At 44.0% G+C, this 144,179-nt stretch overlaps 1 protein-coding gene across 1 annotated transcript; it reads right to left on the bottom strand.

Annotated features, from left to right (window-relative positions):
• Positions 1-61,060: 61,060 nt before the first annotated feature.
• Positions 61,061-115,937, bottom strand: GPR139 (G protein-coupled receptor 139). The gene is made up of 2 exons (XM_004450398.2): positions 115,583-115,937; positions 61,061-65,294 (listed from the first exon to the last, which is right to left on the bottom strand). Exons 1-2 carry the CDS (start codon positions 115,704-115,706, stop codon positions 64,360-64,362), a joined length of 1,059 nt encoding a protein of 352 aa, XP_004450455.1. The 5' UTR covers positions 115,707-115,937; the 3' UTR covers positions 61,061-64,359.
• Positions 115,938-144,179: the final 28,242 nt, after the last annotated feature.

Raw genomic sequence — 144,179 nt, 5'->3', positions numbered from 1 at the left:
AAACAAAAAACCACTGGCATGAGGAAAAAGCCTGGCAGCGGAGTCCACTCCCGCTGTGTCCAAGCCACAGTGTGGGGAGAAGGTCTTTCTCGGCAACTCCGGGTCACATGCTTTATCCTGTGGACCTAAGACGTGGCCCGGGTCTCTGCTTTGACACACAATGGAAACGACTCTTTTGGCAGCTGCTTTCAGCGCTGATCTCCAAGGACTGGGTGGGGGGGGGCACCGGGCTCCAATCCTTTCCCAAGACTGTCCACCCTCCATCCAGGATCCCCAACCTTTCCTGCCTGACCGCTTCTGCTTTATAGAGAAGACATAATAGCTAATTTTTTGCCAAGGGTGGTTAGATTGTTTTATTGTCCCCGATTATTCATTCCCCTATGAAAGGATTATACTGTCATCCCTTCCACAGCATGGGGGTTAGGGGTGTGGTGGCCCCATGATTTGGAAAATCCACATAAAATTTTCATCCTCCCTTTGTACCAGAGAAGGAGTCTGACTTTTTTCTTTTTTTTTTTTTCATGGGGTGCTTATATTATCGTATTGTAAAATGTGGATAATTTATGGTATTAAAAGATAATCTATGTTGATATTATATAAGGCTATACATATATTTTATGCGTTTCTGAGCTTTTTCTGTGTTGTCTGCTGGCCTTTGCATGTTGTCTGTGGCTTTCACAAAACTCACCAAAAATCCCCATTTTTGTTCCTATGCCGACCCACAATACCTGGAAACCGTGACGGGGAAAATTGTGATGTGGACGGAACAACTGTACTTCCCTGCCTATTGCCACGTGCCTGAAGTGCCTCCTATGGGAGGGGCAATGCTCCTGCCCTAGTGACATTGGGCCAGGCCATGTGACTTGATTTGGCCAGTGGCATGTGAGTAGAGGTGATGGACATCTGAGCGAGGCTTTCAAGCTGTGGCCCATTCCTGCCAGCTCTCTTGATCGTTCCCTCTGCCACAAGAATGGCATACCCCAGGACTCATCCCTGGTAAGGGCTGTCCCTCCCCATGAGACCAGGAGATAAACTTTTATGGTTAAGAGTCCTGAAATTTGGGGGATTATTTACTATTATAACAAAGCTGATTAATACCTTATTGTACATGTTCTACATGAATTAGTTAATTTAACTCTTATAACAATTCTGTAAAATACATACTAGCCAGGGCAGGGAAGGTTTTGCTGCAGTAACAAACATCCCCTACTTCTCAATGGCTTGGCAATCGAGTAGAGGCTTAGTACATTCCTCATGCTATCTGACCGCTGAAGGTCAGCAGGGGAGTGCACGCATCATTGTTACTGAAGGTTTTAGGGTGTTAGAGGCTCCAATCTTGACATGTGGTCCCATGATTGGAAATGGAACCTAGTAAATTCTGCATTGGCTCTTGCAGGTTTAGCCTGGAAGTGATACAAATCATTGTGCTCACATTCCATTCATCAAGGCAAGTCACATTGGCCATGCCTAACTTCAAAGGGGTGTCTTAATTCCACATGTAAACCTACAAAGAAGGTAGACTTCTCTCTAGTTAACAGATGAGGAATCCAAGGTGCAGCAAGGGGAAGGATTGCTCAAGGTGACACAGCTAACAATGGGTCAAGACCACTGAGTCCTACTCCTTGCAAAAGCTGGCTCCTATCAGGGCAGAGGACCTGTGGTTTCTCCCAAGAAAAGATGTTTTATTTCAGATTCTTAGCTTCCCCTAGCTCAGAAATTGCAAACTGGTGGCCCAAGAGCTGGATTTGACCCTCAGGTGTAATTTATTTGGCTTGCATCATGTTTAAAAACATTTTAAAATATTAATTGCAAATATTTAAAATGGAGAGATTTTACATACACACACAAAATCCCATTTCTCCAAGTGCCTTGCAAATTGAAGATCTGGCCACACTTGGCCCCATTTGTACATGGCGACCATGGATGAGAACTGGGTTGGGCCACCACCTCTCATGGGGGCCTGGGCTCTCCAATCTCTCATCCTCTTTTGTCTTCTGTCCCAGGTAACTCACATGCCATACTGACTGGTCCTAAAAGGTATGTGCCTTAGGACCCCTGTTCTAACTCTCACCCAGCCTGGGTTGAGAGTTGCAGGGTGGAAAATCTGCCTGTACCCAGGCATGGAGGATGGGCAGAGTGTGACTCCCTGTCCAAAGAAATCAACAAACAAGAAAACTGTAACCCGATATTTCAGAGTGGTTCCAGCCACTAGGACAAGCAGGTTAGACAAGCAGGCTTGGGGACAAGCAAATTCAATAAAAATGAATTTTCTATTAGCAAGTTTTTGCCGCCGGCTCGTTAAACTGGGAATAAAAAGTGTGGGGCTGAGCACCCTCTTAACTCACTGCAGCCAGAAGGAGGGCTGATGAGGACCCAGGCAAGATCCTTGCTGGGGGGGAGGGGGATCAATATGGGCAATGAGACGGACATTCATCACGGCTGCCCAGGAGGCCCGAGAATGCCCCATGCTGCACAAATTGCAGCCTGAGGAGGAGGTGGCAGAATACAGCACGTGAGACACTTAAGCCGAGGCAGTTTGTTAGTGGAACTGGTGAAATCAAGGAGCTCTTGACCATTACCCTTGGCCTCTTTTAGGACTTGCACCCGGGCCCTCTTTTTGGAATGTTTTTTCTCTCCATGCCAATGCACGGTTGCTGCATACAGTTGCACCCTACACAATAGGGGGTGCCATTCCCCCTTTGTCTAGGTGAAGGTTTCCTCTGGAGTTGGGCAGTGCACGATTTGCACAGCAGCATGTGGCAGCCTGGTCCCTGCCCACCTGGCTCCCTCCTGTCCTTCGAAGTGGAGTTCAAATGCCACAGCCTTCCGGAAGCCTTTCCTAGCCTTCCTTTGAACTGCTGAACTGTCTCTACCCTCTGCTGTCTCAGTTTTGGGGCATTTCCCGTTTCCCCAAGAGACCTCTTCCCTGCCCAGCCCCTCAACCTAAATGAGTTTTCTCTTGCTCTCTCTCCTTGCATCATGTTCTTTTCCTTCATGGCATTTGTCCCAATTTGTAATTAAATATTTATCTGTGTGATTATTATTTCATGTTCCTTTCCACAGCTGGGCTGTAACCTCCCGAAGAGCAGAGGACTAAGCCTCAATTTGTTCCCTGCTGTAGTCTCACTCCCAGCACACAGTAGGTGTTCAATAAATATTCAATGAATGGAAGAACGCATGTGCCTATCACTTCATTGTGCTGCAAGCTAAGAGAGGCCAGGGGCTGGGCCTTATTTATCCTTGAGGCTTCTGAAGAGCTGGAAAACGCCTGGCACACGGTAGGTGCTCAATGAATTTTACTTGGGGAGTGACATGAGTTCCCTGGATCTGATGGGCTCTGTTTGCCTTGGCCTTTTAATAGCAAACAACCTTTCCTGAGTTTTCACCATGTCTGCTACACTTCTGCCCTTCTTCAATTTTCTGTCTGAGAAGTTTCCATGTGTGTTGGAGAGATACGGGTGCAAAAATTCCTTGGGTCATTGCCTAGCTCAGGGGCTTGCAAACGAGAGCCTGTAGGTGAAATCTGACCCACCACCTGATTTGTTGCTGAAGTTTTTTGGGGAACGCAGCCATGCCCATTAGTTTATCTGTCGTCTGTGGCTGCTTTTGTGCCAGAAAGGCTGAGTTGACTAGTTGTGACAAAGCCTAAAACATTCACCATAAGGGGAAATGGATGTGGCTCAAGCGAATGGGCTCCCATCTACCATGTGGGAGGCCCCAGGTTTGATTCCTGAGGCCTCCTGGTGAAGGCAAGCTGGCCTGTGCCACAAAGAACTGGCAGCCCATGGCATGGAGAGCTGGTGCTACAAGATGATGCAACAAAGAGAGATGCGAGGAGAGACAGTGAGAGAGACACAGCAGACGTGGGAGCTAAGGTGGCTCAGGCAATTGAGTGTCTCTCTCCCACACTGGAGGTCCCGGGATTGGTTCCTAGTGCCTCCTAAAGAGAAAGATGAAAGAAGAAGAAGAAAAAAAGACAAGCAGACACAGAAAGAACACACAGTAAATAGACACAGAGAGCAGACAGCGAGTGCAAACAATAATGGGGGGAGTGTTAAAATAAAAAAAGTGAAAAAAAAAAACCCACAAAACCCAAAAACATTTACTATCCTGCCCATTGTAGAAAAACTTTGCTGACTCCTGGTCTGGCTCAGTGATCTTGAACAAATCATTTAGCCTCTCTAAGCCTCAGGTTTTTTATTTGTAAAAAGGCTTACAAATACCTACTTCATTAGGTAGTTGTGAAATTTTGAATCTAGTAGGTGTTCAGTAAATGCTTGTTTTGTCTCTTCCCTTCCTTATTCTGTAAACAGAATTCTGGTCCCTCTTCCTGAACCTCAACAGAACCCTCATATTCATTCATTCATTCACTCACTCATTCAGTAACAATTACGGAGCAATAACTATGTGCTAAGTACTTTGTTTGGTACCAAGGATTCAGTGGTGAGCAAGATGGTGTCATGGAGCTCCTGGTCTTCAAGGGGAAATCCAGTCAACGGCAACCAGATCAAATATGGTGAGTGCGAAGAGGGTGGGAGGTCCAGGGGCCTGGGGGAGCTCACAGTGGGGGAGCTAACCAGGCTCTGCAGACCACAGAAAGCTTCTGGAGGAATTTGCATTTATGCTGAGACTAGCAGGACTATGGGTAAGTTGGCAGGGAAGAAGATCGTCAAAAGCCTGTTGGAGGAGCAGTTCTAGGTTAGGGCTTACCTAGAGGGAGAGACGATGCAATGCTGCTGACAGACTGCCATGACCCAACCGGGCCTGAAGTTGGAGGCAGAGGGGAATGAGCAGTGAGGCTGGGCAGGAAAACACGAGCTGGTTCTGAGGGGCTTGGAAGCCTCTTGCTCCAGGTCCAACCCCAGGAATGCAATGCTGCGTCCCAGGGTGGCCCCCCGTTGGGTGTGACTTGGGCTGGTAACATGGAATGAGAGAGCTGGAACCTGTGGCTCCTGGGGAGGTGCAATGATGGATTTGGGCTTTTTTTTTTTTCTTTACATTTTTAATTTTGAAATAATTTCAAACTTAAAGGATAGTTGTGAAAATAGTACAGATTCCCTACAGAGAACTTCAACATAACCTCACCCCCACTCCTGCCAGATACCCAGATCCACCAATTTTAACATTTTTTCACATTTGTTGTATTGTTCTACCTGTCCATCCACCCATCACCCACCCATCTATTCACTGATCCATTGATCCATTGATCTATCCATCCATCTACCTACTCACCCACCCACCCATCCATCATCCATTCTTCCACCCATCCATCCCCCACCCACCTACCTATCCATCCACTCCCATCCACCCATTCATCCATCCATCCACTCATCTACCCCCAAGCATCCATCCATCCATCCATCCATCCATCCATCCATCCATCCATCCACCCTCATGCCTCCATCCATCCACCCATCCATCCCTATCCATCCATCCTTCTTGGACAGGTGCTTTTAATGAAGGTTGCATAGGCACCACCAACACTAATGCTAGTGATAGTCAAATAATGCCTATGAGGGATGACCAGGTGAAAGTGTTCTGTGTAAGGGGAGAGCATCCCCCAGTCCGAAGTTGGTAGACGGGGCTTAGATCCAGCTAAGTGTTTCCATGTAAAAATGTGGGCCCAGTGCCACCGGATTTTCTGATTTTTTGGAGAAAATCTGGAAACCTACATTTCGATATGACTAGCTAACCTACACTGAGTGTTTACCCTGTGCCAGGCATTGTTCTATCAGTGCACATTTTCAATCCTCACATGTATCTATGAGGCAGCAGCTATTATTACCCCACCTGACAGTTGAAGAGACTGAGATATCCAGGGTGTTTAAGTGGCACAGCTGGAGAGTGGGGGATTTAGGGCCCTGCTTAGATTCTTTCAAAACCCTGGGTGAGGGGTGTGGGGGGGTGGGGAGACTAAACTGGCCAAATACAGACTCCTGGCTGCCAGCTTCAGATCTCTGATTAAGGCGACAAAAATGAACTTCATAAATGTAAAATGATGATGGATTTTAAAATCTGTTTCACTAAGATAAAAGAGGGCTATTTCAAACGCTGCCTTATCCTTCATGGATCAAGATGTACGGGGCGCCAGGGAAGGAAGACTGTGGCATGGTTCTCAAGCTTCAGGGGGTATCAGTCTCTTCCTGGGGTGTTTGCTTGAAATGCAGACTCCTGACCTTGTGTCAGAGAGGGGCTGAGTCAATGACGGGCCCAGGAATCTGCATGTGAGAAGACGCCCCACTTCCCTTCTGCTGTGGGTGAGTCCAGGACCACCTTTCTAGGGAATCAGGAAGGGTCTGATCTAGCCTCCAGGCGGGTTATGAAGAGGGAGAGAAGCTGCTCTGTCTCTGGGCATCAAATCAGGGGAAAAACCGCACTTGAGTTCAGAAATAACTCAGCCATATGCCTGCCTCTTTCAAGCCTCGGTTTCCTCATCTGTAAAATATTGGTGACACAAATGCACTAGCGTCTTAGCTGTGTAGCATTGAGTAAGTCACTGAACCTCTCCGAGCCTCACTTTTCTCATACATAAAATGTGTGGCAATTATAAGACTCCATGGGGAGATTAAAAGGGAGGAAAAATGGGCAAGTAATTAGGAGGCTGTTGATAAATGTTTCTTCTCTGCCCCTTCTCACCATTATTGGTCCTGTTCATTGCTTTCTCTGGGTGAATTTACTGCTTTGAAAGGAGCTACTCCTTCACGATGGACGCTTAGGTCAGTTGGTTCGAAGTGGAGTTCACAGGATCCCAACTGTGGTTTGAGCCCTAAGGTGTCAAAGGGATTTAGTTGGTTCCTCTCAGAAGCCCCCAAGCGGGTTTCCGGGTTTCCGCGCTGCTGTCCGCAGCCACCTCCAGCCCAGCGACCCGGCAGCGCAGGGCAGCTGAGGGAGGGCCATCCATCACCCTCCCCAGCCAGACGCCTTCGACAGACAGACGCAGGTTCTCCTCAGCAGCCATCAGCAGCTGTGTCCTTGAGTCAAGGGCGGCGCATTATGATGCATTTATTGATGGCCGGCTCCGTGGGGCGGGAAGAGCTCCTGGGTGTTCTGGAAGGCTCAGCCAGAGCAGGCTGGGAACTGGCTCGGCCATCTTGCTGGGTTCTGGGGAACTTTAAAAACAGTCCTTCCCCAGCTCCTCAGGAAGACGGTCCTACGTTAATAAGGAATTCCCAAAGAGCCTTCCTGGAAACTTCTTCAGACAATGGTAATAAAGAAGGAAACCTGGACGTGGAGAAAATATCAGGGGAAGGGGTGAGCCCACAGTGAGTTGCAATTTTCATGAAGCTTGCTCTGACACTTTCCCTCGGTCAGACAGAACCAGTACTTCCTGCTTTGTGCCCCAAGATTCGGGAGCCCCTGTGCTATTCACTATACCATTTATGGATGTTGATTGTTGGCTGCCCAATATGTGGAACACTGTACTTGTAAAAAATTGAAAATTACAGATGGGTCTGAAAACCCCTTGGTCCTCCATTCTCATCTTCTCAAGATGCCCATACCTGGAGTCATTTTCAGTTTTGTGCGTATCTTTCCAGACCAATAATGGTAAGAGTGATAATGCTATTATCAGCAATGCAAATCATTAATAGTATGGTATGAATAGCAAGAGTAGTAATAAGAATCATTGCATTAGCATTGATAATAGTCGACCCTCATTGAGCGTTTATTGTGTACACAGCTCATTTATTTCTCACAGCAACCCCTATGATACTCTCAGAATTCCCATTTTATAGACAACAAAACTGAGGCTGAAAGAGTTTAAGAAACTTTCTCAGAGTTCCACAACTGGTAAATGTCACAACCAGAACTTGAGCTCAGGAAGTCCGAGCCCAGAGGCTATGCCGTAGCCATTATGCTGCCTTGTTCTTTACAAGAGAATAATTCCAAGAAAATAAGTGCTTTGGTGTGTCTTTGTGTATGTAAGAGTGGATTTTAAAAAAACATAAACAATGCCATATTGAATATTTATTTCTGATATCAGTTGGTTTTTTAAAAATTTTATTTCAGCCAGCAATGTGTCTTAGAGTTTTTGCCATGTCAATAGACATAGACTTACTTAATTTTTTTTTTTTTTTAAGGTACCAGGGCTGGGAATTGAACCCTGGACCTTGTACTTGTATGCTGAGCCACAACAGCTCCCCTGAGTTGTTCTTTTCATTTGTTTGCTTGTTGGTTGTTTTTTTTTCAGAAGGCACCAGGCACTGAAACGAGGACCTTCCATATGGGAAGCAGGTGTTCAACCGCTTGTGCCACACCCCTCCCCATACTTAATTACTTTTAATGCCTCTAAGTACTTCATGGACTGCAACTATAATTGTGCTTAGGTTTTCTTTTATGTTTTGTCATTTTCCTGTTGACGGACTTTTTGGTTTTACTTTCTCTCTCTTTTGTTTACTAAAGTTTGCCTTTACAAATTTACATTTCGAGTCCTTACGGTTTGCATACTGTCGCACAATGTGGTGCCTCGCCTCTGCATCCGGGTGCCTGGAGAGCACAGAGCTTCCTGGGGGCGGGGGAAGCTCGTTGATGAGCCTGTCTCCTCGTGTGCTGGGCTGAACAGCCTGAGGCTCCAGACCACACCCTTTCATTTCTGCATCCTCATCTCTAGCCTTGCACCTGGCGCGTAGTGGCTGCTTAGTGAATGTCTGAAAGATTCAAGGATTGGATGGCGTCTTAGCTATCTACGGCAGTGTAACAAACGCCTACAAAACTTGCGACTTATATGCACGTTTATAGTGTTGGAGTTTCAGTGGGTCAGGGGTCTGGGCAGAACTCACCTGGGTCCTCTGCTTAGGACCTCCTGCGGGCTGCAGGGGAGGTTGGGCCAGTGCTCCATCACCTTCTGCGTCCACTGGGGAGGGATCTGCTTCCACATTTGCATGGTTTTTGTCAGGATTTTGTTCCTCCCGGGCTGCTTGACCACGGGCCTCGTTTCCTTATCATCTGTTGCCACAGTGGCCTTTCCAACACGGCTGCTTCCTTCATCGAAATGTGCAAGTTACGAAGGCGGTAGAGTCTGCTAGCCAGACAGAAGTCATGGTCCTTTGTAGCCTCACCATGGAAGAGACATCCTATCACTTTTGTCCTGTTCTATTGATTAGAAGCAAGTCCCCGTTCCCACTCACTCAAGGGGCGGGGAGCACATAAGGGTCGCCAGGAGACGGCGACCACTGGGCCCCGTCTTAGAAGTGCGCCTACCGCAAAAAAATAATCTTAATAGTAGCATAAAATAGTAGTGTTTGTAGGATTCTTACAAAGCGCTTTATTGAGCATTGTTTCATTTAATGTTCATGCTGCCCCGTAAGGTAATCAGGGCACGAGTTGTCCCTATCTTAATGCTGAGGATACCAAGTCTCAGAGAGTTTAAATGACTTGCCCAGGGTCATGCAGCCAACAAGCAGGACAGCCAGGGTTTGAACCTGGAGCTCATTCTACGTGTTTTAGCATTAAAGCAGGCCGTTCAGTTCTGGGGTTTGGCCTGACACTTTCTCAAATCCAATGGGTTCATGACAACCCACAAGGAAGCATCATGGTGTGGTAGAAAGAGACTGGAGCAAGACTTTGGAGGCAAGAGATCTAAGTTTGCATCCAGGTCATGTGAGTTTTGACTGTAGGCATTGCCTCTGCCTCTCCTCTCTGAACCTCAGGCTCCTCGTCTACAAATGAGGTTGTCGTGCGGATTAAATGTGATAACGAATGTACATAAAGTGCCATGCGGAGGGCCTGGCATGCGGCCTGCACCCTGTGGATGCAGCTGCTGTTTTTACGGGAGCTGGTTGGACAGTGGTATTGTTTATAAACACATATTATGAGCTTTTGAAAGCCTCTTTGAAACCCCATTATTAATTGTTAATGAGGCTGAGCCTGGGGCGCCTCTTCCTGAAGTATCATTTATGAAGGCTATTCTCTGTTTGTTGATTTTGCACACGCAGACCCACTTGATTAAGAACTGAAGGGAAAAAGTCTTAATTCAAGCAAATAAAGGATGCTCCATGCGAGGATGTCTTGTTGCCATGGTTAATTGGGACTGGAGGATTGGCCCCATTGGGAGCCTGTCAGTCAGAAGTGGACATCAGGGGATGGGGACAGGCACCCAGAAGGCACACTCTGAGTGTGGGGTGTCAGGCAGATGGTTAGCTCTTTGCCCTATGGGCTTTGGACCAATTGAAAAATTAATAGACGTAGGAGTCAGATGTGGTCCAACGCATCCTGCCTGTTGCTGGCTAATCTGGACTGGAGAATGCAGTGTGGACCCACAGGTGTCATCAGCCTTCTTCAGTAGAGAAGCTGTGGGTTTCCAGAACGTTGGCCTTCTTCATACTGCACCCTGGTCAAGAACTTGAGACTCTCTTATGGAGCCTCCTATGGGGTAAAATGAGAGAGAGAGGAGGGGAGGGGAGGGAAGGAGGAGGGGAGAGGGGAGAAGGGCAGAGCAGGGCAGGGAATGGAAGGGAAGGGAAGAGAAAAGAGAGGGAGGGGGAAGGACAGGAAGGAATGGGAGGGGAGCAGATGGGTGAGTGACATGATCACATTTTCACCCCCCCCCCCAAGAGAACGATGGGCCCACAGAGCTCCCTCTCTTGCCAACTTACCAGTCAGAATCCATTGCTGCCCCTCCCAGGGGGAGGAGTAAGTGAGAGGTGGAAGAAAAGGTAAAGGGTTCTTCATCCCATAATAGTGAAAGTGCCTGTTTCATGAGCCAGCCGCGACACTGGGTGAGGAACGCTCTGCTTTGCGCCTTTGAAGAAAGAAGAATCGTCCCCACAACACCAAATATTTACTGAGTTTTCACTGTCAGGCGTTGTGCGAAGCTCCTTCCGTGAATGATCTCATTCAATCTTCACAACAGCCCTTTGAGACAGAGGCTGAACCTAGCTCCATTCTACAGAGGAGGATACTGATACTGTGACACTTGTCACCATCCAAGGTCATACGGCTAGAAAATGTCATGCCGAGATTCAACCTGTTTTGGTTTTGAATGCCAGTTTTCTCAAAGGGTGTTTCAGGGGCATCCTGATTCAGAATCATCTGGGAGGTTGTTTGTGAATACACTATTCCAAAATCCTACTCTGTAGGTCCTAAGAGGGGCACGAGATTGTGTACTGATCAAAGACCCTGGTGAGCCTAACACACACCAAAGTTTATTTGCCTATGGAACAAGAAAATGGGCACTTGTTTGCAACGGGATTTTTCTTTAGAGATTTTAACAAATTTGCTGAATCTGCCAGCTTTGGGAGCTAGGTAAGCCAGACCTCCCTCCTCTTAGGTGTCTGAACTCTAGCTGTCTGGGTGTCAGCCCTGGTACATCTTTTCTTATAGTTTCACCCTTTTGCCTAACAGGGAACCCTGTACCAGGGGAAGTGAGGATCGCGGGCATTGCCTTCTGAAAAGCGGTCCCTGCGCCGCACACGCCCACCCACACACACTTTGCTTTCAGGGCATGGTGCTTTACATAGATAGGTACTTGCATGCATTTGCATGCATCTGCATATATTTGCATGCATTGGGGGCTGTGTTGGGGGGGTTCCTCTTATTCATTTGGCTCCTTGCTTGAGTGTGCTCTGTATATCGCAACCTCCCACCCTCTGATTTCAAAGATGTTTTTTTTTTCCTGCTGGGGACAGTTGTCTTTAGGAGCCTGACCTGGTTCCTGGGATAGGGGGAGTTTTCTTATTGGCAAGTGGGAGGTAGTATAGGGCAGGGGTTACGAGGAGGAGCTGATAGATCTGCATCCAAATCCTGGTGTGTCTCCTTTCAGCTATTTAACATTGTGCAAGTCTCTTAAATTCCTCTTAGTTTCCTCAGTTATAAATGCAGAGAAGAATAGTACCTATATAATAAGATAAAAAGCAGTTAACATACTGCCTGACATATAGTAAGTGCTCAGAAAATGGTAGCAGTTAATACGGTTATTCTCCAGTGTTAATAGCAGTGATGATGATGATGTTGGTGATGATGATGAAGATGTAGCAGCCGATGGCTTGACTGAAATCTCAGGAGAAACCTTGAGCCAGAATCTCCAAGCTAAGCCTCTGCCAGATTCCTGATGCTCAGAAATGGTGAGATGAAAATGTTTGTTGATGTAAGCTGCTAAGTTCCTGGGCAATTCATTATGCAGCAATAGATAACTAATAATATATAATGGCCTTCCATATCTCTTATAACTTTTTTGCATTTAAAATCTGTTTTCTTTGATATTAGTGCAGCTACCCCTGCTCTTTTTTGGATATTATTCATGTGGAGTGTCTTTTTCCAACATTTTACTTTAGCTGTTTTGTATCCCTGGGTCTAAGGTGAGTTTCTTGTAAGCAGCATGTGAATGGCTCATGTTTTTTTAATCCATTCTGTCAGCGTGTATCTTTTGATTGGGGAGTTTAATTCATTCACATTCAATGATATTACTGTAAATGCCCTATTTTCTTCCACCATTTTATTCTTTGGTTTTTATATGTCATATATTTTTGTCTGTCTTTTTACTCTTTTGGTTATCCTTTCTGCTATTTTTTTGTTCTATACCCTCCTCCAAGCCTCTCTCTCCTGTCTCTTTCTTTCAGGTTCTAAGGCTTCTTTTAATAATTTCCTGCCAAGGTATATTCTTTTTCACAAACTCTCTTAGTTTTTGTTTGTTTGTGAATATTTTATACTCACCTTCATATTTGAAGGACAATTTTGCTGGATAAAGAAATCTCAGCGGGCAGTTTTCTCTTTCAGTATCCTAATTGTCTGATACCACTGTCTTCTCGCCTCCATGGTTTCTGAAAAGAAATTTGACCTAAGTCTTTTTGGACGTCCCTTGTACATGATGGTTTGCTTCTCCCTTCCTACTCTGAGAATTTTCTCTTTATCTTTGACAATTGACATTCTGAATGGTATTGTCTTGGAGTAGGTCTACTCAGATTTATTATGATTAGGGTAAGGTGCTCTTCTTGGACATGTGAGTTGATTTCTTTTGTGAGAGTTGGGAAATTTTCAGCTATTATTTCCTCAAATACTCTTTCTGCCTCTTTTCCCTTCTCTATTTCTCTTTTTGTCTTCCTGTCTCATCTTTCTTCTCTAGGATTCACCAGGATTTGATTCTGGGTTCCTCTGATGTGGAGAAATGTTCCCTGTCAATTGCACCACCTCAGTTCCAGGTCTCTGCTGTGCTTAGCCTTGACTCTTTGTCTCTCTTTTGTAATGTCATCATATTGTTGCGTGACTCACTTGTGCAGGCACTGGCTCACTGCACGGGCCCTTGGCTTGCTGTGTGAGCACTCAGTGTGCTACACAGGCACTGTATCACCATGTGGGCACTTGGTTCACCATGCGGGCACTTGGCTCATCACGTGGGCACTGGCTTGCCGCGCAGGCACGCTTTCTCTTCTTTTTCACCAGGAGGTCCCAGGGATTGAATCCGGGTCCTCCCATATGGTAGGTGGAGGCCTTATCACTTGAGCCCCATCTGCTTCCCTCCCTAATGTGTTTTTGAGCTCATCCATTGTGCCTTTCATTCCCATGAGTTTTGTTACTTTTCTGTTGAGGATTTCAAATTCCTCTTTGTGCTCACTCAATGTCTTCTTGATGTCTTTTATCTCTTTAACCATACTGTCTTTCAACTCCTTTATTTGATTTTGGAAATTTGTGTGCATCTCACTGATTAGTTCTCTCAAATTCTGTGTCTCCTATAGGGCTTTGATATATTCTTTTTCTTGGGCCATGTCTTCTATTTTCTTAGTATGAGTTGTAATTTTTTGCTGATGTCTAGGCATCTGATTAGGATGTAGTTTACTCAGATGCTCAGTTTCTTTCTCTTTTGTAGGGATTTAGTGGCAGGAGGCTGCGTGTTACCGTTGCTTTTTGATTCTTGGCTCAACCTGGATTGTTAGGATGGTCGCTGCTGGTTGCTTAAAGCTGGGCACTGGGCCCAGTAGTTGGTTGTAGACTTGCTTCTTAGGGTCTTGGGGAGGGAGGCTATAGAGGCCAGAAAAGCCTCTCTTAATTATTTTTAATTTTTTCACATGCACTTTCTTGACTGCCAGCAGATGGTGCTCTTTGGCAGCTCTCTGTTCAATGCCTGCTGGGAGTGTATTTGTTGCAACACAGACAGATTAGTGTAATAAAGCTTCCTGTCTGGAGACTATGAGCCTTATAATTCAAACTTTCTCTGAGACAGTTCTCCAGCATTCTTTGGTTAGCCCCCTGCCTTTCCCTGACTACGAAATATTCGCACTCCCTTCTGAGTCCTCAACAGTCAGTCCTGGTCAGTAGAGAAGGAGTTGGGAGGGTCATCTTTCTTACCTTGCTGGCTCCAGAGGCTAACAGTGGCTCGGCCCCACCCACCCTGGAAGGGCTCCTGGGACACAGCAGACCAAATCTCTGAGTCAAAGCTGAGTCAGCCTTAGGCTGTGTCCCTCTCTCCCCCCTTTCCTGGGGTGGGAGATCCCTGGAGCCTCCTTTGTTGCGGCAGTCACAAGGCCTGAGAATTTTAGTGTGCGGAGTACCAGCAGCAGCAGCAGCCACTGGTTTCAACACACAGTTCTGTCATCGCAATTTCCCTCCTTTGTTCCTTCCTCCTCTGGGCGGTATCTGGCCTTTGTCTGCTGTCCGAAACCCTAGAAGATCTTTTTCTAGCCTATTTTAGCCTGTCCTCTAGTTATTTTTCTGGAGGAGAAGAGAATCCTGTGTCTTTCTAGTCCGCCAGCTTCCAGGAAGTCCTCAATAGTTAACAAATATATTTAGGAACACTGTATTCCTGTGGTAGATGGCCCATCTTAGGATATGAGGCATTATGCCTCTCGGCTTGAAGGCTGAAGGCTCAGGGGTGGTGCTAGGAGAGGTTTGTGCAGAGGTACATTGAAGTGTAGCTGGAATAATGGTGAATTTTAACTTGTTGACTGCTGCACACAGGACAATTGTCTTTACTCACATGACACACTCACCTATGTTTCCAGATTTTGAATAATGTAAAAAAAATTGCACAGATAAGTAAAACATGGTTATAGTTTGCAGCAACCATGAAGGTACTTTAGAAACTTTACTCACTGTAGGTGGAGGCCCAGTTGGGATAGACCGAGAGTTATGTTCCAGGACTCACTGGATCCCCACTCCCTTCTCCCCCAGTCATAAAGAGGGATGTCATTCATTCGTTTACTTATATTTGTTGAGTACCTACTGTTATTGCCACTTTTGTTCCTCGGCTTGGATGGGTTTCAGAATGACTGACCTCAATACAGTGATGTTTATTCAGTTACAGCTCAGTGTTACTGCTTGAGCCTGGTTGGGGCAATGATGGAAACACCCTCAGTGCTGTGACTCAGACCACCAAAGCAACGATGGAAGTGCACCTGGGGTGAAGATGGAGGTGCACAGCTCAGTGTTATGGCTCGGTTGTTAGTCTGGTAGGGGTGAGGACGGAAGGCACTCCAGGCTTTGGGGTTGTGCTATATACAGGCCCTGGGGGTGGAGCCTTAAGTTGCAATGTCCTAATTGGTTAATCATTGGGTTCTGTGCAAGAGTATTGGAGAGGGTTTGGAAACTAGAGTAGCATTTTTAGTTAATGGAGTACGCTAACTGGGAGGTGTTGATTGGCTCATTATTAATGAGGGTGATGGATCCTATTGGCTGAAGATCTCTTATCCTATTGGTTGATTCTTCCTCTCTCTGCCTAGGGGTCACAGTTTGGTTACCAGCCTTCTCCTTCATTCCCCACTTTTTTATTTTATGGGAGATGGGGTGTAGTTTCTGAGTATGGCTATTTCCTGCTATATGGGGGCATGGTCAAAAAGGAGGGGGGGTTGGTACAAAGGATCTTGGGGCCAGATCCAGTTTCCCCAGGGCAACTTGGAGTACAAGTTGAAAATTAAGGGCCTGCAATTGGGAGGAGATGAGTTTATGAGAGCATTGAGTAGGGGTAGGGGGAAGAGGAGAAGGAGCAGGATGAATATGAGGGGAGTTACAAGTGGGAGGAGGACAGGTAGGATCCATTGCTGAAGAAAAGAGTTGGAATTGTCCTCCTGCTTCACTTTTCAGCATCTTGCTTTGCTCCTTGGATTCTGTTCTGGATCTTCCCCTGCCTGTTAAGATAAAATAGCATTTGTTTCCTAGGAATGCACAGGTGCCGCCCTGCACTGCCAAGGGGGCATCCAGGGCCCCCCTTCTGTTCTGGAGAACAGCAAGGGTCTGAGATTGGTGTTGGGGCCTCCAGCTCCTCCAGCCCCTGGTTTAGGTGGCCGTTGACACGTTGGATTCGGGCTGCGAGCTTTGTGAGAGCATTAGAGGCAATGCCTAATCCGGCGGTTCATGTGCCTTTCTCCGTGAATATTCCTGCTGTGGCTAAGAGAGGGACAAGGGCAAGGCTCCTTGCTCTGACGGCCTTCCCAATCCGGAGTGGAAGCTGGACCGGGTGGTGTCATTCATGATCCTGATCACGGGGATGAGGAGGCCAGGGGCACAGGAGCCTGACCATGATGGAGGGAGGGTGCAGTAAGTGAATCCACCACATATAGAGAAGAACCCAGGACTGATAGGGAAGGATAGGAAGAAAGAAACGGTCATCTCGAGTTCTAGTCTACCCTTATTACCACCCGTCTTACTGCTAGTGGCGATGGATATGCTTACCTGAATTTCAGTCTGGGAAAGGAGGAACCCCATACTAGGGTTAGGGACAGAGATATTATTCCCCATGTCAGGCCAAAGGTAAGCCCTAATGTGGTCCCAGGCTAGAGTTGTGTTTTTAAATGGTTCTTGTGGCAAGTGTTCTGGGTGAAGTGGTGTTGATGAGGTGGTATTTGTTTGACTCTTGGCTACTGGGCCTGCCCTGGCAAAATGTCCAGTTGGTGTTAGTATAACCCTGTAGGGCTGTTATCCCATTGGGTAGTAACTAGGACCACTTGATGGGTTTGTGAGCCATCCCCTGATACAGGCCTACGTGGTTGCTTAGAGATTTGGACAGTGTGTGTGCAGGTGTTCAGGGAGACTACCGGGGGGCCCAACCCATTATAGGAGAACAAATGGGGAATATGTCCCAGAGGTGCTTAGTTCAGTGTATAGGGGGGTCAGTAAATAAGAAGCTAAGGCTTCCTGTGCTGTATCAGATGTTGGCTTTCTCTAGCGCTGACTGCATGTTTGCAGGATGGGAGGAGCATATGGTTTGCCAACTTTCCTTCAGCCCTGGAAAGTAGGAGGTCTCTGGCTTAGAGCAGTCAATTCTTTCTCCCATGATGTATACGCCCTCCTTCTCTTTATTTATTTATTTATTTATTTATTTATTTTTCTTCCCCCTTCCCCCACCCCTTGTTGTTTTGTGTTCACTGTCTGTTCTCTGTGTCCATTCATTTTGTGTTCTTCCATGTCTGCTGTCTTTTCTTCTCGTGTTTCTCTTTAGAAGGCACCAGGAACTGATCCTGGGACTTCTGGTGTGGGAGAGAGCCACTCAATTGCTTGAGCCACCTCATCTCCCTGGTCTACTGCATCTCTTACTGTCTCTCTTCTGCATCTCCCTTTGTTGCATCATCTTGCTGTGCCAGCTCTCTGCAGTGTGGGTCAGCTCTTTGCCTTTCACCATATGGTAGATGGGAACCCAGTTGCTTGAGCCACATCCACTCCCCCCTCCCCTTTTAACTAGTAGGACCCCTGTTACATCCATTAGTTGGTTGATGCACAGAGATGGGGATGAGGGGTAGGAAACGAGCTTTTGCTCCTGACCCATACAGAGCCAGCAGGAAGATAAGTGGTAGAGTGTAATAGCCTCTTCAGCCATGAGGTGAATAGGTGAGAGTGTAAGGTGGCTCCAAAAACCACTCCCAGCAAGACTAGGTAGGAGCAAGAGAAGCAAAACATGATTGCACTTACAGAAAGAGAAAGATCCACAAGAGGAATACTAAAAATACTTTGTGGAAAGGTCCAGCAAGGAGGAGGTCAGGGCTTCAACATCAAGCAGACTTTTTCTGGAACAAGAACTTGAGATCTTCTATGGCCTCACAGCATAGGTGGGGGCCTTTGGAGTTGACCTGTAATGACAAAGGGTAATGTGAACCTGGGGGAAGGGGGAAGAGAACCCAGTTTTACAGCAGTTGGAATACTGAGAGTGACCATGTGAGGGCCCTTCCAAACTGGTTCAGGGGTGTCTTCCACCCCTTTCTTGAAGGATTTCAGGTAGACAAGATCACCGAGCTGGCATTCTTTAGCTGCCTCCTGTCCTGGGGGTAGAAGGGAAGAGTCCACATAGTCCTGAATCACCTGTGTGTGGGAAGACCTGCGAGGCAAAGTGGGAGAGGTTAGCGATCTCCGAGTCGAGGAGGTCCGCGGATAGGAAGAACCCTTTGTAGAGGAGGTTAAAGGGGCTCGCATGATGTCCTTTCTCAGGGCAGTCCTGAAGCACAGAAGGCAGAGAGGAAGAGCTTTATCCAGTCTATCTTCAGTTCTTGATAGCTTTGACGGTGAGGTTTTAACAGTTTGGTTCACATGCTTGACTTTTCCCGAAGATTGTGGGTGCTATGCACTATCCAATGAGTATTTTATTCCTAATGCTTTAGCAATGTATTGGGTGATGGATGTTGGAAATGCTGGTCCATTGTCACTTCGAAGTGACCTGGAGAGTCCAAAGTGTGGGATAATTTCTATTAATAGCTGCTTAGGTACTTCAGCAGCCTTCTCAGAGCAAGTAAAAGCCACTCCCTGCCCATGAAGGTAGAAGGCAAGACCAGGAGTAAGGGAGAAACCCCGTGATCTGGGCATGTGGGTAAAGCCCATTTGCCATTTGTCCCCGGGCATCTGCTCATGTCTCTGTGTGATGGTGAGTAGGACTGTTGTTTCTGGCACACATTTGGCTGGCTGAGGTCCCCCATTCTATAGTGGAACAGAAGTGCTCGCCAGTGAAGATGGGATGCAATTGGCTGAACAAGGTGCCCCTTTCCAGGTGGGTGCTTTGGTGGAATCCCCAGAGAAGCTTCCATAGCACTGAGGCAGGGACTGATTGGTGACTGGTAGGGGACACCAGCCATCCCTTGTAGTCTCTGTAGCCCTTTGACTTTGCCTTGGTTAGTTCATCCTTGGTGTAGACCTTGGAAATTGGAGAGACAGACAAGATGACTGGAGAGGGGGATGCATGGGAATGCAGGATTGATAGCCACTGCCCGAGCCACCCTATCTGCCCTTGCATTCCCCTTGGCCTGTGGGGTGATATGTCTTCGGTGTCCGGGCAGTCGATGATGGAAACAGCTGAGGGTATGGCGAGGACCTCAAGGACAGATAAGATCTCTTGGTGGTGCTTCACTGGAGAGTTTTGGGGAGTTAAAAGTCCCCTTTCCTTTCAGATGGCCATGATTTCTGCCTTTTGTGCCAAAGTACTGGGTGGGAGAGGCTTGGCTTCTGAAATGGAGGAGGAGGAGGCCACTGATTATCCTGCTGCCCTCTTGACCTTGGTGTTGATGAAGGTGGAGCCATCGGTGAAGAGGTCCTGCCCATCAGGAAGGGGGAGGTTGGAGACGTTGGGTGGGACTGACAGTGCTAAAGTTTCCAGAGCCTCTGAGCATTCATGGATGGATTCGCCATTCGTTATGGGGAGGAAGGTGATGGGGTTTACAAAAGAACAAGGTCTGAGGGTGAGACCTGGAGTGTACAAGAGCTGGATTTGATATTTAGTGAGTTGCCCAGGGGATATCCAACAATGGCCAGTGGAGTCCAAGATGCTGTGGACACGGTGTGGGGTAAGGGCTTCTAGCAGTAACCCCAGAGTCAATTTGCAGGCTTCTGTCACCAAGGTGGTGGTAGCTGCCACTGCTCTTAGACAGGAAGGCCAGCCCTTGCCACTGGGTCCAGCTGCTTGGAAAAATAGGTGACAGGTCTCGGGGCAGGGCCAAGTTTCTGGACAAGGACCCCAAGTGCAAACCCATGCCTTCATTCACGTAAGGAAAGACAGTGTTGAGGAGGTCCGGCAAGGCTAGAGCAGGTGTTTTTTCTAGCAAGGTCTTTAGCCTGTTGAAGGCTGCCTCTTGTTCCATCCCCCATATCAATGGGTCACTGTCTGGTGCCTGGGTTGCTTCATATAGTGGTTTAGCAATAAGGCCAAAATTGGAGATCCAAATTTGGCAGAATCCTGCAACTCGCAGAAGTTATCTCACTTGCCTCTTGGTTGGAGTGGGAATTGCCAAGATTCCCTTTTTTCAGTTTGGTTACCCAGGATCAGAATGTGTCCCAGATATTGGACCTGCTTTTGGGGATATTTGGTATCTCCTTTCAAGGCATGCCAGGTGTCAGCTAGAGTCTGAGTTAGATGGGCTGCAATTCAAAAGGTCATCCACATACTGAGTAACAGTGCTTTTGTTTAGGGTTAGTCCCCTTAGGTCATTTCATAACGCTACCCCAAAGGGGTGGGGTCTGTCCCAGAATCCTTGAGGGAGGACTGTCCATGTCAGCTGAGTTGAAATGGGTTCCTCTGGGAAGGCGCCTTGAAGGCAAAGAGAAAGTAGAAACTAGGGCCCAAGGGAATGCAAAAGAAGGCATCTTTTATGTCGAGGACCAAGAAATGAGTGGTGTTTGTTGGGATTTGGCCCAAGATACTATAAGGGTTTGGCACAATAAGGTGGATTGAGACCGCTGTGTTGCTGATTGTTCATAGATCCTGGACAAGATGGTACTCCCCATTAGCCTTTTTGACTGGTAAAACGGGGTATTACAGGAGGAATTGCAAGGGACTAGAAGTCTGTGATTCAAGAAGTTCCTTATTCGCAGGCTAGCACCCTGTCTCCTGTCCTCCGATAAGGGGTATTGCCAAACCTGTGGGAACTTGGTGGGGTCCTTCAGGGTGATTTTAATGGGTGTGGCAGTCACAGATCTCCCAAGTGTGCAGGTGTCCCATACTAAGGGAAACCCACAATTCCAGACTTGCGGCAGGTTATGAGGTGGCCGACGTGAGCCACTTTCGGTGGCCAGCATAAGCCGAACTGGCATAGTCCATGAAATTTTTGCCCCAAAGTGGGTTAAAATGTCACGTCCAAGAAGAGGGGCACAGCATTCTGGGAGTGTTAGGAATGAGTGGAAAAGGCTACGTCCCCTATCATGCATGGCAGAGGGAGCATTTCTTGGCAATCTCGTTTCTGTCCTTCAATGCCTGTGACCCAAAGGGAGTATTTCTGGGTCTTCCCCTGATGTTCTGTTAGGATGGAATAGGTGGCCCCTGTGTCCACTAAAAATTGAATAGTTTTTTTGCCAATGGTGAGGCTAACCCAAGGTTCCTGTGGAGTGATGGTAAGCTGCATATGGGGGTTGAACCCTGGGTTCTGTTATTTGGAGTCCGAATTCTGGTTAGTGGTCCCCTTTCCCCCCAAAGCTGCCACAGTTCTGGGTGGCACAGTGGAGGAGCACTCCCTCTTCCAGGGCCCTGTCTCTCTGCATGTGGGGCATGGTCCAGGGCAGGAGGTGAGTTGTGGGATGTGACTGGGCTTGTGGGCAAGATTTGGCCCAGTGGCCCATATTTCCACACCTGACTGTGGTTTAAACTGATCACAGCAGTGCTTAGGTCAGCCTGTTCCATGAAGAGGAGGGCTTGTTCCTTGGCCTTTGCCCCATCTCCTCTTTCCTGCTCCTCTGCTGCTGCTAGATCATGGTTGTTAAAGATCTTGAAGGCTTTGTCTATAAGCTGGTTGGAGGAGTTTGAGGACCCATATCCTGTTTCTGCAGTTTCGTCCTGTTGTCTGGGGAGGACTGGTTGATGAAATGCGTATTAAGCAATGTGATCTCCTACAGCAACTCCAGATCCAGGTTTGTATTCACTCAAGAAGTCCACGAGCCTGCTGTGGAAGATGGTTGGATTTTCTTCCAGTTTCCAGAGACTTCCCTCAGTTTTTCATAGTTCATTTGTTTTTTTATCCCTCACTTGATGCCAGCCACTATGCACTTGAGGAAGTGATTCTGGCGCTGGCAGTGCCACTCGTCATTATATTCCCATTTGGGGTCTGCAAGAGGGGCTGCAGTGGGACCAGGAGGAAGGGTGGCATCTATGGCCACCTGCTCACCACCTCATTGTTGGATTAAGTCCCGAACTTGACATTTCTCATCAGTGGTTGTACAGTTGGAGAGAACAATGTCCACATCTCCTCAGGCCAGGTTAAACTGCTGTATGGTGGCTTTAAACCCTCTAAAAACTTTGCTGAATCCTCTGAATACCTCCCCAGTCTCTCCTTTATTTGATTCAAAACTGTCATGGAGAAGGGGACATTACATCTCTGCCTGCTGTGGCTGCTTCTCTTAAGGGAAGGAGTGGTGCAGGGGTTGAACTAGGTGCAGTTCCCCTGCACCCGCCCCCCATGCTTACATCCTCAGGTGCATAAGGGGTTCCTCTTCATGTGTGTTGTGGCGAGAGCAGAGGTTTGGGAAGGGAGGGCCCCGAGGGCAGGGGTGGTAAATAAGGAGGAGGTGCAAATGGGGTAGGTTGGAAGGCTGGGTCGTCCAGTATATCTGGGGAGGGATCCCATTTCTTTCAAGGGGGTCCATGGATATCTTACTTAGGAGGACCCTGCATTTCTCTCTCCTTTGGGGTCCTGTGAGAGTAGCATAAAAGGCAGGATGTAGGGGATCTCTGGCCTCTTTCCCTCTCTTTTGCAAAAAAAGATCTGGAAAGTGTGACTCAGAAAGAGCTGTGCTACACTCCAAAAGAATAGCATGATTTTTCCAATTTATATAGAAAGAAATTAGGGAACTATGTGTGGGAATAGATTAAGGGTATGGGATATTGGTGGAAAGAACATAAATTTGGATCATGCTGAATTTATTGATATGGGCCCAGCTGTAATGTGTTATATAATTCAAAGTCCCATTAACTGGTCATTGCCCTTAGAATTCCAATTTGTATTAAGGCCATTCTACATTACATAAGAATACCATCCATTTGTGTTTCAAGTCAGACAAGCCAAAGTCCTTCCCATGTGCGAAAATACAACCTAGCTCATCCTGATGAACTAGGAGCCCAACGACCTTGGAGACCAATGACCTAGGAGGCCAAGTGGAGGTTGCTGGGTGGGTGTCCCCACCAGGCACTGAGTGCACTTTAGGGAAGAGCAACGTAGAGAGGCACGCACTTCTCTACCCCCACCAACCCACCACATCTGAGCTTGCTGAAGGGGGGGTGGCACCTGGGATATGAGGACAAGGAGTGGACTCACCTGATTGGGATCTTGTGGTGTTGCAGGAATCAGTCATGCTGATCTTGGTCCCATAGATCCCGGGTTTCAGCACCAAATGTTATCACCACATTTGCTCCTTGGTTCAGACAGACTTCAGAATGAAGAAACATGACCTCAGTACAGTGACCAGACATTTATTTGATTACAGTTCAGTATTGCAGCTTGAACGTGGTTGGGTTGATGATGGACGCACGCTCCAGGATTTGGGGCTTTGCTGTATATAGGTTCACTGTGCAGCTGCCCTGGGGTCAAACCTTAAGTTCCAATGTTCTAATTGATTAATCATTGGGTTCCATGTGAGAGCATTGGCTAGGGTTTGGAATCTAGATTAGCATTTTATGTTAATGGGGTATGCTAACTGGGAGGTGTTGATTGGCTGATTATTAATTAAGGGATGGATCCTATTGGCTGAAAACCTATTATCCTATTGGTTGGCTGAAGATCTCTTACCCTATTGGTTCATTCTTCCTCCTTCTGTCTAGGGTCACAGTTTGGTTACCAGCCTGCTCCTTCACCTACTATGAACTACTCAACTGCTGTGCTCTGGGAGTCTATGGTGAATATGTTCCTCATCATGAAGCGTATAGTCTAGTGGGAAAATCTGGAGGCAGCAGGCAATTAAACAAACAAAAATAGTAGCGTGGTGAAAATCCTGATAGACATATCTCTTAGGTTGCTTTTAGCAACAACAGCAGAAAATCTTGATTCAAGTTTGGTTAGGAATAAACTTCTTAATTACACAGAGCTGGAATAATCAGCAGCTTAATGATGTCAAGAGCATCCAGATTCTTTCCATTTCTCTGCTCTGTCCTCCAGGTGGTGACCTCACTGTGGTTCTACCCGTAGATGTGAGATGGCCTCCAGTGGCAACTGGGGCTCCATGCACCATCCTTTACTTGCAGCAGGAGAGAGCCTAAAATCTCATGACTATGCCTGGACTATAGCCCTTCTTTCAAATCTGATTGGGTCAATTTAGTGATCTTTCCCGAACCAAAAACAGTTGTCACAGGCATGCCTTATTCTAATTGGTTAAGACTAATTAGGATCTACCCCCTGAGGCTGAGGAATCAGACTCTAGGGTTGTGGGGCCCAAATGGCTATATTTTTAATGAGCCCCCTAGATAATGTTGTAAAAAACTTTTTATTGTAGCAACATATCTACAACTCAAAATTTCCCATTTTAACTATTTTGAGCATACAATTCAGTGATAATGATTACATTCCAATGTTGTGCTACCATCACTAATATACATTACCCCAAATTTTCATTAACTCAAACAGAAACTCTATACTCATTAAGCAATAATTCTCCCTTCCCCTCCCCACCTCTTCCAGCCCCTGCTAACCAAACATCTACTATCTTTCTCTAAGATTTTGCTTCTCCTATTTCATATTGGTGGGATCATACGATATTTATCATTTTGTGTCTGGCTTATTTCACTCAACATGATGGCTTCAAGATTCATCTATGTTGTAGTATGTATCTCCCAGATGATTTTGAAATACTCTAAAGTTAGAATCACTGATCTAGGACATGGAGCCCTGAATCTAGAGTCTGTCAGAGACAAAACTAGAAGAAGAGGTGGTTTAACATAGTAATGGGTTAGCACTGAATAAGCAACTCGCTGGGTGCCGGATACTGTTCTAAGGACAGTTCTCCCCCACTATTCAAATCTATTCAGTTCCTCAATCTCTATAGCAAGAGTTCTGCTAGAAAAGGATTAACTGATCCAGTCATTGCAATAATCGACAAGATGAGGACTGTTAGTAACTCCACTTTGCATATGAGGAAACCAATGCTCAGAGAGTTCACTCAGTTGTCAGGTAGGGCTACTTGGATTTGGACTCAGCAGACCTAATCCAGAGCCCATGATCTTAGCTGCCTCTCTGGAACACAGTACAAGGACTCAATGATCTTGCTCTGAATAGCCTTGAGATCTCCTTGCATGGGCCTTTCTAAGTGAATGTCTTTGTGATGTGTGGGCAGGTAGGGTGGGCTTGAAGACAGGCACTGAACATTTGGGCCATGGGGAGGGCAAGGGTAAGGCAAATGCAGGTAACTGGACTTTTCCATTGGTATCTTTCCAAACCAGCCCAGTGTTGTTGTTTCCATTTTCCATTACTGTGCAACCAACCACCCCCAAATTTGGTGGCTTATTATTTCTCATGATTCTTGGGTTTACTGGGTAGTTCAGCTCCACACACATACACTGAGGTCACTCAGGTTGCTTTCACCAGCTTAACTGGACTCTTCCATATGTCAACTCTTCCACTGCACCTTGTATCATCTTTCAGGGCCTGTCTTTTCAGGAAGAGAGCCTGGGCTTCCAGACAACATGGTGGCTGGGCTCTAAGAGGGATAGCCCAGGAAGATAAGCCCCAGGGCACAAATGCTTGCATTGTGCTTGCTCTAGTCCCACTGGCCAATGCAACACACATGTCCAAGCCTGGAGCCAAGGGTACAAACCAAAGGTGGAGCTCAACTGGGGGTCACCATGTATTAGTCTATATCACCCCCACATTTTGGGGTTGGGGTAGGCAGTGCCACATGCCTCCCCTAAGGTCACATGATCTGGCTAGCAGGACCGTTCTCACACACCTGACAGTTCCTTCCACTCTCTGAATCTGGAGTCCTACCAGCTGATTCACATGCAGTAATTTGGACTAATATTTACACCAAGCAGTTCTGGAAGGCAAGTTACTTGCTGTCTGCTAGGGGCATTGTCTTTCACTTTTGGACTCTTTATACTCTGGCCACCTTCACTCCAAAGACCAGAGCCAAGTTTCCCTTTGGCCTTGATGTGACTGAGGTTTGGTGACTTCTTTTCTCTTCCACAGGCTCCCAAAGAAACTCAGCTCTTCAGAGCACCGACAGCAGTGTCATTTTTTCTGGAGATTTCACGAATGCCGGGAAAACTGTCTGCCTGCCCAACCCGATTCCCCTTTAAACATCTTCGTTTTCACCCACCAAGTTTTCTTGCAGGGAACCTCATCTCTCCCCTTCTCATCTCATCCTGCCCCTTTCTTCCCTCTCCTCCTTCTCTTCTCCAACCTTGCAGCCTTCAAAGGCCTCTCTAGTGTCCTGAGAAGTTCAACTCTGCTGTTGACATTCCCGCTTAAAGACAAACACTGGAGATTAGCATAAGGCCACTGGTTGGCAGGGGTAGTGTTAGCTTTTTTCTTGCTACACACAAGTAGTGTGCATTCATTGTGAAACGTCTGGACAAACAAAATCAAGAGAGTTACACCCCGTGTGGTATCACTGTGCTGTACCAACAAGAGCCTCTTCGAGGGCTGCTGGGCGTGCCGTGGTAGCCGGTCTTCCACTGTCAGCCCCTTCCAGGACAGCCTCTGCTTCAGAGCGCCTCCTGGCCCCAGGGCATGCCCTTCCCAGACCGCCACATGCAAGGGCTGAAGGCTGTGGCGGTTTTGGCCCGTGGACCCTCTGAAGGGCTGCTCTAGATCCAGAGCTCCCCGTTTTGACGCTCCACCCTTCTCTCTGCCCACTTCCTGCTTCCTGTCTCTCCCTTCCACCTGTAGCATGGGTCCCCAGGGCATTCCTGGATGAACTCGCTTCCTGCTACCAGCTTCCTGGGAAACCAACATGCCACATCCCTCTTCGTCCATGTCCTTACCAGGAGACAACCACTGTGAACATTCTCGCATGGCACCGCAATGCTTTGAGGCCCTCTCCCTCTTTCTACACTTAAAAAAAAATCTTTACAAAAACAGGATCATGCTACATAAACTCTTTCTGATTGGTATAGCACTATGTGGCAATAAAGAGCGCAGGAACCGAAACCAAATTGCCAGGGTTCAAATCCCAGCTCTACCACTTACGAGGCATGTAATCCTAGATACATGACATAACCTCCACCAGCCTCAGTTTCCTCCTCTGTAGAATGGTGCCTAATAGTAGCACCTTCTTCCTAAGTTTATTTTGAGGATTCCATGAATAAAGCACTTATAAATGTAATACAGTAAATAAGTAATACATTATGACAAATGGATTCTAATACATTGTAAACTAATACGTTTATAAGAATTAAAATGAAAAGAAACAAATAATAAATATTAGGTGCTGTTGTTATTCTGTAACCAGTTTCTCGCGATATGTTGTCACATTTTTCCGTGTTCTTCTGTCTTCGTTTTCAATGGCTTCATGACACCCTGCTGTAAGAATGTGCTCTGGTTGATTTAACCAGTCTCTTTCCTTGGGAGGACGTTCTTGGCAGAGGAACCAGCAAAGGGCAGGAGGGAAGAGGCTGTCTGTAGGGGCCTGAAAAGCCTACTGAATCGTCAGGGGGAGAGCAGGGTCAGATCCCGGGGGCCTCGTCATCTCTGCCAAGAAGTTTGGGATTGGCCCTGGGCTTAAGGAATCAGTATAAGCTCTCTACTGCCAGGGGGTGCAGACACCGTGAGGCCTGGGTGGGGGAGAGAATTTTAAGGAAGAAGAATCTACTTGGGGACACATCATGGGTCGGCTGGACCTGGTCCGCAGGGCTTTTCCGCCTGGGGAGGGAAGGCGGTGGCAGGAGGACGGTGTGCTGCCTGCCCATTTGCCGCCAGAGCAGCAGCCATTGTCTGCCCCCTGACCGTACCCTTACCTCAGCGTCAGGAAGTAGTGAGCTCTCTGAGCCTGAGCACACTTTGCCAGTTGAATTCTCGGAGCTGGCAAGTACACCATCGCAGCACTGGCAGCTGTGGTGGGAAGAGTCGATTCACTTGTGGTGCGGAATCTGTTGAAAGGCGAGGAACTCAAGTCCTGGGCCACAGGGAAGATGAGCTCATCTTCCTCCCTGCTTTCAAAAACCAGCAAGCCTGCAACAGTCATAAACTCCCTCTGGGATAAGGGGAAGAGAGGCTGTTTGGGATTTTGAATTTGATGATTACCCTATACCCTAGAGAAGAAGGCCAGGCTGTGGGAGGAGGAGGGTGGCACCTTACATGGGTGTGCAAGGTGGGCACTGAACAACCCATTCACATGATAGCCTCTGGGAGGGGCGCCTCCTAGGGCCACGCAGTGTTCAACCACAATGGTGGCCTGCAGCAGCCCTTAGATAGGTGCCTGGGAGAAGAGTGGACTCTCAACCAATGGCTTCCAGGACCAAGTGTTTCCACAGAGGAGCAGGATTTCCCAATTGCCTGCAAAAGACGGAGGGTATGCTGCTTAGAGAGCTCTTTTCTATCCAGTCTCAACCTAGCCAATTTTCTAAAATAATGTATATTTTATGTTGAAATAGACAACATTTCCATGTGGTTCAAAATTCAAAAGGTACAAATGCTTCATTGACAAACCTGTCTTCAATGACAAACCTGCCTTCCGATCCATCCCCTAAACACTCGGTTGCTTTCAGCTGAGGCAGCCAATGGTACAGATTTCCGTTATCCTTGGCCAGCATCAAGACTTCCTTGGGAAGCTTTCTCAATCCACCTTCTCCCTGTTGCCTCTTATAACTCTTGTTGGAATTTGTCATTCACTCATCCACTCCCCCCTGCCCCGCTTTTCCTCCCCTCCTTTCTGGACCCCAAGGATCAAGTGTTGAGTTATTCATAGTCCTTCTTGCCTCATGCCTGCACAAAGCCCCCTTTTGCACTAAACTAAATAACCCATTGTTTTATCCCATATCTCTCCAGCTGTCTATAGACAATCTTTCTAATACACTGTTTATATGTGTTCCTGTAAATGGGTAGGCATGCATTTAATTAAAAATTTTTTTTGTCTTTATTTTTTAATGTTACATTAAAAAAAAATGAGGTCCCCAATATACCCCCCACTCCCCTCATCCCACTCCTCCCTCCATAACAACAGCCTCCTCCATCATCATGAGACATTCATTGCACTTGGTGAATACATCTCTGAGCACTGCTGCACCTCATGGTCAATGGTCCACACCATAGCCCACACTCTCCCACAGTCCACCCAGTGGGCCATGGGAGGACATACAATGTCCGGTAACTGTCCCTGCACCACCACCCAGGACAACTCCAAGTCCTGAAAATGCCTCCACATCTCATCTCTTCCTCCCACTCCCTACCCCCAGCAGCCACCATGGCCAATTTCTCCACACCAATGCCACATTTTCTTCGATTACTAATCACAATAGTTCATGAATAGAATATCAGTTAAGTCCACTCTAATCCATACTCTATTCTATTCCCATCCTGTGGATCCTGGAATGGTTGTGTCCACTCCACATCTATATCAAGATGGGGCTTAGATTCCACATGGACGCTGGATGCAATCCTCCTGCTTTCAGTTGGCTCCCTGGTGTGGTGGCTGACCTTCTTCACCTCCATGTTAGCTGAGTGGGTAAGTCCAATAAACCAGAGTGTAGGAGTTGCAAGTCTGTTGAGGCTCAGGGCCTGGCTATCACATGGTCAGTCCAGAGATTCAGGTCCCCTGAGTATACACTAAATCCCAGTGCCAACTACAGATCTGGTAAAAGTAACAGGAGAGGCTTGTGAACAAAGATTACATCTGAGTCCAGCTCCATCACACAGAAACACAAACTCCAAAGTAGGGCCAATTGAGATGGCATTGAACTCCATCTGCCATGACCATAGAACCTGTGGGTCTCTGTAGCCCTCAGAAGAACCAATACCTGAGGTTGTATCTACTTTATCTGTCTCTAGGACTCTGCTGAGGTGTGCATAAGGGCAACCCCTCTGATAACCTCCCGGCTCTTTTTGGAGACTCATAGCCACATGCATTTAAAAAAAGTTTCAAGTAAACACTGTGCTGGGTCCTGGGTGTTTAGAGGGCACAGACAGGCTGAGTCCCTGCTCTGGAGGAGTCTTCAGGGTACAGACCATTTGGGAGTTTTCTCCGCTCAGCGTTCCTGCAAAAAGACCTTCCCAAGTCCTCCTGCTCCTCCATCTCCTTTCTCTGTCTTGCTCTGCCTCTCTGTTTCTGGATTCCTGTCTCTCTTTCCCTGCCTTGGTCCTTGCTCTGAACCAATTCCTTTGCACATTTGATCCCATGACTCTACCCCAGGTCAGTAAGGGAGTGGACACAGGCTTGCTGGGTCTTCTTGAAGGTTCTCTAAGCTCTCCCACCCCCATTTTGAGGCCAACTTCCACACTCTTTCACAGGATCCCAAAGAAACCCAACTCCTCAGAGCACTGACAGCAATGTCATTTTTTTCCTGGAGATTGCATGGATGTGGGGAAAGTGGTCTGTGTGTACCCCCTTCAGCAGAAACCCAACCAGATACCCCACTAAATGTCTGTGTTTTCACCCACCAAGTTTTCTTGCAGGGAACCTCATCTCTCCCCTTCTCCTTTTCTCATCCTACCCCTTTTTTCCTTCTCCTTCTCCTTCTCCTCATCTCCCACATTGCAGGCTCCAAAGGCCCCTCTTGTGTCCTGAGAAATTCAACTCTCCTTTTGGCACCCCCCTTTTAAGACAAATGCTGGAGATTACTATAAAGGTCACAGGTTGGCTGGGGCAGTGACGGGAGAAGAGGTGGAGAAGGTGTACAAAGGGGATGGAGACTGTATTTTTTATTTTCACAATGCCTTGGCCACAAATTCTAAATGTCTGTGACAAAATACCTGCTCCCCAATCCCTATCCTATGCCACTGCTCATATAAGTTGGGTGCAGTATAGCAGAATGTTTAAATCAAACAGCCAGGTTTGACTCCTACATCTGATGTTCTCTACCTGTGTGACCTTGGGTAAGTTACACCACCTCTCTGTTCCTTGGTTTTCCTACTTATAAGAAGGGAATCTTAACAGCATCATAGAATAATTGGAAGGTTTTCATGCCCGCTGTTTGCTTAGAACAGTTATGTATGCAGTTAACAAATGTTGACTACTATTGGTGGAAGGGCTTGGAATAAGCAAAAAAGATCACTGGGTGGCCTATCTAATGCACTCATCTGGGTTGTCTCCACCTTTCCCTTGTCTTTGAGCTATTTTACAACCCTAAAATTGCATAAATCTGATAATAATGCAAATGATTCTTGTCCATAGAAATGCAAATGAATCACGTCCAGTGGAATGCAATGGATTATTGTACTCTGGATAGAAGACCAGTTTTGCATATACTGAATAAATTTGCTTCAGTAATCCTGATTGCCTATATGTGTGTCTATTATTTGACTTCTTCTTTGAACCGGCTGCAACATCTTTTTGGTTCTCTCATTAATTAATGAGTGAAATAAAATCATTGACATGTTTATTTTATATTTTTATGAGAGTCATTATTTCATCTCTTTTTAAAAAAATGTCTTTAACAATTGTCTTTATTTCCTAGGGCCGTGGTTTAATATAACAGAAATTTATTGTCTCACAGCTCTGGAGGATAGGAGTGCAAAATCAAGGTGTCAGCAGCACTGTGCTTGCTCGCAAAAGTGTAGGGGGAATCCTTCCTTGCCTTTTCTAGTTTTAGTGATTTGCTGGAAATCTAGTCTCCAAAACTGTGAACCACTCCATTCCTGTTGTTTAAGCCAACCAATGTATGGTATTTGTCATAGCAGCCCTACAGTAAACTTAGACAGTTCTTGGTACTGGAAGTGGGGAGCTGCTTTACAAATACCTAAACATGTGGAAGGCGCCTTGGAATTGAGTTATGAGTAGAGGCTGGAAGAATTTTGAGGTGCTTGATAGACAAAGCCTAAATTACTAGAAGAGACTGTGGGTTGAGATAAAGATATTAAAGGTGACTCTGGTGAGGTCTGAGCAAAAAGTGAAGAGAGCTGTGGAGAAAGTTTCTATCATCTTAGAGAATACATATATTATCACAACAGAATGTTGGTAGAAATATGGGTGTTAAAGGTACTTTTGGGGAGGGCTTAGAAGAAAATGATGACTGTGTTATTAGAAACTGGAGGAAAGGTGATCTTTGTTTTAATGTGGCAGAGAACTTGACAGAATTCTGTTCTGATGCCAGAGAGATGGCAGAACTTGTAAGCAATGAACTTGTATATTTAGGTGAGATTTCCATGCTAAGTGTGGAAGATGTCATCTGGTTTCCGCTTGCTTCTTACAGTAAAATGAGAAAGGAAAAGGATAAACTGAGGAATGAACTGTTAAGCACAAAGTAACCAACAATTGATGATTTAGAAAATTCTCAGCTTTTCCAGATAGAGTGCTCTGAGACTAGGGCCAGAAGCAGCTTTATAAAGGACTCTCTCTTAGCTTTCAGGAAACGAGTCCCTGGAGAACAGTGTTTTACACAAGGATGTGACTGAACAACCTTTTGTTGAAGAGGGTATGGCAGAACATGGATCCAGTCAGTCCATCTCAGAGGAAGTCAGGATTAGAAATGCAATTATATGGGAAAGATCTGTGGAAGAGGCTTTTATTTCTGATAGCTTGAACCCCCTTGAACTGCATAGAAAGCCAACAAAATTTTTGAGAACTTTGTATGTGCAGAAGCACTGCCAGCCTGGTCTGAAAAGGACAGAGATGGGATGAAATGAAGGAAGAATACCATCAATGGCAGAACCATGGAAACAAAGGCCTGGGCAGATAAGTTTCCTGGAGCCAAAAAGAGAGGGGCTTTTGCCCCAGCCTTTGGATAAGGTGGGGTTTCTGTGCTGGTGTTTGAAAAGGGCAGGCCTGCTCTGGCATTTAGAAGGAGAGAGCCTTCTGCCCTGCTTTGCAGGGAAAGCATGAAGGCCACTCCAGTGCTCAGAGAGATTTGGGCTTATACCCCAGCGTTTGGTGGGAGTGTCGTCACTATCCTAGGAAAGGGCAGAGCTGCTGTTCCAGCAGGCTTGGAGGACAAGCATCAAAGCACAGATGACTCTCGGATCTTAGAATCTAATGGATCTTACCCTGGTGGGTTTTGGACTTATTTGGGACACGTGATCCCTGTTTTCCTTCCACTTTCACCTTCTGGAATGGGAATGTCTACCCTAATCCTGCCCCATGTCTCACCATTATATTTAGGAAGAGAGCAACTTATTTTCTCAGTTTCACCAGTCCACAGAAGAGGAATTTTGCCCAAAATGGACCACACCCATGACAGATTTTTATAAGACTTTGGATTTAGGAGTTGTTACTGAAATGGCTTAAGGATTTTGGATACTGGGGTGGGGCAAATGCATTTGGCATGTGGGAAGAACATGCTTTTTCAGGGTGTGGAAGGTGGAGTGTTGGGGATTGAATCATGTCTCTCACAAAGGACGTGTTCAAGACCCAACCTCCGTTACTGTGGATGTGAACCCATTTGTAAATACGACCTTTGATGACGTTATTATTCAAAGATCCTATTTAGATGAGGTCAAATGGAATCAGGGTGGGCCTTAGTTCATACGACTGGGGTCATGATAAGAAAAGGAAATTGGACATAGAAGTAGAAGCCAGAGAAGTAGAAGAAGCTCAAAGACGGTAGAAGCCAGAAGCAAAAGAAGCCCATCCTCAGAGAGAGGGACCTCTGTGTGATGGAGGATTGCCACTGCCAGAAGGCTGTAGACTTTGGAGAAAGCATGGCCTTGCTGGTACCTTGATTTTAAACTTCTAGCCTTCAGAACTCTGAGCCAATAAATTCCTGTTGTTTAAGCCAAACTGAGTGTAGGTTTTGTCATAGCAGCCCTGACAAACTAAGACAGTAACCCAGAGGAGGTAGGTGATCCACAGGTGCCAGATGCATTCCCCTGAGAGCTCCACCCCCACGCCAGGTACCTAGGAATCAGGAATCATTTACTGTAGCAGGATGAGGAAGTGAGTTTTCACTGCTCACCACACAGAAACTTATATCTCCTCCTAATCTTACCCCTGAAATTCCTCTCCCACGATCACCACCTTTTCCCTTCCTCTCCCCACACAGACTCTCCAGCCCCTCTCTGATTTATGGAGTTAGAATTCCAAGAAGGCACAGCCTGGGAGCCTGAATTTTAACAAGTTCCCCAGGTGATTCTCACGCACAGGCAAGTTTATGAGCCGGGACAGTAGCAGACAGCCCCAGCTTAGGATCCTGAGCCCTTTTACACAATTAACAACTCAGGCCTTGACTTAAAATTGCCTGAGCTTGAATCACAGTCCAGGTACCTCCTAGCTTTGTGACTTAGGTAAGTCACACAGTCACCAAAGCTCCTCAATTTTTGTCTTCAGTAAAATGGGATGATTGATCGTGTCTATCTCATTGGGTGATCATAAAGATTCATTCATTCATTTATCATTCATTTATTCATTCACCTGACCAAGATGTATTGAGTGCTTAAATGTGTCAAGAATTGTTCAAGGCATTGGGGACACCTGTATACTTGCACCCACCCATTCTGCCCTCATTGTGCTTATATTCTAGTGCAGGGATCAGCAAACTGTCTATAAAGGGCTAGATAGTATCTATTCTGCCTAAATGCTTTAGGATCACAAATTGTCATTGGAACATATTCTTTGTTGTTTTTTTTTTCCTATAAACTTTTGAACATGTTAAAACCATTCCTAGCTTGTGGGCTATTCCAAGTCAGGCCACAGGCTAGATTCCACTGGCACATGTTCTAGAGGATTCAATGAAATAATAGCTATCAAGTATCTAGCATGCATGATGATATAAAGTGCTCAACACAGCTCCTGGCTTGGGAAAATAGTTAGTTGCTTTATTTGCCAATGGCCAGTAAGTTGCCACTCTCTTTAGCTTTATGCTCTGACCTTCAGAGTCTTGTGTTAGCCCCTGGCGGCAGCTCTGTTTTGCAAACAGAGCAAGGCCCTTCCGGTGGGCAGCTGTCTCCCACTGCCCCCTCTCTTTTCCCCCAGAGTCAGTGGGATGGATGCCCCCATCATCCGCCCGTCAGCCACGGCTGGCAGCCCCTGGCAGGTGGGCCCCTGCCTCACCAGGACACACTTCCCCCAGGAGCCTCTGCCTCCCAGGGAAAATGGCCAGAACCAGCTGGAATGATTCACTGGCTGGCGGCCACATGGCTTGGATCTCTGCAAGCTCGGACTCTGCTGTGCCGGCTGAGAGGGTGGTGGAAGTAGACGCCCCTGCTCAAGACATCCTCCTCTCACCAGGACCCGGCGACCTGCGAACATCTCTTTGCTGCCCGAGGTTTCTGGACATGGAGTAAATGATCCAGGGCTAGAGCAGGCTCCCCCACCAGGCAGTCGGCTCTCGGCTCTCACATCCTGGGGGAAAGCAGGGGCTGCATCTGCCTTTGGCTTTGGCAGGAGCTCTTGCTTTCACTGGATCAGGTGTGTCCTACCCTGCGGCCGGAAACCACCCTGCTGTGTTTTAGTGCAAGGGAAAAGCCACCCTTTCCAAGAAGTCAAACTCCCCAAGGGTGTAGCAGCCTCCTGATGGCTCTCTCTGCACCCATCCCACCTCTCTCTAATCCATCTTCCATACTGCAGTCAGTGTGATCTTTTAAAAATGTGACTTTAATCTTTACTTTCCTGCTTTACAACCCCTCAGAGTTTCCTCCTAACTTTTGGGATAAAATTCAGAGTCCTCAGCCAGTCCCTTCACACTTGCATGGTTTGGTGCATGCTGATGTATTTGACTGCTGTGTTCCCTCTTCCTTTTCACCTACTGGAAAAAGCTTGTCCTTCTGGATGTCACTCAGTTGCCACTTCTTCCAGGCAGCCTTCTGTATTTCCTATATGAGTCTGACCCAAAGAGGCAGGGTCTGGGAAGTTTCTCTACTGTGGTGCAGGGGTGTCCTCGCTTCTCCAGTTCTGTGGTGTAGTTCTGGAACTATTCCTGGCCCAGAATCCCCAAACCTGGCTCTCCAGCCTTCCTGGCAATTCTGTCAACTACACAATACCTTTTAATTAATTCCTTTTCCGTGCTAGTCACCTGGAGTTGGTGTCTGTTAAGAACTCTGATGTACAGCAAAGCAACTATAATAGTATACCCTGCTACTGCCTTTAAGGGAGATCTTTTCTCTGCCTGGGTTTTCTTTGTATTTAAGATGGGGAAAAAGGGTGTGCCTCTCCTGAGCTCTGGAGGGTGAAGGGAAATCCATGACAAAGGAGAGGGAAAAAGGAGGGAAAATTTACTTCAGAGAGAGAGCATTCAGCGGGAGCTATGGAGAGTCCTAATCTTGTACCATTTAAGACTCGTCTAATTGTTCAGATTTGACACCCATAAGTGGCGTGCATTGCTACCTTGACCCTAGAAGCCTGACTCATGGGTCGACTTGAACTGAATTACACCCCAGCTAGCATCAGCAGAAAAGAGGAGAGAGGCTCTGGTCACCACCTCAGCGGCTTGCCCATCGGGAAGGGAAGCGAGATCAAAGTTCTAGGAAATGTTTGATCTTCCTTCAGAAACTGGGGCTTTAGGGGAGCCTGAACAGTGATTAATTCCTGATGAGTGGAGAGTCATCGCTCAAGAGAAAACGATTTCCAGGTTCCCGCCTCGAGTAACTGGGGGTGGGGGTGTGAGATGCCATTTGTGGAAGTCTTTTCAATGTGATCCTTTCCGAAAAAGAGAGTCTACCTCCCCCCAAGAAATCTCCGTGGCACCCACTTGTCTTTGTCACGCTTCCATTCCGGGCCAGATTCGCATCAGCTCTCGCCCTGGCCCGTGGCGGTGGGCTCCTCATCCACATCCTGCGGCACTTTTGCTCACCTGGAATCCATTTCCCGTCCCCCCGGGCAGTCAGAGGTCTCTGTGAAAGGCGAACCTGGCCGCTTACTCCCCAGATTAGACCCTCCAAGGGCGCTTAGAATGAAATCAGAGCTCCTCACTGGGGCGTGGCCCTGGGTGACCTGGCACCCGCCCGCTCTCTACCTCGTCTCTTACCTTTCACTGCCTTCATCACTTTGCTCCAACCAGGTGGGCCTTCTTGAAGTTTCTGCTTCATGCCAAGCTTTTGTTCCGCCCCTGAGCCTGTGCACGCTCACCTCCCTCTGCCTGGACTGCTCCTGGGTCTAATCATCACTGTTCAGGTCAGGAGGGATTTCCCAGGACCCCCGGTTTAAACTGAGACCGTTCTCTCCCTTAGGCCCTTACTGGCTTCTTTCCTAGTTTCTGACTATTTATAATTCTCCAGTTAATTGCATTCGGTAGTCTAGGACCTGCTCTTCCCCCTGGACTGAGAGTGATGCGAGGGCGGAAGCACGTGTGCCTGGTTTGCTGCAGATCCTCAATGCCCACGGCTAGCTCGGTGCCCAGGAAAGAGGAGATGCTGTTCTTCAAATGAATGACAGAGTGGATGAAGTGAGCAGGGAACAGTTGATTTTAGTGGACGATGCCATCCTTCAAATATAGAACAGGTGCCACTGGCCAGAGCGAGCCTGGGTGTCAGGTGAGATATCTACTCCCAAAGGCACAGAGATCTTATTTCTAAAATCCCTTCTTTACCTCTAGGCCGCTGCTGAAGGTTTTGATTCCTATTCAAGGTTTTCTCCAGGGAGGCACCCCTTAAATTCCTCTCTAATCTAAGTTCCACCGCTCAAGTCCAGGTGCTCACCATCTCTAGCTTCCACAAGCCTCATAGCCTTCCAGGTCTCCTCCTCAAAACTGCCACAAGGGGTCCTTCTAAAAATGCAAATCCAACTGCCCACCCCTAACTTCAAAATCTAATCTTCAGAGCTCCAAGACTGCAATAATACCCACTTTTTAGGATCCTCCCCCAACATTTTGTTGACATTTCTCCTCTGCCTGTAAAGTTCTTTCATATTTTATCCAACAAGAAAAACAACAAAAACGAAACTTCTATTCATCCTTCAAAACCCATCTTGGATGTCCCATCTTCCAGGAGGCTTACTTGAAAGTTCCTTTCTGCCCAGATAGACTGTATTCCTCCCTTCTTTTGTTACCTCTGTTGGTGTACGTGTATTTATATTTGTATTTACTGCAACATAAGGAAATGTATTTGATTTTATGACAATGTGTCTTGTTAGAGAGGCAGTACTGGGTAGGGTGACCAACTCTCCTGGTATGTCCAGGACTAAGGGGTTTCCAAGGACACGGAATTTTCAGCACTAAGCCTGGAGCCATTCCAGGCCAACCAGGAGAGCCGGCTATGGTGCGGAGCAGGCATGGGGAGCCAGCGTGTGGAGGGTTTGGATGGCTGACACTGGGTAGCTGGGGGGCCCTGGGCAAGGTGACTTCTCTGCACTTCAGCTTCCCTTGTGAAATGGGGATAATAATGGTATCCACGCGCTGTCACGAGGATGAAATGTGTTAATATGTCCATGGTGGAGAAGAACTGAATGAGGAACCAACAAATGTTATTATTCCGACTTCCTGTGTCAGCAAATATTTGCTGAGCACCTTCTAGCCTCCAGGCCCTGGATCGGGAGCTTGGACAGGGGTGGGCGCGGGCCCAGAAGGCAGCAGCCGCCCCGATTTAGCTTCGTACCTCCCAGTGTCCAGCCCAGTTCCTGAAGCACAAAGGACGGCTCAGTGCACACCTGTGGAGGGAGCGAAACAGGCTGAGACCGCCTTCCCTGGAGTGTTTGGTGGGGGTCTGTCCTCTTCTGGGGTTAGGGCCTTGGAAGATCCAAAACCCTCTGTGGACCCCAGCTCTGACCAGTCTGTAGTTCCTGAGACACCCTCTGCCACCTCTCCACGCGATGGCTGAGAGCCCACCTCAGGGCCCTTGCACTGCTGATCCCTCTGCCCGGAGCACACATGCCCCGCCGTCTTCCTGGGGCTGCCGCCCTGTTCTTCGAGAGCTCTGGAGAGGACTTCCTTGGCCATCCTGGTCCCTCCACTCCACATCCCTCTTCTCCCCCATCATCCTGTGCTAGTTTCTTCAGAGCACTCATCCTGGGCTACAGTGATCTCCTTGGTTTTGATGCTGACTTTCTGTTCCCCTCCCCGCCTATAAATTCTACAAGGCAGAGACTTAGTCTGAGAGGTTTACCCTAGGACCTCTGAGCCTCCTACTGGACACACAGTAGGTGCTAAGTAAGTTGACCCACTAAATGAAAGAATCATTCCCATCCAGTGGCTACACCTTATCAGGCACGTGCTGCAGCTAAGGGCTGAGCGCTTCATAGGCGTACTCTCCTTCAGCCCCTAAGGGCCTGGTAGCACCCCGTGCCTTGCAGCTGAGACAGCACAGGGCACCTGCCTGAGGTCACACACCAGTCACATCAGAGCTTGATTTTGGCCTCTGGCTCCTGCCTTTCAAAACCTCTGCTTGCCCCCACCAGAGAATGGATTCCTCCCCCCAGGGCCTCCAGACAACGTCTTTTCCCCACTCCCCTTGGAGACCTGGAGGAGACAATTTGCAAAACCCCAGGCGGCCACTAGCCTTGAGTGGGGCGTTCCGCTTCTAAGATGCGAGCCGTAGTTGGAAGGGGCACCCCGGGACCTGGCCGGGCTGGCTGTGGTGCAGGCCCCTGAGCCCCCCAACTTGCATGCTGCCCGGGCCGCCACCGCCTGCACGACAGCCTGGCTGTCACGTAGCGCTGGACCGCAGGTGTTCTGCACCAGACCCTCTCTCAGGGAGAAAATGCAATTAGGGCTGCGCAGTTGGCAGGCTTCATCTCCATTCCCAGGCTTGGAGGCGGATCAAAGGGCAGCTGGAGGCTGCACTGCGAGCGCCTGCGTGTGTGGGGGCACGTATGTGCGTGCGTGTCTCGAGTTAACCCCTGCAGGCCTGAACAGTCATGGGGCACTGCTGGGAGGGCAGGAAATGAGCATTTTCTAGCCCTGTCGGTAATTCTGTCCATGACTCTGCTCCACTCTTGCCGCCTCCTCCAACCACAAAGCTCCGCTTTTTGCGAGCTTACCCTGCGCTCTGGGCCATGCCGAGTCCTTTAGGTGTACAACCCCATTTAGACCTTGTAACCACTGCATGAGCTTAGCACTACTCTAAGTTCCATGTCACGGTTGAGGAAATGGGCTCAGAGGGGGAAGGAACGTGTCCAAGCCAGGACTTGCACCCAGGCCAGCCAGACCCCACTGACATTCTGCCTTTCCAATAAGTTTGATATTGCTTAGCAGATATCAAAACTTACCTCTTTGATTCGACATCTGCAATATTGTTTTACTGAGCCTATCTGCCTTCTAAGTGTCATGTAGTCAAGTGCAGTTGGTAAGGGACAGGCCCTAGCCTTTAGGGAGAAATAGACTTGGACAAGGTCTTGGCCCTGAGATTCTATTAGCTGTGTGCTGTTGAGCATGATACTTGCCCTCTCTGAGTTTCAGCTCCCTCAGTTGCAAAATGGGGTTGATAAGAGGTTCTGCCCCGAGGGAAGTTGGAATTGCCTGAGATCATCCATGTGAGCTGCTAGCACCGTGCCTGGCATTCAGCGGGTCTCGTAATGGTGGTACCGGTTAACATCCCTTGAGTACTTAGAGCAGGTGCTCAATGAATGCTATTAAAATAATTTTGACCACTCCCACTTTCAAATTATATTATGGTTATTCATTCATTCAAAGGAAATTTGCTGACATTCTTCCCTATGCCAGGTGCTCACAATCTAACAATTGGAGAAATGTTGGAGAGGCGGCAGTCAGCCATGGTCTCTGCCCTCACGGTGATGACAATCTTTCTCTTGCCCTCTCCCCCTTCTCCTTCTGAGTTGGGCTGGCCCCTTGGCCTCCAGAGGCCCCCACCCCCAGTCACCCACCATGTCTTCCCCCAATCTCCCAAGCCTGGCTGACTGGCTGCTCCACTTTCCTACCCTGAAAGGGCAGAGCTGATGGAGGAGGCACCTATCTCCTAGCAAAGATGCCTCTGCATAGAGAGAGAACGAGGTCACTGGTGTGGTTCCAGCATCGGGCTACACAGCGCAGGTAAAGGGGACCTCTTGGGTGAGGGTGAGGCTTGTATACCAGAAAGACTAGAGGATTGGGAATGGAGAGGCTTGACATTCAATTCCAGCTCAGCCTCTAGCATGCTGTGTGATCTTGGAGCAATTCCTTTCCCTCTCTGGCTCATTCTTATAACACCCTCCCTGTTTTGCCATGGCTGTGTACTACCTACAAACTTATTTACGTAATGTGCTTTCTTTAAATGACTCACCTCAAATTTAAAGGGAAAATTTATAGAATATTTATATTATATACTTACATCATGAATGAAAAAACTGGGGATCAATTGCCATAAATGGAAAACAACCATGAAAATAAATAAGATGGGAACACATCCACGATATTAAATTCTACTCAGGTGCTGTTGCCCTTTGGAAGGGCTGAGTCTGAGGCTTGCCACGATGTGTTAAATAGGAAAGAGGTGAGTTTCAGAGAGGTGTTACAGACACACCTGCACCAGACCGAGAGATGCTGTGTGAGGTGAGCAGAGAGGTAGAAAGAGGAGGCAGCAGAGAGGCGTGCCCTACTGTGTGAACTGTCAGGTTTTTTTCTTTTCTTTTTTTTAAGATTTATTTTCTAATTTTATTTATATTCCTCCTCCCCTTGCCACCTGCACTTGCTGTCTGTTCTCTGTATCCATTCACTGTGCATTCTTCTATGTCTGCTTGTCTTTTTTTCTCTTCTCTTCAGGAGGCACCAGGAACCGACCCCGGGGCCCCTGACATGGGAGAGAGGCATTCAGTCGCTCGAGCTACCTCAGCTCCCTTGAACTGACAGTTTTTAATGTCCTGTTTGGGCACCACATAAAACCCACCTCTGATCTTAACAGTGAGAGTGCTCTCTCATTTGGGGAGACAGAATTTCTAAGGTCCTTCCCGTTCAGCCATCCCAGAATTCGGGGATGCCCAGGTAAATCGGCCAGGCTGGAACACGTAGCGCCGCCTGGGGAAGCGGTGGCGTTGTGGTTGGGGGCCGGCCTTCTGCGCCCCTCCTCAGCTTTCCCCCAAGTACCCAAAATAGAAACCTCAAGCTTTCCCCATTCTCGGGCCTCCGGCCGTGCCCCACCCTCTCAGCAGGTGGCCGTGGCGCCTGCGCGGTGGAAGCCAGCAGTCCAAGGGCAATTCCTCCCTCGCGCCCGCCTCTCCTTCCGTCCCCTGTGGTTGGAAAGGCCTCGCACCTGCTCTAGAGGGTGCGCCTCCCGGGTTCTCAAGGTCTTTGCTCCGTTAAAGATCCCCTTTCCAGCGTTTTCAACACCCCCCCCCCCATTGGCTCCTTCCCGCCAACACTTCTTAGAGTACCTCAAAGGTCCTTCCCCATAAATGCTCACTTTATCAGGCTACAAATAAGACTCCAAGGAAACAAGGTTATTTGTCAGAATACATCCTGGTTTTTTTTTTTGTTGTTGTTTTGTTTTTAGCACTTTCGCCTATCTTTTGAAATAGCCCAAATGGTTAGAGCAGACCTTGTAAAATGGGCTGATAAAACTTAATAAAGTTTATTAAGTTTTATCAGCATGCAGCCACACTCATTCTCTGCTTTCATGCTGCAGTGGCAGAGTTGAGTAGTTGTGGTAAAACCTTGCGGCCCACAAAGCCTAAAATGTTTGTAGTGGACCTTGGCATAAAAAAGTTTGCTGACAACCGTGCTAGAGAATAGTCAATTGTGTATTTCAAGGTGAAGAATTGATAATGGGCTGCTTCCAATGTGTTCCAGTTGTAGAACTATTGCCTGAATAGAAATATGGCCATGAAATAAAATACACCACAGCTTGAGGGTTCAAGGTCTGGGCTACACACTGGGTATGGCAGAATTTTGACACAACCAGCTCTCAGATTTCTGTCCTGCATTAAAGGAGCTTGCTGAGCTGGGAGCATTGTCTCTTTGGTACCATGTGTGTTTTTTGGATGAGCACCCGTTCATTCCACACTGCCACGTGAAAATCCCTTCAAGTTCCACACACTGTCGCCTTGTCCCCTAGAAAATGCCTTAATAATGCTCCTGGCCTGTAGCTTGAGCACACTTTTCTCTTCAATGCAACACATTCATTTATTCGTAATTTTTCCTGGGAGAAACACATATACTCAAATCACAATTTGGTCATCACACATTCCAGATGTGTTGGATGAGATGCACTGGATGTTTCAGGATGTTAAAACTAGAGCGTTCCTATTTCAAAGTTTTGGATGGGTCCCCAAAGCTGAGAGCAATAGGGGTCAAAAGTCTATTTATATTCTAAAGCGAAGTGCTAGACTGTATTTGCAGGACTTGCAAAAGGGGTAGCCACCCCAATTGGGTTTTCTATCTCTAGCCCTTCTCCAGACTATGGGGGAAAAGGCTAAAGATTCATTCAGGAATTTAAGAGAGTAGAGAGCAAAGAAATTGGAGAGTGAAAGTGTCTTTATTTTATTTTTTAAAAAATTTTATTTATTTATTTCTCTCCCTTTCCCCCCCTCCACTCTGGTTGTCTCTTCTCTGTGTCTATTTGCTGCGTCTTCTTTGTCCACTTCTGTTATTGTCAGCGGCATGGGAATCTGTGTTTCTTTTTGTTGCGTCATCTTGTTGTGTCAGCTCTCTGTGTGTGCGGTACCATTCCTGGGCAGGCTGCACTTTCTTTCGCGCTGGGCAGCTCTCCTTATGGGGCGCAATCCTTGCACGTGGGGCTCCCCTACGCGGGGGACACCCCTACGTGGGGGACACCCCTGCGTGGCAGGGCACTCCTTGCACGCGTCAGCACTGCGCATGGGCCAGGTCCACACGGGTCAAGGAGGCCCGGGGTTTGAACCACAGACCTCCCATGTGGTAAACAGATGCCCTAACCACTGGGCCAAGTCTGCCGCCGAAAGTGTCTTTAGATAGAGAGTTTTTAGAGTGTTGATGAGTTTCTCCCTTCTCTTCATTTCCAGCCATGAGGCACAGGTGGGGTGGGGGGTGGAGGGGGTGGGGAGGTTTGGAACTTAGAGAGAAGCTTGAGGAGTAGAGTAACTGTTACCTGATGATGTGGGTTATGGGTGGGAGGCTCTTTGTCTGTTTGGAAATAACCTAAGTTGTCTGTCCTTACTTGTGGGTATGGGACGGTAAGAGGCTGCAGTCCTGCCCTTGGTGACCATGGCAACGACTCCAGTCCTGGGAAGCCATTTAGCAATGCAAACTCTATATACATACCAGTCAGTCCAGGGAAACTCTGATGGTGGTGATGCCGAAACTTAAGGGAACTTGGACTTGGCCTCAAATGGGAAATATAATATAGCCTGTGCATAAATTCAAAATCATCTAATTCTGTATCCAAATGTGCCTAGTCTCTAGAAATCCAGGTAAGTGATAGGGGTTTGAATGTTCAGAAAGGATGTAAGACTGAACGTGTATTCAAAGTTGCATCCAGACAGAACAGGGGCAAGATGCTAATTCAAGCTCACCTGAAATGTGGGTGATATGTTAATTCAAAACCTATGTGGTACTCAGGCAAAGACTTAACTAACAAAGGAAGTAGTTTTCTTTGATAAAAGCACCATTTGACTCCCCACACTGTATAAAAGGAACTAGAAAATCTAAAGCTCCAGAGTCTGGCCGGTCGTCAATAAACCATTTTTCCTTCTCAAAATCATGCTGGAGTCCTGGCCTTTCTATACGCAAATAATTGAACCTCTCTCAACTTCTACAACACAGACACATGCCTAAAATCCCAAAGCCAAGATGCTGCTGGAAGCAGAGTGATGAGACAATGTTGTTTGAAACAGTTTGCAGCCCCTTCATCTTACAGGGCAAGATTGTCCCACATTTCCCATGGCACGGAGTCAGCCAGGGGCCATCCTCAAAGGAATGCCACGAGGAAGGATCGCCTGGAGGGATGGGATAATTCCCAACAGGAGACATGGGTTTCCAGGAGCCAGGACCTGGGACAAGCAAGTCGAGGAAGTTTGTTAAGTGGAGCACAGGTAAGAAAAAAAAAGTTTGCAGTTAGTCCCCTTTCCCACCCCCTGCCCCAGGCAACCATAAATCCACTTTCAGTCTCTATAGAGTTGCCTTTTTGGGACTTTTCATACAAGTGGAATCACACAGGATGCGGTATTTTGTAGCTGACTTCTTACACTTAGAGCAGTGTTTTTGAGTTTCATCCATGTTGCAGCAGGTACTGATATGTCATTCCTTTTTGTTATTGTTGAGTCGTGTTCTATTGCATGGATATACCACTGTGGGGGGTCACTTTTTGTCAAGTTTCTCAGGTGGATCTAACGTGCAAAACAGGGTTGCGAGCACTGAGCTCAAACATCTTATCATGAATAACAACTTTTGAGACACTTAAGTTTCCCCTGATTCATAAAATAAAGCCCAAACCAACAAGCCTCCCTCAGCCTCGTCTTCCCACACAGCTGGCACCTCCCTCCCTCCCTCTCAGCCTTCCTTCCTCACCAGCGTCATGGTCGGTCCTCTCGGCTCCTCCCCTCCGCCTGGCTCCTCATCCCCCCAGCACCCAGCTTCTCGCCTGCCCACCGCCCAGAAACTGCTGAAGATGAAGGAGATGTCTTGGTCAACCTTGACTTTCATCTTAGGAGCATTTGTGCAGTTAGTTGTTTCCTTCTTCTTTTTTTTTTTTTTTAAAGATTTATTTTTATTTATTTATTTCCCCTCCCCTCCCCCGGTTGTCTGTTTTCTGTGTCTTTTTGCTGCGTCTTGTTTCTTGTTTCTTTGTCCGCTTCTGTTGTCGGCAGCGGCACGGGAAGTGTGGGCGGCGCCATTCCTGGGCAGGCTGCTCCCTCCTTTGCGCTGGGCGGCTCTCCTTATGGGTGTGTTTCCTTCTTCTTGAACCTTAGACTTGGTCACATTACATTTTTAAGGTTTTTCTCCAAATCCTGTTTATTTACGTGAATATTTTTTATTAGTACTCATTTTCTATTGCTGCATAAAAACTTAGCACCAACTTAGTGCCTTAAACCAACACCCATCTGTTATTTCACACTTTCTGTGGGTCAGAAGTCCAGGACAGCTTCCCTGGGGCCTCTGCTGAGGTCCAGATGCCGGCCGGGCTGAGTTCTCATCTGCAGTGTTGACTGGGGACACTTTCAGTTAAGCTCGGTCAGGTTGCTGCCAGCACTCATTTCCGTGGCTGCATGCCTGGGGGCCAATGCTGTTTGCTGGGTGTCAGCTGGAGCAACTCTCAGGCCCCAGAGGCCACCTCCAGTTCCTGACTGTGTGGCCCCCCTCGTCGGTCCTGTCATAGCACAGCCTCTTCTCAAAGTCCACAAGAGTCTCTCACTCTAGTCCACTGAGGGAGAGTCTTATAGAATAGAATGTAATCCCTAAAAGGATAGCCCATCTCCTGTGCCATATTCCACTGGTTAGAAGCAAGTCACAGGTTCTACCTGCACTCACGTGGATGGTTTTATATAAGGGCATAACTCACTGAGGGTTACTTAATGGTGTTTCTACCACATGATAGTAAAATATTAATAAATGTACAGAAAGTCATAGGAAATAACAGAAAGGACACTTATCTATATGATGTCTTTTTTTTTTTTTTTTGGAGAGCCGCCCTGCACGAAAGAAAGTGCAGATGTCTTTTTTTAAAAAAGATTTTATTTCTTTTTAATTTATTTCTCTCTCCTTCCCCCCCAGTTGTCTCCTCTCTGTGTCCATTCGCTGTGTGTTTTTCTGTGACCGCTTCTATCCTTATCAGCAGTCCTGGGAATCTGTGTTTCCATTTGTTGCATCATCTTGCTGTGTCAGCTCTCCATGTGTGTGGCGCCATTCTTGGGCAGGCTGCACTTTCTTTCATGCTGGGTGGCTCTCCTTACGGGGTGCACTCCATCGCACGTGGGGCTCCCCTACGCAGGGGACACCTCTGCATGGCAGGGCACCCCTTGCAGACATCAGCATTGTGCATGGCCCAGCTCCACACTGGTTAAGGAGGCCCGGGGTTTGAACCGCAAATCTCCCATTTGATAGGCGGACGCCCTATCCATTGGGCCAAGTCCACTTCCCATCATCTATATATCTTGATGTATTATCTTGTTTGCTTCAGAGTTTTTTGAAGCAATGAAATACATCAAAAGGAATTGCAGCCCCTGTATATCTGTTCCCTTCCTATTTTCTCCCTTTGTCCTGGTACTAATCATTAGGAAAACTTTGGAATTTAGTATCTCCATTCATGTTTTGCAGCATTTCTACAAATGTACATAAGCATAGAAATCGTATACAAATGGGATCATTTTCTATGTAGGCTTTAACTTTCAACATTCCATTTATGAGGCTTATCCATTTTGGCACATGCAGTTTTGGTTCATTCATTTACTTTGTGAAATAGTATTCTATTAATTTACCCATTATCCTCTTGATGAACATTTAGGCTGCTTCCACTTTTTTGCTAATGCAACAATGTTGTAAACATTGTTGTAAACATTGTTGCACCCATCTCCTCCAGTACCTATGTGAGGTTTTTTTCCTAGAGTGTACACCTGGAAATGGAAACACTTAGCTGTAAGGTAATATGGTCACCGGCCTTTCTTTTTATTATCTAATTTCTCTTCAAAGTGCTTCTATCCATTTTCATTCCCACCAAAGGTCCTTGTCTTTTCCAAATGTACCTGACACTTGAGGATGCCTATTTCTTATACTTATCATCAATTTGATAGGTGTGAAAATTACCGATGGTTTAGTGTTCATGGCTGTGAATTTTAGTAAACTAAAGTGTGCTTTAAATGTTTCGTAACCACCCAGATTTCCTCTTCTGTGAACTGCCTATTCCTGTTTATAGCCATCATATGTTTTTACCCCAAATTATGCCAAGGTGACCCCACCCTGCACAAGGATCTTTTCTCATGTCTGTATGGAACGTGGCCCTGCTTTAGTCCCTTGCTGGCTTTTTCATGGCGACATCTGACAGCAGCTGCAGCACTGAGGTCCTCTGAAGGGCTTCATGAACAGGAGACGCATGCAAGGAGGAGCTGGGACTAGCAAGGAGGAAAGGGGAGAGCTCAGGAGGGAGGCAAAATAGCTGATAGGATACGTGAAACGCCTTTCGAGACTCTGGGCATATTGAAGGGGACCAGCATGGACATACGGTGGCAAGGTATGAGAATCTGGGGACATTGTGATTAATGAACCAGGCCATATTTGGGTCGTTACATATGTTGGCCATTTCTGGACTATGGGATAAGATGCCATCAGTTAAAGCTCTTTATATGCCTTGCAGCATATGTATAAACCAGGGGAAGAGTTAATATTATCAAGATACTACAGCTGTCTGAGGTGGGGTCTCTTCCAAATCATAAGGTCTTCTTTTCCCATCTGGAGTCTACATTCGTAAATGACTGAAGGCCAGGCTGGGAGTCATCAAGAGCTATGCATGGGGATTCCCTAGAACACAGGGATGGGAAACCTTTCCCTTAACCTAAGCAGAGCTGCTTTAGTCATTGTCCCTCCACATCAACTGGATTCCTCATCAGGGCTTTGTTTGGAAGGACCAAACTTCAAAAGTCATGGTAGACAATGAAAACTGTCCTGACAGTTATCATCTATCTCAGATTTTTAAAAAACAATTGAAACTTCCTTGGAGAATGGAATAACCATCCATTCATCCATCTATCCACCTATCAATATATCCATCTATTCATTTATCTGTTTATTCATTCAAAGAATATTTTTTGAGCACAGCTGCTAAGAACCCAGGCTGAAGGTCTCCACAGGAAAAGATTTGGTCTTCCAGCTGAGTAATGTATAAACTTATCCCTGGATCTCACAGCCTTATTTTCAGACATACTCATAAATCATATTTAAAAACCTTCCTTTTATCTTATAAAGTGCAAATGCTGTTTTCTGATAATAACATTGAATCATAATCATTTAAAAAGCATGAATTAAGTCAAATATTTATAAATTAGGGGGTGAATATTACCAATATACTTTTGTATTAGTCAGGCAAAGCGGTGCTGATGCAAAATACCAGAAATTGGTTGGTTTTTATAAAGGGTGTTTATTTGGAGTAGTAGCTTACAGATACCAGGCCATAAATCATAAGCCACTTCCCTTTGGAGCAAGATGGCTGCCAACGTCTGCGAGGGTTCAGGCTTCCTGGGTTCCTATGTGCCTGGGGCTTGCTTTACTCTGGCTTCAAGCTTCCTTCCTTCCTGGGGCAGGCTTCTCCTTCCTCTGGGTGCTGACTCCCCAGGTCTTCAGCATCAAACTCGAACATCAGAAATCCCCAACTCTATTCTTTGCCATGCCTTTTATCTGGGAGTCGGGACTCAGTGCCCTAATCATAACTCAATCATGCCCAGGTACAGATCAGATTACAAGCATAATCCAATATTTCTTTTTTGGAATTCATCAATAATATCAAACTGCTACAATTTTCTTCTCCTGTGTTAACTTTAGAGTCCCTCTGTCAGACATTTTTATCTTACATACTTACCTATAAACACACACATAGACACACAACATGTGCTTATTTCTTTTTAATAAAATATGGGGTTGTAATATAAAAGTTATTTTTTACTTAAAAATATAATGTAGATATCTTAGCCATGAGTACATACAGATCTTAATTATCACTTTCAAATAGCTTCATAATATTCCATTTTATGGAAGTATGGTACTTTAACAGTTCCTTATTGATGGGCATTTGAGATAGTTCCAATACTTTACTTTTATAAAACAAGGCTGAAATATCTTTGTTCAAGCATCTTTCTATAAATTTTCAACAATTTAAAAAAAAGATACATGCTTACAATGGGAATTGCTGACTCAAATGATAGGCATACAATGCTAAAATTTTGTAACTCTTGCTAACTTTATTCTAAAAAGGCCGAGACAAGGAGGCATTATATGCAGGGCTGACAACTCAGGAGTTTGGTGCTCTGTCAGGGGCCTTCCCTTGGACTTTATGTTCCCCAGTGTGCTAGAGTTGGCCTCGTTTGTGGTTTCCCTACCCATGGCTCTTCTGTTCTATTTGGACCTATAGTTAGTACTATACTAGATAAGTATATGCCCAAGAGATTTAAATCTTTGATCCGTCCATGTTCAGTTGGGCCCTGAATCTCAGCAGAGTTGCAACAACTAATCTCCAGTTCACTGGACTCACCCACGACAACTAACAAGGTGATGATGATGGACAAAGCCCATCCCAAGAACAGAGGCAGTCTGCAACCACAAGCAAGATAGTCCTATCCATCTGCCTCATGGGATCTAAGTTCCCTCTCAGTTAGAGGCAAGTGGGCATCACTATCCCCAGATCCTTAAGACTGGGGAAAGAACAATGCACTAAAGTAGACTTACTACTACTTTGCTATAGATTTATTGTTAATCTAGCAATGGAAGAACATTTATCATTGATGTGGAGGCAGTGGCTGCCAGAGGTTTTGAGGGAAGGGAGAGGGAAGAATAGGTGTAATATGGGGCCATTTTTGGTCATTGGAATTGTCCTGCATGACGTTGCAATGATGGATACACGCCATTACATATTTTGTCATAACTTACAAAATCTTGTGGGACAGAGTGTGAAAATGTAAACTATAGTCTACAGTTAGTGGCAAATGTACCACACTAATGAAGGCTGTTGTTAATGTGGGAAAGTGTAGGAGGGGGAGGGTGTGGGGCAATCCCTTATGTTTTTTATGTAACATTTATGTAATCTAAAGTTTCTTTAAAATAAAAAAAGAAGAAAAGAAAGAAAAGAGAAGAACAGAAAGAGAAAAGAATGTAAAAATTGAAAAAAAAAGTTGTAAGGATTTACACTACCACTAATGGTAAGTGTGAGAGTGCACATTTCCACACCCACCTACCAACGTTGGGTGTCAGTGCCTCCTGGCAAGAGAACTCCGTATCGGTTTAGTTTGCATCTCTTTAAATAATAATAAACTTTAGTATATTTTCATATGTTAATTATTATTGGTATTTTTTATGAATTGTCTGTTCCTGTCTTTTGCCACATTTTACAGAGGTATTCATCTTTTTCTTTTTTATTTGTAAGCACTCCTTATAGACTGAGGAAATTAATTCTTAGTGTTTCATATACGTGCACATTTTTCACAGTACTGTTTTAAAAATATATATATGGATAATGTATTTCATCATGAAGAAGTTTATACTTCTTATTTGATTAAATCTATTAATCTTTTCATTCCTCCCTCACAGCTCCAGCTTTTGGTGGTAAATGAAGAAAAGCCACCCACATTCAAGATTATTAAAAAAATGCCCCACATCTGCTCTCTTTCAGCATTTTTTCTTATTTATGTTTAAATCAATGGATCATGGATTTGTCATTTATCCTGATTGTGTACTAAATTGTTATGCACACATGGATCTATCTAGATTCAACAGCCTTGTTTTACAGATGATGAAATTCATGTGGGAATGGATCATTTAGGTACTTGATGTCAAAGCTCCAGCAAGCACCCAGGGCTTTCCCCCTCCTAACCGGCTCTCCTTCCAATGTTGTCCCTTTGCCATTATCTTATGCATATCGTAAATTCCTCCTAATTTCCATGATACCTATATTGATACTGAACCCACTGGGTTTCAGCTGGTGTGCCAAAGTAAACTTCTTAGGTCTGCCACCAAATTTCAATCCATGGGTACAATTTTATGTCAGCTACAATAGAAGACACAAACTATAAAATCAGTATCTAACATAGGAGTGGGCCATGTGATGTGGTGTAGAATGAGCAGAACTTTCTGGAATGAAAAGTAAGAGGTATAGTGTAACACCAAGCTGGTGACAAAGAAAGACTGAATGCTTATAGTAGTCACATCTTATGCTGTCAGGAATCACTTAAGTAAAATTTCTACAAGATCAACAAATGAGTTGTTCATCTTAAAATCCAGCAAATGTGAAGCTTTTATATATTCTGACTCTCTTTAGAAGAGTTTAGCAAGCCCACTGCTGAACCATTTGCCTGTACTTGTACCTCCTTTAAAAGGCATTGATTTTCCACACTGATTATTGTTTCATGACTAGGGTAATTCTCTGAACAATTTTTCAAAGGCATTTGAAATGATCAGAGAAAAGTGTTTAACGTTCACAGTAGAAAAGGAAAATGTTGAATCTATTAGTGCTAAAAGAATTATTATTTTCATCAAGAAAATTGTCTGTGGCTCAATCGACAACACCTACTCTATCACGATGTTGGGAACATGTAAACATTTAGAAACTGTTTATGATCCTTAAATGAAAATTTTTATTTCTGGTCTAAATTTCACATAAATTAAGAGGGACTCTTTTTTAATAATATATTTTTTACTGAAGTATATCATTCATACATGAACATACATCAACAATAAGTGTATAGTAAAAGTTGTGAACTTGAAAATAAGCATGCAATTCATCATACATGGGTCCTATATATTGCCCCTCCACCAACACCTTGCATTGTTGTGAAACATTTATTACAAACTATGCAAGAGCCTTGCCAAAATATTACTACTAACTATAGTCCCATCTTACATTTGGTGTATTTTTCCTCAAACCCACCCTATTACTTTTTAAATGTAAGATATGGGGACCTCATATTTTTTTTAATGTATTATTAAAAAAATAAATAAAGACAAAAAGAAAACGAAAAAAAAAGACCCATCATTGATGAAAATTATCTTCTAATATTAGTAAGGTGAAATTGAGTAACAAATTTTGCCTTTGAAAGTCCCTTAAATCAGTAATGAAATAATGAATGGTATGTTTAAATTATCCCCTTGTATTGAAATCAATATTTATTCAGTTGAGGGCCAGATGAACTGGTTGTCTTGTTTAGGAGTCAAGTTACATGAAAAAATCCACATGGAATCCACTACAAATCCATGTAGAAAAGTCCACTAGAATCACGCTCAGCCTGGTGAGATGCTCATACTTTGAAAGGCATGTGGCAATAGAGACAGAATTGGTTGTAAATCCATGTGTCCCTCTTCAAACTTACTTTGCTAAATGGAGAGGATAATCCTCACCATGTATATGTATATTGTTCTTTCTCTCTCATTTTATTTTACTCATTTACCTTTGATTCAGTTAAATGTAGGTTTGTTGCAATTCTACCATCCTAGATGTCATAAGAATTTTACCTTACAAATATGTAAGAAAGCACATGTAGGCAAATGAATGTACATTTTTGTTAGTTTGTTTCTTACATATTGGTTAGTTTGAAGTCCTTGCTAGTGCTGAAGGACCACTGAATGATGAGTTCAACAAATGTGAATGCTTCATGGAAGGAATGAAGTATGATCTTTTTTTAGCAGCAATCACATTGTAATTATCGTTGGCATTTTAAGACTTTTGAAACTCTGCTCATCCTTTCAAGTATGTTTCTGTAAGTTTTAGTGTTTGAAAGTAGATTGTAAATTTTTTAAAAACCTAAAAATCTCTACTAACGTCCCCCCTTCTGATTAAGTTCTGTTTGTCCTCTTGTTTCACCGAGGAAACGATTCAGATTCCCAGGAAAAAAATTTACCTGTGGGCAGTGAAGAGAGCATTAGTTCTTGGAGTATTTTTGGAAAAGGGTACAAAAATCACTGCAGTATTTGAAGGAAAAAGATGCTGGAAGTAAATGTAAAAGTTACTGAAATTATTTGGATGAGAGAAGAAAATGATGCAATCTAAGAACTCCGTTCAAGTTTAAAGAAGACTCTGAAATGGAGATAAATGACTGCATTTTATTCTGTAGAAGAGGAAGAAATAAAGAAACAAATAGATGTTAATGGGTTGAGGTTGGTCTTGCTACATGGCAGATTTTTTAAAATGTCAATGCTGTTCTTCTTCCTTTCCCCCCAATCCTGTTCATTATTAAGTTTTTGTGGGGATTTGGAAGCAGAAAGCTTGGCACAGAACTTTGGGGAGAGAATTGACATTGAGCTGGAAGGATCTTTTCAGACTTAATTAGGGAAGGGAGATGGGAGAAGAGGCACCTCTTTGAGGTCTTCTCCACCACTTGAGAATCTTGGTATGGCTGGACAATTTTTGAAATCTAAGAGCCTGGTGAGCCTTACCCATCTCAAAAATATTTAAAGCTTCTGTAAGATAATTCCCTCTTTCTTGAGAGGGATGGAATCATTATGTCCAAGTGTGGTCATAGATGGACTCTCTTGTTGATGGTGACATGGAATCTTACTCTGTGCTTGATCCACTTTCCCTTGGGGGGTTCTCCTTTGGGTGCCCACTTTTACTGCTGGGTGGCTTCAGTCAGAGATTCCACTCTTATTTAACATTTCCGTTCATCTGAGGCAAGATGGAATATTTGAACAGGACTTTGTTAAAAGTCTTGTACTATGGCAAGAAACCAATAAACCTCAAAGGGATAGACAAACTGAAAGTAGAGCTGCCCTTCCAGGTAGACTTGCCTCATTAACCAGGTCTCAGGAAGAACAGCCTATCCCAGTTCTTTGCCTTCTGGCTTTGAGCCCCACCTTTAGCATCACCCCAGGAAAATGATTGGAGGCATCTAGACTACCCAAGTCAAAGACTTCCCAAATCAAGACAAGGAGACACTGAGCCCTCTCTTCCACCTTCCCACCTGCTTCCTTTTTCCCTGTCTGGACACTTGCCTCTCCCCCGATGACAGATGGCATGGTGACCTTACCCTTTGGGTAAGACCCTGTCTTCCCCTCACGACTGTGGCCTTTCCCTTGCAGACCTTGCTGGGACAGCCATGTCAGAGCACGTCACTATGCCCCAGATGGTCAAATCAATTAAGAGGCATACACATACAGCAATAAGGAGTCATTTCCTTACTAGCCTTTTAGAAATCAGATATTTACAAGATTAATTTATAATAATAAGAAGCCCTTGTCTCCATATGAGGAATATTTTTGTCCTCTCTCGAGTGCTGGGAACATACTTGACATAGTGGGGACAGGTCACCTGGATCAACCCTCACCCACCAGCTGGATGAATTTCACTGTTCTTATCACTGGAGCTGAATGGTAGAAACCCTAATGAGATGGGCAACTTGCCTTTATGCAGCTGCCACCACATCACCCCAAGCTGAAGGCTGAAGTTTCACTCTGGAGGTTAGCAGTGGATGGAAACTGTTTGAGAGATAGAGCAAGGATAAAATGGAACTGACATTTCATAGTATTGAAATTGAGTATGAAGTGACAGGTGATCTGGTCCCCTTCCTCCAAATCTTTGGTGCTCTATCTCGTTATGGAACTGCCACTGGATGACTGCAATAAATGATATGCTCTCTCTACTTGGGGGAAGAGAGAGCTGGAACCCTTTCTTCCTGTGAGTGGCTCCATCATTTCAAAGGAGACCAACTTTCTCAGAGCAGATCAAATTTCCTTCTTGTCCCTATTCAGGGAACAAAATAACAATATAATTTTCGATAATGTAAATATGTTCCAAATACTTTACAAATATTATAAATAATTCTCACCACCCTCTCTTGATGTCAGAACTCTTATTACTATTCCCATTCCCATTTTACAGATGATGGAACAGTGCCTCAGAGGCTGGAAGTGACCTTTCCAATGTCAGTCAGCCAGAAAGTGGCAGAACCAGAATTTGAGCCCATATTTGCATGCATCACATTCCTTTCACACCAGGTGCTTGCCTTTGGGAGTTGCAACACTTTGAAGGTGTTTGATTTGGCACCACCTTTATTCCCTCCTAAAACTGCTATTTGACATCTTTATTTTGAATCAAAGCCAATTAAAATGATTTTTAATTGACTTTGAACTGAGTGTTTGCTGGGATAGATGGGGGACCAGGAATGGGAATCTCTGTCTCTCAAGAAAAAAAATTGCTTTGGGAGTATCCAACAGCCCTACTTTGAAGGTGATAAGGCACCTGGAGGATCAGGAGAATCATTTCATGCCTTTTCTCTAATTGTCTTAACAGTATAGCACACCTGACTGTCTGTCTCCTTGTGGGCTGTGAAATTTTCTGAGCTACATTTGTAAAATTCCCTGGTCTATGTGGAGGTGATGTAGGGGAACAACTTTAGCCTTCCTGTAGTTCTACCTTGGCCCATAACTTAGGAGCTCCTGGTCCTACTCAGAAACATTTGGAAAGCCACTTCCCCCCAACCCTTCTCTCTTACTTCAGTCCCAACAGAGAAGAAGGGCTTTGACTGGTTTGTAGGATTAGGAGAAGGAATACAGTATATGTGAGCGAGCCCCCTTCCCTTTCTGTTTCTCAGTCTAGTCTGTCCCCAGAAGGGAGAGATTCTTCCCAGGTACCTGTCCTCCATGCAGGGACCCTAACTGGGCTGTGGTCCAGGCCTGGTTTCCAGAGGAGGGTCTGGGAGTGTATCCCCCACAGCTCTCACTATCAGGCCTCTACGAGGGAGGCAGAAATTCTACTTGCAACTGTCTGGGTAACTGTCTTCCATGCAGCCCCAGACTTCTCATGGGTATTTGGTCTAAGATCTAAATTGGCTGGGTAAGAAGTCTATTGGTTCAGGGCTCAAAAAAAGTTCTCTAATCTACCTTTAGAGCAATAGAGCTGACAATTAATCTCCACCAATCGGTTTCTTGAATCTATTTCTCAACTGGATCCAAACTCAGTGTGAGAGGATATCTGGGCAGAAGTTTTTCAGACCCCTGAAAGTTCAACAGTGAGAAATGCATTTGCGGTGAAATCTCAACCAACCATGGAGGTCAGTTTGCACCAGTGAAATGGTCGAATTAGAGATTATTTGAGAGAGCTATCTTTTGACATTTTTCAGTTCTTATAGCCAACCAAGTGTTACCTAGTAGACAAGTGGCTCTCAATCTCCATTGCTTATCAGAATCACCTGCAAATGCTTTAGAAAATTCCATTGCCTTGGGCCCATTCCCAGAGGTTCTGCTTTAGTTCCTCTGGGGATAGGGCTTGGCCATAAGTGTGTTTTTTTTAAAAAAATTCCAGGTGATTCTAAAGTACAGCTAAGTTTGGAAATCACTAAAATTAAGAAACAGCTGAAGATTCCTTATTTAATAGATCAATGCATGATGCTCCTACCACAGCGGCATGTGAATGGATTTAGATGGCACAAGACTTGGCCTCAGGTAAAATTGAAGCAAATTGTGAAAATAAAGTTTCCCTTTTTAATTTCCTGTCCATCCTTCTAATTAGGTTAGTAGGTGATAGTAGGCTCGTATCACCTATCTTTTGTTTTTAACAAAAAGGGAATTGATATCAAGTTCAGACAATAGTATATGGTGAGAATTTATTCACAATCTTTGATCATTTTTTAATGGTTTCCATGTATTTATAGCTGGTAATACTGGTTTTTCATTTATGGTAGTGTTATAAAGTTTCCTTTGAAAATAAATCAGTGTCTTTCCATCTTGGCTGCACATTGGAATCATCTGAGGAACTTTAAAAACTATTGATGTCTAGATTTTACCCTAGGCTTGTGAATTTTCAAAAGCTCCCCAGGGGTGAGAAGCCACTGTTTTAAACTGTACTAGTCCAGAGCTTCTCAAACTTTAATGTGCGTATGAATCATCAGGGGTGAGGTGGGTTGTAGGATTTTGTTAAAATGCAGATTCTGGCTCAGGAGGCTGGAGTCAGCCTAACAAGTTGGGGAGGATGCTTCTGCAGCAGTTTGGGGGACCATAGTTTGAGAAGCAAGGCTCAAGTGCAGGGGTTCTTACCCTTTTTTGGTTCCAAGAACCCCTTTGCCAGTCAGGTGAAAACCACTGACTTCTCAGAATGTAACGGCAGATAGTTTTATTTAGTTGATTAAAAAAATTAAAAATTAACTTTTATTTTTTTTCCATTCAAGCTCACGGACCCCTGGAATCTTTCCATGGCTACCACCCTCCTCCACCTCACCATGTGGACCCCTGGTTAAGAACCCCTGTTCTAGTGGAACTTGCCTCTATAAGAACTCTTACTATCTTTAAATATATTCATAAGGTAAACAAGGCTGCCCCATTCCTTTTTTTTTTTTTTTTTTTGTGGTGGCGAATTACAAATCCTTATCTTCAGGCATAAAAAACAAATTACTTCAGCACTTTGGACAGAAGCACAGGCGATCATTTTTTAAAGGGCCATTGCCTGAGCTGGAAAAGGAATTGATATCGGTGTATAAAACCATTTGCAAAACAATGGCATTGAAAATATTTATTATTGAAAGTGGTGCATTAAATATTTTTAAAAAAAATAAAGATATTTTATACCTTTGCTGTTAGTGGAGCCTGTATTATTTCATCTACAGTCTTGATCTGATCCCCATGAGACTTAAGATTTTGCATCTGGAGAATGGGGGTAACACTTTCCTTCAAGAATTGTTACGATGATTAAATGAGAAAAGAAGATCCCATTGATTCCTTACTTAAAACTTTCCCATGACTTCCCACCAAATTCCTCACCAGGGCTCACAAAGCCCTACCTAGTTGTGCTCCTGCACCCCTCACTGCCTTGTCCCATACCCTCTCCCTTTGGATCACTATGCTTCAGAATTACTAGTTTTCTTTTATTGCCATGCACACTTTAAGGTTATTCCCATTTCAGGGTATTTGTATTTTTTTGTCCCTTTGCCCAGAATGCTATTTGTATGCTTGTCTCTTTTTCATTTGGGTTCCAGTTCTGTTGCCACCATCTCAAAAAGATCTTCCCTGACTGACTTATCTAATGTTGCTCCTACCCAATCCCAGTCACTTATTATTATTTATCTCCTATTGTCTAGCACTATCTGAAATTATCTTATTTGCTTCCCTGTATATTATCTCTTTGTTCCAATAGAAGGTATGAACTGCAGGGGCAGGAGCCTTATCTGTGTTGTTCACTGATGAATCACCAATTCCTAGGATAGAACTTGGCACACAGAATATTTCAGTTGACATTAGTCAAATAAATGAATGAGCATAGGAGTGGTTGGGACATGGTGGTTGTTAAATGAGTGCCCAATCCCTCGACTCTCTCCTGTCCATCTCCAAACATGTTCAAGTTAAGTGATCATTGGAGATGCTGAGATTAGTATAAGTATTTTCTAACTATTTAGGTTGGAAAGCAAGTTTACAAAATTATATAATCTAGTCTATATTTTTGGGGAAAGGACTGCGGGAAAGAGGTCCTATCAACATCTAGGTTGTAAGAGTTCGGGCACAGGGATTACTTGGGCTGTAGCTTTCTTTTTTTAAAATTCTTTGAGTGAGATAATCTCTAAGACCTTCTCCAGCTCCCTAATTAACCCATGATAGTAAAATAAAAATCTAGCCTTACTGGTTATTCTGCGTTTGCTTCCTGCCTTGCCTCACCTATATTCTTCGCTCTTTTGTGCCTTCGAGTCTGGCCCCTGTGGACTGCATCCTGGCACCCATGCTGGCTGCCTTCTGTTTGAGCTTGACCACTGGGAGGCACCAGCATGATATCCAAGGGGGGGAGAAAGAGGTTGGGATATCCCTTCTTTCTCCATGGCATTCTCTCTCTGGCAATGCTATAGCAGCTTCTTGCTGGAAGACTCCTCCTCCAAGGATCCAGCTCTCTTTGAGCTCCCCATCAGAGTGAGGGAGGTTTCTAGTTCCTAGGGGCTCAACAGTCCTTGTTGCTTCCCTTACTCCCGCTCACACCGTTTCAACAGTCTATTGGTTAAAGTCTTTCATTGAAACCATCTGAGTAAAATTTGGTTTCCTCCAAAGCCATGACTGATACGCAATCCATTTGAAATATACCCAGAGAAACAGAGTCTAAGAACGCCCACTGAGCACCATTTATGGCAGTAATAGACCTCATTATAAGGGTTTCTTCTTTGGGTTTAATCTGCCACCCTCACACTGCAGTTTAAGTCTTACTCCCTCTAGCTCTGACTCTAGTGGAGAAAAATACCATTTTACCGCCATTCTCTAGGTAACAAAGCTCCATAATCACAGTCACTGCTCATCTAGAGAGTTGATGAGAAGGCATTTCTCTTCCCTGTTTTGCTCTTTTTTAATCAGAAAAGTATTTTTTTTTTCTTTTTCTGGCATGACAGTGACACATTCTCCCAATAAACCTAGGAAATTCACAGTGTCTATCTCAGTAGACATGAGCCTCTTATTCCCCTGGTTGTGTCTGGCAAGTACGTGGGTTAATTGCACACCCTCTATAGAGGCTGAGCCATCACATTTAGTGAGAGCATTAATAAAAGGATAAATGTTTAACAGTCCGACCTCCATCAACTAGTTTTTATCCTGCTTCCCTGAGTTGGTGAACAAATTAGTGAGGATGCTGTGGCCATGCCTAGTGGTTTCTGTTTGCAACCCTCTCAGCAAATTCTTTACTTTTCTGTACTTCCCCTTCAACTTGTAAGTCAGCTTCATTCTCCAAGTTGATGCAAAGATAGATTGTGACAATAGTTTGTGGGTGGCTGTCAGAATTGATGGTGGTTTGTGTGGGAAAATGCATAGCAAGTTTGTGAACTGTGGTTAGAATCCCAGATAAAGTCAATTTTTAAAAAATCTACTTCCCAGAGAAAGGTCAAGCCAAGTGCTTTAATTATGAGGCTGTTATAGTATATCTCATGCCTGAATGGCCTGGCTTTGAAGAGCAGGAAAACTATGCAATATACCCAACTCCAGAAAGGACACAAAAGCGATCTAATCTTTTGTGGGATGAGTCAGAATGTTGCAGAGAAGGCAAAGAGGTAGAGTGGAAAGGATGTTGGATAAATTGCTAGGTGACCTGGGCAAGACCCTTAATCTCTTTGGGCCTAGAATCCTCACCCATAAAATGACGCAGAATCAGAGACCATCTTTGACTCTACTACTAATAGTCACCCAGGAGGTAAATACTGGAATTATTGCTACAGCCATTTTAGGAAGAGGAAATTGAGATTCAGAGAGGTTGAGACATTGCTCAAGGTCACACAGTTCGGTTCCTGATTGTGAGAGTTTCCATATATCTTGCAGGTTACTGGGAAAATTAAAATTTGCACCATTTTTTTCCCTAGACATGGACATCTTTCCAGGGATCTTCAAAGACTTGCTCAAGGCCACAAACTTAGTAAATGGTAGAGCTGGGACATCCTTGCCTGCCTGGCTCCAAAGTTCATGCTTTTAGCATGACACTAGATATTCCATTTAGATTATGACCACCATTGAATTGAAAACATGTAGAGGATGTGGTCAGGAGAGTTCAGATTTATACCCAGTGAGCTTCCTAATTTAGGATTATAGGAAGAATAATTCAGCATCCTTAAATTCTGAACTATATCTGGTAAGCAAAAGGCATCTGGGACTCAGGTCTCATTCTAGCACCCAGTACAATGTCGTATGTGCCCTTTTAAAAATCTGAACCAGAATTCTGCAACTGTTTATACATATATGCAAATACCAAACACTGAATGTGCACCATATTAAATTTTATTATTATACAAACAAGTCCAAACACAATATATTATATAATTAAGAAAATACGAACATTTAGTATTTCTCTATGGTACCTCCCACTCTTGGAACTGGAGTAGCCAACGCTGGAGTCTTTCTTTCACTTCAGCTAGGCTCCCCAAGTTGGAGTGCAGGTACCAACTGTGCAAAGTAATCTTTCCCAATTGCAGGGTGTTTGCAAAATGGAAGTTCATGCCTTCTCATGGTCTGTCCTTTTGGTTTGTCTGTCATCTCCCTCATTTCCTTCCCCATTCCTTGAGTTGTTTCATAAAAAGCACAGCATGTACATGTGTAGCATTACTGCATGTCCAATTGGGGCCACAAATCATACAGAGAGATGAGAGTTAACAGTCTTTCAAGAGGCACCACAAAAACCCAATATAAGGCAATTGCTTAAGTGCCATCAGCAGCAGCTCTTTACACAACAGGCTTCAAAATTCAAGGCTTTATTTCCAAAACTGGCCTGAAAGAAAAGGTTTAAAAGTTTTTTTTTAAACTTTTCATTATTGTCCATAATCACTATAAATAAAAATAAATTAAAAGCCTTTAGACTAACTGAAATAAATTTAGGAACTATGTATCAACCTAACCTGATGAGCATGGTATGCATTTTAATCAGAAGACAACAATTCACTGAAGTGACTTCAAGATTCAGACCTCTTTTAAATATAAAATATAGCCAGAAGGAAAAGAGATCACAAAACTACTTGGTACAGTTTCTATTGTTAAGAGAAGTAATAAATGAGGGTATGAAGATAATTTTACAACTGCACACCTGGTTTTTACTTTTTTTAAACATCAACAATTAATTTTTATACACAATTAAAAATGTGGCGTAGAGAGCATTGGGATTGGCATACATATTTTCTATCTTACACACATTCTGAAAAAGGAATTGCTTAATCTTTAGAGATATTGCACTTTGATTCATTCACATATAACTCAAACTAGCATTTTTTCAGAGCTGTGCATTTACAAAAGAAACATACTCGGTGTGGGTAGTCTTTGGTCACAATGTTTATTCATAAAGGGGTGGAATCGCATCATACTCACATTTAACGAACACATATTCAACTACCCCTGCTTGGCAGAAAAGACACAAGGACACCAAAATGGAATTTAAGGGGTGTGAGGAATGTGCCCACCGTTCCACTCAATGACCTTATTCCTGAGAGAGCGTGAGACAGAGATCAACATTTGCTCTTCCCTCAAACAGCTTCCAGGAGCCTCTTGCAGCGGGAGCTTCTTGTTGCGCTAGTGTAATTCTAATATTCTCATATACATTGGACTCATACAATATGATCCCTAAATGCAAGCCAACTCCGTCTTGTCCTCAACCAAAGAAACAACTTGTTCCAACACTGGAGAAAAACTTAGCTATGTGGGGTCTTTAAAGAGATGGAATGGGGTCTCAAACATGGCTCCTTCCTGTGGATTTTGAAAGGTAAATTACTATACCAGACTTTTGTCTTTTGCGCCAACTTTAGAATCTAATCCTTGGTTAAGATGAGACTCTATTGTTGTTTCTTTCAAAGGAGTAGGAATTAGGATCATCAGGAAAAGTATGTTCTGAAATGATGTTCAGTTAGTATTGAGGGCATTGCCTGAAGTTTAGGACTTGTGTCACATTGGGACCTTCTCTACCCCACTCAGTTCTTGCAAAATCCATTAAAAAAGAGAGGCATGTCGTCCAGTTTGGGGATAAAAATGCAGTTAAGAGCTGGCACAAGGAACCAAGTGTTCCAGAAGGACTGCTGTTTGTTTGGTCATCAACAATATTGTGCCATCCCATTATCATAGTAGGAGATTTCTTCCAAAATAGGGATGGTTTCAAGTACTGAAAAGCAGGGAGAGAAGTAGAAAAAATTAATTAAGAGGAACTCCAGCATGGATTTCCCTTTCAAGACACATCACTGGATCCACAGGGGCCTAATGTAATCAAGTGTGTGAGTGCATGCAAGTGCAAACAAGAATGACAATACACAGAGATGCCCCCACTCATTACATCCTGGAACTCTTCTTGCCTTCAACAGGCAAAGAGAGAATAAACAAATACATTTACATTTTACCATTTTTCAAAAGTTCTAGGATAAATAACTTCACTAAGAATGGGCACCATCCTTTCAAGCCATGTGCATCAACATGTAGACCAGCAGACTGAATGGGCATCTCTGCATGCCAATTGTATTTGCATTTGTGGCTGGATGGCAATGCCAGCTGGACTGTGGGGCACAGTTGAGAATGCCTCCTTTCACACTTGGAGAGAGAACACTTCCTGACCCTCAAACGTTAAATGCAGTTTGGAAGTCACTTCATATAAAACAATTTGGTGAGGGTTTCGGCAAGCAAGGAGGCAGGGTTGGCAGCTCTATGCATACAAGGCTTCTCCAGGAATCTTGAACGACACTGCAACAAGAAGCTTTTTTGACTAAAGGGATAGCCAATATGGGGATGGATCAAAACAATGACAAGAGTGGGCTTAATTTTTTGTTTTTCTGGGCTCAAGAATTCCTCCTTCTGCCCCCACACACCAGGCAGGGTCTTTGTTTTGGAGGAGAGAGATAAAATCTATACATAACGGCAAATAGAAAGACTACATCTTAGACCCCAAGTCTGAGGGTCATAGTTGTGTTGGTTTGGAGCCTTTCTGCAGAAGCTCTGGCCAGAGTTTGGGTGGGATTCAATACTCCTTGGTCCCCACAGTGTCATTCTGCAGCTAGGGGTGCCAGGGCTACTTTAAGATTGCAACCCTTTCTAGGACAAAGGGCACCTTGGAAAAATCCAGAGCCGGTCAGCATTGTTAGCTGCTGGGAACGGCACAGTGAAGTGATGGATAACCTCAACTTTTGGGAGAAGAGGGCTCAGCTATGTGTAACTGCAGTTGGTATGTCACATAAATGAACATTTCCCAGTGACTGTGGATGGTGCCAGGGCTAAGTCACAGACTATTTCTCTACTGCATGACCTTACTCGCCACAGGATGATGACACAACCTCTAATGGCATCTTCAAATTGGTAGGAACTTTAGCTGTCTTCTTGACTTTGTGAAAATGAATACACAAATAAAAACAATATTCATGCTTTTCTTTCTTCTCTTCCATCCTTTCTCATCTACCAACCAGCCTGAGAATTTCTCGGTCTGTAGAGACAGGAAATCAGGTTAGCACTCTCAAGGAGAGCTGTTCGGCCATAAGATGGGACTCCCTCCCATCTGAAAATGGATTAAACAGAGGCACACAGGTGCCACACCTATGGGGTCATGGAGATACTTTTATAGGCTTTCCATTTTTGTCATACTGGTACACCAGCATCTTGATGCAGTGTGAGTTGGCTGGTGAGATCCAGGGGCTACTCGTTATAGAAAAGTTATGGTTGGTGTAGAACTGTACAGGCTGCTTCTGGCACTTGAAGAAGGCCTTGAGAGTGGCAGCTGCCATGGTGCGGAACCGCTTGCTGATGAAGCAGTAGAGGAAGAAGTTGATGGCTGTGTTCAGAAGAGCCAACATGTTGGCAATGTCGGACATGATATGCACCAGCCAGCGGTTCTGGATGGGAGCCCCGTAGAGGTGGTAGAGAATCATGATGATGCGGGGTGCCCAGAGGGTGGCGAAGATGGAGGTAATGGTGAACAAGATGGCAGTGGTTTTCCCTGTGGAGTAGCCACGGAGCCGAAAATTGCTCTTCCTTCTGAGCTTGTACACAATAATTGAGTTTAAGATGAAAAATATAGAGCAGGGCACCAGGTACACAGTGAAGCAGTGAATCCAGATGAGGACGTGATGCATGGAGGTGCTGATATAGTCTTCAGTCCAGATGTTGGGCCACCAGTAGTAGGGGATGCTGGTCAGGAAACAGGTAATGTAAACACTCACGATGACTTTCCGGGTGCGGGCTGGGTAGGAGACCGTGTGGTATTTGAGTGGGTGGCAGACAGCGATATACCTGTCAATTGTTAATGGAACAGTAATCCAAATGGAGGTGTGGATGGATGAGAATTCCAGCACTTCTATGATTTTGTCTGGGACCTGAGGCATCTGCATGTTCAAGATGAAATCTTCCAACAGGAAATCCACAAACACGATGAAAAAGAGAACCAAAATATCAGCAGCAGCAAGTGCCAAGAGATAGTTGTAGGAGGACTTCTGCCTTCTGGCCACCAGCTGAGAGAGGATGATCACCGTCAGGATGTTTGCTGTGGAAGGAAGAGAATCTGGTTTATCTTTAAAGCAAAGACGAGTTCTTGGCTACCCTGAAAGTCCTACTTAGGCACCTCTCCAAAGTATGTTTCTTGGGGCATTCTCATGGAAGTCAAAGGGATTGAACCAATGTTTTTGAGGGGCAATCTCTGTATTACCAATTGCCTCTAATTTAGACATCTGGATATTATTTTGCTGAGTCATGCCTACATTGTAGTTTACTTGTTCTTCATATGACCATGAGAGATGGTAATTCTACTTTCTTCACTTTAGAGATGAAACTGATTCAGAGAGCTTAGGGAACCCGTTTAGAGTCACAGTTAATAAGCCATGACAGGGACAAAATCTAGACCCCCAGATTCCAAATCCCATGCTCTTTTGTCTGGCTACATGGAAAATATGGGACTGCTTTTCAGGTAGGAGACTGGATCCTATGACCACTTAAGAACCTTTTTAGAACTGGGGTTTTAGGATAGGATCATTCCTCTTGAAGTGGGTTTAGAATTGAAGGAACTGAAAAGATCATGACTTTCAGATTAATTTTAAAAGAAATTATACTTATTTTTTGGGTAGGCAATATACACACATGGTATAAAATTTTAAAAACTAATGGAGAAAAGTAAATTTCCCCTCTACTCTTGCTTTCCGGTTACTTAAATTGCCCTCCCTGAGGGTAAGTACAGTTAAGGAATAATCTATGCTTTGAAGTTACTCCCTTCCTATCCTCTTCCCTCCCTCCATCCTTCCTTCCCTTGAGGCTACCACAGTGCTGCAGGATCACCTTTGCATGTTCTTACCTGCTTTTATGCTGAACCCATCTTTCTACATGTTACTTCTGTCATTCAAATTATATTTACTTTTTATTTTTTCACCATTAAAATAATTAGAGAATTTTGGGTTTCCAGAACAATCATGCATTAAATACAGGACTCCCACATGCCACTTTAATATTAACACCTTGCATTGGTGTGGAACATTTGTTAACATGGATGTAATCACATTTTTATAATTGTGTAATTGTTCTATTAACAATTGTCCATCACTTAATTAAGGGTTTACTATTTGTGTAGTGTAATACCACGGATAAAAAAAATATTCTATTGCCATACAGACCTCCTAACATTTCCTCTTTTAGTTATATTCATATATATATATATGTATGTATGTATGTATATATATATTTCAGGGTTGTTAATTATGTTCACAATGTTGTGCTATCATTCACCATCCATTAACAAAACATTTCCATAGTCCCAAGTAAGAACTCTGTACATTTTAAGTCTTAACTCCCTAATCCTTATCCCCACCCCTGGTAACCTATATTCTAGATTCTGACTTTACACATTTGTTTATTCTAATTCTTTCATATCAGTGAGAACATACAAGAGCTGTCCTTTTGTGTCTGGCTTATTACACTCAACATGATATTGCCAAGGTTCACCCCATGTTGTTACATGTATCAGAACTTTCTTCCTCTTTATGGCTGAATAATACTGCACTATGTGTGTGTACTATCTTTTATTTATCCATTCATTGGTTGATGGACTCTTGGGTTGCTTCCATCTTTCGGTGATTGTGAATAATACTGCTATGAACATTGGTATGCAAATATCTGTTTGAGTCCCTGCACCCAATTCTTTTGGATATATACTTAAAAGTGGGATTGCCAGGTCATATGATAATTCTTTGCTTCACTTTGTGAGGAACCACCAAACTGTCTTCCACAGCAGCTGCACCATTTTACATTCCCATCAGCAATGTACAGTGTTCCTATTTCTCCATATCCTCTCCAAAACCTGTAGTTTTCTGTTTTTTTTTTTTTTTAAATAGTAGCCATTCTAGTGGATATGCAATGGTATCTTATTGTGATTTTGAGTTGTATCTCCCTCATGGCTAATGATGTTGAACATATTTTCATGTGCTTTTAGACATTTGTATATCTTCTTTGGAGATGTCTATCAAGTCATTTGTTCATTTTTAAATTGTATTGTTTGTCTTTTTGTTGTTAAGTTGAAAGATTTCTTTATATATTCTGGATGTTAAACCTTTATCAGATAAAAGTTTCCCAAATATTTTCTCCCATTGTGTAGACTGTCATTTTACTTTCATAATAAAGTCCTTTGTGGTCTAAAAGTTTTTAATTTTGATGAGGTCCCATTTATTGATGTTTTCTTTTGTTGCTTGTGTTTTGGGTGTAGTCTGAGAAACTACTGCCTACCAAAAGTCCTGAAGATGCATCCTTAGATTTTCTTCTAGGAGTTCTGGCTCTTACATTTAGATCTTTGATCCATTTTGAGTTGGTATTTCTATAAGGTATGCAGTAAGAGTTTTCCTTCATTCTTTTGCAAATAGAGATCTAGTTTACCTAGCAACATTTGTTGAATAGTAATTTTTGCCAATTGAGTGGTCTTTGCCCCTTAATAAAAAATCAGTTGGCCATAAATGTGAGGATTGACTTCTGAGCTCTCAATTAGATTCCATTGGTCTATGTGTCTGTCTCTTCTTGTGCCAGTACCATAAAGTTTTTTTTTTTTTAAAGATTTATTTATTTAATCCCCCCCCCCCTCCCCTGGGGGTCTGTTCTCTGTGTCTATTTGCTGCGTCTTGTTTCTCTGTCCGCTTCTGTTGTCGTCAGCAGCACGGGAAGTGTGGGTGGCGCCATTCCTGGGCAGGCTGCACTTTATGTTGCCCTGGGCGGCTCTCCTTACGTGTGCACTCCTTGCGCGTGGGGCTCCCCTACGCGGGGGACACCCCTGCGTGGCATGGCGCACATCAGCACTGTGCATGGGCCAGCTCCACACGGGTCAAGGAGGCCTGGGGTTTGAACTGTGGACCTCCCATGTGGTAGACGGATGCCCTAACCACTGTGCCAAGTCCGTTTCCCACCATAATGTTTTGACCACTATAGCTTTGTAATAAGTTTTTAAGGTCAGAAAGAGTGAGTCCTCCAACTTTGTTCTTCTTTTCCAAGATGTTTTTGGCTTTTTGTAGCCCTTTACCCTCCCAAATAAATTTGATGATTGGCTTCTCCATTTCTGCAAAGCTGGCAGTTGGAATTTTGATTGGGATTGTGTTGAATATGTAAATCACTTTAGGTAGAACTCACATCTTAGCAATATTTAGTCTTAAATTCATGAACACAGAATGTCCTTCCATTTATTCCTGTATACAAAATCTTTACCTTTTGGGTTGGATTTAGTACTAGATTTTTTATTCTTTTAGTTGCTATTGTAAATGATTTTTTTTCTGGATTTCTTCTGTTCATTGCTTGTGTATAGAAATATTAATGATTTTTAAAAATATATTTTTATTAGAGAGGTTGTAAACTTACAAAACAATCATAAACATGTGTGGAATTTCCAAACAGCACCCCTCCACCAACACACTACAATGTTGTGGAACATTTGTTACAAAATACGAGATATTAATAATATCATCAGACTATTAGTACTAACTATGATCTATTAGTGTAAATTTGATATACTTTTTCCATACTCCCTATTATTAACACAGTACATCTTTGCACTGATGCAAGAATAGTACAGCATTGTTGTTAACTATAGTCCATAGGTTACATTAATTGTATTTTCCCAATGCTTCTCCACGTTCTTACCACCTTGCAATAGTGATACACATTTGTTCTAGATCATAGAACTAGGCCATTCTTGCATTTGTACTATTAACCACAATTCTCATCCACCTCTGGGCTCACGTAGTTATTCAGTCCTTAGATTATTTTCTAGCTTTCTTTCAATTGACATTTACATCCCTAGACTACTTTTTTTAACCACAGTCACATTTATAGACCAGCTACATTAGTTTGACTCATTATAATTTGTTGCCATCAACTTTATCCATTTCCACACTTTTACAATCAAGTTAATTAAAACTTCCACCTATATTAAATATCAGCACACCTTCTTAGCCCTCCTCTTACCTCCTAATAACCTTTACTCTAGGTTTTAACTCCATGCACTTTATTCTTCATATTTAGTTCATATTAGCAAGACCAAGCAAAATTTGTCCTTGCAAACTAGGGAAATGATGCAGTATTTGTCCAATTTGGATGCCTTTTATTTATTTTTCTTGCCTATTTGCTGTAGCTAGAACTTCTAGCACTATTTTGAACAACAGTGGTGACAGTGGGCATCCTTGTTTTGTTCCTGATTTCAACGGGGAAGCTGTCAGTCTTTCACCATTGAGTACAATGTTAACTGTGGGTTTTTCCTATATGATCTTTATCATGTTGGGAAAGTTTCCTTCAATTCCTATCTTTTGTAGTATTTTTATCAAGAAAGGATGCTATGTTTTGTCAAATGCCTTTTCTGTGTCAATCAATAGGATCATGTGATTTTTCTTCTTTAATTTATTAATGTGCTGTATTATGCTGATTGATTTTCTTGTGTTGAACCACCCTTGCATGCCTGGTGCAAAACCCATTTCATCATGATGATATATTCTTTTAATGTGCTATTGGATTTGACTAGCAAGGATTTTTTTTTTTCAGGAGGTCCCAAGGACCTCATCCATGGGAAGCAGGTGTTCAACCACTGAGCTACATCTGCTCCCCAATGAGAGTTGTTTTTTGTTTGTTTGTTTGTTTTGTTTTGTTTTTAGGAGGTACTGGGTACCAAAACTGGGACCTTGTACATGGGAAGCAGGCACTCAACCACTTGAACTACATCTGCTCCCCCAATTATGAAGTATTTTGTTGAAGAGTTTCGCAACAGTATTCATAGGGAAATGGTCTGTAATTTTCTTTTTTTCAAAATATCTTTATCTGATTTTGGTATTAGGGTGATATTGGCTTCATTGAATGAGTTTGGTAGTGTTCCTTCTTGTTCATTTCTTAGAAGAGTTTGGGTAAGATTGGTATTAAATCTTCTTTGAATGGTCTTTTCTTTTCAGGCTGTAGCACTCCCTTTAGTATTTCCTGCAAAGTTGGTCTCAGTTACAAACTCTCTCAGATTCTGTTTATCTGTGAATATTCTAAATTCATCCTTATTTTTGAAAGATAATCTTGCCAGATATAAATTACTTGTTGGCAGTTTTTTTTCCCTTGCAGTATTGTGAATATATTATACCACTGCCTCTTGCCTCCATGATTTCTGATGAGAAATCATCACTTAATCTTATTGGGTATCCCTTATAATGATTCATTGCTTTCTCTTGCTGCTCTCAGAATTCTTTCTTTGTCTTTGGCATTTGACTTCTGATTATTAAGTGCCTCAGAGTAGGTCTAGTTTGATTTATTTGAGAGGGATATGTTGTACTTCATGGACATGGATATTTATGCCTTTCAATATGGTTGGGAAATTTTCAGCCATTACTTTTTCAAATATTCCTTCTGCCTCCTTTCCTTTCTCTTCTCCTTCTGGGACTTCCAAGACACATATGTTTGCATGTCTATTGGCTGTCTATTTGCATGTCTGTTGGCTCCCTGAGACCCTGTTCAGTTTTTTCCCATTCTTTTCTTCATCTGTTCTTTCATATCTTCATTTTTTGAGGCCATGTCTTCAAGCACACTGATCTTTCTTCTGCCTCCTCAATTCCATTGTTATATACCTCCAGTGTTTTTTTTTTAAATTTCACTTATCATGGTTTTCATTGTCATGAGATTTGCTATTTTTCTATGTATGCTTTCAAATTCTCCTTTGTGCTCACCCAGTGTCTTCATTATCCTTAATCTCTATAGCCATTTCATTGAATCTATTAAGATTTATTTAACATTTATGATTATTTGTCTCAATTCCTTTATGTCATCTAGAGGCTTATCTTGTTCCTTTGACTGAGTCATATTTTCCTGTTTTTTACTATGGATTGTTGGTGTCTTGGCATCTGACTTACTAGATGTATTTATTCCGGGTGCAGTTTCTCTCTTTAGTTTAGGATTTTCTTGCCCTTTCTCCCTTGCTGGTTGTGTAGTAAGAGGTGCAGATGTAGTTGGTACTGTAAGCTCTGGAGGCTGAAGCTGCCTGCCTTGCCCCAGGAACTGATGAAGCTTCTCCCACCTTTCTCCTCTGCCAGGGGTAGGAATGGAGCTGCAGCTGTGTGTAATAATCCAAACCTGCAGGCCAAGACCATCTGTTGTTGCCTGGAAAGACTGATGAAGCTTCAGGCCCCTTCCTCCCCTGCCTGGGGTGGGGTTGGAGCTGCAGTTGTGGGCAGCAAACTAAGCCATGCAGGTCAAAACTGACTGCTGTTACCCAGGTTGACTGAAGTAGCACTGACCCCCTCTTTCCCTACCAGGTGTGAGGATGGAGCCTCCAGAATGGCCATGATCTAATCCATGTAGGCCAAAATCATCTGCAGTTGCCCTAAAAGGCTGAGGGAACACTGTGCTTTCTGCCCTTTAAGAGGTCAGAATGGAACCACAGGCACCCAACACGAGTCTGTGTAGTCCAAAAACACCTGCAGTTGTCCAGGTAGGCTGAGGAAACACTGGCCCCTCCTGTGCTATGGAGGAGGCAGCAGTGAAGTCCCAGGCTCTCAACAAACCATTCTCTGTGGGCTGAAGGTGCCTGCAAGTGCCCAGAGAGGCTGAGGAAGCACAGTTCTCCTCCTATCCTATGGGGGGTGGGCAGGGATGGAGCTAGAGGTGTCCGAGTATCCAGTTGGTGTGGGCTGAAAGTGCCTGCAGTTGCCCAGAGAGGTTGCAGAAATGCCAGCCCCCTCTTATCCTATGGGAGATGTGGGGATGAAATCAAAGGTGCTTAACAAATCAGTCTGTGCAGGCCAAAAGCACTTGCAGTTGCCCAGAGAGGCCAAGGAAGCACAGCTCCCCTCCTATCCAATTGGGGTGTGAAGATGGAGTCGCAGGTGTCCAACTATTTAGTCTGTGCTGCCTGAAAGCTCCTACAGTTGCCTGGAGGGGCTGGTACAGTCCTCCCAGCTTCCTTCCTGCCAGAGGCTGGGGCCTAGGCTAGGGCTACAATCTGATCTGGGTAGAAAGAAGCCAGTCCCTACCATCTGTCATTTTTGATCAGCCCCACTTTCTCTCATGCCAGAGGGAGAGTTAAAATTGTGGCTATCAGCTGCTTGCCAACTTGGATAGGTTCAAGCTTTAACTGTTCTTAGGATTATACTTTAGCCAGCTGAATTTACTAATCAGTAGCTGAAGTTGATACCCAGCCATTTCTTCCTTCCCCATTTTTAAGAAGTGGAGCTTCCAACTCCAACCATGGAATAGCTCCCCAGGTGGCTTCTGCCACCAGTGGAGGATGGGCATCGGCCTCTGTGGCGTGGAGCACTCTACTCATGAATCTTCACTGCAGACAGGGAGTCTCTTCCTTTCATTCTTTCAAGGATGTTGTAGGATGCTCTTCTGGTGTCCTGGAGCCCCAACAGGTGCTTTAGATAGCTCTGGGTGATTACTAACTGCCCAGGAGTCAGGATGAGCTGACTCTTGGAGTGCCTTACTCTACCGCCATCTTGCCCCGCCCCCTTTGAAATAAGAATGATTTTTGAGTGTTGATTTTGTAACCCTCCACTTTGCTGAATTCATTTATTAGCTCTAGGAGCATTGCTGCAGATTTTCAGAATTTTCTATATATAGGATCATGTCATCTGCAAATAGGGAAAGTTTTACTTCTTCTTTTTCAATTACTTTAATATTTTTCTTGCCTATTTTCTCTGGCAAGAACTTCTATTACGATGTTGAATAACAATGGTGGCCGTGGGCATGCTAGTCTTGTTCCTGATCATAGAGAAGGGGTTCTTAACCAGGGGTTCATAGAACCCTTCAGGGGTCTGTGAACTTGAAATGAAAATTCAAAAAAAACATTATTTTTGTGGGGACATGTTGGTGTGGGTGTGACATATTTATTTAAGAATACACAATATAGTGTGGACTTACGATGATTTTTTTTTTATTTTTCAAAGATTTATTTATTTATTTACCCTCCCCCCCCCGCCATTGTCTGCTCTCTGTGTCCCTTGGCTGTGCTCTTCCGTGACTGCTTCTATCCTTATCAGCAACACTAGGAATCTGTGTTTCTTTCTTTGTTGCGTCATCTTGTTGTGTCAGCTCTTCCTGTGTGTGGTGCCATTCTTGGGCAGGCTGCACTTTCTTTCGCGCTGGGTGGCTCTCCTTACGGGGCGCACTCCTTGTGTGCGGGGTTCCCCTATGTGGGGGACACCCCTGCATGGCATCGCACTCCTTGTGGGCATCAGCACTGCACATGGGCCAGCTCCACATGGGTCAAGGAGGCCCCAGCTTTGAACCCTGGACCTCCCATGTGGTAGGCAGATGCCCTATCCATTGGACCAAGTCCGCTTCCCTGATTTTTATTTTGATGTAGTGTATTCTGAGTGTAGTAGATAACTGTCTGCAAAAAGGCTGGTAGGATGACAGAGATGGTTTTATGACACTCAGGGAAAACTCAAATTTCTACATGTTTGCTGAAAAAGACCACTTGAACAGATGCTGAACCATGTTAGGTTATCAGGTATTGAAATTAAGGGAACACTGTAAAAAATAATTTTGAATAATCCTAAAATTTAATTTAAAGACATGCTGATGTCATAAAACTACTTGTTGCTACATTCTGAGAAGGGGTCTGTGGTTTTTACCTGATTGACAAATGGGTCCATGGACAAAAAAGGCTAAGAACCCCTGTCTTAGAGGGAAAGATTGCAGTCTTTCACCCTTACGCAGGATGTTAGCTGTGGGTTTTTCATATATGCCCTTTATCATGTTGAGGAAGTTTCCTTCTATTCCTTGTTTACTAAGTGTTTTTATCAAGAAGGTGCTGAATTATTTCCAATGCCTTTTCTGCATCGATTGATACAATCATTTGTTTTTCCCCTTCATTCTGTTAATGTAGTGTATTACATTAATTGATTCTCTTATATCGGACCACCCTTGCACACCAGGCATAAATCCCACTGAACATGGTGTATAATTCTTTTGGTGTGTTGTCCTACTGCTTTGCTAGCATTTTGTTGGAAATTTCTGCATGTGTATTCATAAGAGCTATTGCTTTGTAATTTTCTTTTCTCATAGTATCTTTATCTGGCTTTGGTATGAGTGTGATGCTGGCTTCATAGAATAAATTAGGAAGTATTCCCTCCTCTTCAACAGTTTGGAAGAGCTTCAGCAGGATTGGTTTAGCTCTTCTTGGAATGTTTGATAAAATTTCCCTGTGAAGTCTTCTGGTCCTAGGTTTTCTTTGTTGGGAGGTTTGTGATTACTGATTCAAGCTCTTTGCTGGTTATTGGTTTGTTGAAATCTTCTCTTTCTTCTTGAGTCAGTGTAGGTAGTTTGTGTTTCTAAGACTGTCCATTTCATCTAAGTTACCTAATTTTTTGGTGTTGGTTATTCAAAAATTCCACTTATAGTTCTTTTTATTTCACTGGGGTTGGTAGAGATGCTATTTTAGTTATTTGTGTCCTCTTTCCTTTTTTCTTCATCAGTTTAGCTAAAGGTTTGTCAATTTTATTGATCTTTCCATAGAACCAACTTTTGGTTTTGTTGATTCTCTCTATTCTTTTTTGTTCTTTAGTTAATTTCTCTCTGCTCTAATCTTTGTTATTTCTTTCCTTCTGCTTGCTTTGGGTTGGTTTAGTCTGCTTTTCTTTTTCTAGTTCTTCCAGTTTTGAGGTAAGTTCTCTGATCAGAGAATTTTCTTCTTTTTAAATGTAAGCATTTAGAGTTATAAATTTCCCTATTAGCACTGACTTTGTGGCATCCCATAAGTTTTGGTATGTTGTATTTTCATTTTCATTCATCTCAAGATATTTCCTAACTTTCTTTGTGATTTCCACTTTATCTGATTGGTTATTTAAGAGTATGCTGTTCAATTTCCATATATTTGGGAATTTTCCTTTCTCCCTCTGTTATTGATTTCTAGGTTCAGTCTGTCATGATTAAAGAAGATAGACTGTATGATTTTAATATTTTTGAATAGTGGAATGGGCATGCAGAAGCCAATTATCAAGTTTATTTAGAAGGGCGGGGGCCCCAAATAGCCAAAAACATCTTTTAAAATAAACCACAAAAGCCAAGTTGGAGGACTCACATTTCCTGACTTTAAAGCATATTACAAAGTTGCAGTGGTTGAAACAGCATGATATTGGCATAAAGACAGATATCTTGACTAATAGAATCAAATTGAGAGTTCAGAAATAGACCTTCACATATATAGCCAATTGATAATTTGACAAAGCTATCAAGTCCACTCAATTGGGAAATAATAGTCTCTTCAACAAATGGTGCTGGGAGAACTGGATATTCATATGAAAAGAATGACATATATAAAAAATCAACTCAAAATGGATTCAAGATCTAAATATGATCCAGAACCATAAAACTCCTAGAAGAAAATGTGGGGTAGCATATTCAAGATCTTGTAATAGGCAATAGCTTCTTAGACTTTACACCCAAAGTACAAGCAAAAAAAGAAAACAGATAAATGGGACCTCATCATAATAAAAAGCTTTTGTGCCTCAAAGGACTTTATCATGAAAGTAAAAAGATAACCTACAAAACGGGAGAAAATATTTGGAAATAGCATATGCAATAAGGGAATAATATCTACTGTACATATATTTATATATGTACACACACATATATAAAAATATATATAAAGAAATCTCTCAACAACAAAAAGACAGAAACCCAATTTAAATATGGGCAAAAGACTTAAACATACATTTCTCCAAACAAGATATACAAATGGACAGAAAGCACATGAAAAGATGCTCAGTATCATTAGCCATCAGGGAAATGCAAATTAAAACCACAATGAGATACCATTTCACACCCATTAGAATGGCTACTTTTTAAAAAGCAGAAAATAAGAAGTGTTGGAGAGTATGCAAAGCACAAGTAACAAAAGAGAAGAAGAGATAAATGGGACTTCCTTAAAATTAAAAACTTTTGAGCTTCAAAGGACTTTATCAAGAAAGTGAACCGGCAGCCTACCAATGGGAGAGAGTATTTGGAAACCATATATCCAATAAAGGTTTAATATCCAGAATATATAAAGAAATACTTCAACTTAACAACAAAAAGACAACACAATTTAAAAATGGGCAAGTGATTTAATAAGCATTTCTCCAAAGAAAACATGAATGGCCAAAAGCACATGAAAATACACTCAACATCATTAGCCATGAGGGAGATGCAAATCAAAACCACAATGAGATATCATTTCTTACCTGGCAGAATGGTCACTATCTAAACAAAACAAACAAACTACAAGTGTTGGAGAAATATGGAACACTCATTCATTGCTGGTGGGAATGTAACTGTGGAAGATAGTTTGGCGGTTCCTCAGGAAGCTAAGTAGAGAATTACCATAATATCATCTAGCAATCCCACTATTAGGTATATACCCAGAAGAACTGAAAGCAGCAGGCACACAAACAGACATTTGTACACTGATGTTCATAGTGGCATTATTCATAATTGTCAAAAGATGGAAGCAAGTAGTTATTGCATAAACTAAATGTAGTATAAAACACAATGGTCCCATCCTGGGGAGCTCTGTCACATTTCCCAATGGAATGGCAACAATCCCCCAAGTGCAAGGGCAAAAGCCAATGACGAGGGATGGTCCAATGATGGGTCCTTGATACTGATGACTATGCTTATGAGCCTGTGTGCTTGAAATTTCAACTAGACCTAGAAGTGCAGGGCGCCTAAGAGTTACCTCCTGAGAGCCTCCATGTTGCTCAAATGTGGCCACTCTCTAAGCCAAACTCAGCATGTAAATGCATTACCTTCCCCCAGCATGGGACATGACTCCCAGGGATGAGCCTCCCTGACGTTGAGGGATTACTATCAATCACCAGCTGGTGATGCAACTAGAAAAAGACCTTGAATAAAAGGGAGAAATGGTAAAGACAAATGAGTTTATATGGCCAAGAGACTTCAAAATGACTCAGGAGGTCATTAGAGAGGTCACGCTTACACACCTCAGCAGGATCCCAGAGATAGCCAAAGTAGATATAACTGCAGGTAATGGTGCTCCTGAGGACTATGGAGACACACAGGTTCTATGGTCCTGTTGGAAGGCTCTGGAGTTCAGTGCTTTGCCAGTGGGCCCTACTTTGAAATTTGTGCTCCTGAGTGTGATAGAGTTGGACTCAGATGTGACCTCTCTACACGTGCCTCTTTTGTCACTTTTACTGAAACTGTGGTTGTTGCTGGGGTTGGTGAATGCTCAGGAGACTTGACTCTTTGGATTATCCATGTACCAGCTGGACTCTGAGTCTCAGCAGAGTTGCAACACCTACCCTCTGGTTTGTTGGACTTACCCAGGTCAGCTAACATGGAGGTTAAGATGGTCAACCATCACCTCAGGGAACCAAGAGAGTCTATAACTGCAAGCAGGAGAAATACATCCATCGGCCATGTGGGATCTAAGCCCCCTCTTGATTTAGAGGTGGAGTGGACATCGCCATCCCAGAACCCATAGGATGGAGGAATAAAATATGGATTAGAGTGGATTTACTGGTAATCTACTCTAGAACTACTGTGACTCTAGCAATGGAAGAAATTTTATCATTGATGTGGAGACAGTGGCCAAGGGAGTTGCTAAGGACAGGGAGAGGGAAGAAGAGGTGTGATATGGGGGCATTTTCAGGACTTGGAGTTGTTGTTGTTGTTGTTTTTTTAAGATTTATTTATTTATTTAATCCCCCCCCCCCCAGTTGTCTGTTCTCTGTGTCTATTTGCTGCATCTTGTTTCTTTGTCTGCTGTTATCGTCAGCGGCACTGGAAATGTGGGCGGCGCCATTCCTGGGCAGGCTGCACTTTCTTTCGTGCTGGGCGGCTCTCCTTACGGGTGCACTCCTTGCGCGTGGGGCTCCCCTACACGGGGGACACCCCTGCTTGGCATGGCACTTCTTGCGCACATCAGCACTGCGCATGGGCCAGCTCCACACGGGTCAAGGAGCCCGGGGTTTGAACTGCGGACCTCCCATGTGGTAGACGGACGCCCTAACCTCTGGGCCAAGTCCATTTCCCATTGGGGTTGTTTTGAATGATACTACAGGGACAGATGCAGGACATTATATATCCTGCCATAACCCACTGAATGGACTGGGAGAGAGTGTAAACTACAATGTAAACTATAATCCATGCGGTGTAGCAGTGTACCAAAATGTATTCATCAAATGCAATGAATATGCCACACTGATGAAAGAGTATGTTGGTGTGGGAGGAGTGGGGTGGGGTGGAGAGTGGACTATATGGGAACCTCTTATATTTTTTAATGTAACATTTTGCTTGATCTATGGATCTTTAAAAAAAAAAGACAATAAAAATTTATATTAATTATTTTAAAAAACAATGGAATATTATTCAGTTGTAACAATGAATGAAGTTCTGATGCATGTGACAACATGGATGAATCTTGAGGACATTATGTTGAGTGAAATAAATCAGATACAAAAGGACACATATTGTACGGTCTCCCTAATATGAATGAATTATAATAAGCAAACTCATAATTAGAATCTACATATAGATTACCAGGAGAGAGAATGGGGGTGGAGCATGGGTAGCTGAAGTTTAATTTTTGCAGAATTTCTAATTAGGTTGATTGTAAAGGTTTGGAAGTGGATAGAGGTGACGGTAGCACATTATTGTGAGTGTAATTAATAGTGCTGAATTATATGTGTGAATATGGTTGAAAGGGGAAGTTTTGGGTCATGTATGTTATCAGAAGGAAAGCTAGAGGATCAAATATGGGACTGTATAATACAGCAAACCCTGTTGTGGACAATGACTGTGGTTAATAAAACAAATATAAGAAGGTTCTTTCAGGAACTATAACAAATGAATGTCGCTATTACAAGGTATTGACAGTAAGGTGGTAAATGGGGAAAAGTATACCTAATGCAAACTATGGCTTTTAATGAACAGTAATTAAAAAAAATTTTTTTGAGGTATCGGGCCAGGGATTGAACCTGAAACCTCATATGTGGGAAACTGATGCTCAACTGCTTGAGTCACATCTCCTCCCCTGTAGTAATATTCTAGTATTCTTACATCATTTGTAACAAAGGTATACCATGCCAATGTTAAGTGGCAACAATGTTAAGTGGCAATAAAAATACATGTAAATGTTGTATTTTCACATGACTTTCTAACTTTAGAAAATTACAATAAAAAAACAAAACAAAAACATTATGCTAAGTGAAAGTAACCAGACACAAAGTGCTACATATGGTATCATCCCATTTGTATAAAATGTAAATTGGCCCAGTGGTTAGGGCGTCTGTCTACCACATGGGAGGTCTGTGGTTCAAACCCCGTACCTCCTTGACCTGTGTGGAGCTGGTCCACGTGCAGTGCTGATGCACGCAAGGAGTGCCATGCCACGCAGGGGTGTCCCCGAGTAGGGGAGCCCCACGCGCAAGGGGTGAGCCCCATAAGGAGAGCCGCCCAGCACGAAAGAAAGTATAGCCTGCCCAAGAATGGCGCTGCACACATGGAGAGCTGACAGTCACAACAAGATGACGCAACAAAAAGAAACACAGATTCCCATGCCGCTGATAACAACAGAAGCGGACAAAGAAGAACACACAGCAAATAGACATAGAGAACAGAAAACTGGGATGGGGGCGGGGAGAAGAAATTTAAAAATAAGAATAATAAATTAATCTTTAAAAAAATCTATAGAGAAAGGATTAGATTAGTAGTTATGTAGGGCTTGGGAAGGATTGGGATTGAGAGAACTTCTAAGGGGTGTGGGTTTTTTTTTTTTGGAGTAATGTTCTAAAATTGATTGAGGTGATAAATGCACAACTTGATGATTATACTGAGAGCCATTGATTGTACATTTTGGATGGATTGTATGGTGTGTGAATATATCTCAATAAAACTGCTTAAAAAAGCAAACAAAAAATGCTAACTCTGGAATTTATTCCCTGAGACATCTGTTTCTTAGTTTTGTAGCCAGGTGGTGATATGACAGGTGTTTTCTTGAGAGTCAGCCGTCCTCTCAGGAAGTCTGCCCAAAGTGAATGCCAAGCGCAGGGTGCTCTCTGTCTTTTTGGTGTCTGGTCCTGGGCTTGTGCTAGTTAATTGCTTTCTTTTTTTAAAGATTTATTTTTTATTTATTTCTCTCCCCTTCCCGCCTGCCCTGCCCCCCCGCCCCCCACCCCGTCTGCTGTCTGTATCCATTCACTGCGTGTTTTTCTGTGACCGCTGCTAGCCTTATCAGCGGCACCAGGAATCTGTGTTTCTTTTTGTTGCGTCATCTTGTTGCATCAGCTCTCCGTGTGTGCGGCGCCATTCTTGGGCAGGCTGCACTTTCTTTCATGCTGGGCGGGTCTCCTTATGGGGTGCACTCCTTGCACATGGGGCTCCCCTACGTGGGGGACACCCCTGCGTGGCACGGCACTCCTTGCGCGCATCAGCACTGCGCATGGCCAGCTCCACACGGGTCAAGGGGGCCCGGGGTTTGAACTGCAGACCTCCCATGTGGTAGACAGACGCCCTATCCATGGGGACAAGTCCGCTTCCGGTTAATTGCTCTTGAGCTCCCCTGTTGACAGGGGTTTGAATGCCCTTCTGTTTCCAGGCAATGACAGGCCCTCTTCCTCTTCCAGGTGTTTAAAGCAGGTAATCCTTTGCCCCAGGCCAACTGCCTCAGTAGTTCCTTAAGGCACTTTTGTTGTCCTCTCAAGCTGCTCCTACCTGGAGGGCAACTTCTGGGAGGGGAGGGGCATGGTGGAGAGAAGTTTCTCGAGTCTGTCTTTTCTGCCCCAGCAAGGCCAGGGCCCAGGGCTGAGGCCATGGAGGTGCAGAGTGCCCCAAACTGGGGAGGGGACCAGGAAGGGTGCCAGGAAATTCTTCCAGGGCTCCCCAAAGCTGCACTTTCTTGACCTGCCCAGCAAATGCAGCCCTTGAACTATCCCCTATAGCCTGAGGATGCCTGGTGTCTTTAAGTCTCCTCAGCTAAGTCTCCTCAGCGCCTTTGTCCAGGGCTGCTTGGAGCAATGCCCGCCAGCCGCCACCAGAGCCGAGCCCCCAGTGACCCAAGGTCAGCTGTGCTTACCCTGATCTTGTGGCTTCTGTGTCCCTTTCTGTCACGAGTGATTTAGCCAAGGGCCGTACTCCACAGTGACCTGCCAGGTGATTGGGGGTTGGGAGCCAGTCACCTCAGCGCAGAGAGCTGGTCTTTACCATATTTATCAGCCTCTTCCTCAGGCTTGTCCCCAGATGCTGCACAGTGTTCTCCTGGGCTGCAGAGTTTTGAAATAGTTGTTTCAGATGGTTCCTGCCTGCTTAGTAGTTGTTCTGGTGCAGAGACATAAATCCTGGGGCTGCCTACCCACCATCCTCCCACGAGCCACTCTACAGCTTCTTGAGACCTGTTTTGGTTGGTGCATGTAGATCTAGTTCATGCATTTTTCACAACTGTGTAGCATTTCATCATATGGACTTTCCATAATTTATTAAATCATAACGAGATTAAAGGAATTTAAATTGGTTCTAGGATTTTGCTGTTAGGAACTGCTGTTGGTAATATCATAATATGAATCCCTGTGAGAAGTACGGATATGCGAGAGTTTCTCCAGGGCAGTATATATGTGGAAGTGGATTTGTTGGGTTTTATGTATGTCTTCGACTTTCCCAGACATTATTGAATTGCTCTGTCAAGAGGTTGTACACTCTCTATAGCAGAGTATGAGAGCTTTAGTTACTACATACATATTCTCTTAATACTTTAGTATTGTCAGTTAAAAAGAAGTTTGTGTTGTATAGACTCTACACTATATGCTAGATAATGTATAATTGCTAAATAACAAACCAATAGTAAATGTTGTTGGTTGTTGTTGTCACAGTTACTGTTATTGATATTTTTATTGCTGTTATTACTATTATTATTCATTGTTTGGTTTCATATTATTTAGAGATGTAGAGTTGGGTTTTTTAAAACACAGAAAACATATTGATTTCTACTTGCTTTGTAAGCATTTTTTTGTATTTTATGTGTCTTTTAAAAAACACCCTTGCAGTGTTCCATGCCGGTTTGTGCAAAATGTTTTATTCATCTTAGACATTCTTTTTCAAAAGTATTTAGCATCCATGTTCTGTGTGCGAAGACCTGTGCAGGGGCCCAAGACACATTCAACTGGGTATCAAATATATTTAGAGCCTTCCCTCAGAAAGCATAGATATGGCATGCAAATGATAAGTATTGAAGAGTTAGACATGAACACACGTGATATTACAGCTTTGGGCTAACAGATGTAGAGTGACAGCCAAAGGCTTCAGGAAAGGGAATAGGTCAAAGGTCTGGCTTCCAATCCCTGCTTCTCTGACCTACTCAGATACAGTCTGAGATTCATGGAACTCAGCTCTGGTGCTCTCCTACGGAGCTAGGGCCTTCGAGCCCAAGGTTAAGGGAATGGATCTGGGGACAGGCTGCCTGGGGTTGAGTCCTGGCATCACCATTTATTGGCTCTCTGAGCTTGAGTGAGTTCCTTCAACCTCAGTTTCCTTATTTATAAAGCAGCGTTAATAGGAACATTTACCTCATAGGGTTGTTCTTAGGATTAAATGAGATAATTGATTTAAAGTGGTTAAAACAATGCTTGGCATGCAATAAGTACCCAATAAATGTTAGCTATTGACCAAGAGTCTATTCTTTCAACACCTTAATTGAGCATTTCCTATATGCCAGGCACTGTTTGAGGTGCTGGAGATACAGGGATGAACAAAATGGACAAGTCCTCTTTGCCATGGGGTTTATATTACAGTGGGGGAGACACACCATAAACAAATGAACACATGATGCACAGGAGAATTTCAGATAGTGATACTATGAAGAAGAAAACCAAGGGACGGGTCAAGTTGATGGAGGGGAGTTATTTATAGATCAGAGAAAGTGACATTCCTATTCAGTTGAGGATGACAAGAAAGGATCTGTCAAGCAAAGACATGCAGAAAAAGGATCTAAGGCCATGGGAATGGCAAGTGCAAAGGCCATGGTGCAGCAACGAGCTTGGTATGTTCATGGGACAGAAAGACAGCCTATTACCAGTCCTGTCATCACTTCCATTTTACAGATAAGGAAACTGAGGCTTGTATTTTTAGGTGATTTTCCCAAAGTCACATGTTGAGCAAGTGGAGGAGCCAGAAGATGACTCCAGCTCTGGCAGTCTTTATGGCATATCAAGTTCTGCTTCATTTGGTTTTGGTCACAGGGAGGGTTCTCAGCTGGAAGAAAGGATTCCTGGTCCTCAGGTTACCCCTACTTGGAAAAATGCCATCATTTCTCAGAACTCCTTTTATTTTTTCCTATTCATTAAGCAGTGCCACTTTTTTTAAAAGATTTTTATTTTTAATTTATTTCTCCCCCCCCCCGCCTACTCTCTGTGTCCATTCACTGTGTATTCTTCTGTGTCCACCTGCATTCTTGTCAGCAGCACCAGGAATCTCTGTTTCTTTTTGTTGCATCATCTTCCTGCGTCAGCTCTCCATGTGTGTGGCGCCACTCCTGGGCAGGCTGCGCTTTTTTTCACACGGGGTGTCTCTCCTTGCAGGGTGCACTCCTTACATATGGGACTCCCCTAGGTGGGGTCACCCCTGCATGGCAGGGCACTCCTTGCACGCATCAGCACTGCATGTGGGTCAGCTCACCACATGGGTCAGGAGGCGCTGGGTTTGAACCCTGGACCTCCCATATTGTAGGCAAACGCTCTATCAGTTGAGCCAAATCTGCTTCCCCACATTCTTTTTCATGTCTTTGTCCCCCGAGCCTCTAAAAAGGCAGGAATGGACCAGATGCTGGGGTCTCCCAGAAAAAGTGTTCCATAAATTCTGCAGAGAGTTTCTCTTTGTCACTGTCTCTCACTCCCCAGCTGAACCTGTGTGAAGCATGGCACTCAAAATTCCACATACTCAAACTCTTTAAAAATATCACAGCCCCCTCTAACTAATGCTGTAAGACAGTCTCATCAGCCCCAAGTGAAATTGCTAGGTTTTCATATTTGACATTCCCTTAAGTTTCTAATAATTGCCTCTTTTGAGAAACTAACCCGCTGACATTGAGTGTCCCATTTCTTTTGTACAGGCAGATTTTCCCTGAAGGCCACACGAACACTTAGGAGATGCCTGGGATGAGAGAGGGACATGTGAACCAGGGAGACCCAGAGGGAATGGGACAGTGCCTGGTATTGATTTTCTGAAAAAGAAATGAGAAGGTAAAGTTTTCAACTCTTATGACTTGACATTTGCTATAACTCCGTCCATCAAAAACTCCTTTCATTTTCCACCATGGCACGTTTTCCCCAGGCAGGTGTTGACAAGGTCTATGGGCATTTATAATGGGTGAGTAAATGAAGAAACCCAAGTCATGATGGCATGAAATTCCATTTCTCAGCTTTTCTCTCAAATGGACCAGCCTGAGGACTCTGTTGTTAAGGAAACTCAACCAATCCTTTCGTGGTCAAAATGCCAATGCTTCCAAAAAGCAAATCCCTTCTGTCAATAGTACCATTGGACAGATTTAAGAAACTGGGTGGTATAAAGCCCATTTTTTTGTGTGTGTGATTGCAAAGCTTCTTGCTTATATTCTTGAGAGAATTAATTTCCTGTACTTTGCAGCTTACTGTATTTGAACTTGGGAAGATTTGGGCAGTGGCTGTCAGACCCCGCTGCTGAACAGTCTGCTGGCCAAGTGAAAGGGTCAAGGTCATTCAAGGGTATCTGCTGCATCTGTGATGACTCAGGGGTCACTGCAGTTTTCACTGTTGGACTGTGCGACAGAGTACTGCCTGGGAGCTCTGAACTTATATCTCTTAGTTCTGCTCTGTTTCCTCTTGTGCTTTTGTCTTTGAAAATTAGTTTTCTCAATTACAAAAGTAATGCACACTTGTGAAATCAAACATAATATTAGTGCATAATAATAATAGTGGCTCATTGTTTTGCACACTCACTATGCACAGGGTACTTGAAAGCATTGGACACACATGATCTTCCTTCATCCACACAACTAACTTATGACATGGTTCTACCATTATTTGAAAACATCGAGGCTCAGAGAGGTGAAGTAACTTGTCTGAGGTCACAAAGTTGGTGAATGATGAGTCAGGACATTAAACTGTGACGACTGTCTTCTGAGTTTATGCATTTAATGACTACATTAGAAATGAGAAAGTGAAAGTCTGTGAAAATCCCATCTATTAGAAATAATATGATAGCCAGCCTCATAGATGATCTCCAAAGAACCCACCTCCTGGTATTCATACCTTCTTTCCCTTGAATTGGAGCTGGTCCTATGACTTATTTTTGGCCACTTGGCTATGGCAGAAGTGACACTGCATGACTTCTGAAATTAGGTCAAAAGTGGGCATTTCAAACACTTGCTCCCGCTTATAACCCAGCTGACCCACTGTGAGAAACCCAAGCCATCTCGAGAGACTTTCCTAGGAAGCCTGGTTGACAGCCCCAACTGAGCTCCCAGCCAACATCTCAGCCACGTGAGTGAGCTGTCTTGGACGTCCAACTCAGTTGAGCTCTCGAGTGACTCTAGCCCCAGCTGTCCTCTGACTGCAACCGCCATGAGACCATATTCCCCCCTCCCCCCGAGCAAGAACCATCCAGCTGTGCCCAGTCAGCCCAAGAATCATGAAAAATAGCAGTAATTGTTGTTTTAAGCCCCTCGATTTTGGGGTGGTTTGCTATGCTGTGATAACTAAACACAATAGATGTTGGTCAAACATTTGGTGTTTCTATCTCCAGGACTTGTATATGCCTATAATAATAATAATACTGTATATCACCATGAAATGAGATCATACAATAACACTGCTGGGCAAATTGACTTTTTCACTTAGAAATAAATCACGGATTTTTCCCTATGCTAATAATGTTAATGGAATATTCACTTTTCACTGGACATCACTTTTTTCCCCCCCTACTACAAAGCTTCATTAAATAACCTTTTGTGTTTATGCAGGATAAATTCCCCAGAGTAGAAATGCTGGTTTGAAGGGTACCCCATGAATATCATTTTTCAACTGTATAATGGTGAGTAAATGACCAAAGCTTCTCTCAGCTGCATCCATAAAATGGACATCATCATAAATGTCCTAAATAAATAGAAATCATAATAAACTATGCAGATGTTATGAGACTATATGAAATTATTTGTAAATACTTAGCACAGTTCCTAGCACATAGGGAATGTTCAATAAATGCTATTTTCCATTATCTATTATTTTTAATACTCCAGCCAGTTCAGTTCAACAGACAATCATCAAACGTCTACTATCATCCAGGTCCTGTATTAGATACACAGATGAGGAGCGGAGTGTCCAAATGCTAAAAGAATCCAAGAGAAGGTTCTAAGTTCCTTCCATGGCTCATTCCAGGTACTAACAAGCCTGTCACCTGTCAAGCAAAGTCTTCACAGCCTCCGACCTCAACCCTCTACCTGCAGCACCCCCACTTTGTTTCTCTGCTTGGTGGAGAAGAACTACAGGTCATTACCTATGGAATTATACCCTTAGGAGGCACTGTGACATGATGACTCAGTTGTCTCTTGCATCCTCTGGAATAGCCTTTGTTCTTTAAAATTTTAGTTTCCTTTTTTTTTTTTTTAAATAGCTCTTTAATTTTCTTTGTAGCTTTGCTGTCATGTTCTTCTCTCTTATTTTTCTTGTGGAGCCCCTATTTCTCACTACATTTTAGCACTTCATTTCATTTCAAAACTAGGATCAGTGTTTTCTCCTTTCTTATATCTCCCTTTAGAGGGTCTTATGCCATGGGTGAGAGCAGAGCCTGAGGCAGGGATGGCAAAAATGCTTCATCTGCACCATCTGCTTCGGTCTGTTGGTTGTGGCTGTCTGGGTGCCGTGTTGAGAAGTGTTTGAAAGCCTGGGCTTCGTGGTGTTGTGACAGGTTGGTGATGTTGGCCGTGGTGGAGGATATGGGGATTTGTCATGATGTGTCTTGGGTCCTAGATCCATGGCACAGCCTTGTCGGCTTTTCACAGAGCTTAACAAAGCAGTGGTTTCAGATGTAGACCAGAACTGGCTGAGATCTAGGTAGCTCCCCAGTGAGTAGACAGCAAGAGCTAAGATGGCTTCTGACCCAGGGCAGAAGGGAACAGTGAGTCAGCATCCGGGCTGCAGGGCTGGAGTCACCCTTGCCAACCATTTGACCTTCTCTTGACAGCAGAATCGGTGCTAGCTTTTTGACCAGGGGCAGCTTCTTGGGGTAACCATGACAACTGCTAGGTCTCGACCGGGAAACCACTTTCAAACTAGCCAACAGACCTAAAAGTTTCCCCACCTTACTTCTCAATGCCAAAGTTCATTTTCTTATGATCACCATATACAGAGCACCTACTGTGTGCTGGGTGCCTTTGTATAGACGAGACAAATTAGGGTGATTTGCTGATGAACATTTTTTAATTGAAAATTGATGCATTTTGTTTAAGTGCCATTTGAAGCATGTTATTTTTCCATTTCAGGTAATGACAAAAGCCTGCTTATAAAATAATTTTAGTGTATCTTAAAAAGTGAGATGATTTAAAGAAATTTTTGAGTAGATGACCTTGTAAGTGGAATGCAGGCCTCTAGTCACCATTTTACAAATGAGGAAGTTGGCATTCAGAGAAGGTAAGCCACCTGCCCAAGGTGGCACAGCTGGTAAGTCAAAGAAGAATTTTGAAATCTCTTGATGGTGCCATCCTGGGTCAAGTTCCATACCAAGTGATGGATGTAGCTGTGTCTTTTCAGCTCTGGGAGTTTGTCACAAAGACAGATGGGGCAGGGCTACAGTGAAACAAATCCCAGGGATCATGTAGGTGACTCTCCAGCAAACACTGATGGGAAGAGTGACCAGAAAGGAAATGCCTTTTTTGGAGTTTGGTGTCTGCAGATCTGGGTTAGCATCCCGATTCTACCCATTTCCAGCAGGTGCTTTGAGGTCAGCCGTGCCAGCACACTGAGCTTCCTATTCCTCAACCGTGAAATGGGGAGAAGGACAGTACCTGTATCAAAGGGTTGCTGTGAGGGTTAGAAGGAACCACACAACCAAAGCTCTTGGGTCAGCATGGAACAAGGAAGGCAAGTGGTTGTAGTTCTTATGTATGTGTGTGATCATTAGCCCTGTCAGGATAGAAACCTAATTAGGCAAAAGAAAATCTAGGCTGGGGCTTCTCCTGGGGTATTTCTTGAGCAAGGAAGACTTGGCTGTAGGAAAGAGCTCTGCCTCATTTCTCACACTCGGCCGATGAGAGTGAACTTGGACTTTCCAACTTGGCAGGAGATGCCTCCACGCCAGACTAGGCTTTGACCCAGACTCCTGGGGGCCTCGGCTTCCATATCTATAAGATGGTCCAGCTAATAATAACAGCAAGAATAATAGTGATAGCATCATAGTTCACTGTGGTGAAGGCGAGTGGGAGTTTTACAGGCAGAAGGGTGGGGGGTTGGGGCGGGGTATTCTGTTTTCTTAAGCAGCTAATATTTATCAAGTCCTTACTATACTTCTTCACATACATGAAATGTATTTATTATCTGTAAATTAATATATGGTCTAATATGATAATATGTAATAGATGCTCTAACAGTAAATATCTAATATTTAATCCTTACTCATAAAGGAGGTACTGTTGTCACCCCCTTATTATAGATGAGAAAGACAGAGGCTTGAAGGGTTGAAAGTTCCTTGGAAAGGACACAACTGTATCAAATGCCTCCTCCAGTGCTCCCATTCTCAGATACTTGGTTATATGAGAGCCAAGCAGGCTGGCACGTTTAGTGATCATGTTCATGTTTCCCCTTAGTAAGCCCCTACTATGTGTGGCTCACTTGCTAGAGGTTTTTCTTGCATTGAATTAAAACCTCACACGACAGAATGCAATAGATACCATTTATAGCCCCATTTGAGATGAGGCCCCCGACACTCAGTGGGGTTAAGAGATCTCCCCACATCGGACATCCAGTCCGTGCCAGGCCCAGGATTCAAAAACAATTAGTTAGACTCTACAGTCCACTTAAAGCAGCTGCTGGTCCAGATGCTTCCATAATTAACTCGAGGAAATCGACCACTAACTAAATAGAAAGAGGCCAGCTCTTCCTCTTTTTCTTTCTTTTTCAGCTGTGTATGTCAGCTGGCACGTATGAGGCAAGAGAGGAGTGGAGGGAAGAGTTCCCCTTAGAGAAGTCATAGGGTCTTCTCAGCCCCTGGGAGTAAGTGAGCTCACCCGTGTCCCTGAGGAGCTAGTTGCTTTCTTGAGGTCCAGGGGGTTGGACAGAGACCTCTCCATTGCCCCTTCCTTTGAGTGATGCTTTCCACTGGTGAATTCCCCCTCTTTTTCCCCCTGGTGCGGGGTTTTGGCCCACACTGCCCATCTCCTGACCTCCAGCTGGGGACTGCATTGGGCAGAGGATGCTCATTTGTTTTGCTGCTTTGTGGACCCAGGTCGATGGCCACCGGGTGCCAGGGGACCAACAGGAAGTCAGAGGCTTCCGGGCTCTTCATGTGGAGTTCAGTGGGGTGTCAGAGGCTAATTGTGGCTCTGCTTGGGTTGTCGCTATTTGATTAAACATTTTGGGCTAAGCACCATCCATCTGCCTCCTCCCAATGGCTGCCAGGGTAGGTATTTTTAGCTGCGGGCGAATAGCTTACCAATTGTGCATACAAAATGCAGCCAATGCAAAGCCCTCATTTTCTGTTACCCTGTCTCCTTCCGTGCAGTCAAGGACAAAAGAAGCATTGAGGTTGGCTTTCACTTATTCATTCAGCACATATTTATTGAGCTGCCCACTGTCTTCCAGGCACTGTATCAGGCCTGGTATAGAGTGATAAGCAAACACACACCTCTGCAGCACTGCACGAAGCTTACTTTCTGTTCGGGCCTACCTGGGTAGAATTCTGCTCTGCTACCTATTAGTTCTATGGCATTGGGTAAGTTATGCATCCCTCTGGGACTTCTTCTTTCACTTGAAAAGGATGTACTGAGTGCAGGTGAGGGTAGCAAATCTCTCCCTAGAAGGCAGAAAGGGAAAGAGATTACGTGGAGAAGCAGCGCCTTTCACCCAGGAGGCCCAGGCCTTTTTCATGGACACAGAGAGGAAGCGGTGATGGGTTCTGACCTTGGGGCCAGGGAAGGCTTCATAGAAGACAGGGGAAACCAGCATTCCGGAGTATGGGAAGGCCATGAGCAAAGGCATGGCAGTGGGACTCTGAACGACACAGCCAAGAAATAGCATAATAAATACAATCTTAAAAATAAATTCTCAGCCAACGACCCAAGCTGTCTTTCCAGCCTGAGACTTCTCCTCCCTTGAGCCGATGTTCAGGAGACAGCTGGCTTTGTTGCAGCTGAGGCAGAGTGTAAACTGCAGAAATCAACTGTCGCCTTCACACCCCCAGCTGCTTTCTAGCATTAGGACTGCATCGAGTGTCTTCAGCTTAAAAGAAGAAAGAGCAATAACATGTGACATCCAGAAAAGAAATGTTCTTTTATAATTCTTTGTTCTAGAACATGTTGTTATGGCTAATCTGCACATGCAGACTTCCATTGCTACAGATGCCATGGCCGCTACTTTGCAGATACAGAAGGCACTGCAGGGGCTCCCAGTATCATCCCAGAAAGACTGTAGAAATGGAGAAGAGTACAGGTCCCAGAGCCAGGCTGCCAGGGCTCAAATCTAACTCTGCGGCTTCCTAGCTGTGTGTCCTTGGCAAATTTACTTAAGCTTTCTGTGCCTCAGTTTCCTCGTCTCTTAAAAGGCGGATGAAATGATACCTATCAGAAACTCGTTGTGCAGAATAAATGAACTGATATAGGGACAGTGTTCAGAACTGTTCCTGACCCCATGTACACGGTATATACTTTAATATCATTAGACAGCTTAGAAGTCCAGGAGGGCAGGAGTGTGTCTCTTTGCTCAGTATTATTATTAATATATGGATAACTTTTCAATTGTTTCTGGCATATGGTAGGTGCTCCAAAAACATATGTTGAATGAATGAATGAATGAATGAATGAATAACTATGAATATTGATCAACACAGCATCATAGACATGTGGAAGGGCTAGTTAACAGTTTTGATGAATAAACTGGAAGATTACTAAGGGTTTATTTCAAAAGATGAATCAGGGATGTGATCAGGGTAATTGGAAATTAACTTCCTGTTCAATGTTGGAGAGAGTTCTTTTTGAGACTCTCAGCCCTCCGAGAAGAGGTTTTGTGCTGGAATCGTCCATGTGAGTCCAATTCATTTCAACATAACTTTAGGGATGACCAACTACATGCCAGAACCTGATCAGGCCCACGGGAGTACCAGACCCATATTTGTGCTTGATGAGCTCACAGACAGCTAAGCAAATTATCCCGAGACCGAGCAGGGGGAACCATTTCAACCTCCCTGCTCCCTGCGCTGGCTCTCTGCCAGGGGTTGCACACTCCTGCCAGGGGATGCCAGGCTGCCAGGGAATGCCAGCAGGGGCCGAGCAGACAGCATTGATGTGTGAGGAGGGCATGTGCTGGTAGATGGGAGAGTCCAGGCCCACGTCAAGGGGGAGCCACTGCTCAGCTCCACCCAGCTGTTTTGCACAAGGGAATGGCAGGCAACAGTGGCTAGGTCTTTCAGAGTTTCAAGATTTGCAACAAGAAGTATATATGCTGCCTCTCGCCCCTACCCCACCTTTCCATCCCCCAGTATATATACTGGTTTGAGACTTCTACTGCAAAGGCCAAACTCCAATGTCCTTGTGCTTGGCCAACAAGGCACCTTCCACACTGCCCGTTCCCTCTTACACACTAGGGAAATGCACACTACCCTACCCCCCACCCCAAATTTCATTTTACAAGGCATTCCCTGAAACTGCAGAGCTCTTTCTTACCCCCTTGGTATTGCATGGGGGTGGTAGAATGAGTTATGTACCCCAGAAAAAAACACACACGTTCTTAATCTTAATCCATTTCTGAGGGTGTGGACCCGTTGTAAATAGAACCTTTTGAAGAGGCTGTTTTTAGTTAAGGTGTGGCTGGCTGAGTCAGGATGGGATTTATGGAGACCATGGAGAGAAAGCTACAGGGAGGAGCTAGACGCTGAAAGTCAACAGAACCTGGAAGAGAAAGGAGAAGACATCGCCAGGTGATGGGAAACCCAAGGAGCCCAAGGACCACCAGCCGGCCACAAAGCTCCTGACCCCGGGTGGAAGCAAGTCTTCTAGCCTCTGAAACCGTGAGCCAATAAATTCCTGTTACAAAGCCAGTTCCCTGGGTGCTATTTGTCATAGCAGTTGGAAAATGGTTTCTTCTGCCTGGAATGCCTTCCTCTCCCCCAACCTTTTGCCTGGCAGACTTATCATTATTATTTTTTGTATAGTTTCCTGATCTCAATGCACTGAGTTAAGCACCTTATTGGTTAGAGTAGTTAGCCCATTTTTGTAATGATCTCCTTCAAGACCTTTTCCACCCACTGAGAGCCACTAGAAGGCATGGGCTGTGTGTCTTTTCTGTGAACCTGAATGTCAAGTTTATGGAATGAAGGATTGCCAAAGGGATGGATATCCCAAGGCACTCTCTGTGGAACATTCTTCTGCTTGCTCTCACTTTGGTGATTGCCTATTGTATGTATGATAACTGACCTGACCTTTTCCCTCTGCTTTCTCCTTTCTAAACCCAGTCTCACTAGGTAGCCTCCTGGGAACTCCTTTCCATTACCTCCCTATGATGGTTGATGGATCTGATTTCAAATTCCCCATTTACTTGCCTGGGCAAGATACTTATCTCAGTTTTCTCATCTGTGCAGTGGGGACAATTATAATCTTCCTATAGTGCTCCTTAAGAAGAATGAGTAAGTTAATATGTGAAAAGCATTTAGTACCATGTGTGGCATGTATCAGGTACTCAGAAAATATTCATTTCCTCATCTGGTGTGGTAGAGATCCCCCCCTCAGGGAACTAAACACTTCTTTTGTTGAAAAACTCAGAGGTTAAGAGCACTGCTTCTGAAGCCAGACAACTTTGGGTTGAATCCCAAATTTGGCAATTCCTAACTTTGCCTAAATACTCTGTGCCTCAGTTTTCCTCGTCTGTAAAATGGGGCTAAGAGTGGCAGGTCTTTCATGGTGTTCTCATGGGAAATAAGTAATTTAACACAAATAAAATGCTTAGAAGAGTGCCTGGAACACAGCAGGTGCTCAGTAAATGTTATTATTGCTGTTCATTCACCCAACCAACCCAAGAGACTATGGAGTGTGAAGGAGTTTGTATTTCACACACACAGTTCAGGTCAGCCACCCTCTCCTTCCTTCTTTTACTATTGTGTTCAGACACCTTGCTCCATGCTGATGTCATGGTAAAACAGAAGGACCAACTCCTGCCCTCCTGGCGATTCTAGCCTGGCAGAGAAGCCACACAATGGCAGAAGACAGCATGCTATGGGAATCCTTAAGAGGGGGCAGCAAATCTAACCTAGAAGATCATGGAAGGCTTTCTGGAGCAAATGGCATTTATGGAGTGACATGGGAGAGTAGGATCCAATTGAATGAAAAATGGGGAGCAAAGTTTGCCAATAGGAAGGAGTAGAATGTGCAAAGGTCAAGAGCAAGAGAGAGGATGGCTGTTTGAGCAGCTTGGATGTACAGGGTAGAATAGAAGCCACAGATTTACAGTTTGTGAGATAAACTCCAGGTTGCGAGTGTATCTTTAAGATTTTTGAATCAGTTGCCATATTCACAAATTGGAGTACTTCACATCCAATCCAGGATCTCACCGTCTTTGGAAACATCAGAAAGTATGGTCAATCTGTCCACATTTCCATGTGGTGACCATGAGCTGCAGCTGAGCAGGGGCTGGCTCTCCAGCACAACAAGTCCCCACCAGCTGCACTCATTGATCCACTGTCAGCCCCTGCCCTGGGAGAGAGTTAGAAAGAGTCCTAGCTGGAGAAGAGGTAGAGGAGTAACAGGAACACATTTGAACAGGCACTGCAGCCTCATTCAGGAGCTGGATTTGTCCAGAGGCAGTGGAGAGTCATTGGATGGCTTTAAGCATGAAAGGATTTTACTAACTAGAACGCTTATTATTTTTTCTACTAAACCACAGACATCTCTGAAAGGAGATGAGGAAGGGGGAAGAAGGAGAATCTTTTATACATCTCATTGAAGCTTTCAAGCAAGGGTTAATATTGTAGCTTCTTCCTATTTAAAATCGGAGAGGCAGTGAGATAACATGTCCCCATACAGCTATCCCCTGCTTCCCCTCGGGGGTTAGCAGGGGAAGCTTCCCTGGGATCTGGTGTTCTAGAACATGAGAACATCCCCTGGCGTACCTGGTCCAGCCGCACACTCTCCAAGGCCACCCTCCTGGGCAGACGTTTTGTTCCACCATGGGACCTGCATTCCCAGCAGATGCAAGGCTGGCACCTGCGCCAGGTGACGTGGCTGGACAGGGAACAGGCCATGCCCAGAGGACAATGCCAATGTCTAATTAGCAGGGGCCCTCGGGAAGGCAATTTTCTTTGGTCGGAGAAATTGATTTTTGTACCTCCAGCCCAAGCACACAGCCGCATGACATGTAGGTCAAGGAGGCATAATTATATGGAAATAGCTTGAGGTTTGGGAACTTCTAAAAATGCACATCTGAACCTGGGAGGCAGCAGAGAGAAAAGGCTTCCAACTTGCCCAAGCTGAGTTCAGCATGTGAAGGACAGCTTGTTTGCTGATGATTTTGGAGCGAACTGCTTATTTTCTGGCTTCAGGTCACAGAGGAAAAGAAGCAGCACTTTCCTAGCATGGTGGATGTGAGTGTGGGCGCTGAATCCAGAGCACCTGGGTCTGATTTCGACGTCTAACACCTACATGCTATGTGATCTTGGGCAAGTTAACTAATTTCTCTGTGCCTTGGTTTCCTCATCTGTAAAATGGGACTGATATAGGGCCTCCATCACGGGATTGCTTTGAGGACTAAATAAGTTAATACATAGAAAGTATGTAGGAGAATGTGGGGTGCGCAGTGGACACCAGTGGAATTTCAGATTCTGCTCATCTCTCCACCCCTTTCTATTCTCCAAGCATGCCCATCCTATGTTCTACCTGAAAGGAACTTCTGTACTTGAAGTTCCTCAAACAAGCCACAATGTCTCCAGCCTCTGGACTTTTGCCTGGGGACTTTTGCCTTCGATACTCCCCCATCTGCTTTGCCTGGATAGCTCTTGCCTGCTCTTCTGGAACCAGCTCACCCACCCACCAGCAGTGGTAACTAATACCGCCCACCCTCTGATGTACTCCTGTCTATATGAAACTCCTTTTGCCTCTAAGCAGAATTACAATTTCCTAGGGAAAGTATTGGGGGGGAGGGGGAGGAAAAAAATTTTTTGCCCTGTTAGGGATAAAAGAAAATGTAAATACTGATAATAGCATTATTTAAATGATAAAGCAGCAGTTATAAAGATGATGATGATGATGATGATAAATGAATTCTATACCTTTTTTCTACTATTAGAGAAGTAGTCTTCATAATAAAAATAATAACTCCTGCTTGTGAATTCTTATTAAATGTTAGAAGCTGTGCTAAGTGCTTTCCATTTAATAGTCATTGCTGCTTTCCCCACTCCAAAAGTGGGTATCATTAGCCCTTTCTAATGATTAGATTTGACTTAGAATTTAATTCAGGGTTAGGTTAGGGACTTACTCAAGATTACATAGCTAGTAAGCTGCAGAGCCCAGGTTGGAACCCAGGTCTAATTGCAAAGCCTTTGTCAAGACAAGTTTCCATTGACACTCAATTAACTGCAGGGCAGACCTTCCGCCACACTTGCTGTCCTGCTGGTCAACCCCTCACTTGGCAGTTATTGGGTGCATCCTACTCCTGGATGCCCAACCCTTCCACCCTGCCCCAGGGAACAAAGGCCTTTCCCTGCCTGCCGGGATTTCCTTAGAAGACTAGAACTTTCCTTGGTCCAACTAGGAATGGATGGGTTTCTTTCTTGGCAGAGGGAGTCTCAAGTGCAAAATCAAGGAAGTGTGAAAGCATGCTGTGTTTGCAGTACTGTAAAATGACAGGCTTGGCTGGTGTGTGAACCGCAAGGAAATGAAGGATGAGAGTTTAAGAACCCAATGTGACAACCTCAGTGAAATTGCTTTGCAAACTCCTAAGGTTTTGTGGATACAGAAGGAGACAATGCATGTAAAGCAGCTTTGCAAACTGAAAAAGCATTAGGCAAATGTTAATTATCATGAGATGTTTCAGAGATGGCCAGATTGGTCTCGCGAGCGAGATAGCAGAAAATTAAAATATTTGCTAATTTCTCTTGAATCCAAATGCTCAAAAGCATTCATAAATGAAGAATTCTGATTTCATCGCTCTCATCTCTTTTTTTTTCCAGATGAATAGACTGTAACAGATTTTAGAAGCGAATAAAAAAATCAGTCAATTTCCTAGTCACTATTAATTACACTACTAGGTTTTGAGACATAGAGTAGTTTTTGTTGCCCACCCATGTAACCATATACAGCTAATTTGTTATCAAAATACCTCTTAGATACAACCTGTCTTTTCTCTATCCTTGGCCAGATGTATATGGGGAGCTCTGTGAGGGCAAACCTGAACTGGCTGTCATGTTTACTGCCATATTCTTAGCCCTGAGCACAGAACCTGACAAACAGTAGGCACTTGATAAATATTTGCTTAATGCAGCATCTAAACCTAGATGTCTTCATATCACACCCAAATTACCACAGGGATATCTTAGTTTTGCCTCAGCTTTTCTGTTCATGAAGCCATCCTGTCTGTTGTTGCTCAAAAATTCAGCACATTTTCCTAATTCTAATAAGATAATGTTGGCAAAAATACTGATGCTACTCAGAATTCAGTCTTGCAGTATGGCCAAAGAAATAAGGTAGGAAAATAGAATAAGAGGTGTAACTATTTGAGAAGGCACAATTACTATCATTATTTCAGATGATAAAATTGAATGCCTAAAAAACTAAAGGGAATGAACTGAAAAGTTATTAGAACTGATAAAAGAGGCATTAAGAAGAACAAAGCCAAAATAGATCAGCAATGGCTGGTTAGGAAATAGAATTCATGGATGATTCTATTCACAACATTCTAAGCACCAGTGCCATGGCAGGGCCATGGTCTGTGCAGAGAAGGTGAGAGAATTGTTTTCCTCTTCAATTCTGGACTATACTTTGTCTCCAGGTCCCCAAGCAGCCTGCCTGTGCCCAAAGTCTCACAAAGTCTCTCACAAACTGTTCTGTCAGTTTCTGGCTCTTACCAGTGTTTGTCCAAGAGACTTGAATCTCTGGGCTGTCCATGTGCCAGGTGGGACCTGAGTCCCAGTGGAATTGCAACACCTACTCTCCAGTTCATTGCACTCACCTAGGACAACTAACAAGGAGGTGAGGATGGACAACAACCACACCAAGGAATGGAGAGAATCTACAAACTGCAAGCATGAGAGTTCCATCCATCAGTCATATGGGATTGAAGCCCCCTCTCAATTTGAGGTGGAGTGAGCATCACTATTCCAGAATTTGCAGGATTGGGGAATAAAATATGGACTAGAGTGGACTTACTGGTATTCTACTCTAGACTTATTGTGATTCTAGCAATGCAAGAAATTATATCATTGATGTGGAGACAGTGGTCACTGGAGTTGCTGAAGGCAGAGAGAGGGAAAATGAGATGTAATATGGGGCTGCTTTTGGGACTTGGGAATTGCCTTGAATGACATTGCAAAGATGATACAGGACATTATATATTCTGCCATAGCCTACAGAAGGAGTGTGAGAGAGTATAAACTACAGTGTAAACTATAATCCACGCTGTGTGGCAATGCTCCAAAATATGTTCATCAATTGCAATGAAAGTACCACACTAATGAAAGAAGTTGTTAATGTGGGAAAAAGTAGGAGGTGTGGGGAATGGGGCATATAGGAATCCTTTATTTTTTTTTTATTGGAACATTTTATGTAATCTAAGTATTTTTTAAAAATAAAAATATTTATTTTTTAAATAAAAAATGGTGGGGGGATGTGATGCCACACCCACTATCACCTTCAATGCCCCCCCTTAGGGAAGACATTTTCTATCTGGCCCCTTGAGATAGATCTTTATCACCAACATGGACAGCCTTTACAGTTCTAACCCCTAAAGCTGGGTGTTTCAACCCCACATCTCCATTTCTGAAGAGTGAGATTATGGCTTTAAATAAATTACCCACTTGGGTGATGGGGAACAAAATAACTGTTCTGTTCTAAATGACTTGCTGTGGTTAAACAGATGGGAGCACAGGCTTTAGCACCCAATGCCTGGGTCCAAAGTCTGGCTTTGCCATCTTACTAGATGTATGACCTGAGCTGGTTATGCAACTTACCTTGTGTCTCAGGTTCCTTGTCTATAGAATGGGTAATGATATCACTTACTTCATGGAGTTAGAAGGATTAAATTCATGTAAAGTATTTAAAACCATGCCAAGCATGTAGTAGGCACTCAGTAAATGTTAGTCATAATCATGCTAAATAATTTTTAGCTTAGCTTCTACCCTCAAGGATCCAGTACTCCTACCATGCAGATTTCAGCCATGGATACTGCTCTAGAGGGGTGGAGGTAGAAGAGTCAGGAATGCAATATTTGGCCACTGGTTTGGGCTTCCCACATCATTGTGAGATTCTTTCCAGATTAGCTATTTATTACACTAAATTATAAGTGGAACCATATACAGTGTACATTTTAAAAGGCAAGAACTAGTGAAATATTGAGTTTCACATGGTATGACCTAAAAATGATCAATTCACTTGTCTTGCCTTACAGATGGTACATGTCATCTTCTCTTTCCTAGTCTTTAGCAAAGGTTCTAATGCAAAGGAGAGGCTCAGTGCTTGAGTATGATGATGAAACGGGCCCCTGATCACAACTCACAAGGCATATCTAGATCTCAGAAAAGAGGAAGATGCGTGACAGTAGGAGCAAAAAGTCTGTCTTGACATCCCATGTTCAAACACTGGCCCCAACCCAAGACGGGTTGATGCCATTCCTCTTTGCTCCATGGTACACTAGATTTCCTTCTATCTCATCACACATAAGTCTTCACAAAAATGGTAGTTTACTTCTTTGTCTCCCCAACTACTGCAGAACATTGGACAAGTAATTAAATCTCTCAAAACATGTATTAGAGATCAACTTAATGAAGTAAAGGAAGAGATTAACAATATGAAGAAAACACTTGGAGAGAATTGTCTTTGTGGCACCAGTAACTAGTACACAGTTCACAAATGAATGAATAATGGAAAGTTCAGCAGGCTGGCAGGATTCAGAGGGATGGTTCCATTTAGGTGGTCATCCTTGCCATGGGCATAGAATAATGAGCCCTAGGTTTGAGTCCAAGGTTGCCTCTTTGGTTTTCAGCTCTGCCTATTAGCAACAGCTTGGGAAAGTCATTTAACTCCTCCAAGCTTCAGTTTCACAATGGATAAGTAAGTCCTTTGTAAATTATAATTTACTTTGTATATTGGTAACCACTAGAATAATATTAATGGTTACTACTCAATACTTTTTTAAGCGATAGGAACAGAGCCTGGCACATAATAGGTGGTCAATAAATTCTCAGTAAATGAACTGGATATGAAATTCTGAGCTCTTGACTGAAACTGAGCCCACTTATGGCTGATAAAGGAAACTTTGGAATTATTTGGAGGACAAAAGGTTTTTCAGGGTAACTGTTTCATCACAATTTGCTATGTAAAAAAACAAAACATTGAACTTGATTTCCATTTTGTAGGTTACGTGCAGAGTGGAGAGGGAATTCACCTACCTGGCTTTGCTTAAAAATAATTTCAAGTAATTAAACCATCTGCTTGGGGAGAGGGCAATGGGGACGCTGGCAGAGTCCTCAATTAGGAAGGAAGACAAAGTCCTTCAAAATGTCTGAAAAGACCAGCCTGGGAGAATGAACCAAGACAGAGGTCTGTAGACACAGCGTTTTTCTTGTCTCTCTGGGGGAGCCACAGTGATGGTCCTTATGCCTTGAATACCAATGTTTGCAGCAGACTCAACATTGAGCCCAGAATACAAGCAGTGACACGTAGGCTTGCCATGTCTCAGCTCTGCCATGCACTAGCTGAATTACCTTGAGCAGGTCACTTTGCCTCTTAGAGCCTCAGTTTCCTCATATGCTAAATGGGGATGTTAAGTACCAAATTCACAAGTGCTCTGTGAAGATTAAATGCCGCAATGTGGAGTAATGTGTACATGGCTTGGAACAGGTGCTCAGTAAATGATAGTGGTGAAGGTGGTGACGATGATGATGATGAAGATAGTTACGATCTTTAGTTTCTTCAAAGATAATGTAGAAATTACAATTGGGGGATTAAGACTGCAGATATCTGTTCATTCATCTAGTCATCTGTCTACCCATCCAACATCCATGTATCCATTCATCCAGTCAGCCATTCATCCAATCATCCATCCATTGGTACATCCATCCATTGGTCCATCCATACCCTCAGTGCTTACTAAGCCCCTTACAATCTGCCAAGGCCCACCATAGGGGATTAGAGTCAAAGAGATGGCTGAGACTCCATGCCTACTGTCAAGAGTTCATAATCAATTAAGCATCTTTTTGATGTCCCCAGGTAGAGATAAACTCTTTTCCTTTGAGTCCCTACAGGAATTTAAATGCCTTAACCTCCTTCCTACCCCCATATTATAGAACATGTCACATTGTAGTACAGTTATAGATTTGCCTTTCTCTCAAACTAGATTGTGAGCTCTTCAGGGCAGGGATCATTTCATTTTCATCTTAGCCTATCTCTCTGCCACCATCCCCTATAAACTCTAGCACAAAATAGGGATTTGTGAAATGGAATCTGGTGTCTAATGCAGTCTAAAGATCTCAAGTGGGAATTACCAGTGCGAAAAACACAAACGAAACAAAACAAAACAAAACCTCTCTTATTTGTTAAGCACCTACTAAGTGCCTACTTCATATACATTGTCTCACGAGTTCCCCTCAATATGGTAGGCACTCTTACCCTTGTTTTACCGATATGGATATAGGGGTTTGGAGAAGTTAACTATTCCCAACTGGAAAGTCCAGTTGGAATTCAAATCCAGGTCTGCCCCACTTCCTTTCTGGCAGGAAAGGCATTTAGAGTGGTTGGAAAGAGGAGATGGGGCTGAAAGTGTGATGTGTAGGTGGCTGTGGGATGTATGTATATGTGTGTGTACTGTATAAATAGTCAAATCTGAGAAAGGCATTAAGATTTCAAACCCAAATTCCTACAGGGGCAAGGCAAGAAGTGAAGGAAGCAGGTCAGGTAGAAGAAAAAAATCTTCATGTTGGGAAGACAATCAGGAGAGATGAGGACTGGTGAACTGGATGCCCAAGCCCTGTCTGAAGGAGAGTACAGTCACTTGGTGACAGGCAGGGAGGGCCCAGTTTTGCCAGTCCTTAAAAATTTTCAGGACTCATGAGAAATCTGGATTTATGTGAGCTTATTGATGAATGTTACTAGGATGTGTTGCTTGTTAAAGATTCATGGCAGCCCAAGAGACCTTTGAAAAACTCAAATGAAACCATGTCACCTGCTTCAGAGGCTACTGAGTCTTCTTGCAGCGCTTCAAGTCCACGTTCCTCCAGTGGACAGAAAGTCCCAGTCACCTGGCTGGTGCTCACCTCTTCCACCTCATCTCCTGCCACACCCCCTCTCGCTCATGGTCTCCACACATGCTGCTCTCCTTTTGGGCCAGCTCACTCCCACCACCAGCTCCCTCTGCCCAGTGTGCCCTTACCGCACTCTTCCCAGGCCAGCTCCTTCTCATGATTCAGGTCTCAGCTCAAACATCATCTCCTTGGAGAGGGCTTTCCTGAGCACGCTTACCTACAGCAGTGTCCTATCATCTTACCCTGTTTTCTTCTCTCCCTAACATCTACCAGTATCTAGATTTTTAAAGAGTTGTTTCCTTGTTGATTGCTCGCCTCTCTGGCAGAATGCATACATGTGCAGGGACCTGTTTGTATTGTTCTCTGCTTTTCCCCCAGTGCCTAGGACAAGGCCTGGCATATAAGAGGTTGTTGTTATGGGGGGAGGAGTGGGGTGAGGGGGTGGGGGGTATATGGGGACCTCATATTTTTTTTAATGTAACATTAAAAAAATAAAGGAAAAAAAAAAAGAGGCTCCATATAGACGTGCTGAATGAGAGACGATGATACCACCACCCCCATTCTCAGATGAAGAAACTGAGGCTGGAAAAAGGGGAAACTAGCTCAAGACCTCACAGCTTGCAAATGTGCACCCAGGTACACCTAATTCCCAAACCACTGTTGTTTGCCTAAGGCTGTCCTTCAGGGAGAAGAGCATTCTGGAAGTGTCCTGGGTGCAGAGGGTGGACACGATGTGAGAAACAGTGCTCTCTGAGGGTCAGAAGCATGGGCGTGTTATTCCTTTAAGGAAGGTCCACTCCTGTCCTCCTTAAGGCACTGTCCCCTCTTGAGCTTTCTCTCCAATTATGGCTCCTTTCCACCACCTTCGGGGAAGCCGCTGCTTTTCTTTCAAGAGGCAGATCATGGCTCTTGTCATCAGCTCTGTAGAGCTGAAAAGTGGTGGTGAGGCCAGGAATGCTAAAAGCAAAGGGATGCAGCTAGCACAGAGCACCCTAGCTTTCTATACCTTTGGCTGCAGTGTGTGTGTGTGTGTGTGTGTGTGTGTGAGTCTCTCGGTTGAAATGATGTGGTTGAGAGCTTGCTTTGCTTTGCACTTAGCTGAAAGTGATAAGAAGCGTCTGTGGCAGGAAAGCAATTCCCCCGACTCTACTGACTGCCAAACGCCCTGGCAAATCAGGGGGGCTATAAGGAAGCCATTGGTGGACACATCAGTTCTCGCACCGTGGAAGGTGTTGGCCCCACTCAGGAGCAATTTGCGTGGTTTCTACAAGACTCTGGCTTCATGTTTGACTCCTCTGGCTTCTCGCACTGTGCTGCTCCTCACTTTGCACTCCAGATACTCTGCACTTCTTGTCACCTAGGTGGGCACCCCAGGTCCCCTCCTGCCTCGGGGCTGCTGCAGAGCCTTTGCTGGGAGCCCTCTTCCATCCTCCCTTCCCCCATGCTTCCTGCAGACTCAATTGTTCCTTCCTGAAGGGAGCTTCTCTTGGCCTCCCTGTCTGGGTCACGTCCCCCAATTATAAGCTCTGAGTCTCATGCACCTGTCCTTCATGACATTTTCACAGTTGAAATCTTACATTTATTTAGATTGTGGATTACTCTGGTCTTCCCCAGGAGGCTGTGCAAGCCAAGTGGGTAGGGGACAGGTCTGCTGTGGCTCACCACATGCCTAGCACAGTGCCTAGTCCGTGGCAATGCCTGGCACAGGGATGGATGGATGGCCAAGTGAATCAGTGATTGCATATACCGTTGTCTAACTGCTCTTTGGTTTCTCTTTCTCACAGCCCCCCACCCCTGCCTTAGGGCAAAATAAACCACATTTACGGTCCCAGCTTCCTTTCAACGTAGGAAGCTCAAGCCATTCTGCTTCGCCTTTACAGATCCTGGGCGGTCCACCCCAGGAGGGATGCCCTCCTTCCACTGGGATCCAAGGGAGCCGCCTCCTCCCCACCCCGGACCTCGCCTTTTCCACGTGTCTCGAGGTGGTGGTAGATGGTGGGAGGGTTATCCCTGCGGCAGTGACCACCGAAGCACACTGGATTTGGAATTGGGAAGACTTCAAGGCTCAGCCCTGACCCTTCTGGGACTGAATAATGCCCAGCACAGAGGCGTGTTCAAGTCTTGACTCCTGGTCCTTGGATGTGAACCCACATGCAGGTGGGTCCCTTGAAGATGCTATTATTATTATGGTCGATTCATTTGTGAATAGGATCATTGAAGACCCTCTTTCGATGAGGCCAGATGGAATCAGGGCAGGCCTTCATCCACATGGCGGGAGCCGGCCTCAGGGGAGGAAACCTAGACAGAGGCACAAACGGCTGAGCAGGAGCAGAAGCCACGCGTGATTTCATGAAAAGAAAACAAAGCAAGAGCTGGGTAAGCTAAGTTCTAGTTCAGATTCTGCCATTCCTAGCTCTGTAACTTTGTTGGGCCTCAGTTTCCCCATTCTGTAAAGTGAGGGTGTAGGGCTCATCCCCTACCAGCAGCTATCGGGTTCCAGGCACTGCATCCAGCACGTGCCATGAAATGACCCCATTTGGTTCACACCACAAACCCAGCAAGGACAGCTCTGTGAGACACACACTGCAGACAGGGACACTGAGCCGCTTGCCAGAGCCCCACCAATAGGAAGCCACAAAGTTGGATTTTTTTTCTTAAAGTTTTTATTTTGAAATAATTTCAAACTGAAAGGACTGTTGCAAAAATAATACAAAACCCATACAGAGAGTAGCTGATTGGCTCAGTGATTGAGTGCCAGCTTCTCATATACAAGGTCCAGGGTTCCATCCAGACAAAAACCTTGCATTTTGGCAAATGGATGTGGCTCAAGTGATTGGGCTCCTGCCTACCACATGGGAGGCCTGTGGTTCAGTTCCCAGTGCCTTCTAAAGAAGACAGTGAGCTGGCATGACAGGCAGGTGCAGCAAGGTGACACAACAAGATAGTGCAATAAGACACACAAGAAGAAAAACATAATGAGAGACACAACAAAGCAGGGAATGGAGGTGGCTCAGGCGATTAGGTGCCTCCCTCCCACATTGAAGGTCCCGGCTTCAATGCTTGGTGTCTCCTAAAGAAACAAGGAAGACTAACAGACACAGTGAGTGCAAACAATGAGGGGGTGGGGAGAAATAAAAAACAAAACAAAACACCCATACTGAGAACTTTAACACAACTTCCCCACATACTCTCAGATGCCCAGATCCACCAATTTTAACATTTTGCCACATTTGGCTATCTGTTTATCTATTGATTTTCTAAACTTTTGAGAGCAGGTTGTGTACATCATGCTCCTTGAACACTTAACACTTCCATGCACATTTCCTGATAACAGAGATGTTTGCTTATGTAACCACCTTAAATATAGTTATCAAGTTTTAGAACTTTAATGTTTATATAATGCTTTCAGTCGACAGTCCACTTTTTAAAATATGTCCTAATAATGTCCTTTTGGGCTTTTTCTCCTCCGTTATTAGATCCAGTAATTGTCATCTAATTGCCATTGTCTCTTTAGTTGCTGTCTTTTAAATTGTGGAAACATAAACGAACAACATATACTGTCCCATCTGAACCACTTCCAAGCACGCCATTCAAGTGAAATTGATCACATTCACAACGTTGTGCTACACCAACCATTACCAGAATTTTCCCATCACCCCAAGCAGAAACCCCATACCCATTATGCATTAGTTCCCCTTTCCTCTCTCTCCTGCCTCCAATAACCTGTACTATACTTTCTTCCTCTATGTGTTTGCATATTTTTTCATGTACATGGAATCATTCAATATCCATCCCAATGTGTCTGACTCATTTCATGATATCTTCAAGCTTCATCCACATAGTGGCATGTATCAGAACTTCATTCCCCTTAAAGACTGAGTAATATCCCATGGTAGTTAAATACCACATTTTGCTTATCCATTTATCTGCTGATGGACATTTGGATTGCTTCCATCTTTTAGCTAATGTGAATAATGCTGCTGTGAACATTGGTGTACAGATATGAGTCTGAATCCCATTGCTAGGAATATATTCAGAAGAACTGAAAGCAAGGACACGAACTTACATTTGCACACTGATGTTCATCGCAGCATTATTCATAATTGCTAAATACAGAACCAGCCCAAGAGTTCATCAACTAATGAATGGATAAACAAAATGTGGTATATACACACAAAGGAATACTATTCAGCTCTAAAAAGAAATGAAATCAGGATGCATATGACAATGTTGATGAACCTAGAGGATATTATGATGAGTGAAATAAGCCAGGCACAAAAGGACAAATATTGCATGGTCTCACTACTATGAATTAAATACCATGAGTAAACTCCTGGAGGTAAACTCAAGAGTATAGGTTACTAGGAAATGGTTGAGAATGGGAGATGATGATTAATGTATATAGCATTATTAATAGGGTCAATTGTAAAAGTGTGGAAATGAATAGAGAGTAACACATTATAATGAGTATAACTAACACTGCTGATTAATAAATGTAATTGTGGTTGAAAGGGGTAGTCTGTGGAAGTAAATGTCAATTGAAAGGAAACTAGAGAATAATCTTGAGAACGTGTAACAGCCATTTCGGTGGGAGATGAAGACTCTGGTTAATAGAATAAATATAAGGATGCTCTTCTTTTACAAAGTGTTGAGAGTATGGTGATGCACAGAAAAATTATACTAAGAACTTGTAGACGATAGTAAACAGTAATATTGCAGTATTTTGCAGCAATGGCAAGGAGATATTTTTTCAGTACTAAGGGACACAACAAGGGTGTATAAGGGGATATGGAATTTTTCCTTTTGGAGCCATGAAAAAGTTCTAACATTGACTGACAGCACAACTCTGTGATGAAAATGGGAGCCACTGAGTGTACACTTGGAATGGACTGTACAAAGCATGAGGCTATATAACATGGGGAATCCAGTGGTGGATGATGGACTGTGGTTAACAGGACAAATATGAGAACATTTTCTTCTGAACGCTAACAAATATATAATGGTAATATAGGGTGTTAATAATCGGGTTGGTTTGGGGAAAAAATACACCAAATGTAAGATATGAACTATACTTAACAGGAATATTTTGACGATGCTCTTTCATAGATTTTAACATGTTTCAAAGCAATGCAAGATGGTGGTGGTGGGGAGATGTATGGGAGCCTTGTATGATCATATGCATATTTATTTCATAAGTTCACACATTTTACTATACATTTATTGTTTATGTATGTTCATGCCTGAATGATATGTATCAATACATTTTTATTAAAAAATATTTTTCTGAGAACCTGCTTTCAATTGTTTTGGGTATATACCTAGGCACCAAGGAGTGGGATTGCTGGGCCATATGGTAGATCTATGTTTAAGTTTTTGAGGAACTGCCAAACTGGTTTCCACAGTGGCTGCACCATTTTACATTCCCACCAACAATATATGTGGGTCCTTACTTTTCTGCATCCTCACCAGCACATACTATTTTCTGATTTTTTAATACTAGCCCTTCTCGTGGGTATAAGGTGGTATCTCAAAGTGGTTTTAATTTGCATCTCCTCAATGGCTAACGATGTTGAGCATCTTTTCATGAGCTTATTGGTCATCTGTATGTCTACTTTGGAGAAATGCCTATCCAAGTCCTTTGCCCATTTTTAATCAGATTATTTGTTTTTTTGCCATATGAAGCTGGAGTTCAAATCCAGTTCTGGGGGGCCACAAAGCACACATCCTTATCCACCATGCTGGCAGGTTTTAAGGACCCTTCCTATTATAAAAAATGGTGGATCCTTGTTCCAAGACATTGTCAACATACAATCTGTGGTGTTTCTTGGAGCTTTTGTTTCTTGTTGATGCCAAATCTCTGGTTTCCTGAGTTGGCAGGCTTTTCCTGTTTAACCACATATTTCTTTGGTTCCCCATCTCTGTTATTCCTCACTCCTCCCTCTAGCTTCTTGTTCTCATTTTTCACCCACTGAGACCCCTTGTCGTGTTTCTTGGTGCAGCTCTATTCACCCCAGAGTTTGTGAACTACAGTCTGGTGGGCTGTATCAAGCCTGCAGATATGTTTGGTTTAGCTCATGCAGTGCTGGCTCACATGGTGTTTTTAAAATTTTTGAAATCGTTGCCAGCACTGAAACATTAGGACATTTAATGTAAAAATCTGGATTTTTATACTTTTTGGGAATATTTGGCAACACTGGCCCATGGCTAGAAAGCTGAGTAGTGGTTGCACTTTCTGGCTTCCCCAGTCCCCACTTCTTCCTGTGGTCTCTTGCCCCCATGCTTTGACCCAGTCTGAATGCCCTTCATCAACCGTCATTGTGTGCAGACTGCTGTTTTCTTATAATGAAGCCAAGCAGCAATACTGGATATTGCTCTGCCGCTTCCTAGCTGTGTGACCTTGGGTGGTTGTCTCAACGTCCTCATCTGAATAAATGGGCATAATAACTATACATGCTCGAAAGAATAGTTGTGAGAATTAAATGACTTAATGGAGTTAAAGTGCTTTGAAGAGGTCCTAGGAGAAAGTAAGTGCTACGTGTTAGATATTATTAAGAGGAAAGTTCAGTGTCTCTATAACTAAGGGGAAACGAGACAGACCAAAAGAGTCACATCTTTTGTTTTGCTTTTTAAGGCAGGGAGCGTGATTCCCTAGGTAAGTGAAGTATTCCTTAAACCTGGAATTCATCTACACTTCCTGACCACCCCGGCAGGTATTTGGATTCACGACACCTGCCTCCACCCCACCCCGGCATTTCATGATGCCTGTGAAGGGCTGGTGCACCTGCCAGCCTTGCCTCTGTGTTTGTGATCCACATGGAGGCTCAGTGGCTTGGTCCACATTGACCTTCCCACTGTTTGTGGTCCTGGCTGCCGAGCACAGGACAGCCTTGCTGGTGGTGGCTGCCAGTCTTTGTTTCGCAGCTTCAGCTGAAGACATTTCCATGTTCTGGACTTATTTTATTTCTGGAGGTTTCAGTGAACTATGGGCAACTCTTTTAGTGAGACAAATTGCCTAGGTTTATGAGGGAATTGCTTGTCTGATCCATTGGATCACTCTCTGAATTTTCCAGGGCATAGGATTTCGTTTCAGGTGGGTACACTTTGAGAGGAATTGTGCTTTTCTGGAAAAAGGCCTATGTAGAAAGTGGCATGTGACTGCAGCAGACCTACAAGGTAGAGGTTTGTTGACATGTTGACATGTTGCACAAGAAAAACAATAGGGTTCCTATTTATTGAGCTGCTATCTTGTGCCAGGTCCTAAGAAAACTCTTTGCATGTTTTATTTCTGACTGCTACAACAACAACGTAGGGCACAGAAGGTTAATAACATTTGTTGAACTCTATATGAGTGCAAACTTGTGCCAAGAGTGAGGCTCAGCATTTTTACAAGTTCTTTTAATCTTCAGAGTAACCCTCTGAGATAGGTGTAATCATCCCATCTTATGGATGAGGAGGCTGTGGCTCCCAGAAGGTGAGAAATTTGCCCAAGGTCATAATTAGCAAGTCTGGGAGTCAGAAATCAAACCCGAGCTGTCTGACAGCAGAGACCACATGCCTAACTGCTGAACTCTACCATGCACTTTCTTGTACATAAGAAAACTGGGGCTCAGAGAGGGGAAGTATCATACCCAAGATCACAGAGCAACCGAAGGTAAGATACAAAGGGTTCAAATCCATGCCTGTTCAGTTCCAAGGCGATGCATTTTATACTCAACCTCGCAAAGCAGAACTGACATATGAGACCATGACAGAAATTGTGCAGGGGCAAGGACTACGGTGCTACTGCACTGGACCTCAGCCCAAGGGCATCCTGGGCAGCTTCTAGAACAGCAGCATAGCTGGGTCTTTGGTCTACACTTGTTTGGAGTCTGTGTGCCAGCAAAGCTGCACAGGCAGAGCCTGGCTCTCTTGGATCTTAGATAGTGCCCATTAAAGTGACTCGTCCAAGATCACTCTGTGAGTTATTGCCAGAGTCAGGCCTGGAGTCCAAGATTCTTTGTGCAATGCTCTTTCTCCCATGGTTATAACAGAGGTCCTAGGGTCAGTGCCAATGTAGAGGCCAGACGTGTTACAGAAGTGAATGAGGTGGGCCATGCAGGGACTGTTTAGAATTGGCATGCACATGTACTTTAGAAAGGGGTAGCTGTTAAATAAATTATGGTACAAATATACAATGGAATTCTCTGCACCTGTATAAAAGAATGAAAGAGTGTCACAGATTGTTATGGATGATTAAAATATTAAGTGAAATAAAGCAAGATTTGGAACAGTGTTTATAATATGCTCATCTTGTGGGGGTAAAAAGTGGAGAGCTGAAATTCTCTATTTATATTTATTTGTATATACATTATGAAATTTTGGAAGAATCCCTAAAAAATGAAGACACTAACAACTACAGTTACCTATGTGGTCGTGGTAGATTTGGGAACTGGGTGAACCGGGAAAAACAATGGGAAAAAGACTACACAATGCGTGCCTTTTTGTACTTTTTGGATTTTGAACCATATGAATGTCTACCTATTTCATACATTAAAATAATAACCCTAACAGTAACAATAATATTAAGTTATTCCTCATCTCCAGCCAATTGCTACCTTCTGGAAATATGATCCCAATATTGTTAGAGCTTCTAAGGGAACTTGGAAATCCATCTCCTAGATTTTTCTCCCCAATTTTTAATTTTCAAATTGTTCATTGCTAGAATATATAAATATAACAAGTTTTTTATATACTAACTGCATGTCCTGCAACATTGTTGAACCCACTTCTTAGTTCTAGGAGCTTTTTTTGTAGTCTTTGGGATTTTTTCATGAAGGGCAATTATGTCATCAATGAACAGAGAATTCATTTCTTCCTTTCCATAAAACTTTTCATTTGTTTTTCTTGCCTTCTTGCACTGGCTGGGACTTCCAATATGATGTGGAATATGAGTGGTAAGAGGAGACATCCTTACTTTGTTGCAGCTCTTAGGGAGAAAGCACTGAGTCCTTCATCATTAAGTATGATGTTAACTGTAGGTTGTTTATAGATGCCCTTTATCAGGCTGGAGAAGTTCCCTTCTGTTCCCAGTTTGCTGAATTTTCATCATGAATGCGGTTAATTTTGTCCATTGCTTTTTTCTGCATCTATTGAGCTAAACATATGGTTTTCTTCTTTAGTCTGTTAATACGGTAAATTATATTGAGCAATTTTCAAATGTTAAACCAGCTCTGCATTCCTGGCATAAAGCCTATTTGATCTTATCATTATCCTTTTCATATATTGCTGGATTAGATCTGCTGATATTTTGTTGAGGATTCTTGCTTCTATATTCATGAGGAATATTAGTCTGTAGTTTTCTTTTCTTGTAATGTCTTTGTCTGGTTTTGACATTTGAGTAAACTGGTGCCATAAAATGAATTGGAAGTTTTACATTAATTTTCCTAATTTTTAAATGACAGAAATAATAATGGGTAGAGTGCTTATTGTGTTGCCAGGCATGGACTTAAGTACTTAAGCTATTAAATCCTCACAGCGACTGTATGAATTATGTAGCATTATCATTGTCCGTACTTTATAGATCGGAAAACTGAGGCACAGACAGGTTAAATCACTGGCCTAAGGTCACACAGCTTGTAAGCAACAAAGCCAGACTATCCAGCTCCAGAGTTTGTTCTCTTAATCTGTTTACTATATTTTCCCAAATTTAACCATCCCCTTCTAAACAAAACAACTCTGCAGGGCTCAGTCCAGCCTGCAGGTCACTAAGTCCACCTCTGGTAAACAGTAACTAAGCTCCTTCTAGCCGCCGGGCTGTGACTCATCATCCCCTTTCATCTTGTACCAGCTCTCCAGGGCAGGTATCAAGGTGCTCGCTTGGCAGTTGTGGAAACCCTTGCTTCTGCCGGGTGGTGTGCAGTTTTAGGTTATCATCTCCTTCCTTGCCTTGTCTCTCTTAATAACCACGGTGCCTATTAGAAGGGAGGCTTTTTAAAAACACCTTTGTGATCTCGGTCTAATTTCACACTGCCCCTTCCTTATCAGGCGGGCTCATCCAGTCTCCCTGGCGCTCTCTCCCCCCAGGCATCCAAGCTCATCTTGGTCTCCTTTACTGCCTTTTGCTTTGCACTCTTTTCCCGGGTGGCCCAATCAATGTCCCCAACCCTGCCTGGTTGGCGCTGCTTGCCTTGAGAAGTTGGGAATATCTTGCTTACTTAAAAAGGAGGAGAGGTGGAAAGAGACCGGATGTTAGGAACAGCTGGGGCACCAGTTTTCTCCACTGAGCACCCAGCATGAGGGACCGAGGTTTGTTAAAGGAACTTCCTGGCAGCGATGAAGGCAGTGTGATGCAATGGAAAAAGCAGGCGTCTGCATGCTGGGCTGGCCGTGCGACTGCAGACAAGATGCTCCACTTCTCTGAATCTCAGTTTGTTCATCTGTAAAGTGGGTTCAGGGACATGCCCAGGACACATGGGTGTGGGGATGACAAACTACAATTTAGGTAAAAAAGATCTGGTATGGAGAAGACTGAGTAGTTAGTGCTCACCTTGGGCCAGCTACTCTGCTAAGACATTTACAAATAGATGATTTTGTTCAATAAGCACTATCCTCTGTGGGCGCAGTAGGTCCTACTGCTACCCCCATTTTACAGACTGGGAAAATTGGGGCACAGAGAGGATGAGAGCTCAGAGGTGGTGGAGCTCTACCCATGCTCGCCATTAGAATTCCCTGCATCCCACACCAGAGCAGAAAGTCGGACACTCCGGAGCCATTACTAGAGGCAGGGGACTGGACTCCAGTTCCAGGACTTTCATTCCTGAAGGTGATCGGAGAGTCCACTGCTTTCCCCTAGTTCTCTTGCTGCCAAGCACCCAGCCACCCCTCAGCCAGCCCTTAATTCCCACCCATATCTCTGACCGCTATTGTGAGAACAGGGGAAACTTGGGATGAGTCCACTGCTGGGAAGAACGATTCGATTGAAACCTGGGTTTTTGACAACGTCATCAAGCCCTGTGGTCCGTTCGAGCTGTGTCTCCCAGTCAGTGGCAGAAGGACGCAGGCTTGATCCTGGCTGGGGGCGGGGCGGGGCGGGGGGGGGGGCACTTGTGAGCTCAGCAGCAGGAGCCAGGCACTGAGCCAAGTGCTTTCCTCCCCAGCCTCCAAAGCGCCTCCCAGGCCAGTGTCTGACTCAGTGATGGGGTCGAGCAACCAAATGCATTTTGCGAAGTGCCCCCACCCTGGGTCCCCGCGGCAGCCCAGCAGAAATCCACGGGGTGATGTGCCAGGCACTGAGCTGCGTGCTTAACTTCCAACATCAACTCCATCACATCTTTGCTTCCCAGTACCATTCCAGTGGGTAGCTCCTCTCATAACGCCTGTTTTACAGATGTGGAAACTGAGGCACAGAGACACGAAAGGCCCACACACCACTCCTGGCAGGAACTGTATTAACACCCATCTTTGCTTTATTCCACACTCATCTATCAGGGCAAACTTGCCTCCCCATGTGGTTTTAAGAGGGTGACATAAGAGTGACCTTTGAACCAACCTTATAAGCTGTAACAAAACTGGTATCAGAGAGCCTTCTTACAAGGTTGGATGCCCCACTCATTCTTCTCTAGCCGTCTCGGTGCTTCTGCATCCAATGTCTACCTCTATAGACATATGCCTCTGCTCGAGAGCTTCTAGAACTCACTGACTGGGATCACACTGGCGCCTCCCTGGGGCTGAGCAAGTGGACAGCTATTCATCAAGGTTACGTCAGTGCCCTCGGAGTTGCTACCCCAGCCTCTCCCTCTTGAGGAGTTCCTGCCTAGCACAGTGCCTGGCCTACAGTAGGTGCCAACGCTGTAAGTGGGGAAGGTTCCAGCCGGCTCAGGAGTGCGGCTGAGGCCCGAGGTATGGTGACTCCCACCCTGAGGTCTCTGAAGGTCTGAGCTCTCCGTCGGTCTCCCCCCAACTCCTGTCCCTGCTTTGGACCCTGAGAGGGTCAGCCTCCCCTGTCTTCTCATCTCTGGCCCCTCAGGGGTGTCCAGAAGAAAGGCCAGGGGGAGGGGTGACCTCAGGCAGTACCTGATGGAGGGGCTGGGGCCAGGCCAGGGATGTTCCTATCTGAGGGCCAAAGCGGGGACAGGGATCTGCCACTTCTGCTGCTGAGCAAGTGCCACTAGTTACCAAGCTCCTCAAAAATTCCCTCCCCAAAAGAGAGCTCCAGGGAGAGGCCCAGGCGGTGGGGGGGGGGGGGGGGGGGGGGAGGGGCCCGGGCAGTGGGAACTGGACCGAAATCCATCCCAGCTCCAGGTAATTACAGGACAAGTGCTGCCGCCCCAGCAGGGCCAATCAGCGGCCGCGCCTCCCTCCCTGGGCAGCCAGAGCGATTAGCTAGTAATGAAAGCCTCGTCCCTGACCGACCGGGGGACAGGCTCGCACAGCCGAAAACTTAGGCCTTCTCACGTCGGCTAAATTTGGGGTGGGGGAGGGAAGGTGGGATTTTAAAGTTCACCAGGGGCCCCTGGCTACCAAGTTGAATGTTTTGGAAAGAAGATCTCAGCAAGGCCCTTAGAAACCCAGCACCAGGGTGCTAGGGCTCTCAGACAAGAAGATGTCCGGCTGGAAGATGCTACGCTCCTAGGCTGTACAGTGGTTTGTTTTGTTTCTGCTCCTTTCTGCCTGTCTCCTCTTTGCCTACAAGCGATCTTTAGAAATCTTTCTGCCACAGGGACCATCTCAGTGACTGTCTAGACTGAGGGGGCCATTTAAAGCTAGAGCCCCAGGAAAGAACCCCCTCGCTTGCTCTCTCTCTCTCTCTGTTTCTCTCCCCCTCTCTCTCCATACACACGGCCCAGGCAAGCACCTCCTCCTCCCCAGCAGCTCAGCTCTCTTCAGGAATTCAGCCCAAGTCTCAACCACACTTTGGAGAAGACATTAAGCCGTGGGACCAGCCAGACATTTGCAGGAGCCTGGAGCTGCCCAGGGTGGACGGACGGGAAGCCAAGCCGGGGGCAAGTCCCCAAGGAGACGGTGACCCCCTGAGCTGGCAGCCTGTGCGTGGGACTGCACCCTTGCCCTGGCCAGGGCACGGCCCCGGAGCTAATCCCCCTGATTCTTCGCAGCCAACCTCAAGACCCCTTCCTCGCTAGGCGGTGGGAGGGGGATGGGTGGGCAGCGGGAACGCACCCCTTGCACCACCCCAGCGCCCTCCGAGCAAGAGAGCGCCTGGCATCTGGGTCTCCCGCTTCATCATAGATCATGCGGGGACATGCGGTGGGGCAGGGTTCGCTGGGGCAGAGGTGGGGGTGACCGGAGAAGTGAAGCCCCCACGAGGCCCTCAGTGCAGAACGTGCTGTCAAGTCACATTCACAGCCATCACCGACGTCCCCACAGGCGCCGACCCCTTAAGGCGCGCGCGCACACACCGCCGCACTGGAATCCACGCGCGCCCTCACACCAACACATTCACACATGCCCATCGCCCGCCACGCACACTCATGCCACACACACAGGCACAGTCCTCGACAGGCCGCGGTAACTTCCTTTCCCTCCAGTCTGGAAATCTTGAGGAAATCCCTCAAGGCTTAAACTTTTTCGGAGGGGGCGCCCGGACACGCCGGGCGGAGGTGGATAGGGCCGGGGGTTCCGGGCAAGGTCGCCCGGCAGTTTGGGTCTCTGGCTTCCCTCCCTCTCCCCTACGCCCCTCACCTGGTAAACCGAGGCACAGCAGGAGGCTGTAGTAGACCACGGGCACGAAGCCCAAGCCGCAGGCCGAGCCGGGGGACCAGGACAGCGAGCTGTTGGCTACGAGGTGGGCGTGCGTGTGCTCCATGAGCGCGCCCCTCGCTCCCCGCGCGCCCCTCGTCTCTCTGCGCCCGGCCTGCGCGCCCCGCGCTGGACGCCGGCCCGGTGGTGGCGCCGGCGGAGGCAGCAGCTGGAGCAGCAGCGCCTCTCTCCCCGCAGGACTTGCTGCTACCCTTCGCGGTGGTCCCCTCTGCTCGCTCCGCACCTGCCCGCCCGGAGCCCGGCCTCGGCCCTCCCGCAGGGCGCAGGGCGCAGGGCGCAGGGCGCGGGGACTCGGGAGGGGCTCCCGGAGCCCGTTTGTGCGCCTCCCACCCGGGACCAGCTCGGCTCCCGCCTCGGAGCCGGGGGGCTGGGACGCCGCTCCCCGCAGCCAATCAGCGCCTGCCTGGACGCGGCGGGGAGGGAGGACGACGAAGGGGCGAGGGGTCCCAGCTGCCCCTCCGGGCTCCAGTTTCTGGACAGAAGATGGATTTAGACCTGGGAACCCCGGTGGAAGCCCGGCGTGGAGAGCGCGCTACCCGGTCCCCAACCCCCGCGGCAGGGGCGTGGTGTGGGTGGGACCTGCTTCTCCCGCAGCCGGCCCTTACTCTCCCAGCGTGTCCTCAGTTTGCCTTTCTCGACTCCGCTCCCGCCACCTCGCTTTCCCCTTGGCCAGGGCGTGGAGTCCATCTCCACGCCGGGAGTCTACGCCCGGGGCATGGGGTGGGGGCGGGGCGGGACTCTGGGAGGCGCGAGGATGCTCAAAGGGTGTCGGTTTGCCCGGACCAGAGCAGCTGAGCCTGCCGGCTCTGTGAGGGTGCCTGCGTGCGTGTGTGCCGGCTCCGAGCGGGCCCAGAGCTGGGCTGTCCCTGGGCTGGAGCGCATTTGAAGGGGTTAAGTCCTGCGAAGAGAAACCCGCCACGCGTGGAACCTTCTGTCAGGTATAGGGAGGCTGCAGCCACTCGGATACACGTGCAGCCACGTTCACACAAAGATTCACAGTACGCGGGGGCACACACGCACTCACACAGACACGTGGTTGCCCTCTGAGCTCACACCCACACACGTGATCACATATGGGCATTCTGGCTAACGCTCACGCAGCACGTGCAATCGCACGTCCAGGTGGTGGCCGGCAGTGTTTGAAGGTTGTCTGAAGGAAAGGAAAAGTCAAGCAGGTGGGATCCAGGCGGCCTTGGAGAGTGGGCACCAGGACAGGTGGGTGGAGAGTTCCCAGCACGGCCTTCTCCAGGCCACATCACAATTGGGAAGGAGAGATGCCTGTCTGGGACTCCACAGGGAGTGAGAGAGTCAAGAGTCTGCAGAGGGTGGGAGGAGCAGCTGGAGATGAGAAGCCTAAGACCCCACCTCTGTTTCCCCGCAGCCCCGTTCCCCACCCCTCCACCCCCTATCCTACAGTGTCCAGTCCTGGGGAGAAGAAACTGGCTGGGCTTTTTCCAGCCTCTTCCAGGGTTGTTCCCAGAGGTGGGGAGCCCTGTCCTCCACACCCAGCCAGGGGCATGTGCTGGGTCGGGACTGGGGTGGGAGTGGGACATGCCCACCTAGGGCAGGGTCCCAAACTCCAAAGCACCCATCACCACCAGCAGTCTGCATAAGGGAGGATCTTGTGGGTCTGGAGTGACCAGAGAGGTAGGAGTCGGTTAAAGGACCTCATTTGTAGCAGATTATTACCAAGGGTCACATGATCCAGTGATGCCAGGTCTGATATTTCAAGTCAAGTTAGAAACTGACACTTTGCTGAGAACACTCTCATTATTTCTATGTAATTACTCAAAGCAAAACCAGAAACAGAACCCCCCTGTGTTGATAAACAAGGCCCATTGTAGAGGCTCAATAAATAATTGTTCACAAAATCTTTAGACTGGATTTGTCAGCAGGTGTCAGCGTGAGATGAGAAATGGAAGATAGGGAGGGAGCCAGTGTGCCATTTGACAACGTCCCCCTCCCTCCATCTATTCAGAGCTCTCCGTACAGTGTGATTCATGGATAAGGCCTCAGGGCCTTTGCACTGACTTTTCCCTCTGCTGAATATTCTTCCTCCAGAAAGCTGCATGGCAGACTCACCTCATAGTCTCTTTTCTCATTGAGGCTGTTCCTGACAATTCCATTAAAATGGAAATCTCCACTCCCTACCCTTGGAAGTCCCATTTCCATTGCCTCTGCCCTGCTGAGTTTTTCTCCATATCACTTAGTACCACCCACAATACTATATACATTTAATGTATTTATTTTGTTTATCATCATCCCCTCTGAGGACGTCACATCTTGAGATGCAAAGGTTTTTGTTTGTTTTGTCCATGGCTGCCCCTGCAGCTCTTACATCAGTGCCTGTGTGCTGTGGGCTTGCACTGGGCATTGGCGGAATGAACGCTCTCACCACCCACTAGCACAGCGCATGCAGGGCATGGGCAGATGAGTTTATCTTTGCTTGTCTTTGCAGACCAGGGCATCACATATTGGGGAGCTATTAGGGTTAGGAGGGGGAAGTCTCAGAATTAGCATGTGTTTATCACCTATGACTGGCTACTCTCTCCTAAAATGATTTGTATGGTTTGGATTCTGGGGTTCTAGTTAGAGACTCTTTATAAAAAGTAGAAACTTGGCTGGGTAGCAAGGAGAATCTTGAGGGACCAAATTGTGTATGAGCCTCCATTTCCCCATCCGTAAAATGGGATAAAGGAAACCCAGTATATCTTTGTTCTAGGAATGCTGAGCAAGAAGATGGAGAATGGAGCGATGGAAATGGCACAAACACACAAACTGAGATTCTGGAGAATGAGGAATTGGCTCGAATCCTCTACTGGCCGTGACGGGATCCTTGGCAACCTGTCAAAACCTGAGTCTCCTGGGAAACGAATGGGTTGAATGAGAACTTTAAGGTCCTGGGGTCAGGCTTTGGGTGTCCATAGTCCCAGAGGAGCAGCCCGAATGAGTCAACCACAAAAATCTATTTAATTTTGCTCAAAGGGCTGACCCACTTGACTGGCTTTTGACGATAATGGCATGCTTGAGCCGGCAACTGTTGCTGGCTAAATGCAATCATTCATTCATTCTTTCAAGAGACTTTTCCTGGATACTTAATGTGTGCTCATCAGAACTAGCCACTTCATTCATTTACAGATCTCAGTGCAAAATGAAAATGCAGGTATCCCTCGTTCAAAGTTCATGAAGGATTTCAAGATGGGGACAGCAGAGCCCTAAAACTAGCATAGAGACCAAGTGTTGGGGCCTCATGTGTGTGCACAGGTTGCAAAAAAATAAGGATGGTCATTTGTTGAGAGTTTATTATGAGCCAGGCACTGTTCTAAGTGTTTTCTGTGCCTTAACTCATTTTTTTCCCTTACCATAACACTGGAAGGAAGGTGCTCTCATTAGCCCCATTTCACAGGAGAGGAAACCAATGCACAGAGAAGTTTAGGGATTTGCTCGAGGCTGGGGTTGGGATCAAGGCAGCCTTATCTATAACTACAGGGTTTATCATCTCTGCTCAGTCTAGTGGGGGGACATGTGTGCATGCAGAAAGCTGTACACAACGTAATGTGGGCTCTTGTAATATGAGGGCAGTGGTTTTATTTGGTTTGTTCTCCACTGCATTTCCCCTGCCCAGAACAGTGGCAAGTACATGCCCAGAAAAAAACCTTAAAATGAATTATTTAATAAATAGAATGTTGGGGGAGGGATTGCAAACTCAAATGCCTATGAGCCTGGGCAAGCAACAAACACAAGCGAGGCAGAACTCTTGCATATTCTTCATTTTCATAAAGAAAGATGCTGTCTCATGTATTTTCTGGAAACACTTAGCCTCAGTTTCCACTCCTCTCCCCTTTAGAGAGACAGTGGTCTGGAGGAATCATTCTTTACTATGAGAAAAACAGCAGCACAAATGGAGTGTCAATTGTAACTAATACTTGACTCAGCATTGGGGAGACTGTAAGAGCGGTGGGGTGGTAACAAACTGGAGAGTGGGTGCAGCTATCGTGCGAGACACTGGTGTGTGGTTGGTTTTCTGATTGTTTTTGTTTCTGTTTTTTTTTAAATGACGTGGTCTGTGCTTTCCTGGACCTTAAAGCCAAGTACACAAGATAGGCATGAATCAATCCACCTCACAAATACATATACCATTACAAACTTGGATAACTGCTATAAACAAAAAGTCAGAAGAAAGGAAAAATGTACCATGGGCATCTGATATGGTCTGGCAGTCAGGGAAGGCTTCTCTGAGGAAGCAATATCTGGGACGTGAAAGGTGAGTAGGAGTTAACTAGGTAAAAAGATGTGGGCTGGGGGATTGGGAAGCATCCCAGAAAGAACACATGCAAAGAACCTGGGGTGAGAGGAAGAAAGGCCCTTTGAGGACCAGGAGGACCAGGGAGGTAGGGTGCAGTGAGTGTGATTTTAGGGGGGAGGCATGGAGCTGGATGAGGTTAGTGGGCAGGGTCTTGTAGGTGGTAGGGGAGTAGCATGATCACGTTTGGATTTTAAAACATTTGCTTTGTCAAGGAGGTGGAGAATTGATTGAAGGAGGCAAGAAAGAAGGTGGGAAGACAAGTTATGAGGCTGTGAAGTTGGGCATGTGATACAGGAGGGTGCCTGGGGCTAGGGTGTTATCGATGATGGACTGTACCACATCCCAGAAATTAGGAGAAGGGCTGCATGGAAGGAGGGAAAGAGGGAGAAGAAGGGAAAGAGGGATTGGGAGGGAAAGAGAGGGACAGAGACACTGGGAGAAAGAGAGAGAATCCAATAGAGAGAGAGAGGGGGGAGAGAGACAAAGAGAGAGAAGCTAGATGGGCGGACAGACAGATGGACAGGGAGAGAGATACTGAGACACGGTGATTAAGATTGAGATTGTTCTAGTTGGGAGGATGGTGAAACGGGGCTTGGAGCACCCGAGGACCTCTCTGCTGACCCACCCCATCCCCCTCACCTCCCACAGGGTAGCTTGTCTTCTGGTTTTTCCTCACTTCTCAAGATTCCATTCCTCACCTGCATGACTTCACCCGCCTCTTCCTCCATGACTTCAAACCCTTCCTCCTCTAGCCTGTGTTGCTACTCAAGATTACTTCAAGGTTGCCCGCTACCTGCCCTTCCTGATTAAGATCGTGGGCAGAGTGAGTTCCCTTCATCTTTGAACCTTCAGGGCAGAGCTTAATTGCAGGATAGCAGACTTGTTAATAGTTTAGGCAGTGAACCTGGTTTCAATTCCAGCTAAACCCCTAGTAACTCATGTGCTTTCACCAGGACTCTCTTCACTGAAATTGGTAAAAAGAAGTTCAAACTAGCATAATTGAAATAAAAAGGAATTTATTGGTTCTTCTAACTGAAAAATACAGATGTTTGTCCCACTTCGGGGCTGGCTAGATATAGGTGCTAAAATGTACCTGTCTCTCCCATCAATGGGCTCTGATTTGCTTTGTATTAACTGCATTTTAAAGTGGGTTCTTCCTACATTATAAAAAGATGTAGACCAGGATCTTTGGGTTTATCAGCTTGGTAAACTGAGCTGAAAGACAATTTCAGCAAAAGTCCTGGGGAAAGCTTTCAATGGACCAACCTGGGTTATGTGTCCATCTCAGCCAAATTCACTGAGTTGGATTTCTGTAGCCAACAAAAATATGCTGATGGTTTCTATCAATGTTAAAGTTCTTGAACTTGATAACTGTAGTTAAGATGGTTATGTAAGTGAAAAATAATATGTACGTGAATACCCTTGTTCTGCGGAAATGTACATGAAGTATTATGTATTCTAAATGCTTAGAAAATTTATAGATAAATAGAGAGACAGATGGATTGGTAGTAGATAGAATTTAGATAGATAGATAGATAGATAGATAGATAGATAGATAGATAGATAGATAGATAGAATGATACAGCAGGTGGGGCAAAATATTAAAATTTGTGGGTCAGGGGGAATGGATGTGGTTCAAGCAGTTGAGTGCCTGCCTCCCACATGGGAGGTCCTGGAGTCAGTTCCCTGTGCCTCCTGAAACAAACAAACAAACAACAAGCAAAACAAACCATAAAACCAACTCAGGGAAGCCAGTGTGGCTCAGTGGTTGAGTGTTGGCTTCCCACATACGAGGTCGTGGGTTCAATTCCCAGCCCATGGTACCTCAAAAAAAATGTGTGGGTCAGGGTTTATATTATTTCTGAAGCTATCCTGTAAGTTTGAAGTTATTTCAAAATAAAAAATTTAAGAAAATAATGCTGATTGGCCAGGCATGGCTCATGCGTCTAGAGCTGCATCCAAGAAATGGGGCTTGTTACTACCAAACCACATGGGTTGTGAGAAGAGGTGGGATGGTTGTCCAAAGAAAAATTGGAATCCTGTAACCAGAAAAATGGGAATGGATGCTGGGTAGGAAGAACAACACGTCTGCAAATTGAATTCATCCCACGGGATACCAGTTTGCAAACCCTCCATTAGAGCTAGGTGATGTTTTATTTTTTATGTGAAGAATACTTTGTTTGAACCATAAACACATGCTGAACTCTAGTTAGTGACAAGCATGCTGAAGTGTTTGGGGTCAAATATACCGATGTCTGCAACTTACTTTGAAATGCATTAAAAAATTAAATGGATTGAGAGAGAGAGAAGAATGGTGAGACAGGTGATATGTGTCAAAGCAAGATGTTAATGTAGAAGCTAAGTGGGGTATATGGGCTTTCACTGTAAAATTCTTTCCTCTTTTATGCATATTTGAACATTTTCATAATAAAATATAGTAAACAATATTTTGTGTCATGTATCTTGGCCAAGCACATTTTATAAGCTATTATTGAAACTAACATCTCCTGGTGGTATGGCAACTCTTTCAAAATGAAGCCTTCAGAGTTGTTGCAGAAAATAATTCCTTCCCTGCTATTAGGCTATCAAAATGATACCTGACATTTTCTGTGATGCTCCAGGTTCTCCACTGACCTTGGCTTCCTCTGCCAGTGCTTTTGACCAGTTTGTCTTTGTCTGAAGGTTCTTATTTGCTTTCCAAGAAGAGCTATAGCATTGAATTTCTCTGCTGTGTTTGTTTGACCCTACCTGCCTGGCTTATAGTTGAGGATGCCTTGGTGGGCTGCAAAGGATTTTCCCAGCAGCCTTTGTAACAATCATTTACTACAATTGTTTGAGCTACATGTCAATTCTCATGGAAGTTGGATAAAGCCTTTCATTGCTTGTCGCTGACCTGTCAGGGTGGTAGGGGGCAGCAACAGAGCAGGATGGGAACATTTCCACACTTGCATGCCTCTCTGCTTCCTATAGTCAAGTGGGGGGAAAAGACAGAGTCCAAGTCATACCTGGGTAAGTTTCATTAGGATGTGGGGATGAGGTGAAGGAAATGTGGGCTTTTCCTGAAAGGAAGGGGAAGACAAGGGTTGGGGATGTCTCTGTGTGTGTGTTATAGATTGAGGGAGGGTATAACTGAGTAGAGTGTTGAACTATCAGGCAAATAGTCTTTTCCCTCCAGTTCAGAGAGGCCCAAGAAACCCACTCTACTCTGTGAAGCCTAACCTGACAAGACTGGGGTGAGGCGGGGAAGAGAAAAGAGAAGGGGAGAGGAGGTGACAAGTGGAGAGAGGAGTGAGAAGGAAGGATAGGAGGGGAGAAGAAGGGACAATAAGACAGGAGAAGAGGGAAAAAACAGGGAACAGAGGGGAGAAGTGAGGAGAAGAGAAACACACACACAGAAAACCAACATGCATCCTCAAACTACCTATTCCCTACCAGTCTGGGAAACAAGTAATGGCAAAAAGTTTTTAAAAGAAATCACAATTGAGGATAGCTTATTTATGCATTTAAGTAATCTCTGAGTAGTAGACTGTTTGCATTTAGGGGCCACCAACAATCTTATTCTCCTTCCTAACAGCAGATTTCCTTTTGGAGAAAGATGCTCTTGCCCTGTAGGTGGTCTTGGAAGGAGAGTCTATTCAGGTACCGACCCCATTATGGGAAGCCGAAGGGACAGAGCTTTTGTCCACAGGACAGCAGTGATGGGCAGGCAGGTGTTCTAAACAAAGAGCCTCCAGGAAAATGCCTTCTGAGCTCTGAATCTTGAGGAGAGGGGAAGACCAAGGAAGAGCCATCTGAATGTCCTTCATCTCAATGGGGACCGCCCAACAGAACCCACCTGCTCTGGTACCCAAGCCCATTCCCAAGCCTAGAGCTTTTGATTTCTCTGTATGTGAGTTCAATAACGTTTCTCAATAAAAATCTTTTTATGTAAGTTAGTCAGAGAAGGTTTCTGTTGCTAGCAACCCAAGGCCACTCGATCTTCAGGTGGGCCTCTTCCTTGTTAGAGTAGCACTTCATGATGGAGTGAACTTTACTTTTGACAAAGCTTAGCCATGCACAGTATTTTATTTAAACCCCTTCATTACCCGTGTGAAGCAACCAGGGCTGCTACCATCAATTCATTTTATGGGGGAGAAATACACAAACCAGAGAGTATGAGTTGTGCTCACAATGGCCTTGCTAGCGTTTGGGGGTGGAGGATCCACGGAGATGATTTCGTCCAACTCCCCCATTTTACAGGTAATAGAATTGAGGCTAGAGAAGTGCAGTGAGGCGTCCAAGGTCACACACTGCACTAGTGTCAGCTGGAATGCAAACTCAGTGTGTACAACTCCAAGTTGCATGCCCTTTGTTGCTTCAATGAGAATTGGCACCAAAAAAAGACAACAACTGTAACTTTTAATTGGCATCATATCTATGTGTGTGTGAATAAAAAGTTATCAGATGTCACTTTTCCTTGATTTGTTCAGCATCAGAGCCCAAGGATTCTCACACGCTGTATAACATCTAGAACTTTCCAGGTACTCAAGTTGTCAAATTGGAAGAGAAAAGGAGGTTCTTTCCCACCAGCTACTCATTAGAACATTCCCCCAATCCCTGAGCTTTCTTTTTTCCCCCCTTCACTCCAACTGCCAAAAAGTTCAATTTTCTTTAAGAGCCTCAGAAATAGTCCTAAGAAGGAGGCATGGGGTATTAAGAGCAGCGAGAGGGAAGGTACTTACCAGAATCCTCCCCGCAGGGATAAAACATTGAAATGCACAGAAAGCATGACTCATCAATGTACAGATAAGGCCAATTCCACCAAGCAGCGAGGATGACAGAAAGCAGAACAGCCATAAAAAGCAGGTAGGACAACTTTGTGGCAGGGTGGGACTGGGCTAATGGTACAGAGGAAAGAACTGTCCTGCTTGGAAAAGCTTCCAAATGTCCCCAGTATCTGGGCAATACAGTCTGTCTTCTTTGGAATAGTTCTATAGTTCCAAGCACTCTGCATCATTGATCTAGGAGGCATGTTTACAATGCAAAGCTGGGGTCTAGTACCATTCCACCTCTCTCTGTAGTTGGGGCTGCTGGGAGTAGAGCCAGGAGACTTGAAGAGAGGTGCTAGCATTTTGCCCAAGCTTTTGAGGGTTAACCAGATACCACAGCAGCTTTAATTTTTAAAGCCAGCAGGTCTATGGAACCTAGTTTGTGGGTTTTGCCCTTAAATTTTTAATTTTGAAGTAATTTCAAACTTAAAGCACAGTTGCAAAAATAACGTAGAGCCCATACAGAAAACACCAATATACCCCTTCCCCCAGATACCGCTTCTAACATTTCCCCACATTGTTGTATCATTTCATCTATCCATCTATCTATTGTTCCACCTGTCTGTCTCTATGTATGTACGTATCTAAACATTTGTGAGCAGGTTGTATACATCATGTTCCTTGAACACATAATGCTTCCATGTACATTTCCTAAGAGCAAAGATATTCACTTGGGAACCATTTTAAGTACAGTTGTCAAGTTCAAGAACTTTAACATTGATATAAAGCTGACAGTCTCTATTCTGAAGTCTTCTTAAGTAATACACAGAGGGAGGTTTGCTTTTCTGAGTTGACACTTTCTGATTCTGGAAACAAATGCAATGATCTGTCAGCATGGTAAGATTTTAAACTCTGACGTCAGGTGGAACTGGGTTTCAGAGCCCTGATTACCAGCTCTGTGACTATGCCCATGTTCCTTTTCTTCTCACACGTTAACTTTTTTTTCTCTGTGTTTCAGTTTCCTACATATTAGAGATAAAGCCCTATCTCATAGGGTTGCTGTTAAGATAAAAGAAATAACTCAGTACTTCCCCAAGTTTAGCCATTTGGGTACCACCTGCATTAGTTTTACCTCCTCTACTCTTATTTACATACTATTTCTGTTTAAGCTGGCTCAGTTTAAAAATATCTTTACTTAAAAATACTTAAAATTTATTTACAAGTTAAACTTTATCACATATATGCAAACTAGTATCTCTTGCTCTATAAAGAAGGAAACCTCTTAAATAACCACGGGGGTAAAATTCTAGCTAGATCTCACAGTCCACCAAGGCTCTGAGTGTAAGCCTGTTCATTCTTTGTTAAAAGGTGGAATTAGCAAATGTTAGTAAGGTGCTAAAGACACGTTGGCACCCACCCGAGACTTTCCCTTGATGTAATCAGAATGATTGGAAAAGGATTAACTCTCTCATCATGTGATTCAATGTTATTTAAAATTGGATCTGAGAACCCCTAAAACAATCTCTTCTGTGGTCTCTCCTTTCTATATTTGGGGAAACACTGTAATTTGTTCAGGTGCCTTCATTCATAGGACACACTCAACAACAGCAACAAAAATCTTTCTTCTCTCTCCTTTTGTCATTGATACTGGGATGCTGCATTTTGAGGGACTCTTGGATGATTTAAACACGGTGGCATCATTTCCACTGGTGAATGTATTTTTTTAACCAGCTGGTAGGGCTGGTAGGTGGAAAATTTGCTCTCAGTTTAAAATCCGGGTCAGATCCCTCTGACTCTGGAGTCTTGACTGATCTAAATGTGGCATTTGAAGTTGAAAATGTCATGGGCAGAAGGGGAAAAAAGTGAAAATTTTAAGCACTTTCTATGTTCTGGGTTCCTCACATACATTATATAATTTATTCAAAATTATATAACTATTCCCAAACAGGACTTATTGCCCCCATCTTAGAGGTAATAATAATAGATATTATGGAAATATCTTTCTCTGTGATAGGCATTCTGGAAATAACTCTTCTGTTTAAAACCTTCACCAATGCCTTCCCTTCTCAAGTAGAGTAAAATCCAAAGTACTACCAAGGCTAATAAGGTCTTCCCAGATCTGGGCCCTGACCACCTCTTGCACTGCTCTCCACCTTGCTTCGCATGCCCAGACATGCTGGCCTTTTACTTTCCTCCATGAACATACCACAGGGCCTTTGCACTTGCTGCCCTCCCTGCTCAGCCATTGCTGTCATTCAGCTTTCTATTCAAACCTCACCGCCTCAGTCCGAAGCAGCTTTAGTTTGATCACTGTTTGTCATTATTTTATTTTATTTATCCATTTTCTGTGTGTTCCATGAGAACAGGGACCTCATCTGTCTCATCACTACCAGAACATGCTTGGCACATAGAAGGTTCTCTGTAAATTTTCATTGACTTTCTTACATATTTCATCTTTACCACCCTAAAACTGTCTGCTCCATTTCACTGATGTCTTCTGCATTTCATTGATGAAGAAACAGAGTCTCAAATTGCTTATAAGTAACTTATCTTAGGGTATACTGTCAGAAAGTGGGAAACCCAGGATTTGAACCCAGGCAGTCTGACTCCAGAGCCATTATGCTGAGATTCTGAAGGTTGAGTCGTATGTTTAAGGTCACTGAGATACAAAGGATTCCAGCTCTGTCTGACCCCAAATCTGCTACTGTAGCCACTAGATCATATTATTTCCTGGAAGCAGAGAGTTTGGGACTTTGGAACCCTGGTTGACCAGATACTTGAGGTCAGTGTCCGCCCATGTCAGTGGATGAAGAGGTAACTGAACTATAACGATCAGTCACATCTCATAGATTTTTGGAAGATCTAATGATTAACAAAGCCATATAGAGTAACAACCCATAGCCATCCTCTAAGAGGAGGGTCTAGCTGAATTTCTGTCAAATGATAGTCACCCATTTGGCAGGGACCACCTTTCCATGTTCCTTGCTGCCAGCTCTAGATCATGCTGCCTCTTTCCTTTCACTGTCCCACAGGCTGGCTTCACCTAATGTATCCTTCATGGTCCTTGGCATAGAACAAAGAGATCTTTACAATCTGGGCTTCATGCATCCTTCCATCTCTCCATCCCAGCCCCTGGATGTCTTTTTTCTATATCTATACACAATTCTTTGCCAACTCTTTAGGACTCAAAGAGACCTTACTGGATTTGAATACCAGCAACTCTGCTTATTCACAGTATGTAGCTTGGCAAGTAATTTAACCTCTTTACATCTCAGTTTCTTCATCTGTAGAAATGGGGACAGTAGTTCCTCATCTTGAAAAATTATGACGTTTACATTAAATAATGCATGCAATTTTGTTGCACAAATGATTCTCATTTCATCCTCACAATGCTTTGAGATGGATGCAATTATCATGTCCATTTACTGTTGAGGAAACAGAGGCTCAAAGAAAATACTTTGTAAGTATTTGTTTTAGTTTCCTAGGTTGCTCAAGTAAATGCCATAAAATGGTTCAGCTTAAATAAGGGGAATTTATTCACTCATAGTTTTGAGTCTGGGAAATTGTCCAGTTGAAGGCATCAACAAGGCCATGCTTTCTCCCCAAAAACTTGTGTTCTGGGACTGGTTGCCAGTGATCCATGGTTCCTCTGTCACATGGCAAGGCACATGGCAGTGTCTCCTGGTCTCTTCTTTCTCTTCTGGGTTCCATTTCAGCTTCTTGCTTCCTGTGGTTTTCTCTCTGTCATGTCGGAATTCATTCCATTTATAAAGGACTCCAATAATAGGATTAGGACCTATCCTGATTAAAATGGGTCACACCTTAAGTGAAGTAGCCATATCAAAAGGTCTTCTTTACAATGAGTTCACTCCCACAGGAATGGATTTACTTTAGAACATGTACTGGTTCAAAGCCACATGGCAAGTAAGTGATCAAACTGGATTTGAACCTAGACATCTGATTTAAGCACCTGTACTCTAAGCCATCTCACTGATGTTCCAACAGGTTCTCATCAAACTTCAAATGTCAGTTTTCTTTCTTCTACTCTATTACATGTCTGCAAAATGGAGTTAATATTAGTATTAACTTTATGGGTTTTGGTATAGGAATGAAATGAAATATTGAATTTAAAAGGCTTAGTACAACATTTGTCATGTAGTAAGTACACAATAAAGTCTATTATAGTGATGGTATTTTTACGATTGATTGCATTAAGATGCACTTGACTGTGAGTAACAGAAAACCTGATTCAAATGAATCAAGCAAAAGGGGATTTATTTTCTCACATGAAAAGAAGTTCTGAGACCAGAGCTGTCCAAGACTGTTAAAATCCCCTGCTCCCTGAGACTTCTTACATCTTCCTGGCCAGGGTTGTGTCACCATTGCACACCTCAACCAGACACTAGAACTGAAAAAATGAGTGATAGGGTTTTATAACAGAAAACTGATAATCCAATCCTACGCCCTACTTGAACGATGTTGGACAGGTGACTTTTCTTCTCTAAGCCTCAGTTTATTTCATCTGTGAAATGAATATACTACTGACTAATTCTCAATATTATAGTGAGATTAAGATAATATAAAGTGCCAGACACTTTAGTGGATAATCAGTAAATATTAGACCCCATTCTCTCCCCCTTACTCAGGCTGAGGCAAATGGTGCTGAATATTCAAAATTTGAACTTATGGATCTGATTCATTATTTATTGGCTGTGAGACTCTGTGGCTATATGGCTTAAATTTTATTTATCTTAAAATTTCAGCAATGATAGTGATGACTCTGATGACAATACTTGCTACCTTTTATTACATGTCTGTTAAGTGGCAGATACCAGAGTAGATACTTTACCTGCACTAGCTAATTTAGTTCTCATAACAACTTATATTACACAGATATTCACTCCTTTTTACAGATTAGGAGTTAAGTAACTTTACAAAATCAAATAAGTCTTTAAGAATTGAAGTCAGATTAGTTTATTTAATACAAAGCTCAATATTTTTAATGCTTACATGATGATGCCTTCTTTAAAATTAGGGATCTCAGTTTCCTCATCTGTAAATGGGCATAACAAGATCTTTCCTTGCCCACCTCATAGGCTTTAGGGGAGAATCAAATAAGATTGGGTTTGAGAAAACCTAAAGAAAACTCTGAATTACTTTGGTAAGCCATCATTCTTGTAAGTCTCAGTAACAACTGGCATTAGCCACAAGAGACACAGTCCAGCAGCCTTGGGTTATAGTCACTGATGCTAAATTTCCATAATCGACCTTTAAGGAGTCTGAATCCTTAGTCTTCCCACCCACCTGCCCAACTCCACACTGAATATTCATATACCTCATTCTGTTTTTTAAGCCCTAGGGCCTAGCTCTTCTTCTGAGGTGACAGTTAGATAATATGATAAATCAATCAGAGCCAAGGGGCTAATGGGAGAATGATATAGGAGGTCCCGAAGGTACTACAAACTCCATGGTTCGGTTTCTCCCTCTCTCCATCTCTTCTTCCCTATTCCACCACCCCACAATGCCACTTTGGTAACAGCCTCTGGAAAAATCCTCTCTGTTCTCCCATTTCACCTTCTTCTGCTGCTATGGCAGTGGCTCTCAGAGGACATTGGGCAGTGTCTGGAGATATTTTGGTTGTCACAACTAGGGGTGCTACTGGCAGCTAGTGATCAGGTATGTTGCTAAATATCTACAAGGTGTGGAGAAGTTCCCCACAACAAAGAATTATCTGACCCATAACATCAATAATGCTATGATTGAGAACCCCTGCTCTGCTAGTATCAGACTCCTTAAGGGCTCTGTGACTGTGACTGACCTGCGACTCCCAGGTCAGTGGTAGGAGTGTTGTCAAGCTTTGTTTTGGTTTCATGTTTTAAAAGGCACCTTCACCAGCCACGGGTTTTGTTCACCCAACACCCAAGACTCTCTTTCGCTAATATTTCTCATCTCCTAGGCAAAGGGATGTATAGTATCTCATTCATACTTCTGGCTTTAGTGATTGGTCAAAGGGGGTGCACATGACCTACATGTGACCAATCAGAGCCCTTCTCTGGGATTTTTTAAAAAATGGGAGGCAGAGGAAAAAAATATTTTTCTACTTTTTGCCCAGGGCTGTTAGGATGGAAACTCAAGGCTACATGTAGCATAGAAAAAGCCCTGCTGCAGTAGGAGATAATAAATAAAATTGGAACTTGCAGAAAGAGAGATGTAAGATAGAGATGGATGGCCATTTGATAGCTTTTGAGACACTAATTCTACCCATTTCTCAGCACCAGCCCTGCCCTTCCTACTGTTGGGTTTAAGCTAGGTCAAATGGAGTCTGTCACTTGCCACCAAAGAGCTCTAATACAGCCATGTTTAAGGATAATTCTTAGATAGAAAAAGGAAAACTTTCTGGGTGCTGGATATATTGTGCTTACCTGAATGGGATTTGAATGAGAAATGGTGTGTGATAGATAGGTTTTTTGGGATTTGGACTATCTTAAGAAGCAAATGAAAAAGGAAGTAATAAATTTTTTGGAAATTTTAGATAATATAATGTAAAGGAAAGATTTTTTTAAAAAGGAAAGGGCCATAAAACAGAAAAAAACCCACAAATATTAAGTTCCAAATATTTTTCTCTTCTTATAATGATTATTTATTTTTGCTTCAACCATCAAACAATTTAGAAAATTCTAGAGGAAAAGGAAAGTTGACTGTATTTACCCATATATACTTTTAAAAATTTATTTATTTATTTATCTCCCTTCCCCTCCCCCCCATTTGTTTGCTCTCTGTGTCCATTCACTGTGTTCTTCTGTGACCGCTTCTATCCTTATCAGCAGCACCGGGAATCTGTATTTCTTTTTGTTGCTTCATCTTGTTGTGTCAGCTCTCCATGCGTGCAGCACCATTCTTGGACATCCCTGCGTGGCACGGCACTCCTTGTGCGCATCAACACTGTGCATGGGCCAGCTCCACACAGGTCAAGGAGGCCCGGGGTTTGAACCACAAACCTCCCATGTGGTAGGCGGATGCCCTATCCATTGGGCCAAGTCTGTTTCCCTATTTACCCATATTTTTATTAATCATGTTATTTCTTTCTTTCTGATGTTCCAAGGTTTCTTCTTTTGTTGTTTCCTTTCTGTTTAAAGAGCTTCCTTTTTCCATTTTAATTTTTATATATAAATCTTTATTTATAAACATTCAAAAACTCTCCTTTCCCCCTCTCCCAATCCCCTGGTAACCTCTTATCTACTTTCTGTTTCTCCAAATTTCTTTAGCCATTTTTTTAAGGTAGGTTTGTTATCAACAAATTCTCTTAATTTTCCTTCATCTGAAAATGTCTTAATTTACCCTTCATTACTTAAGGATATTTTTATTGAGTAAAGGATTTTATTGAGTAAAGGTTGACAGTTCTTTTCTTTTTCTTTTTTTTTTTCAGCACCTGAAAAATGTTGTGCCATTTCTTTCTGGCCTCCATGTTTTCTAATGAGAAATTTGGTGTCATTTAGATTGTTTTCTCCTATAGGTAAGGTGCTATTTTTCTCTGACTGTTTTCAAGATTTTAAAATTTGTATTCAGTTTTCAGAAATTAAATTATGATGTGTCTTGGCATGGATTTTTAAAGATTTATCCTGAATGGAATTTGTTCTCCTTGAATCTGTTGAGTCATGTATCCTGCTAAATTTGAGAAGTTGTCAGCTATTATTTTTTGACTACTTTTAAAGTTGTGCCTCTTTCTCTTTTCCTTTTAAGAGTCCAATGACATGAACATTTTAAAAAAATAGTTCCAGGTCACCAAGGCTCTGTTCTTTATTTTTCAGCCTATTTTCTCTTTGTTGTTCATATTGGGTAATTTCTATTATTCTATATTCCAGTTCACTGATTCTTTCCTCTGCACCATCTATTCTGCTGTTGAGCCCAACCACTAAGATTTATTTTGATTACTATATTCTAAGTTCTAAAATTTTCATTTGGTTCTTTATATCATCTTTTTATTTGCTGATATTTTCTATTAATTTGCTGAAGTTTCTATTTGGAACTTGTTTCAGGCATGTTTGAAATTGGTTTTCTTTTTTTAATTGATAAAATTTTAAAACTTTATTGGGATACATTAAAGAAGAACTCAAAAAATAGTGATAACATGTTAATTACCTAGTAATGTTCTTCTATAGGAATGAATTCACTAAAGTGCCAGAACTTTATGTGTATGTTATTATTTGTCCTTTACCACAATTCTATGAGGTCGTTCCTGTCTTTTTTCTTTTTAATTTTAAAATAAAATACTTAAGTACATCAATCATACATGAAAAAACATAAACAATAGTTGTATACTAAATTTGTGAATTTGCCAAACAAGCATATCAACATACAGGGTTCACAAGCATCTCCCATCACCAACACCTTGCATTATTTTGAAACATTTGTTACAAACTATGAAAGAGCATCAACAAAATATTGCTACTAACTATAGTCTATATGTTACATTTGGTGTATTTCCCCCATCCCATTAATTGAAACTGGAAATTCTCAAACTGAATGAAAAAGACAATAAATAAATGCAAACACCAAGAAGCCTGACATGTCAGAATTATCCAACAAGGATTTTTTTCCCCTTCAAACTTTACTTTATATTTATAGTTTTTATTAGAGAAGTTGTGAACTTACAAAACATTCGTGTAAGTATGAAGAATTCCCATACAACACCCCTCCATCAACATATTAAGTTGTTGTGGAATATTTGTTTCAGATTGTGAGATATTATCAGACCATTACCACAAATTATGGTCTATAGCATGCATTTGGTATATTTTCCATACCCCTCTATTATTAACACAGTACTTCTTTGGCATTGACGTAAGAATATTACAATATTGCTGTTAAATATATTCCATAGGTTATATTAATTGTATTTTTTCCATGCATCTCCATAGTCTTACCACCTCTGACAAGGACTTTAAAATAGCCATTGTAAAAGTGCTTTGAAAACCAATTACATCCCAACTGAGGGGGTGTAGTATGGAAATTCTTCATATTTACACGAATGTTTTGTAAGTTCACAATTTCTCTAATAAAAACTATAAATATAAAGTAAGCTTTGAAGGGGAAAAAATTCTTGTTGGATAATTCTGACACGTCAGGCCTCTTGGTGTTGGCAACTATTTATTGTCTTTTTCATTCAGTTTGAGAATTTCCAGATTCTTGGTATGATGAGCAATTTTCAGTTGAATCAGGGATACTTTTGTATTAATATTATGTTGCAAGACCCTGGATCTTACTTAAAACTTCTGTTTTGACTGGCTTTTCTTTTTTCTTTGTTTTCTGACACTGCTCTGGCAAGGGACAGGAGTGGGCATCTCATTACAGTTAGGTAGATGTAGTACTTGTACTTATAATTATTTTATATGTGATTTCCAGGGTTTTCAGTTGTATTTAGTAGGAAGACCAGGACCAAGCCTGTCTTCTCCATCTTCCTGGAAGCTGATATCACGTACATTTCTGCTAAGGGCCGGAAATGTAAAGGGAAGTGCACACGCATCGCAGTCAAATCCATCCCAATGTGAATCCTAGAGCTACCCCTTGTATGCTGTTCTGAAAATCCAAGCATTTTCACTTAAATTCTCCTCTTTAATCTTCACATCAAATCTGTGAATTTGGTCTTATCAACTTAATTTTATATTTGAGAAAACAGACTCTGTGAGGCAAAATAACTCAAGGTTATTTGGTCCTTGGCTCACACCATAGATAAGTAATAGGTAAAGAGATACACAGAAAGAGGACCAGGGGTGGCTGTTTGGTGTTAGGTGGCATGAAAAATTAGAGAGGTAGGCATGGTGGGCTAGAAATAACCTTGGTATGGTCACCACAGGATCTAGTCCCAACTGGGTATTCAAGTTATTTTTGTGATGTCTCTAGGATGAAGAAGTTTAGGGTTAGATGGTGTCTAAGAACATTTTCTCTGCTGTAATTTTATTATGAATGTAATATGAGTTCCAAGGACATTCTAGTTCCAATAGGTAGGAGAAGGAAGATCTATTAAACGAGGAAGGGTGACACCCAGAGCACACAGAACCAGAGTACTGGAAAACACTTCAACAAAGAAAGGGGAAAAAATGGATGATGATTGATGAAGTGCTTGTAAATGCCTCAAGGTCATCAAATAATTCAGACTGAATCTTCCCCTTGGAAGAGGTGATTTTTTATCAGAAAAAGTGCTGGGATCTTCCTCTTTCTTGAGACTGCCCTTGATGCCTTAGGCTGTCTTTAGTTACTTCTCACTGTTTGCTCCTTTATTGTATTTACTACCAATTCCTTCAAGGTAGGAACTGGGTTAATAGTATCAGTGCCAACTATTGGGTTCAAGCACTCACCAGGTGCTTGTCTGTGTCTCACAAACAACCCTATATGGTATACTATATTACACCCATTTTACAGAAGATGAAAGTGAGGTGTAGAGAGATCCAACAACTTGTCCAGGGGCATTCAGCTCATAAGTGGCAGAACTCAGATATCACCTCAGTTCTCCCCACTTCCTGACCCTCATTCTTGAACACAAGACTGCCACGTCCTGTGTCTTATTCATCTTTGTAATCCTAGAGCCCAGTACAGTGCTGGGAACAGAGTAGTTCATCAATAAGCATTTGTTGAATGGATGGGTAGAAGGAAAGATTGAAGGAAGAAATGAATGAAGGAAAAAATATGGAAAGAAAATAGAAGGGTAGAATGATGAAAGGGTGGATGGATGAATGAAAGGAAGGATGCAAGGTTAATGAGTAGAGAGATAAATAAAAAAGATGGGATGGATGGATGGATGGGAGGAACACTCTAAATATGAAGTCCAGGCCACACTTAATAGAGAAATAGTGATATTCACTTATTCCCTCCTTTCTTTCTTCCCACCACTTATGCAGCTAGAAATTAGCAGAGCTTTGAATTCTGCTCTTCCTGCCTCAGAAACCCATTAACTCCTATAGTATGATTCTGAAGGGTGTCCCCCACATATCTACAGGGACCCTCTGGGGTGGAGTTCACTGGCAGGAGTCTAGGAAATGGGAGTTCTCATTGTCAGGCATGTGAAGGGTGTGATTTAGGATATGGGGAGAAAGGAAGGCAATCATCTCAGGACAGATACAGAGACTGGGTCCAGTTCTCAGGGGAGAAAACTGACAAGGGTTTAGATCAACCCAAAACCAAGTCATTGAAATTTATTAGCTGGGTGACCCTAGGCAAGTTATTCAATCTTATTGATCCTCTGTTTCAAAATGAGGGTTTCATTGCATCCATTTTAACAAGAATTAAATGAAATAGTGTATGCATAAAGTACCTCATATGAGTTCTCAAGAGATGGTAGCCATTATTATTTTTTCTTTTTTTATTGTCTTTTTTTTTTTAAAGATACATAGATCAAGCAAAATTTTACATTAAAAAATGTAAGAGGTTCCCATATAGCCCATTCTCCCCCCCCCTCACTCTTCCCACAGCAACATACTCTTTCATTAGTGTGGTATTGCATTTGATGAATACATTTTGGAATACTGCTATGCTCCATGGATTATAGTTTATGTTGTAGTTTATGCTTTCCCTCAGTCCATTCAGTGGGTTATGGCAGGATATATAATACCCTGCATCTGTCCCTGCAATATCATTCAGGACAACTCCAAGTTCTGAAAAAGCCCCCATATCACACCCCTTCTTCCCTCTTCCTGCCCTCAGCAACTCCCATGGCCACTATCTCCACATCAGTGGTACAATTTCTTCCATTGCTAGAATCAAAATTGTTCTATAATAAAATACCAATAAGTCCACTCTAATCCATATTTTATTCCTCCATTTGCAGACCCTGGGATGATGATGTCCAATCCACCTCTAAATCAAAAGGGGGCTTAGATCCCACATGGCTGATTGACATGATTCTCCTGCTTGCAGTTGTAGACTCTCTTGTTTTCCCAGTGTGGTGGTTGACCATTCTCACCTCCCTGTTAGCTGACCTGGGTAAGTCCAATGAACCAGACAGTAGGGGTTGTAACTCTGCTGATGCTCAGGGCCCAACTGGCACATGGACAATCCAGAGATTCAAGTCTCCTGAGCATACGCTAACCCTAGCACCAACCACAGGTTCAGTAAAAGTGACAGAAGAGGAATGTGTAGAGAGGTCATGTCTAGTCTGACTCCATCACACTCAGGAGCACAAATTCCAAAGCAGGGCCCACTGGCAAGGCACTGAACTCCAGAGCCATTTGCCATGACCGTAGAAACTGTGTGTCTCTGTAACCCTCAGGAGCACCACTACCTGGGACTGTATCTTTGTCTTTGTCTGTATCTTTGTCTTTACTACTTTGGCTGTCTCTGGGATCCTGATGAGACATGCATAAGCGTGACCCCTCTGATGACCTCCTGACTCATTTTGAAGTCTCTTAGCCATATAAACTGATTTGTCTTTACCTTTTCCCCTTTTATTCAAGGTCTTTTGTTAGTTGCATCACTAGCTGGTGATTGGTAGTAATCCCTTGGTACCAAGGAGGCTAATCCCTGGGAGTCATGTCCCACACTGGGGGGAAGATAGTGCATTTACATGCTGAGTTTGGCTTAGAGAGTGACCACATTTGAGCAACATGGAGGCTCTCAGGAGGTAACTCTTAGGCACCTTGCCGCTCTGGGCCTAGCTGAAAGTTCAAGCACACAGGCTCATAAGCATAGTCAGCAGTGTCAAGGGCCCATCATTAGACCATCCTTCTTCACTGGTCTTTGCCCTTGCACTTGGGGGATTGTTACTGTTCTATTGGGGAATGAGACAGAGCTCCCCAGGATTGGAACTCCACACTCCCTCAGTTGTCATGTGTAACTCTACCTACTATGACAATACCCAATGAATATCTGAACATATTTATATACCCTATATACATGTCCTGGAGAACTTCCTCCCCCCATGCTTCCCCCATCAATGACACCCACACCAGTGCTCCTCCCCTGCCATAGATGAACCCCTCTGTGATCCAAAACTCTTCCAAAATGAAACCTAATATATTGCCAAATGCAATTATTAGGAAAATGAAATAGTAATGATAGGTTTAAGGATTAGAAATAGAATACATAGTAATTTAGAAAAACTAAAGTAAAGTAAAAAAATTAATTGGGGTATTAAAAAATGAAAAATATCATAAAACTTTTTTTTTTACATTTTGCCTTTCATCATTTTAATAGGTGTTGCCCTATATGTACAGTGGTAAGGCAATCTCTTCCATTCCTTCCTTAGTGTCTACATCCTTTTTTTTTTAATTCTTAATTTTGTCTTCAAAAAGTTTTAGATAACAGCAAAGACGCATATACAATATAAGGGACTCCCGTACAACCAACATCAAACCCTTTTCCCCCTTCCCCAGCAATGATCTTTTTACATGTGGATGTTATATTTGCTATAGCTGATGTACAGATATTGAAACATAGTTACTAACCATGGTTCTATTATGGTTTACATTATGGTTTATATTTTAGACTGTACACTTTTAAGGGTTTTTGGTGAAATTTTACATGGCCTATATCTATCATTGCATGATCTTGTGGAACACTTCCATTGCCCCCCAGTTACCTCCTCTTCTACCTATTCTATCCCTTCACTGCACAACCACTTACCCTTACTTTATCATAGATTTTGCCCATGTAGGCATCAGCTCACAACCTTCCTCTCCCCCCACCCCCATTTCCTGTAAGACTATCTTCCAGTCTCTAGCTCTCTCAGACAGCTTGATTTGCTCAGTTCATATCAGAGAGGTCCTGGAGTATTTGTCCTTCAATGCCTGGGTTGTCATTATTATTACTCATATTATTATTATTATTTTAAAAGCCCTTGGATTCAGAAGATCTGGATTTGCATTTCAAGTTAGCAGAGTTACCAGCCAGCTATGTGACCATGGGCAGGGCATTTAACTGCTCAGTATTTTCTCTCTTCCTTTTTTCATTCATTATATATGTACTGTTGTAAGTGTAAGACACTGTGCTAACTAGGGGAATTGCTGTGGATATGACTCAGTCTTTGCTTGGAGGAGCTCTTAGTCCAGTAGAGAGATAACAAATATAATCCATCGAGGGAAGAAGAACTAATATCCATAATAACAAACAGACTTTGGAGTCTGACAGATAGTGGTTTGATTCTTGGCTCCACCACTCGTGAGCTTGAGCAAGTCATTTAACTGTTTTAGTTCTCAGAGACCTCATTTGTAAAATGGACTTGATGATAATAGAATCTACCTCATGTGTGTTTTTTTTTTAAAGATTTATTTATTTATTTAATTTCCCCCCCTCCCCTGGTTGTCTGTTCTTGGTGTCTATTTGCTGCGTCTTGTTTCTTTGTCCGCTTCTGTTGTCGTCAGCGGTACGGGAAGGGAAGTGTGGGTGGCGCCATTCCTGGGCAGGCTGCACTTTCTTTTCACGCTGGGTGCACTCCTTGCGCGTGGGGCTCCCCCACGCGGGGGACACCCTTGCGTGGCACGGCACTCCTTGCGCGCATCAGCACTGCGCATGGCCAGCTCCACACGGGTCAAGGAGGCCCGGGGTTTGAACCGCGGACCTCCCATATGGTAGACGGACGCCCTAACCACTGGGCCAAAGTCTGTTTCCCCCTCATGTGTTGTTTTGAGCTTTTAATGAAATATTGGCACATCAAGTCCTTGGGATAGTGCCTGGCATAAATAAAGCAAAAGTTGGTGACATTTGTGCATCCGTATCATGGGGACATTTATTCTTATCCTGCTTGCATACATATCAAGGATGTTTGAGTACTAAATAAAATAATATAAGTCAATGGGTTTTTTAAGATGTGATGTAAAATATTAGTTGTTACCGTTCTAAGTTTCTTGACAATAAGACATGCCACAGAAATTGTTCAGCATCTACTGTTGTGCCTAAATTGGTCATATAATAATATTTGCTGATGCTAAATTATAAAAAGGTAGATTCTATCCTGCTCTTCCTCTTGTCCAATGGAGCTCTGTTTCTCAAGCATTCTGCAGACAAGAGTGCTGGGAGCAGAAGCAGGGATTGGGGGAGCTTGTTCCAGATGAGATTAGAATTGAAATAGCAGGTGATTACAAGCAATTTATTTTCCAGGCAACTGCTTCAACTTCATGCCTGTCTCCTCATACCAATTCCACAGGTCACCTCCTGTTGTCCTCAGCATAGGTGTGCAGAGTGAGCTTGAAGGAGATAAGGAGTATCTAAAGCTAACTGGGGAAGGTTTTCGGAGGATAAAACTCAGCTGCACAGGATAGGGACTGGTGATGGGCAGGGGTGGTGCTAGAATGAATCAAAGTAGGGTTGAGGAGTTAACCTGCCTTGGCTCTGCTTGAAGATGGTGTACATGGATTCTTTCTGTTCCTGCAATTCATTCATTCATTCATTCATTCATTCATTCATTCAACAAACATCTTTTGAGCATCCACTGTAGTAGACACTGAAGATAAAGGAGGAAAAAGACATCACCTCTGTCTTCCAAGAGCATATACAGGATCCCAAGGTCAAATGTCTATAAGGCTGTGATAAGGTAGCATTAGCTGCTGTAATAAAAAAAAAACCCAACATTTCAGAGGTTTTAACACAAAAATGCTTTACTTACTAATGAAACATCCAATGTGGGTGTTTTTGATTGGCAGTGGTAGGTGGGAAGGTCTCTATTCCAAGCAATCACTCAGGGACTGAGGCTGATGGAGGCTTTTCCACTTTTAGTGTGTTTCTGCCAAGGTCACTCTGACAGATAAGAGAAGAGAAAGATGACTGAGCATGGGAGTAGCCCTCATCACCGCTTCTCAGAGTTCACTGACTAGAACTTAAGGTGGCCATGCTGCAAGGGAGGCTGGGCAATATATCTAGCTGTGAGTCCAGAAAGCGAGGGAAAAGGTTTGGCAATTGAATTTTCATCGCTGCCAGAGGGTCAGATGGAAGCAAGATGAAACAGGGCAAGTGGGGACTTTGGTAATCAGAACAGTTACGCTCTTCAAAAAGGGCAGATGGGTCTCAGTTCTACGGGACCGTTGCCACATGGGAAATGTTGCGAAATCTTTGGCTTTTTCCATAGAAGCTGAAAATCTAGGTTTTTAAGCTCAATTTCCCAACTCTGAAATATTGCCAGTTAATTAAAAAATTTAAAGACATGGAATAGACAATATTCTGTAGAGAAAACTAACCAAACTGCAGGCCTTTTGGCCTATGAGCCTCTGGCTCATGGACCAACTGAAGAGATATAAGCAAGCAATTACAGTTCAGTGTGACCAGAGCTGGCACATATAGTGCCGGGTGTCTATAGTGGGTGGGGGGTGTGACAGATTCCCGTGGCCACTCCTTCTCTATGGACAAGGACTGTTTTATTTGGGAGGTGGGGCCTTTGGTCTCCCCTTTTTCCTTCTGGAAACATTTAGTCACCTGGTATTTATCAAGCATGTACTATATGCCTTGTTCTGTTCCAGGTGCTGGAGAGAAAGGTATGAACAAGACAGACATGATTTCTGCTTCCCAGGAGCTTGCAGTCTATTGGAGAAAGTAGATACTGAGCAAGCATAAAAGAGAACAGGTGCAATCGGTGTGTATAAGGGAAACTAACCTGGTTGGGAGTATTGAGGAAGGCTTTCTAAAGGATGAGAAGTTTAGGAGAGATATGAAGCGTGATCAGGAGTTCTCCAAGGAAAGAGTGCTGAGGGGAAGTATGCTCCAGGTGTGGGAGCAGCATGTGCAAAGGCCCTGGGGTAAGAAGGAGTGTTTTGGAGGAACTCAAAGAATTCCAGTGGGATTTGAAGAGTAGAGCAGCCCTGACACCAACAACTGCATGGCCTAAAGTACAAATGAAGGCCCACCCACATACCTTATGCCTAAATATTTTCACTTATCTATTAAAGGCAAAATGCAAATTATAATTAATGAATATAAAATTAAAAAATATTAGAATAAAGCAAATTTATTTCAGTTTTAGAAAAGTAAAGTCAATCTCAAAAATAAGTTTAGTATTGAAAGTCCAGTTAGTTGTCAATGTAAAGAACAGATATGCTTTGTTTGTGATGAATGGAATCTGAACATACATATATGCAAATTTAAGAGTAATATAAATCATTCAATATTGCAAAATGTTCTCAGCTGCCATGTTCAACCACTGCAAATACCGTGCTAATTTGTGAGCACCTCTGAATCCATGAATTGCAACATTAATTAGGTAACAATGCTTAATTTTGTAAGAATATATTGCATTCATGTTATCTGAGAGGAAGGATGTGACAAGTTAATTAATTTGTCTTTTCTCTTACCTAAGTTTTTTCTGTGCTGAAATCTTCTCTGCCTTTCAAAGCAGCATTTATTTCCTCCATCAACAAGGGTACCAGAGATAAACCTGCCTGGTATTTGGAAGCAGTTGCCTTGAGAAAACCAAAACTTTTCATTTAGAAATAATTTCACACTGACAGACAGTTGCAAAAATAATATAAAACCCATAAAGAGAACTGCAACATACCTCTCACCCAGAGACCCAGATCCACCAACTTTTAACAGTGTGCCACATTTGCTATATCATTCTATCATCCATCTCAATTATCTATCTATCTATCTATCTATCTATCTATCTATCTATCTATCTATCTACCCACCCATCTATCATCTATCTTGGTTATATATCATCTATTCACCTAATCATCTATCATCATCATCTGTCTATCCATATATCTATTTTTTAAACATTTGAGAGTAGGTTATATACATATTGCTTCTTGAATACTTTTTATTTATTTATTTTTTATTCTTATTTTATTTTTTTTAATTTCTCTCCCCTTCCCCCTGTTATCTGCTCTCTGTGTCCATTTGCTGTGTGTTCTTCTGTGTCTACTTGCATTATCCGCCGGCACTGGGAAACTGCGTCTCTTTTTTGTTGTGTCATCTTGCTGTGTCAGCTCTTCCTGTGTGCAGCGCCACTCCTGGACAGCCTGCGCTTTTTCACGTGGGGCGGCTCTCCTTTCGGGGTGCACTCCTTGTGCGTGGGGCACCCCTGCATGGCAGGGCACTCCTTGCATGCGGCAGCACTGCACATGGGCCAGCTTACCACATGGGTCAGGGGGCCCTGGGGATTAAACCCTGGACCCTCCATGTGGTAGACGGATGCTCTATCAGTTGAGCCATGTCCGCTTCCCTTCTTGGACACTTAATACTTACATATACATTCCTAAGAACAAGGGTATTCTCTTATGCAACCAACTTAAGTGGAGTTATCAAGTTCAAGAAGTTTAACACTGAAACTTTAGTCCATATTCCAATGTTTTCCTATGTTCCAATAATTACTTTTGGAGCATTTTCTTCTCCAAAAATTAGATCCATTTAATTGTCATTGTCATTGTCTCTTTTTCTGTTTTTTAGTTATGGAAACATACAACATAGACTTTCCCATTGCAACAACTACCGAGCATACAATTCTGTGGAAATAATCACATTCACAATGTGGTACTACCTTCACGAACTTCCATTACCAGAACTCCCATCTTCCCAAACAGAAACACTGCACCCATTGTGTATTAACCCACTGTGTACTATCCTATTGTCTTTTAACTCTTCATTTGCTCTCCCTGCTGCTGCTAGTAACCTCTACTATTTCTGTCTCTATGAATTTACTTCTTATAGCTCTTTCATATAAGTGGAATTATACATCTGTCCTTTTGTGTCTGACTTATTTCACTCAACATGCTATTTTCAGGGTTCATTCATTTAGTAGCATGTATCAGAATTTCATTCATTTTTAAGGCTGAGTAATATTCCATTGTACATATAGGTCACATTTTGTTTAATCCATTCATCTGTTGATAGACATTTGGGTTGCTTCTACCTTTCGTATATTGTGAATAAAGCTACTATGAACATTGGTATATAAATATCCATCCAAGTCTCTGCTTTGAATTCTTTTGGGCGTATATCTAGAAGTGGGATTGCCAGGTCATTTGGTAGTTCTATGTTTAATTTTTTGAGGAACCACCAAATTGTTTTCCACAGTAGCTGCAGCAACTTACAGTCACACTAACAATGTATAGGCATTTCTATTTCTCTGCATCCTTGCCAGCACTTGTTATTTCCTATTGTTTAAAATGCTAGCCATTCTAGGGGGTGTGAGATAGTATCTCATTGTGGTTTTAATCTGCATTCACCTAATGATGTTGAGCATCTTTTCATGTGCTTCGGGACATTTGAATATATTCTTCGGAGAAAGGTCTGTTCAAGTCCTTTGCTCATTTTTAAATTGTGTGTTTGTCTTTTTGTTGTTCGGATGGAATTACACTTTGACTTAAAGATATAGAGCAAAGGGTGCAGAGAAGCATTTCCCTGGGGCCTGAATGGTGTTAGTCATGACAGCTGATTTTTAAGGTTATGGGTCATACCATGCTGGCATTGAATGCCAGGACTCAAGTGATGGAGTCTAGTATTCTTTAATAAATTTATTTGTGTACATGTTTGTAATATGTGGAGCCAT

This window comes from Dasypus novemcinctus, chromosome 23, assembly GCF_030445035.2.
Source record: "Dasypus novemcinctus isolate mDasNov1 chromosome 23, mDasNov1.1.hap2, whole genome shotgun sequence".
NCBI lineage: Eukaryota > Metazoa > Chordata > Mammalia > Cingulata > Dasypodidae > Dasypus > Dasypus novemcinctus.
This window is presented reverse-complemented; position numbering and strand designations above follow the sequence as displayed.

Coding starts and splice junctions, on each gene's coding strand:
- GPR139 (XM_004450398.2), bottom strand. CDS start 115,706: ATGGAGCACACGCACGCCCACCTCGTAGCCAACAGCTCGCTGTCCTGG. Junction 65,295..115,582: donor GCTGTGCCTCGGTTTACCAG/GTGAGGGGCGTA, acceptor TTCCTTCCACAG/CAAACATCCTGACGGTGATC.